Source organism: Dermacentor variabilis, chromosome 4 (genome assembly GCF_050947875.1).
Source record: "Dermacentor variabilis isolate Ectoservices chromosome 4, ASM5094787v1, whole genome shotgun sequence".
Lineage (NCBI taxonomy): Eukaryota > Metazoa > Arthropoda > Arachnida > Ixodida > Ixodidae > Dermacentor > Dermacentor variabilis.
In genome coordinates this window covers 183403079-183508693 of record NC_134571.1, presented here as the reverse complement: position 1 = coordinate 183508693, position 105615 = coordinate 183403079, and the positions used below count along the sequence as shown (strand labels likewise).

The 105615-nt window shown below is 45.3% G+C and overlaps 1 protein-coding gene across 1 annotated transcript; it reads right to left on the bottom strand.

Moving 5' to 3' along the window:
* Positions 1-13920: 13920 nt before the first annotated feature.
* Positions 13921-72347, bottom strand: LOC142578452 (acetylcholinesterase-1-like). Its single transcript, XM_075687833.1, has 8 exons — positions 72115-72347; positions 66713-67028; positions 61427-61662; positions 50394-50705; positions 39399-39606; positions 31091-31273; positions 28308-28609; positions 13921-14116 (listed from the first exon to the last, which is right to left on the bottom strand). Exons 1-8 carry the CDS (start codon positions 72345-72347, stop codon positions 13921-13923), a joined length of 1986 nt encoding a protein of 661 aa, XP_075543948.1.
* Positions 72348-105615: the final 33268 nt, after the last annotated feature.

The window sequence follows — 105615 nt, the reverse complement described above, 5'->3', positions numbered from 1 at the left end:
AAACGCGACGCGAGGTAATCTTCCCGAGATGTAGGCCAGCATGCTGCGCCAGGCTAACTCATAAATAACCGCGCGCCCAAGCTTACATCTTCATCGTGATCAAGGGACCCGTGCGGGGCCCGCAATGTCTATTCTTTCTCTTTGGTGAATTCCTGGCGAGTGCACGTTTTCTTGGCACCAGAAAGAACCATCGATAACAGAAGAGAAACACGCGGGCGCGTCCCGCTCTGAGGGATAACATTAGTTAGCCGGTGAAAAGTGGTCACCCGAAAACGATAGACAAGTACACGTGCCAATACTAGTACTTCAGCCCAGGATGATTACATGTACTTACCAGAGCCATATATATTCCGCAATCGCATCGCATTACCTACACAACCAACGACCACTTCTGCTGCTTCAATCGATCATGTATTGCAATATGCTGAGGTAGATAATATTGCTGGGGTTTACTATCACATATCAGTTCCCAATATCTTTCTCTATCCACAATGTACAAAAAAACGCGATGGGGCTACCTTAAAAGGAAAATGGATTGCTTGGTTTGAGAAATATTATTGCAATAACTGATTTACGCGTTATATACCGTGATGACATTAATACAGAATTCTTAAACTTATTTCCGTTCTTAAAATGCAACCGAAGGGAGCAGTATAGAAGTGTCGGTTTATACTCGCGACAGCCCTGAATGAATAAACAAGCCTGCATGAATAGTAGTCATAAAAAAGGAAGGATTGCTGGTGTGATGAATGGAAACGTCATAGAGACAAAAAAATTTATTTATGACCATTAAAATCAATGCGTGACAAGTCCGCTGCAATGACGACAGCGCGGAAGAAGCATTATTATGCACAACAAATACAGAACAGGCGAATGGTACTTCGCATAAACTTGGGAAACTGTGAATGACGTTGGTAGCAGTTCAAGCGCCCCAAGGGTATTTTGTACTTCCTGATGTCATTGATACCAACATGGTTGAATGATTTAACGCCTGTTTTTCTTCCATTAGCCCAAATTTAGGTGAAAGATTTGCGCAGCCTAGTAATGCACGTAGTTTTCCGACTTCTAATGCCAAGTTCTTTGTAATGTACGACATTGAACTTGGAGAAATCAGATCTATAATACTCAGAATGCCAACAAACGATAAATGAATTCTGGGGTGTTTTTTGTGCCAACACCGCCATGTTATTATGAGGCAAGCGGAAGTGGGGGACACCTGAATAATTTTTACCACGAGGGATTCTTTAACGTGCCCCAAATGCATGGGACACGGAAGTTTTCGCATTTCCTCCCTATCGAAATACAGCCGCCATGGCCGAGTATCCATCGCGCGCTTTCGTGCTTAGCAGTGAAACACCGTAGCCGCTAGGCCACCGTGGCAGATTGCCAACATACAAGTCGGCAGGCTTAGATGAGGTAAGTGTAAGGCTTGTAAAACGTATATTTACGCTCCCGGACCAGCTTTAGGCTGCTTATCGAACCATTCTTTAGAGGCAGCAACGTACCCATCTTGTTTCAACAGAGCAGGCGTTGTTTTGACACCATAAGCTGATGAAAGCTATTATTCGTCTAATTGCAGACTATTCTCCATTTTTTCGTATAATAAAGAATATTTCTGAAGAAGAATGCCAACCGTTTTCGTAAGTATATTACTAAGTATAACGTGCTCTCTCACCAGTAACATGGTTTCAGACCAAATTACTCCACCTCCACCGCCATTACGACCCTTACACATATAATAATCACAGCGATGAGTGAAAATAACTTAGTAGCAGTTATCTTCCTAGATAAAAAAGAGTTTGATACCGTTGTTTACTGCGTATGGTCAGACAAATGAACGCATTGAGGTTATCGCTGGAGTATGTTTCAGCTACTTCAATTTACCTTAAGAATCATCAACAAGTGCTGGTAATGAATGCTGTCACATCTTCGATGCGATACCCGAGCATCGGCGTTCGCGAAGGGTTGGCGCTAATGATGCAGATGGCTTTGAGGTCATAGCAACCGTGGAATTAAAAGAAAAACATCCGATGCTCATCAAACAATAAAATAAGTATTAACACAAAAAGGACTAAACATGTCGGCTCGAGGTGGAAATCTGCGAACGCTATTGAAGAGAAGGTAAGAAACACCTAGTTTTACATTGAAAAAGAATCTTGAATTTCATGCCATGAAGTTAATGTAGAGAACCACTTACAACGGTAAGTGCATATTCAAAGTCATTGCTCCAAATAAGCTTCCAAATATCACGCTCTAACCCAGGTTCGTAATTAGTATACTACCACTACGCTACAAATAATTACATTGCTCTTATTCATTATCGCCTATCATACTGCATTCAGTCGTCGAGGGGTGCTTACCCAACTTATGTGAGCCCGTTAAGCCGACACAAGAGAAATACCACAAGAAAAGCCACCAATTCTAAGCATAATGATCCAAGCAAATCTTTGTTCTACTGATCATATTCTGTCCTTCGCTCTCTTATTCAAATAAAATCAGGGACATGTGCGCATACCATTGTTAATTACAATCATGCTTTTCATGTGTCGTTATTTCGCACGCCTCCTCGGTATACCAGACAGTTGTCTTTTGGTAATTTGAATATTCTTCTCGCTAATTATTTATACTGTAAACGTCTACTGCAATTCTGTGGCATTAAAATCTTTAACGCTATTAATATTTTTTTTTTCTAAAATTGTCATCACATTTTCTAAGGCACAACAACGCTACATCGAACAATTACGAACTCTCTGACCTAACCAAATATTTATGAAATGTGCAACTCATTTGGATTTTTTCTTGTATATCTTTTCTTCCTTTTCTTCTCAAAACACTTTAACGTATTACATAATAGGCTTTATGTTATATTTCAATAAACTTATTTTGTTTATGCTTAATCTCATAGTCGATCGAAATTGTATGCTTGATCGTTTATGAACGATCGACTTGATATTTCATTATTGTATATTTACTTTGTTCAATGTTGTTTACCGTGTCAGAATAGCATTTGTATTATTTTTTGTATCCCTACTAGCCTGGGGCTATGCGTGCTGCAATGTGTGCAACTCCTATTTTCATTTGTTTCAGATTTTTTCATCTATTGATACTGTAAGTCCCAGAGGGTCTATAACAGGAGTGAGAAGGACAAATTTCAGCATAATAAAAATTGTAAAATCCAAAGATTGGAGGATATTCAGCAGAAAGTAAAGGCACATACGGCAGTTGGAAAGTACAATTTCTTGGAACAAAACAAAACTAAACATCATAAAGGAACAAAAAGATCAGTTCACTTCACATATGCAGTATAGTGCTACTGTTCGGACGCAACATTCTTATTATGAAGGTATTCGCTCATGGTGAAAAATAACAGTGCAGTCTAGGACAGTGTTCCAATCTTTGCAATTGCGAGGAAAATAGCTGAACTTAAAGCAGTCAGTTCTTAAAACCGGTAACGAAATAAATTCACTGTAGCAATTTCTGGCTGTTTCATTAGTTTAGATTTCGAAATACTCTGATTTGTTTATCCTAACCTTCCTAACGTAAGTTGTAGATAATGAGATAAAGGAATTTCAGTCTATCGTACCGGGTTGTTGCTACGAGAGCCGATAGTTGATCCTGTTCGCACAGCTGTGTAGGGGAATTGATGCGGCGGTTTCTACTAAATATAAATCTTGAGGCAACCCGCTGAATATTTTCAAGCTTGAGATACTTCGGTGCTGTGCAAGGGTCCCCATACTATTTTTGCATATTTCCAGAGATTTGTGTGTTAAACTCTTTATATTGCGAGTAGTACGGTGCATGGTGCGTTTTACCCACCACAGTGGTTTGGAAGTTTTGGAGACTGCCGCATCTATATCGTTGGCCTCATGTAAAGGTTACTCCTGCATATCTATGTTCATTCGCTCGCTTTAGTGTGTTCAGTTTTATCTGATAATTGTAATTAAAAAAATTTGCCTTTCCAGTTGAAGTATGAAGTCCGACTTTTTTCAGGTTGAATCCATCTTCCATTTTTCAAACCATTAATTTGTTTTTGAACATTACAATTTAATTAACTCTGCCCTTGGATTGAATTTATTTTACTTTAGATCATACAATTCCCAGCGAAAAGTGCTAAAGGCACAGAAATGGTTTCTTGTATATCATTAATAAAGATTAAATATAAAAGCTGACCTAGAACATTACTTAGTGGTACCCCTGAGACGACGGGCTGAGTGCTAGACTGATAACTCGCAAAGTCTAGAAATTGTTCACGAAAAGAAAAGTACGACAATAACCATTTTGTTAGATTTTGGTTTTTAAACGTAATAATTAATTTATCTAAAAGTTTCCGGTGCGACCCTTCATCAAATGCTTTTGCGAAATCCAGGTATATAACGTCTTTTTGACCGCGTGAATTTATTGTTTCAGCCAGATGTTGAACTACTTCTATAAGTTGGGTAACTTTCGAAATCCGTGATGACTGCAGTAAAGGAGATTATGCTGGTCCAGGTAGTGCAACAGATGTTTGGATATGATGTGTTCAGGTAACTTGGAAGTTGTACTAGTGAGGGAAATCTATCTGTAATTGTTGGCAGCATATTCTTCCTTCTTTTTTCAACAGGTTCGACTTTTGCTTGCTTCCAAGCACCAGGATAACATTGGCTGCTTATACGATGACTCAAATATTTTTGTCAGATATTTAAAAATCATTTTAATATTTGAATATTTAAAGCTCTTTTCGAATGCTGTCTTGGTCCAGGCTCTTTTTGATGTCAACATAGAGTGAGAAGTTCAGAACGTCTTGATTATGAATTTCCAAATTGCGGATAGGCGGTGTTAGATTTTCATAAACAAAAGGCGGTAATAGTCATGTGGGAACACAGTTGAAAAAAGGTGTAATTCTCAGCACGTTCACGGCCATTCTCTTCTCCCGCAATGTTCACACCAGATGACGGATTATAGTAACGCCAAGCTTTACCAGGGGATGCACGAAGACCCTTCGTTAATGTTTCGTTATAAAACATTTCTATTGATTACTTTAGCAGGAGCTTCCATGTTACAAAATAAAATAATATATAAAAGTCAATGAAAGTCAATAAATCAGTTATGTGCGGTGCTTTTAATTAGGATTGCTACGCGAATGTTTCACCCCACGTTACCCTCATCCTTTCCCCGACTTCACTCAATCGGAAAATTGTGTCTTCTACAGTCATATTGAAGCAATGCCTAACTCGGATAACGGAAGTATGACACTCAGGAATGCTTGAATAAGCAACTGTCTAAAATTGCTGTAATTACCCCGCACCGACCAAACATTTATCGTCCCTCAATCACCAAATATTTTCCACATCAACAAAATATCAACAACGTATCTCGCATAGTTCTCACCGATAAGACAGGCAAGAAGCCACTACATGAGTCGCAAGGCGCATAACAATTGGATGAGAGCAATCACTGCAAGATATTTTTGAAGGCACACTGTTAATTTGCATATTTCAAATATTCTGTAGAGCTCACCCATAGAGTGTCCTTCCGTTTAAAATTACACCCGTGCCATTCGTGGTCTTTTCGGAAAAGTGGAGAAACTCTTGATTTGGTTCTCATATAACACCTCTAAACCAACTGAAAAGAACAATTTAGTTCTTTTTTCATTTTACCGTTAATTGACGTACCCTATTCAAAATTTTGGCTTGCATATGTTACACAAACTTTGCCTAATTTCCTGCAAAGTGAAAGTTCAGAAGTGACCTAGCGTTACAGAGAACCGTCGTAGCCGTCACTTAAGGTCTCTGAGAGTTTCTAGTCGCATTAACAACTTTGGTGTTTTGCATGAGGAATACACTTAAATTGATAAAAGCGGAGAAGAGTTAATTGTAACGCTTCAGAAAAATTTCTGTAATGGTAAGGCAGCTTTAGGCAATTCATCTTTCTCCGTGCTGGCTCTCACCCGTAAGGTGGCACACACACGCATATATATATATATATATATATATATATATATATATATATAAAACCGGAAGTTGCCATTCATGCTAACTACCATTCGCAGCATTGACAGCATCGTAACTGTGGGCGCGGTACTGAAAGTAGATGTCTATACAACTCCGAGAAGCTCCGGGAAATGTGAAAGCAGGCATAAGCTGCATAAGAATGCAGAAAAGATGATTTTCAATGTAAGTGAGTGGTTCATGCGGTACGCAGAAATCAAATAGCAATATTTTCAAAGCGTATACTGCTGACATTGATAGTCGTGTTTGATGATGGTAGCCTAAATAATCCCCAGGTATTAGTAGACGGTATGACAGCGTAACGAATACGACGGCGCCATACTGATGATTGAATGACGACGATAGACATGATTACGGTGCGGCAGTGAGGGCCGCATGACCCAGACGGCAAGTTAACCGTGCAATGGTGAGAATGCGCCAACGACGGCATCACAACGGCTGCGCAGCTATGATTTCTTTGCATCCTAATTCCACGAAACCGGATGTTTTACAAAGAAGCAATTTAAAATGAGGAAGTTCCAACGCACTCCAAGAATTGGTCAACTTGAAGGTCAGGTGAGTCGTAATGACGTAATGGCGCACGTAGCCAAGAGACGCCAACGATAGCAGCCCGAAACCGCAGGTGACGGCGAAAGACGACTTGCAAAAAAATGTATGGGCAACTAAGCCATAACATCGTGACAGTAGGGTTGGTTGAAGTATGATATGATGAAGGTAATGTTAAATGGCGTGGCTAGAAAATGAGCACTCCTGATTCGCAGTCAGACTACGCAAACATACGTTTATCTGGGCTTCACAGGACACTAAGATAATCACAATTAAATTTGCGGAAAATGAAAAGTTTGTTCAAGCGCATATGGCAGAATTTGCCAAATTGTTGGCAGCAACGTACCACCATCCTTGAAAATAATTCCGCTAATTCATTGCAACGTACCGGTACTACCATATGCGGCTAAAACTTGCAGATTAAAAGAAGCTCGAGTATGAAAAACCAAGCGAAAACGAAAATGATCGGCGTAATGTTGAGACACGAAGGCACAGCTGTACATTAGAGAGGAAACGGGGCTGGCCAATATTCAAGTTGTTATCAATATAGTTTGGAATATATTATTCAATGTAGTTTTCATATAGCTGGAATGATAACCAATAACTCTGACTGAAATATTGTTGCAAAGTCGGGCAGTCGTAGAGAGAATGGTCAATTTATTGATGGCGAAAGATGCCCACTCATGCTTTACCTTCACTGACATAAGTATCTGTGGATTTTACTGTATATTTAGGGACCTTCTCAAGGGTTTCATCTAATAAACTTATACGTACCTAATAGGCGAAAGCTTAACGTTATTAGAAAATGTATCAAATTTAACGCTTACTGTAGCAGTAGATAAATTTGGGAAAAAGTATATCACGGATTGGCACGTCTAATTGTTCTAACAGCTCCTGCACAAAATTTAACAAGGCACGATGCCGTCGAGAAAACTCATTCGCAGAGGATGCAATCGACTCTCGAATCAACCCAAATGTTTCTGGGGAGATGCATGGATATTCAGTAATATTTTGACTGTCAGTATCCAAAATCGAGTTTGAAGAGAAGGCAGGTGAGTTTCATGATAAAGAATATTATTCGCTACAAATTTTGGAAGGCCAAGAGATAGATGTAATGATTCGCGTTCCAAAAAAAAAACGAGGGAACATAATTTATAAGCAGTACTTCGAGAATATAATACGCAACCCAAGGATAAGAAGGGGTGGATGCACGTGCACAAAATCACCAGCAGAATCTCCCTGCGCATTACAAAAGGACTGCTGCTGACTCTCTGTAATAAACAAGCAGCATGTGCTCCTTCAGGTGGGATTTATTTTATGTGTCCGCCAATTAAGCTTTTTGTACAAGTCATTCCCAGATATCTTGATGATTGCCCATGTGTTATCATCTCTTGATTGTATGCGAGTGTTATCCGGATAAAAAAACTTAAGGGGAAAACGATGATTGCACTTTTCTTGACATTTAGTGAAATTTGCATTCCTTTAAGCCACATTTCTATCTTAATAAAATACGACTGCAACGTCTTATGGAGGCTATGTTTACGATTTGACACTGAAAAAATTCGACACCAACGTATACGCATACGTGAACATCATAGGGTGTCAGAATATGGCTTAGTAAAATAAAAAAAAAAAAAAAACGAGGCAGAGTACTGCGCCTTGAGCAACACTCCTTGTCTGCTTGTAACATTGAGAAGAAACATGGTTTTGATATCAATAATATGTACGCCCGCTTAGGATATTATCAAACCATGAAATTATACGCTGTGGGAGATTCACACTTTCAAGTCCGTTGATCAATTTGGTGTACTCCACACTGTCATACGCCTTCGCAACATCCAGTGCCACTAAGGCCGCGCACTGGTGATTGCAGTGAGCGAGTTGACTTCGACCCTACAAGTCAACATAAGCACACCAAATTCAGCACCCAGGCCTGAATCCCATTTGAGAGTCACTTATTTGCTTGTCGCCTACCATTTTTCGATATGACCACAGAATACTCTCTCGACTAAATTTACATGATTTGAAGTCAGAGAAATTGCATATCTGTCGCCCTGCTTCTCAAGTAGTAGAATTACTTTGCAAACTTTCCAATCTGGACAAATCCGTGTATTCTTAATGGACAAACTTATGAGTGCAAGCGAATCATGGGGAGACAATTCGAATAATATTTTAATCATATTAATTGTTGGTAAATATTTAACTCGACACGCAATTTCAAAAATTATTGGAAAATAGTACCTGTTTGTGGCCGAGCTTATAGCAGACGGGGACAAAATGACACAACCTGAACTGGAATAGTTAGGTATAGTGCCAAACGCGTTTTTCTGGATACATTAGTTGGTGTTATCGAATTCGGACAATTAAGGTCATTTGATGAAGCTGAATCTAACAATCGTTCACCACAGAAATCGACCAATTGTCCCATAAAATATAGTGAGAATTAAAATATCCAGCAATGAATATATCTTTTCTGCATGCTGCAATCACGGCATGAAAATAACCTGTATTCTTAACTCTTGTAAGAAAATAGGCATTGAGTATCGAAAATTGGGTACATCCAGGCGGTATTGCGTTCAATTCTATAATCTTACTTTCTGCAGAGGAAGACTGGTGAAGCATCTTAAGCCCTACAACAAATTTTAGATGTGATGAAAAATGCCTAACCTCCTCTACGAGAAGGGCGATCGAGACGAAAACAACGATAATTCTTTAAATGAAAAATTTTTTCTGTAGAACAGTGTGTTTCATGCAAAATACTCAAACCAGGAGAAAGTTCTTCACAAAGTTATGACAAATAAGTGGCTGCAGCAAAAATGGAACCACACTTCCACGGCAGCGCTTTTTGGTGCCTACGTTCACGATACAACGGCAGTATTCACTGCCTTCTGCAGAATGCTTCTTTCAGGAAATCATGTCTGTCTATGCTCCTCTGGTAATTTCGTAATTTCTATTCAATGATCAGGCACAGAGGGTCCCGGTATGGTCTTGTGACCCTGGGAACCCTCTTCTGTATTTTACTTGTTGTAGTCATGCTTTGAAAGAAAAGAAAATGTTTGTTTGATTGATTGATTGATCCTTTGATAGGTTGTAATTTTAACTGTTTTCAGCCTTTAGTTATTAATGGAAGTAGTTCTAGGGGAGTACGGAGAAGCATGATGTTCACACGTTCGAGCATTCAAATCCATATGCTTATCGTTTTATAAAACTAGACTCCAACTGTTATCACCCTCACGTCCGACATGAGATGCGGAAAGTTCAGTGTCTTCATGACTGCGTGTTGAGGCCTGTGCCAAAAGGCTTTGTCTGTACTGTCACGAGAAACTGTAATCCTAGAAACAGCACTTGCTCGCGCAAGAGCCTGAAAAAGTTGTGACATCTGAGCAGTGAAAACTTTCCCGATGGTGTCCGCAAGGTTCAAAAAAAGACTGTCAAGGACTTTCGCCACAGCTTTCAGCACAGAAGCAGCTACATCATCACCAAAAAGGTGCAGTAATAGATTTTGTGTAACGTGCCGTAGCTTCAGCGTACCCACATGACTTCTCTAATACGATAGCCCGTGCCTCACGACGTGAACATGGCTTCCATTCTATAACTTGTAGAACTTGAACCGCTTGGTCTCTAGCACGAAATTTCGAATAGTCTGCAGGGTAGGAACCTTCGCACAAACAGCATCGCTTGCTTGTAGAGGGACTAGTTTTTGCCTACCCGCTTCCTCCGCAAATGCGGCGCCCAAGATACGATCTATATTCCTTAATGCTGTGGATAAACAGCCAACACTAAATGCATTGCAGATAGTGCTTCATCCTTGTATATTAAAGCCAGGCCTCGATCTATGATGGCCTAGTTGTGCCTGCAAAAATGACAATGACCGACTTTGTGGCGACTCTATTTCTCAGAAGCTTGCGAACATCGGTAGACGGATATGGCACCTGAGATAAAAAACATCTGCAGCACCTAAGTAACACACAGACTCGCGTCGACACCGCGAACTAGCCCCTTAATGCAAGCTAGATGAGGAGGATTAGAAGGACCCACCAGGTGATTCGTGGACATTCCACACTTTGGAAGGAAGTAGACAGCTCCGGTCTGGCAAGCAGCATAGAATGCACCCTCTGCCAAATTCTCGGACATCGGTTATGCTCTGGAAGACTGGGGTAGCTTTCCGTGGCTCTTGTTGAATTGGACTTAGATTCCTCCCCCGATGAATTCCCCATTGGTCGGCACTAGGTCAACTGGGACGCTGTGAGTGCCACTACGTAAGAAAGCCTCTATAGAGATATCGTTATTTGGAAGGGAAGCTGTCCAGAGGAAAGACCGCTGGTGGGGAGAAGAATGAGACATTCGGAACTCACAATGACATCAACCGTATTATAAGAGAGAAACACCAAAATTAAACTAAGAACAAGTAAGCCGCGCGATACTTGAAACATGAGGCCTGAGGAGGGCGTCTGTAGAACACCAAACCAAGTGCTAGGGTGCCTCGAGGTGATATATGAGGTGATGCGTAGCTTTTCTCGTTTCTTTTTGTCTTTTCCCTCAGTCTATCATAATCTATTGGGGACAGCTTGGTTGAAGAAGTTACGTCATATGCTCGGTCAATGCAGGGGAGGGGTATTCATGGCTATAGAATAATGTCGTGCACATTATAACATTCCCGCCTAGCTCACAGTTAGTTACACGTGACCCACCGGCGCATAAAATGTCGTGGATCCGCACGCGTTTCTAGATGCAACTGCGCTTGCGAACGCAGTTGCCGAAGCCTACAAAGGGCCGCCCGGGAGTGTTGTCAGTGCTGCATCTGAAATTTCGCTACCACTGTGATAGCTTCAGGATTTATGGTTCAGCGAGCTAAGAACAAGTTTGGCCTCAGTCGTATCGTTTCATAAATTCGAAAGAGCGAATTGCTTCTTGAAGAAGGTCCGCTATCTGCTACTTCCTATGCCTGTGACGTCTTCGTCCCGCCCCTGCATGAGATGCCGTATATGAAGTTCAAACCAGCTGTTTTACGCTCTCGCGTACCACTTTAACAGCCGCATCCAGCAGTTCTTTGGTACAGATGTCCTATTCCATTTCTCTCTCACCTTCAACTATGTTAAGCAAAATGGCCACTTGTGCCAGTACGGATGTCCTGGGAAAGTTGTACTTACACTGCCTCAGAGGCAAAGGTACGAATGAGTCACGCCGCAGCATGTCTGAGTTCGCCCTGTCAACTTGCCAAACTTTTTTACAGATGACCGTTGTCCGACCTGCTGCTAGTGATGGCGCTCTCCCCTCTCTTGTGTCCGAGGGTATGATTCTTCGAAATGTGGTAAACAACACCTCACCGATAGCGCAACTGTAGCAAGGATTCCAGATGACTGATCTCTCTAAAGCTCGTCTATCTTGTATTCAGCGGTTCGCCCGTTTCATATATCTTGCATTTCATAGCCATAAAAACAGTTCTTTTTTTTCTTTTTATCAATATTGCTTAGGCTAGGCTGCTTCTGGATGGGCTCTTGTCTGCTCGTGCCACACGAGAGAAGCCATGACCGGCCAAAACTCGTCAGTAGCAGCAGCGGACGATTAGTGCCGAGAGACTGCAGCCACAGCCACGTTTCCCGCATTTTTCATTTCTCTTGAAAATATGTAGAGCCGAAAATGCGCCGAAAGAAGCCGTGAGGTGTTATTCATTCCGCTTGCGAAATTATCTTTTTTAGCCCATGAAGTTCTCATACCTAACAATCTGCAAGTGCGTAGGAAATAAAACAGCAATGCCTTCGCATAAAAATAAAGAAAGAATACATGCGGTAATACATGCCTGGCAGACGTTCGCGTTCCGTAACAATTGCTCGTAAAGAAGCAAACGTTGTCCTTAAGCGCTAATTTAGACGAAGCTGATGTGGGGAAGGGAAGACTTTTTGTACACCCCGCAGCAAACCAATGAACTCTGGGAATGAGCCAGAAAACATCGGCTGCATTGAACACAGTTTAATATGCGGATTTTATTTTACTCGAAACTTTTATTAATGTGAACACACACATACACACACAAAAGAGAGCCTTGCCTGGCAGCGTTCGACCAGCAGCTAATTTGGCTCAATATGAGCCTCATGCCAGCTAGTCTCACCGAATATGTGACACTGGATGTGCAGTAAACAATGGAACAATTTGCAGCGTTCGCACGCATTAGCGCACCACGCCTCTCATCATGGAAACCGCACGCGCACTCCTGTGTATCGCCACTATATTACGCAACCTGTTCGAAAAGAAGCGCGAGACAGGATCCCGCTTTCCGCATCACGTGCTTGTCAGCGTTCGCTCGCACCGGCCTGACACGCATTTCGGAGGCCATGCAAAAGGTGCGTGGTGGCAGTGCTGGTTGGCGCCGAGAATTCTATTGGCAGCGCGCGAAAGTCCCGCTGCAGTACATGCCTCATACGTAACTCGTTCGGATGGTTATCAATATCGTTACATTGGTTACGTGCTAAACAATTTACCTTCGATAGTCATCGTTAGATGGGTTCTGCCTAATATTACGTCCAACGTTTGAATGAGCAGGGCAGTTGGCAGCATGGAACGATGATGTGCATGCAGCAGTACAGCTATCTCACTAAACCGCTCTTCAGCTCCGTCAACGATCCATAGTACCACCCGCAAGGACAGGCAGAAGCGCAGTTCGTCAGAGCTCAGAGCAATTAAATGTAACACCTTATTCGAACACATTAAGCAAGTTCGGCTAAGCAGACGGACCAAAGAAATTGTAAATATGAGCTTGCTATAACGTTCGTTGTACCACAAAAAGTATTTTTATCGTGAAGAACTCAATGATCGCTTTAAAGGGCTACTAAGGAAAAAAAACTTGTTTACCTTGACCAGCATATTCCCAACATAACGTGTCAAATTTTATCAATGAATGCTGCCACATGTTTGTACCATCAAAGTGTCATAAGTAGGCATTAAAACCAGAAAGAAATATCACGTTTTGCCATATTTCATGCAACATCAGATTAATTAAACAAAATATGAAGTGTTGATTCAAACACTACAAATGAAACTTCATGAGCCGACACTACAGCATGCGAGTCAGAAACAGTGCACTATAGCGTCAACATGAATGGGATCGGTAACACACCACGTTTGTAAAATACAGCGAAGTACCTTACTTCTTTTGCAGCGTTTCTTCTGCGCGGTAGAAGAAGCTAATATTCTGTCGCATATTTTAGAAAACAATGTGTACCATTGATGTTGCAAAGGCGTACATCAATGTACCATTGATGTACGCCTTTGCAACATCACCTACGAACTATTACGAGACTATTACGATAGAGCAATATCTCTTACTGGTGGAGAGTATTGGTAGGATAGATGAAATTGTACTCGTGCTTAAAGCAGTATTAGAAAACTGTCAGAGAACATAGTTGTCCAGTGGTGCATTGGGCAAGGCTGTCCTGATGTACATATAGTGCGGCTTGAGGAAGTCGCAGTAGGTCTTTCGCAGGTCCAGTCTCCCCGTAGCTTCAATCGTTGAGTTGCGGTAGGTGACGTCAGACAGCGTGAGGGCATAGTTGTCGTAGATCTCCTTGTCGATTTCTGGTAAGTGCCTGCGAAATTTCGGTCACGGAAAAAGTTGTAAACCTAAACCATGGAGCTGGTTCGGATCATCTAAAACACAAAAAGAACTGCTATCTCTACTCCCGTCTATGTAGTACTCTAAACAGAAGCTTGCCTCTGTGCTGTCGATTCTGCAATGAAAGCCGTAATGATTGTGTTTAAGATACAGTGAGCATATTATCATAAAAATACCAGCAAAATTAATTCACAAACCCTGAGCTATTTCCTGATAGACATTCTAGGCAGCATTTCTGACATTATAAGGTTTGAACATAAAAATTTTAACCAAATAGTCTTGACATAACGATGTTGACATAATGATTTTGACATTTTGACATAATAATAAGGTACCGCAAGACAAAGCCGTATCGCCAAGCGCAATCGTGCTCATTAGCACGATTTCACCCTAAGTGACCTCTGTGTTTGCAACACTTTTTCAGGCTCTCCGATGAAAGCCTGATTGCAATACAGCTTCGGCCGTTGAGTTAGGTAACTGAAACCGATGTCACGAAAATGAGATACGCGCCGGCAGTAACTAACGAGTTGTGCATCAAGCGCACCAGGAGCCACCCACAGCAGAAGAAATATGCGTTCGTGGAGGCAACGCTGCGAGCCAACTGCCAGAGCTGTAACCATGGCACTGCCAGCCTGAATCCCAAAAGCGACATTGTTATGGCACCCGTGCTGACTGCTTCAACACGAATCCTTTTGTAGGTAAAGTTGATCTCGCTACCTCCAAAAGGCAGACATGTTGTGCCGAGTAGTAATGGGTGAAAATAACTGAATTTGAAATTAAACTTTATTTGGCATTGCCGTGCGAAATAAAGCTTAAGTTCGATGCTGTGCCTGTACGCCAATTGCATGGGTGAGTGCAGCAGCATAGTAGTCGCGCAAGCGCCCCACCAAGTGGTATTCCTCGTATTTCGTGGGTTTTTATTTTTCTTGGCAGAAACTAGGAGGCTAATTCTCGCACGAAAACAAAACATTATTGTATCGGAGTTTACTTGAGACATTCTACAATTTTGACATGTTAGAGACTCAAGCAATCATTAAAAGGCTGACCACATAAACAGAACCAATTATTTAATATCTTGTGATGAAAATACTGGTCCTATGTAGGCACGAATACCGCTAATATGCCTTTGGTGCTTTTTTCTAGACTTCTAGGTTCTTCCATAAAAGTTTGCTCCAAGTTAGCTTGGACATCCTGTATTAGTAAAATTTGTGCGTTAAGACATGATTAAGAGAACGTGTAACTCCAAACATACTTGAACATGGTTTCTAACAGAAAACAGAAAAAAACCGCCAATTGAAGTGAATTGAATTGAATTCTGGGGTTTTTCGTGCAAAAACCACGATTTGTTTAGGAGACGCACCGTAGTGTGGGGCTCCGGTTTAATGTTGACCACCGGGGGATCTTTAACGTGCCTCCCATGCGCCGCGCACGAGCGTGTCGTAATTTCGCCCCAATGAGTATGCGGCCCCATCAGTAGCGGTATTTGATCCCGCGACCTCATGCTCAGCAGCGCAGCGCAATAACGGCTAAGCTACCGCGGCAGGCTAAAGAACACCGGAACACTAAAAAAAATGTTTTTCACGTAAACGTAACATTAAATGAAGTACAGGAATAAATACCTTACTGTACAATGGAGCTGAAAGCTTGCGATTATTGAGAAAAGAAAACACAAAGAATAAAAATAAGCATACGAAAATTAAAGTGCGAATAAGTTTTGACACATACAGGTAGATGACATGATAATTATGTTGATTAATTATTAAGTTAGGCAAAGATAGCAGGGCATGGAGAAACATTAGTAGCAGGGCCGGTCTTCCTTGATCATGAATAATTCGTCCTCATGTCATCAGCCTTGCTGTAACAGTGGCATCGCTTCCATCGTAAGGTGGTTGACAACACCGCTGGCGACTGTAACGACGCGGAAGGATATAAGGACTTTGGTATTCATGTGCCCCTTCCGGCGGCACCGTGGAGAAGTGTCCACGAAATCGCTCAAAAACTCCATCTTGCTTTGTGTGCAGGTTATAATTCCCCCCTTTCTCTATTACAAGTGGACAAGCAAAGTCTGCCTGGTGCTCCTACCATGCCAAATGTGCTCTCTGAATTCTTATGCGTATGCCTATTTGTTACAAAGCTCTTACTATGTTGCAAGGACATTGAACTAAACCCTGGTACTAATAACAAAGAAATATTTGATACTATAGCAAAACTTTGCGAAAAAGTTGACCACCACCACGTTGAATTCATCGAAGTTTTTGACGACCTAAAGACAAAACAGTACAATACAAACAGTTAATACAAACCGTCGCTAACTTAACAGTAACATTATCCGCCGTTGAATGTTCAGTCGAATAATTCGAAGGTTGTGCAGTTCGCATTTACGCACCATGTCTAATCACCGAAGCTGTCAGAATATAAGGCCAGGCACTCAGTTCCTAACTGGACGATCTTGAAGACAGCTCGAGACAAGATAACCTATTGTTACGAATGATGTTTATTTAATGGGTGAAACGAGGTCCGAGAGGGAAGCTACAGGCCAGGCCCAGCCGGCTCACAGTACCTCGAGATTACGCGCGCACACTCTACTTCTTCTTTCTCTGCCTCAGTCGCGCAATGCTGCAACACTTTTCCCGGGGGCAGACGAAGCTCGCTGAGCAATTTAAAGGGACCTGTGACGGCATTGCCTGAGTCTGGCAACGTGAACAGCTTGCGTCGCACGTGAACGCCGATTACTTGCCGTCACTTTGGCGACGACATAGTTCACATCACTGAAGCGGCTGAGTGTAACGAATGGTCCGGCGTAAGCGGTGAGGAACTTCCGGTACAACCCCTTTTTGCGGACAGGTGTCCACAACCAAACATAATCACCGGGAGTAAAGCTGAAGGGGGTATTCCGCGCATCATAGCGAATCTTGCTGTTGCCTCGTCAGTAAAGCGTCCTAAGATGTGCCAGTCGATGTGCTTCCTCAGCCAGAGACAGAGTTTGGGTGATGGAAGGATCTTCTTGGCACGGTAAAAGTAGAATACTGTCCAGAAAGCTCTGCGGAGCACCTGCGTGCAGCAAAAACTACGGCACATATCCAGTAACTTCGTGCTTGGCACTATTGTACGCGTACGTTACAAAAGGTAAGACGGCGTCCCAATTCTTGAGGTCAGCGCGACATACATTGATAACATTTTGGTAAGGGTTCGATTTGTCCGCTCCGTGAGGCCATTGATTTGCGGGTGGTAAGGAGTGGAATGACGATATGCAGAACAGCAAAGCCGTAAAAGTTCTTCAACGACGTCAGCGGTGAATTGCCGTCCACGGTCACTGTTGACAACCCGGGGAGCGCCGTGACGGAGTATGACGTGATGCAACACAAACGAAGAGACATCTGCTGCAGTGGCAAACGGAAGTGCCGCCGTTTCCGTGTAGCGAGTAAGGTAATCTACGCATACTATAATCCAGCGGTAGCCAGCTGACGTCCTTGGGAGCGGGCCAAGCAAGTCGATGCCGACTTTTCGAAAGGTAACGTCGGTGTCGTAACTGATGTAAAATAGCCTGCTGAAGCTTTCGTCGTTTGCTTGTAACGCTGGCAAACAGTACAGCAGGCGACATACTGTTTCATTGTTTTCCAGAGCGTGGGCCAGAAAAATCTCTGTCAAAGTCGGTGTACTGTGCGTGCAAAGTCAAGGTGCCCGGACGGGATATCGTCATGCATGGAACGCAGGAGAGCAGGGCGCAAGTGTTCGGGCGCAAGTAGAAGCAATGAAGGGCTATCAACCAAGTAATTTTTTTTGTACATCAAGCCATTATGAAAAGTAAACGGCGTTGTTCCTGCTGGCTCACGCGCACCTGCCCGCAAGGATTTCAAGGTATGGTCGCAACGTTGCTCGCTCTTGAAGGTACTCTGGTCTGGAAAGTCGGAAGGGATGAATCCGACTCCGAGATCCGAGATGAGCTGGACATAGATTGAGTCTGCTGTAGACTTTACTACGGTAAACAATTTTTAAACATATGCGTTTTCTATCGTCCCCCTAATAGTTAGCGGGAAAGTCTTGACAACCTGGACCAACTTTTACTGCAAGAGAATTTAGCTTTCTCAAATTTTGTCTTACTGGGTGATTTTAATGCTCCCGGAATCGACTGGACGTCTCTCTTATTTTTTGAGCTTGGTAATGCATTAAACAGGAAATTTGTTGAATTCTCGTTATCTCATGGCTTAAATGAGGTCGTTCAGAGTCCCACCCGCGGTGACGCAGTACTGGATTTGATTTTTCTCAGCGCTGTTTTTGCCAAGTCGGGTTACAAGTACGAAATAATTGATGGTATCTCGGATCACAACGCTGTTTTTCTATCTGTAAACCGGCCGATCTGTAAACAAAGTTTTACGCTGTCCACGTTTCGAGAAGTTTTCCAGAGCAGATGATGCCCGTACCATAGATGAACTATCCAATAATTTCGATGCCTTTTTGGCAATTGGACTATTTAGCGACGTTGATGCGCTCGTGGCGTGTTTTGAAAGCATTGTAAAATCATGTATATATCGATTCGTTCCTTTGAAAACTAAGAAAAAAGGCAATAACCTTCCCTGGATGAACCGAGAACTGCTGCACTTATCGCGACGCGCTGGTAGTCTTCACACTAAACGCTCGAACAATCCTGAGGCATGCGTTTTGTACGCTCAGGTAAAAAATGAACTCCAGAAAAAAACTCCCTCGGCCAAAAATTTCTGCTATCATGTACAGTAGCCCAAACTGCTCAAGTCTAACAGCCGTAAATTCTGGTCTCAATCTCATGGCTCTTCTTCTTCCACATCTTTTAATATCAACAGTTTTGTTAACGACCCATTCGAGATTTCAGAAGCGTTTAATACATATTTTCAGTCAGTATTCGCCTCGGATGATTCCAGTCGTTCAACATCTGCAACGAACAATTCATATGCAATTGATGATATAAACATTAGCCTAGAAGGTGTTTTGAATCTCATACTAAACTTAGATACTAAAAAACCAGCCGGCCCTGATGGAATTCCGAATTCCTTTTTAGTACGATTCTCGCTATGAACATCTAAGCATCTGTTCATTATATGTCAGAAGTTCCTTAATAGTGGCGTTGTGCCTTCTTCCTGGGAAAGAGCTAAAGTACTACCTTTATGTAAATCCGGTGACAGGCAGCTTTTATCTAACTATAGGCCTATTTCTTTGACTGCAACCTCATGTAAAATACTATAACACATAATCTAGCAGCATATAATACTGTTCCTTGAAAATAATAACCTATTGAACAGCTTTCAGCATGGCTTCAGGCACGGTTTTAGTACTGTAACAAAACTTACGGAGTTCACTCATGACCTTTCCCATTACATCGACTTACCTAATCAGATTGACACCATTTTCATTAACTTTAGCAAAGCCTTTGACACAGTATTACACTCTAAATTACTTTTTAAACTCCATAATATTCTAAATAACCCTCAGTTAGTGTCTTGGATTTCCAGTTTCCTTTCTTTGCATTCCCAATTCGTATGCTATGATTCTGCGGATTCGTCTGTAGTCGACGTCACCTCAGGAGTCCACAAGGATCCGTACTTGGCCCTCTACTATACTTATTGTTTATTAACGACCTTCCAGACCATGTTACTTCAAAAATACGCCTCTATGCAGATGATTTTGTTATGTACATCCCAGTTGACTCACTGGCTGATCATCAGCGCCTTAAAATGCCTTTGTTTCATATTGTGACTGGTGTGCTACTTGGAAAGTGAGCATAAATTTTCATAAAACTGTTATAATGTCTTTTACTAACAGACACATGCCCGTATATTATGATTATGTATGCAACGGTGTACCACTTACACGAGTTTTTCAATACAAATATTTAGGCGTCATTTTTACACCCACCTTGTCTTGGTCTAAACATATAGGTTACATTTGTAGTAAAGCGTTAAAAAACTTGGTTATATCCGCCGGACGTTGTCTCCTGCTCCGAGAGACACTAAATTAGTAGCATACAAAACACTGATTCCCCTAATTTTAGAATATGCTTCCTCCGTTTGGAACCCATATAAACAATGTGAAATTAATTGTACTGAGTCGGTCCAGAGGAAGGCTATTTGTTTTGTTTACCGTCGCTTCGAGCGAGACTTTTCACCGTCAGTTGCTCTTGAGGAATTAAACCTCCAGTTTCTTTCTAGACGGCGGCACATAGAATCTCTGAAGATTTCCTATTCTAATAAGAACTCTCTTTGTCACCTATCAGATCCCTACCTTTTAATGCCTGCTCGCCCGACTTCAACTAGAGCTTATCATGCCTCTAATATCAGACCTCTCCTCTACGCACTAACACTTTCAAATACAGTTTTTTCCCCCGCATGATTGAACAGCGGAATTTGTTACCTGCCGAAGTTCCTTTGTTACCCATTTCTCAATTTTTAAATGCTACTGCTGATGTATACTTCCTTCACATTTTTATATTTCTATGTTATTGTTTCTGCATATCATAATCAGTTTTCCTCGCATGCACACCCACTCCTGCCATAGCCTTAACGGGCTGCAGTATGTATAAATAAATAAATAAATAAATAAATAAATAAATAAATAAATAAATAAATAAATAAATAAATAAAACTAGGTAGTCATCGAAGTCATCCTCAGCTTTAGTGTGCGGCGAAGGGAGACGGGAGAAGCAATCAGCATCCGTGTGACAGCTTCCGCTCTTGTAGTTAACGGAAAGGAAAGGCTGTACTCTTGAAGGCGCAAAGCCCAGCGGGCCAATCGGCAAGACGGCTCACGCAGCCCAACGGGCCAATAGAGTGAATGATGGTCAGTCATTATCGTGAATGTGCGACCATCTAGATATGGACGGAACTTCTGAATGGCGAAGACGACAGCTAGGCACTCGAGTTCAGTAATGGTGTAGTTTGCCTCCACTTTTGTGTGTGTCCGACTAGCGTAGGCTATGACATGCTCACAGCCACCGCAGAGCTGAACAAGCACAGCGCCAACACCCACACCGCTGGCGTCAGTATGCAGCTCAGTTGAAGCCTACGGATCAAAATGGCGCAGAGCCGGTCCAGACGTCAACAAAATTTGCAGCTGCTGAAACGCCGAATCGCAGTCAGCAGTCCACAAGTATGGGATGTCTTTGTGAAGCAGAGACGTGAGAGGAGAGGCAAGCTGTGCAAAATTCTTGATGAAGCGCCGGAAATATGAGCAGAGGCCCAAGAAGCTTAACAGATTTTTCACCGTGTGTGGCGGTTGGAAATCGCGAACCGCTGCTATCTTTTCAGGGTCTGGTCGTATGCCGTCTTTGTCGACCAAAAAGCCTAGTACAAGGGCTTGACGCTCACCGAAATGACATTTCTTCGAGTTTAAAATAACGCCAGGTTGCTAGATACCGTCAAAAACGATCGACAGGCATCAAATGTGCTCGTGAAATGTCTTACCGTAGATAATGACGTCGTCTAAATAGCACATGCAAATTTACCATTTGAGTCCGCGGAGCACCATATCCATTAATCGCTCGAATGTCGCTGGAGCGTTGCATAAGCCAAAGGGCATAACGTTGAATTCAAAGAGGCTGTCAGGTGTCACGAAGGCTGTCTTCTCCTTGTCTGTGCGGTGCATGGGAATTTGCCCATATCCTTACCATAAATCAACAGAAGAGAAATACGACGCGGAGTGGAGGCACACTGATGCACACTGATGTCCCATATGAGCGTCGTCAACAACTTTAGGGCATTCAAGCTCTTCTTTAACGATTTGCCGAATCACCGAGGAGATGTCGTCGTGGGTTGCAACGGACACACTTGCAATAGTAGTAACATTGTCCAAGCGTCTGAACATTGGCCAAATCCTTCTCATTTTCAGCGCTTCAAACGCCCGGCAGTGTTTCTTCAGATCAGACAGACTACTAAGATCTTCCTTCGTTATAAGAAAATTATAATCATCTTCAGCTATTCCTTTAAGCAGATGTCCTACTTTGTCTTCGTCTGTCATGGTAACGCTGACGATTACGCACAATTTCAAAACAGCCTCTATGTACGTTGTACATGTTTCGCCAGGTAATTGAGCTCGTGAGGAAAGTGTGTGCTCACCCTTATTTTTCTTAGAGATCGGGTCCCCAAAGCACTTGGTGAATTCTTCTAAAAAATTACCCCAGCTTGTCAGGACGTTCTCCTGGTTTTCAAACCAGAGGAGCGCGGTTCCTGCGGGAAAAAAACCACGTTATCGAGTGGCTTCGTAGTGCTCCAGTGGTTGTGGCGACTCACTCTGCTGTAGTGTTTAAGCCAGTCGTCGACGTCTTCGTTCGGCTTCCCCGAAAAGGTGGGTGGCTCTCGCAGTAATGTCCAGTAGGCAGCCTGACCTGCGTGATTGCTGTATGGTTCGCCGCAGGTGGGGTCGTCATTACCTTCTCCGGAATCAGCCATATACGTTGCTTGTGGTCGTAAACCAGTCAAGCGTCTACTCAGTCGGACAGTTGATATAGCTGGGTCGTGCAGGATCATCCAAGATTTGCCCCGCACGTCCACTAAAGATGTTACGAATGATGTTTATTTGCAGGGTGAAACGAGGTCCACGAGGGAAGCTACAGGCCAGGCCCCGCCGGCACATAGTACCCTGAGATCACGCGCGCACACTCTACTTCTCTCTCTGCATCAGTCGTGCAGTGCTGCGACACTATCGTTCTTTGGAATAACGGACTGCCTGACTCAGATGTCGATTCAGTCAAAAGGCCCTGTTCAGGATGTCTCGTCACCTTAAATTACAAATCGTTGGCCCAGAAGTTCCTCGATCACACAGGTTAGGAGCTTACATCGATAGAGACTAGAGCAATTAACATCACGTTTTCCTTTCTAAAACCAGAGGTGCAATCTGGGCGCAGAAGCATGAGGTCAAGGTATCTGGTGTATCAGCCAGCGAAGATATTGCAGAGCTACGCACAGCCCGAGGAAGAAATTACCAGAATTTAAAATAAAATAGCCAGCCAGCTGTGCTCGATGTGCATTATTAAATTGATCATGAAAAAAGATACGCACGCTTACTGCACAGTAACTTACAGCGTAGGCAAAACTGTTTTACCACGATCAACAAATACATAAGATAGCACGGTCATTGCATCCGCACGTGCTGGCACTCCTAGTGCATCATAGCTATGTCTGCTTAGAATATGTGCAAGAAACGCCTCTATTTTTTTTTCAATGGACGCAGTATCCTAAATAAACAAGTTGAATCGTCTTCCGTTAATGATTCCTGCTCTGCTGATACGGTTGGTCTGACAGACTTGGCTTTCTGCAAAAGTTAAAAATGAAGAAACATTGAACAGCGAAGCTTGCTACCAATTTTAGCAATGTGATCGTGGTTACCGCTCTGGTGGTGGTGTTGTGTTCGCGGTAGCCGATACTCTTGCTCCTCATGTCATTCAAATGGTACTCGATCTTCTGCTTGTATGTTTACGTAGGCACATTGTTTCTCTCGAAATAATTTTTTGTGTCTGCTATAGGCCACCAACTGCATTACAGGCCTTCTGTAATGAACTGCACTATGTTCTCTACCCGCCGTGGTTGCTCAGTGGCTATAGTGTTAGGCTGCTGAGCACGAGGCCGCGGGATCGAATCCCGGCCACGGCGGCCGAATTTCGATGGGGGCGAAATGCGAAAACACCCGTGTACTTAGATTTAGGTGCACGTTAAAGAACCCCAGGTGGTCAAAATTTCCGGAGTCCCCCACTACGGCGTGCCTCATAATCAGAAAGTGGTTTTGGCACGTAAAACCCCATATATTATTACTATGTTCTCTGTCAGCTGTTCTTCAGATACCCAAAACTGCCCCTCTTCATACATGACGACTCCAGTTTTCAAGACATCAGGAGCAATGGAGGCTCCGTTTTTAAAACACCACTCAATGGAAAGCAAAGGATTTTTTTTTACTTTTTGGCAGTACTTGAACTTGACTCAGCTCGTTCACTTTCCGACTGGCATAACTTCCACTGCCACTTACATTCCAAGCCTAATACTTACATATGCACCAAACCAAGCCTCCTGTTTAACTAGTTCATTGCGAATTAGCGACCACTCTATAATTCACTCTACGGGAACGGGTTTCCAAGAAGAAAAACTAAAACAAATAAACACAGTCATCGAAGACTAACAGTAAAGCAGACATTGCGGCAATCAATAGTGAATTGCAGGCCTTTGTTTTTCGGTCTTTCTTTTTGTGCCGGCTTTGAGCAGCGATCGATTGACGACAACTGGTTGATTTTTTATAAAAAGCTGTTGTTTAATATATTGATAGTTTTGTACCTAAATGTTTCATCGAGTCCTCGCTCTCCGTGGATCACTAACATGTTAAAGCGCATGAACAACAAAAAGAAGCGGACATTTCGACGTTCAATATTAACAGCAAAAACAGATCACTGGTATTAGCATAAAAACATTTACCGTGAATGCTGTAGTACGCTTTCAAAAGCGAAGAAGGAATCCTTTGATAAAACCCTTCCTTTGTTACTGCGTTCTAAGCGCAGTAAATTTTGCAGCACTATTAACGGTACAAAAAGGACAGGTATTCAATAAATCTAGTCTAATGTTCATGTAGTTCAAAAGATATTGCTACAATGTTCTCGACAGTGTGCTTGTTACTCTTTTTTATAAGAGGACCCCCACAGTGTTTGCGCATATACCAGAAACCAACTTTTTACTAATGGATCCCATTGCTATTGATATATTTAGTAAAGCTGATTGTCAATTTAAAAGCGTATTCAAATGCCTGTTCAGATTGTATGTATTAAAGAATGCTGAAGTACACTCAAATTTATTCTTCTTTGATATTGTCAAAGCTTTTTGAAAAGTCATTGCAGATGTCTACACTGCCCTCTAATGGGAAGTAGCGAACGTGCTCCCTGTGCATAAAAGTGGTGATGTACATTGCATATCATTAATGTTCACCCCAGCAGAAATCTTAGAATATAGAATATAGTCACACCTCATTGAATTCCTTTAGTCCAATTCATTCAGTATTTATCAGCATGTATTCCGTAAAACAGCCTCGTGCAAAACCTAATTGCTATGTTTTACTAACGACTTATTCATTGACGCGGATCACAGCATTTATATTTAGTGCATATTGCAATGTAGTAGAGATGGGGAAGGAAGTAGCAGAACTGTTAATGATGAAAGTAGCGTTTTATTGGGTGAACCTGTGCCCTAGAAAACAGGCTACATTCAAAGAAAAACCATAGCGATGAACACAGTCGGCGATCTTCGAAAATGTGATCAGAGAGTCAAGCACGTCGGCTTTCATACATGAGTCATCGAAGTTTCCAGAGTAATCGTACTTCGAGAAAGTACTACACAATTCGTGTCGTCCAAACATGCAGTCATATTACACAAGGTTCGGTGACGACTGAGGATAGAAGCATCGATAATATTCCAGAAACTTCCACATATGCAGGTGCGTCTTTCGCTGAGCTATAACATTTTCGTGGTGGTGAAACGTGGTCACCCGATAAGGATGAACAAGTAGACGTGTTCATACCGCCCTCTTAAAAAATTTTGTCCCGATACTGCCAACACAAAAGCGAAAAAAAAAACACCACCCAAGTACTCCGTACAGTCGGTTAACCTGCGAAGCTTAACCTGCGACTCGGGTTTTTATCACTGGGTTTATCCCGGCGGTTAAATAAACGACAGCTTGGTAAGCTACCCGATACTAGATACGCAGTTTCTGCTTGCGCTCGACTGCACGAATCACTTGTGCCCGGGCTGCAGCATGGGTATGGCATAGACGAGGTCGTTCCCGGCTCTGCTCATGGCGTTGCTGATCGAAAGTTGCCTGCTTCTCAGGAGTGTGTATGACACCTCGCCTATCCATTTCGGAGCAAGAGAGAAACTGCGGCACGCGCGCTCGATTGCGACAGAGAGCGAGACTTCACTTCTGGTGCAGGCAGTGGCGCACCTCTCTTTCTCATTTTGTTCCGCATGCACATGGGGTTGCCCCGGGGGAGTTTGGGCGTGCAAATGACAGACGGACAGACGGACGAATCGGCTTGCGATATGCAGCTTAGCTGTAAAACGCCCGCAGAAGAGACAAAAAGGCAAAGTCCGTCGGCGTGCTTAAAAGGGCTTAAGACGCATCATGTGGACCTTTTCAATTCGTGCGCGGCGCCGCGGAGATTTTGAAATGCCCTCTGGCACGACGTCATAGTCCAGTGCGTGAGTACGTCGAATGAATTTGTAGGCTCCGAAATAGCATCGCAATAATTTCTCACTAAGCCCTCGTCACCCAAACGCGATCGCTGAGCTGGTATTCCACATAGCACCATAGCAGATTGTAGTGCCAGCTATTGGCCCTTTGATGGTTCTCGATTCGCAGGCGGGCGAGCTGTCTTCGGGGCGCTAGAGATAGGCTCCTACGTTGACATTTTCTTCGTCGGTGACATGCGTGTGGAGAGTAGTTGTCGGGTTCCTTCCATAAACAAGACTGAATGACATTATCTGTGTTGTTTGTTGCATTGCCGTGTTGTAATTAAAAATGGCATGCGGTGCCACGCATTCCACATGTTGTGTTCGACGTCGAAGTATATCGCTAACATGTCTGCGAGCGTTTACTTCAGCCATCATGTTAGGCCATTCCTCTGCGTGGACAGTGGTCCTCTGGTAACACGTCTAGCTATGCTGCAGGATGCCTTGAGTAAGCTCAGCTATGAAAGCAGTTTCTCTGTCAGTAATGATGACTTCTGGCGCACCATGTTGTAGGAGGATGTTATCGACGGAAACTTTGGCTACTTCCATACACTACCTTTGGTCAGGGCTTTCGTATCGACGTACCGGGTAAGGTAGTCGGTGGCCACAATGATCCACTTGTTTCCTAATGTTGACCTCGGCAAGAGGACCTACAAACTCATCCCAATCTGTTGAAATGGTCGGCGAGGAGGCCCGATCGGTTTTACTAGACCCGCTGGCCTGGTCGGTGCTGTCTTGTGTCACCTACAGCCACCGCATGTTTTGACGTAGTAGTCGACGTTAGCGGTCAGGCACGGCCAATAGTACTTTTATATTATTTATGTGAGCATACAGAGGTATCCAAGGTGCCCGGCTGTCTTATCGTCGTGCAGGGCGAGCAAAACCTCTGGCCGGAGTGCTACTGGCACAACGAGAAGGTAGTTTGTGGGGACTGGGGAAAAGTTTTTCACGAGGACGTCGTTGCGCAAGCAAAACAAGGACAATCCACGTCGAAATATCCAAGAAAAAACGTCTGTCTTGCCTTCTAAGTACTCCGCAAGGCTTCGTGACTCCGATTCTGCTCGTTGCTGTTCAGCAAAGTCGTCTGCAGTTATTGCTCGTTGGAAGGCGTCGTCGTCCGGCAGTGGCGGGTCAATAGGTGCACGCGACAGGCAGTCGGCGTCAGAATGCTTCCTGTCGGACGTATACACCACGGTGATGCCGAATTCATGGACTCGGAGACTCCATCGTTCTGGATGACCAGAAGGATCCTCTAAGCTTGCCAGCCAACACAAGGCGTAGCCGTCGCTTACAACATTGAATTGGTTACCGTGTATCTCAGGCAGAAATTTCGCCGTAGCCCGAATGATCGCAACGCAGTTTTTCTGCGTTGTAGAATAATTTTCTTCCGCATTTGACAGCAACCGGCTAGCGTAAGCCATTACCCTTTCAGTTCTGTTCTTCTCTTGAACTATAGCTCGACGCCGAGGCCTACGCTACTTGCGTCAGCGTTTATTTCCTTCTCGGCGTGGTCGTCCAAGTGGGAAAGCACCTGTGGTAACTGCAGCTGACGTGCAGCTTAACTGCAGCGGTAAATAGCTTTTACCCTTGGAACCACGGTAAAGATCGCTTTATCGCACATGCGCCATGAAGTCACATAGCAATGCTATTGGATAAAAACTTGCGGACGAGATCGTCAATTGCCGGTATTATTGAAGATGCAACCAATCAAAAGCATTAGGCTGAACATGTTTGTGTAGAGTTCCCATTTATCAAAATGGGAACTCTACAGAAACAAAATCGAAGCAATTTGAACCTAACGATATTTCAGGTTCGACACCATGCACTGACTCTGCGACGAAACAGTCGCCGCAGAGTAACGTATAACTTGTGCAGAAACATGGCGCAAGATTTATCATGTTCCAGTGTGCAGTGCTATAAAATCCGCACGGGCTGCCGTACCTGTTCTTGGCGAAGTCAGTCCACAGCTGTATCAACCGTTTGCTTAGGCGCTTTAGTGAATCGTTGGCGGGGCGCGTGAAGTGCTTCCCGAAGAGCATCTCTAAGGGCACCAGGCTGCCGACGCGAGCTACGTTGTCTGCGCCGCTAATCACGTACCGGTAGGCACGATTGCCACGCCCAGCGCCCCGTGCCGACAGGAGATAGTCGACAAAGTAACGCTGCGGGCAGACCATGAGCATGTCAACCAGGATGTCGAGGCTGTACGGCCGCCATCGTCCAATGTTTCCATACGTCCGGTATCGCTGCCAGAGAAGACATAATGGGAACGTCAGCCGGCGTAGTTGTATTCGAAGCTTTCAGGATAATACGCTAGTTCGATGTGCATAAAAAATATGCGAGAAGGGCTTTCTTAAGAAAGTAAAATTACGAAGAATTTTGGCGAACAAGAACGATTGAGAGTTTCAAACAGCAGAGTAGTGACAAGAATACGGCCAGTCAAACGCATCAAGCACTTAAGAAAGGATCTCTTGTGGAACGTAAACCGTGAAGAAGAGTGGGGATTACGATGAAACTTGTTTCGATCTTTCGTTTAGTTTGATTTCGACTCACCAAATAAGTGCTTCAAATAAGTTTTCTACAGACGCAGACCCAAAGCAAGCCATTTCGGTGTTCTCTTCGAAGAGAGCTAATTCCCCGAAGAAAATCTGGTCGTTGGAGTAGGCGCATAAGGAATGCTGGTGTGTGGAAAGTGTTACATTAAACGTTTAAACTCAAGAGCACAATAAATATTTTATTTAATAAAGAAATGTTCTAAATATAGCATGACCAGTTCCTTAACTACTGCGAGCTACACCTTACTACTAACCAAGCTACCGCATATACTAGAAAATGCTTTTTGAAAGCGTTTTTGTCTTATGACCATCTTTGTTTAGTTCGCAGGTACGGATAAGCAAAAACACTCAGGCAGAGGCGGGGGAGGTTTGGGAAACTGTGTGCCGAGTGCTAAAAAGGACTGATATAACTGTCCTTGATGAACGCAGGCACCTCCGCTTCCGTAATCAGACCACCGCCTGCTGAGTACCTATAGCAACGATTGGCTTTTCCGGAAAACCCATAATTGTGCTTAAGAGGAAGCTCTAGCTCAGGCCCAACTCCAACGGCGCATATTCAAATGCATATAAAACGCAAGAACGCTGTTCTAAAATACCACTGCCCTAATTAAGATCAAATTTGTTGCATGTACGAAAGAAAGCTGAATTTTAGCGACTAGTGGAAGCTCAATTTCTATTTAAGGTGACAACTTGTTTGAATTGCTTCTCAAAGATTGCTTAGTCTGAAGAACTGCAGCGAGAACACACATCGCAGTTTTATCAACATCATCCGTTGGAGCACTTCAAAAGCACAAGGTCTGCACCCCGAATGGTATGTTACATTCATTACATCGTTTACAAAAGTTTTTCAAAGGTCCTCCTCACATATTGGTTGTTGGTACATTTAAGAGCTAGGTATATTTACCGAATTTCTTTCATTTTCTGTGTCCTAGTAGGAAGAATTTACGGAATCGTAATATCGTTTTTCATTGCAGATTTACCGAGTCCTGAACTCGGTTGTATCGTCTTGTAAATTTTCGGTTTCCAGTCATATTTGTTAAAATAACCACGGCCTTAATCGAAAGTTAGCTACAACAGAGAGTACGTTTTAACTTTTTCATGTAAACGAAACAAGCCTCTTCAAACTCTGCGCAGTTGTTGCTGAGAAAGACGATTCCTCTTTTTCCATGTATTCAGATAGGAGCCGGCGAGCTGAAACTCACTCTTCAGGCCCGTAATACGTTTTGTGCACGAGCGTCCGCGTAGTCTCACGAGGAATAAACCTTTCCAGAGTATTTAAGGCATATTGTATATGGCATCGGCGAAGTCTCCAGATCTGTATGCGAGAAGCCACAACCACATTAATGAGTGAAGAGTGGAGCGCGTTACAGTGTGCTATATTGCTACAAATGGGATCTAAATTTACAGGAGTGTATCGGTAACTTGTAGAGGCACCAGTTCCCAACAAGGGTTCCCACACGGCTTTCAAAACACAATGCATAATGCAATTTTGCCTTTGCTCGAGTAGTCATGCAATAATGTGTAAGGCAACATCCGGAACGAACGATGAGCCATCACGCGTTGAATTCCCGTGGTTCTTCCTTTTTAGATTTTGAAAGCACTAGCAAAATGTACCGGGCCATAGCTAATGTTTACACTCCTCTACTGAAAAAAGAGGCCGTATTGGACAGCCAATTTAACTTAATCGCTAGTTTCGCACCAGTAGCAAAATCATATACAAACACCTTGCATGTCTTGGTCAATCATTCAAATGATTAAATATACCGGTAAAAACAAACAGTGAAAGTAATAGTCTGCGGCGAATGCATCATTAATCTGACCTCCAGCCAGCACTTCAACTCAAAAGACGTGCTTCGCGCCGTCCAATACCATCTAAGACGAAGCGCAGCGTGCCATCAGCATTCTTTGTCAGCCAGCCATGGTTTTTAGTAGCGTTCTTAGTTCAAAAATTTTAATGTGAATGTTACGTATTCATCTCATCTGTGACATAATACAACAAAAATATGAGAAAAGCAATCAAATAAAGCGACAAACTACATGAGCGATGCGGAAGACTGCAGTTGTTACATAGGTAAGCGATATAGTTTCCAAGGAAAGCAAGCACAATATGCAGGACACTGCGATTCATTTGTTTATCGGTGTCAAGTACGGATGCAGTTTTAGGGTGCCTACCTGGCGGTAGAAATCTAGCATGCTAGTGACACTGGTCGCGTTTATGCCGATGTTTTCCAGCACTTCTGCCAAGTACGGCGTGCCCTTCGTTTCGCTCGTCAGCAGGTACTGGCGCTGGATGATGTCGTTCAAGCGGAGACGCTCGTTGTCAACGTGTCCGATGAGCACCTTGAGTCCAATAAGCTGCATCACATAGATGTGAAACCGTCCGGGTGCAGCGTCATGTGCCAAAAAACGCCTGGCAACATCTGCCGTGTATCGCTACAGCTCACTCCGCAGTTGTGACAGCATAAAAGTGACATGGTGAATTTGGGTGCTACGTGACATCTTTCAGGAAACTTTTCATGGGTGTGGTCTCTGATTTTGCTACACATCCAATTCCTGAGTAACTTACTTTTTTCATTCCGCAGTAGGACTGACTCTTTAAAATAATGCTTCATCCTACTTAGAGTTTACCAATTGAGATGTTCACTCAACGAGACGGAGGGCAGCAGGGGGACCCGATTTTCGTAAATCACACTCACATGAAGCCAACAGACAATGACATCAAGAAAAGCACAGGATTAGCGTTCATTAATTTATTTATGCTTTATTTTTTGCCCACAGCCCCTTATTGGCATTCCAATGGCGGGAGCACAATAAGTGCGCAAAATTTCAAGAAAACATATTAAAGCGATACTCTCAGAAATTGATTTGAGTAAGGGCACGGCCGCATATGTAAAGATAATAAGCTATGAGTGCAACTAAGGTTCCTCAGAAATGAAGAAAGAGAACAAAGAATAATGAGGATATCGGACAATAGCACGGCCGCATAAAATCAGGATATCTTTTTGCGAAGGCGTGAATTACAGTTGAAAAACATAGGTAATTTTTTCTTTAAAGTACAGACATTCTTCCGACCTGAAATTATGAGTATAATTAACAATGATGAGTTGATTATGAATATAAGGCTTGCTTTATGAGACAAATCTACTGCGGGAAGCAGCTGTGCTAGTTTTCAACTTTCGATTTTTTTCGCTATGGACAGCCCACACACACACACACACACACACACACACACACAGATACATATATATATATATATATAAATATACCTATGCTTCAGTATGGATTTGCATCTTTCAATAATATATCTCGACAACTACCCTCTAAACTGCCTGTCACTGCGCGATTAGCCCAATACGTATCCATCCAGCCTAGATCGGACTTTATTACTACCCGCTTATTGATAAAGTCAGGCTGATCCCATACTGCAGATGCATATTTTAACACTAACGGAACGTTAGATTGATATAATAGTTAATAAGTGTGTTGTGGAAAAGAGTGCTTATTTCTTCGTAGAAATTCAAGGGAGGTGCATGCATTTCCAACGGTATAGTCCCTGTCTCTGTGGCAAGGTAACGAGGGAGCGAAATATACGCCCAAATTATAACAATTCGAACGATACTTGATAGTGATGACAGGTAAAATGCGTCCGACATGCCAATCCTTTTTTTTTCTTGAGAACCCGACACAGACTGTTTACGTAGGCCTAAGTGCATGTCCCATCTCTCACAATGCACATTGTTTTTATATCGCTTTAAGGCTGATAACAGTCGTCCTCTGATCCTGATTTAGCGTACAAAGTACAATGGTGCGTGGACAAAATTGCACAAAAAACAACTTTCCCCTTCGTGGACCATTTTTTAATTTCAGTTAAAACAAATGGTTCACCCTATGCTTTCCTTAGTGTCCATGTATGATGACTTCATTTGATATTTATTTACAAAAATTGAGGTCCCTCGGTTCCCCCCTTTTCTCGTTCATTACATAGTGCGCATGTCAACTGTACCAGCTTCGACATCGTTAGGTAGCACACGACGTTTCATTGGTCAGTCGAATTCTCCAAAGTTCGCGTATGCCGTGATGCCTTGGCCAAGAAAGGATATTATAGATCTGCCAGCGAGGCCTTTAGTTCTGGCTCTGGCTAGCACTGCCAGACTTAGATCTAGTTAATATATAAGAATCAAGAAAGTTTCTGGGGAAACGACAACGCGGAAGGTCATCTGCTAATGGGATCGCGCGACCAATACAAAGACCTAAGTTTGTAACCTGCCTGCGCATCAATTTTTTGTACGCTTTCGCTTTCCTTTACTTTTAATTTCCACGCTTCAAATAAAAAAAAAACTAATTGACCGTATACTTTTCTTGGTGTCGCTGACTGATGTCTTCACCTAATTAGGGCATGTTTACTGTTAGAGGAAACCATGGCATTAACAAGAACGAGGGTGGTGTTCCTATCTTCGATGCAAAAAGCATTCTTTGCCTACTTCAGCCGTTTTGAACTTCTCCATCCATCCATCCATCCATCCATCCATCCATCCGTCCGTCCATCCATTCATACAGTGGTCGTGATGTTCTTGTGGTCATTGCATCGTCATCAATCAAATTGTTTAAACCGATCGCATTGCCACCGTCACCACTCCATCGTCGTCACACAGTCATCGTCATGTCATGGCTGTCACGCCCGTCGCTTTATAATTGTCATCACTTCTGTAAGGTCATTCCATCATAGTCATGTCAACGCCTTGCTCGTTTCACCGACGACAATTCTTCTTTATTATCATGGCGTCATCGACAGTCGCTATCATGCCTTCAGACTGTTGTCGTGATGCCGCTGTGGTCCTATCATCGTCATTCCTCCAGCTACGTCATCCGACTCTTCCCATGCCGTCGCGTCATGCAGATTTTGTCGCGATAGAGTCACCGTCACGTCAATGTCAACACGCACTCATCGTCATGAATTCCTCGTCATGCGATCGTTAACCGGCTGTCGTTTCACTAGGGCCATTACATCCGTATCGTCATCCCATTGTCATCATGCCGTCGTCGTCAAACCACCCTCGCGATTAGGGCGCCCTTGTCATGCCGTCATCATCAGTCAATATCCCGCCTCCATTGTCAGACCGTCGTCATGCCATTGTGGTCATGCTGTCATCCTCCCTCCAGCTGCATCTTCTGACTCCTGTCATGTAATCGTAGTCTAGCCATCGTCATACACGTTTCGTGATAGTCACCGTGAAGCCGTTGCAACGATACACTCGTCGTCAGCCCATTGTCATCATGCCATTGTTTTGCCATCGAGTCTACTTTCTCGTCGTCACACTGACATCATAATGAATTTGGCGTCATACCATCGTCTTCATGCCATCTTAGACCCGCTGTCGTTTCACCATCGTCGTCACGTTAGTGCCGTATTCCTATTGTAGCATAATCGTCGTCGCCATACCACCATCGTCAATACTTTGACGTCATTCCTAGTTCTTCGTACTATTGTAGTGATGCTATCGACATTGATTAATGGGTATGCCGTCGTTCTCATGCCATCGTTGTCATTGCGTCTTCGTCACGACACACTGTCATGCATCTGTTGTCATACCGTCGACGCCATGCCGTTTTGGTCGTGCGATCATCGCAAGATTCGCGTTTTCATCCGGCTGGCATCGGAGAATCGTCGTCACGCCATCGTCGTCCATCTCATTGTCCCCAAGTCTTCGTCGTGATACCATCGTCATAACTTAAGAATGCACACGTTATTTTATAATGCCGTCGTCGTTATGTGCCGTAGTCGTTTGCTCGATACTATTGCTTGTTCCTCATTCCATCGTCACTCATACTCATACACTCATACAGTCGTCGTCTTGCCTCCATGCTCATGGACATCTTCGCAGGGTAGTGCCATATCGGAGTGCGGCGGTATCGGAGTATTTAGCACGTCTGAGAGTTTCCTAGATTCGTCAATGTACATAGGCGAGTATACGAAACTCTCAGATTTACCACTAGGCGTGTTAAAGAAACGGGACTTCAAAAAAATGGTCTGTCGTACATTGCTCGATAGCTATTCGTGTTGGGTTGCTGAGCACAAGGACGCGAGATTGCATCCCGGTCACGGCGGCCGCATTTCGATGGGGACGAAATGCGAAAACACCCTTGTACTTCGATGTAGGTGCACGTTAACGAACCACAAGTGGTCGAAATTTCGGGAGTCCTCCACTACAGGGTGCCTCATGATCAGAAAGTGGTTTTTGCACGTAAAACGCTATTATTTCATTTATATTCGCATTACCGTCGACAGTTATGGTGGGATGAGTTCTGTCGCAATCTTTATTTCTTGCCTGTGCTTCATGGGCCTCGCGGCAACCATGTCCTGCTTGTTGAGGAGGTATGCTTATGTGTCTGTTGCAATAAATTTCCGAATACACTTATTTGTCTGTTTCTTATTTGTCTTCTGCTCATGTTACCAATACAAATTAGTGAGATAGTATTGCTGCGAAAATATTGTTACGTGTAGCTGAAGCCCAACGGTCTTTTACAATTTATATACAGGCAAGCTAACAGAAGGACAAAATGGCGACGCTATATCAAGCCGGCTCCCGCCGCCTTCTTCTTCCTCCTCAGTGCAGCTACACTGCGGCGGCTGTTCTGTAGCATCACCCCCGGCAGCAGAAGCACCGTCCCGGTGCTGAATCTACACATCCGCGGTGAAAGGTGTGTGGTATGGCTTCAGTCTTGCCACGTGAACGATGTCACTTGCAGCAGACGATGACGCTGAGAGGTAGGCGGGGATGACTTCACACGTGACATCGGTCACTTGTCGTACCGCATGGTATGGGCCAGTGTAGCTCGACAGCAGCTTTACGGAAAGGCCCACACGTCAAATGCGTGACCATAGAAGCACCGGAGAACCCGGAGTAAAGTGCACGTCGCGATGGTGGCAATCATAGAGGCGTCCCTGATGCTCCTGTGAGGCCTCGAGACGGGTTCGGGCGAGCTGGCGCGCGTGGTCGGCGTGTGCGATCGCGTCGCGGGCGTATTCAGTGGCTCAACGTGTGGCCGAGGGCAACAAAGTGTCTAAGGGCAACGCGGGTTTTCGGCCAAATAGAAGGTAGAATGGTGAATAGCCAGCAGTGGGGTGACGCGATGAATTATACGCGAACGTCACATATGGTAAGTGAAGGTCCCAGTTGGGGTGGTCGGTCGCAACGTACTTCGAAAGCAAGTCGGTGATGGTCCGGTTGAGGCGCTCCGTTAGGCCGTTGGTCTGTGGGTGGTAGGACGTGCTGAACTTGCGCTTTGTCGAGCAGGAGCGGAGGATGTCCTCGACGACTACCGACAGAAAGCTGCGGCCATGGTCAGTGAGTAATTGGCGCGGAGCACTGTGCACTAAAATGATATCAGAGAGCAGAAAGTCACCAGCGTCAGCAGCACAACTTGTCGGGAGGGCTCTGGTGATTGCGTACCGCGTAGCCTAATCAGTAGCGACGGCGACCAATTTATTTCTTGAGCCCGAGAGAGGAAACGGTCGAAGCAGGTCTAGACCAACACGGAAAAATGGTTCTGGTGGGATGTCGATCGGCTGGAGACATCCAGCTGGAGGTGTGGAGGACTTGTTCCGGCGCTGACAGGGCTCACAAGCGGCAACGTAGCGCCGCACGAAGCGGGCGAGACCCGGCCAAAAAAATCGACGTCATAAACGGTCGTATGTGCGCGAGACGCCCAATTGCCCAGCCAAGGAAGCGTCGTGAAGTTGTTGGAGGACAGTGGGACGCAGGTGCGATGGAATTACGAGCAGATGGTCAAGGCCGTGTGGATCGAGTTTGCGGCGGTATAATGCCCCCTCCTTAAGGAGAAACATACAGCGAGAGGCGTCGCCTGGCGTTGATTCCAGATGGTCAATGAGGGCTCGTAATGAAGGATCACGGCATTGCTCGTTGCCGATTTCAAGCAACTGGGACACAGAGAAAACGCAAGCGATGGCCTCCGCATCAGCAGCTTCGTCGACGGGGTAGCGGGACAAACAATCGACATCCTGATGGAAGCGTCCCGTCTTATATACCACGGAGAAGGTATATTCTTGCAGGCGTAACGACCAGCGTGCGATTAGTCCCGTGGGGTCCTTAAGCGAGGACAGCCAGCAGAGCGCGTATTGATCAGTGATGACACAGAAAGGGCGTCCGTACAAGTATGGACGAAACTTCGCAACAGCCCACACAAGAGGGAGGTACTCGCACTCTCTGATTGAGTAATTGTGCTCGGCGGGTGATAGAAGTCGGCTGGCATAGGCTATAACGCGGTCATGTCCGCGCTGGCGTTGTGCTAACACTGCTCCTATGCCGTGACCACTGGCATCAGTTGGAACTTCCGTTGAGGCAGACGAGTCAAAGTGGGCCAGAATTGGAGGCGTGGCAAGGAGAGTAGTGAGCTGCGAAAAAGATGCGGCATGGTCAGGTCCCCAAGAAAATGGGGCGTCATTCTTCAAGAGGTCGGTAAGTGGACGTGCGATGGTCGCAAAATCCTTCACAAAGCGTCGGAAATAAGAGCACAGCCCTACTAAACTACGAACGTCCTTGGTAGACTTCGGAACAAGAAAGTTCGTAACGGCGCGAATTTCGTCCGGATCAGGTCTCACGCCTCTGGCGTCCACGAGGTGTCCCAGGACGGTGATTTGGCGGCGAGCGAAGTGACATTTTGACGAGTTCAGCTGGAGACCGGCGTGGCGGAACACGTCAAGAATCGATGAAAGACGGTCTAGATGCGTGTCAAATGTGGACGAATAAACGATGACGTTGTCCAGATAGCAATATATCGTTTCGGCCTCAGGATCAAATGAATTTCAGGAAATAAAATTATTAGTTATTGAGCAGAGAGTTTTAACAATGCAGGTATTTGTTAACGCTGTGCTTAGCATGTGCGAAACACTGCTGTTATTCTTCACATTTCTCAAGTCCCCCAACACAAATAACGCAACTTGCTAAAACATCTTTAGAGCTTAATGGGAAGTTCTCCTGCTGTTTCAACACCTCTAGGGCTGTCAGAAAAAAAATCTGGAATGCAGCGGCTCGTGTTACCATCTTTCAGAACTGACCGGGGTGACAGCATTGAAAGAGGCAAACGCTTGTAAAACGCTCATGCTCTTAAATGCCTCACCCAAGCCCCAAATTCTTCCATTGAACGCTTATTTGAAGGAGCATGTATTTGTTTAGAGTATTTCTTGCAATGTGCCATGACAAACTTTTCAAAGATAGCACCTCTACATCCTACAGAAGGTGGAACAATGTATGCGAGCTTATGGGCCGTCCAACAATTACATTTGCCCTGTAGATCGAACGTCGGTCTGGCCTTTCTTAAGCGGTAGCTTTATCCCGGGGCCAGCTCCGATCGCTGTGCTCAAATACATGTCGAACCTAGAATTTTGAACCTAACGATGGATCCATCGAGTTGACTAAAATTTTTTTCGTTGAAGAGTTATGGTTAGGTTTTATCTAATGTAGGAAAGATAATGTTCATTTCGGGCCTAAAATGGATCACGATTCAGTGTTCAAATTCTTGTTTAAAAAATTCCTGCTTACGGTTTACAAATACGCAACCTTGCACAAAACAACAAATGTCCCATTTCTTAAAAGGTAACAGCTCGAGCGTCTAAATAAGCAAGCTTTCTATATGATTTCCCAGCTTACTCAAATGCATCACATTGTTCACAAGCGTTTTTCAAATGTCCCGCATGCAAATATCCTGGATACGAACTTTTTAACTCAGCAATAAAAAATGATATCAAAATAATGTAAGCTGCACCTAATCACACATCTAAAGCACACTCATTGGAAGTATTACACAGCCATCAGAAATTTGATTAGGCGCACTTTACAGAATTTTGATGTTTTTCATTGCTGAGTTCAAAAGTTGCAGTAGTTGACAAGGCACATTTGATTGCTTATTTTGTTACTGAATTATTCGCAATGAGAGAAAACTTTCTTAAGGCCATTGACTGCCTACTTCAAAAATCTACTTCTGAAAGTCATTGAATTCAAGCTTTGTTTGAATGCAGGAAAGCATCTTGTTCGTTGCAACGATTGCTGACAAAATGGTTACTTCTTTACCATGTATTTAGATGAGAGGCCCTGACTTAAAGCTTCCTCAAAACATCTTGGGCCAATTAAAATACTGCGATGGAATTGAGTCCCACGGCAACTTTCGACGTCGATGGAAGCGTCGAGTATCAGTCCTCATACTTCGTCCTTTACCAGCACACATATCATTGCTCGCCCGCATTGCCTCATGATAAGCGAATAACGGGAATGACCAAAATTTTCCAGAACAACAAAGAAAATAAGCATACGACGTTTTCGAGCGCTTGTAGTGCCACGAGAAGCTGCGGTGTAAAACGGTAACCAACTGCGTTTCCTTCGCGCAGACACGACATGATTGGGCTATTTTTTTTTTCCTTTTCAGCATACTGCCTTTGATCTTATGCGTCACTTATATAGCGCACCTTCACTGTACTAGCCATCTTGATCGGCAAGTCAGGCAGCAGCTGGCCGAAAGTCGGGAAGAACTGGGGGCGGACGGGCCGGCCAAAGTCCAACGCATTGGCTACGTTCTGAAGACACGTCAGCGGGGAGCTCACGTTACCGCACGTGACATGTCGCGACGCCTCTTCTAGCAGCAGTTGCCGGCAATAAGTGGTGCTGTCGGGGTACCTGTGCAGGGAACCACGCGTAACTTGGGTAAATATAAGGCCCACACACAAGACCAAAATGTATTGGCGAATTCACCGTAATCTTCTTGCCGAAATTTTGCACTTTCAGTGCGGCAAGCAGACCTGCATGAAGGAGCACGTTTGCCCCTGGGTGGGTGCTGCATGTAAAAATGGCCGCGGAAAACACCTCGTTCATGTGCAATGATGAATAATTTCTTCCCTGAGCGAATAAAGCGTGTTTACCATGTTTAACCAAACATAGTGGGGCACCCGAAGCGTAGCACAGGGTTTATGTACGTACACGAGGAACTACATCGAGGCGAAAGCTTTTGGTGCCGCATGGGTCGAAAATTACGATGTCCGGAGTTATCGAGCCAAAATTTATGTCACCAGAATTCATAGGCAGTCCAATCCTCGATCTTTGGTAGGAGTCGAACCCTTGATCTTTGGTGTTAATGAAAGTGAGGTTAATCGAGCCACACTTAATCAAGGTAAAGTTGAGTAAGGCACCCCAACCTATGACCTTTGGTGGCAGTCACCCATAACCTTTTGTGTTACTTAGGGTGAAATTAATCAAGGCAGAATTAATCAAGACACTCGTACCCACGACTTTTGGTGAGAGCCGAACCAGTGACCACTCTTGGTATTTACGGCGAAATTACCTAAAGGAGCGTTAATTAAAGTGTAGTTATCTAGGGACTCAGTACTCACGCACGGCCTATGGTGGGAGAAAAGAAGTAATAGGAAGTGACACGTATACAACTGAGAATCTCCACTAATTTAATGAATGTGTCGTGAGTGCGAAGGCTTTCACGTTCATCCTATTTAACGCATGCTAACGTGACTGTCAACTTTTTTTGTAGTCGTCATGAGTTAGACTTTCTTTAGCATGAAATTATTTGAGCTGCCATTGTCCGTGACCTTCGAGCCACCTTGAGCCAAAAGCGAGAGCCGCTATCCGGGCACTCATACGAGAACATCCGGGCAAGTTGACAAGGAAATTTGTTCACCCGTAGGCACGCATACAGCTGTGCTACGAACGTAATGTACAATATAAGGTATAGCACATGTAACACATCGTACTTGATCTAAACAAAACAGATTAGGAAATGAAATAATAAATGGCGTCTGCTTAGTGGTGAAAACAAAACGAGACAATCCGGGCAACCAATCAAAACTTTGAAGATGCGATCTCTGGCATTCAACCTTTATAGAGGACCGCATTACAAAAGCTAGTTACTGCCCAAACTAGTTGCAAAAAATATTGCTTGCGAGTTCTTCCTAGTGTTTTTTTCGCAATATCGCTCAAGCAATGGCTTCTAGTACGCTGAAGTTCTCTTTGTAATTTCCAACAGCGACGTTGAAAACGCAGATAAAGGGCACTCTGCACTTCCTTGCCATCTTTTTCCGTCGAGCGCCGAATTCCAGCGGCCCACGAGCTCCGCGGCGCGGGCTTTGGGCCATCTCGAGAAATGGCGCCACGCTGCGTGGCACCTCCTGCATGCGCTTCCACACGCCGCGTTGGCTTAGCGGTTGTGGTATTGCGCTGATAAGCACGAGGTTGCGAGATCAAATGCCGGCAGCGGTGACCGCATTTAGATGGAGGCGAAATGCAAGAAGGCCGGTGGTCCTGTGCATTGCGGGCAGGCTAAAGGTTTCCTGGTGGTCAAAATTAATCCCAATTCTCCCACCACGGCGTGCCTCATAATGAAATCGTGGTTTCGGCACGTAACACCTCAAAATTGAAATCATTCTTCCTCTATCGCGGCCGCGGCGGCCGCATGTCAGTGGGACTGAAATGTGAAAACACCCATGTACTTATATTTAGCTGCGCGTTAAAGAACCACAGGTAACCCCTCTACGGCGTGCCTTATAATCAGAAAACGGTTTTACCACGTCAAATCACATAATTTAATTTTTTTACATTCTTTTTATAGTGGTACAGCGCGCTCTGGGGGGGGGGGGGGTCTCCCTGTCGGCTTTCGCTGCCCGTTGTGCGGCCTTCAGCAGGTATTTTTTATTCTTCTCGCTGGGCAGAGTTCATGTGAACCAGGGCATAGTAGGGCATGTCGCGATGTGGTGTGTTGGGTGTGCCGTTGCGTCCATTTTCAGATTGTGGCTAGTATAATTTCCAACCAATCTGCTTTGATGGTTGCGATATCGTGCTTACGTCTACTCTGAATTGCTGTACAGCCAACATTTTTTTTACTTTGAGAGCTGAGCGCATAGGGGCCCATTTCTGCGGCAAGCTTCGGCGTCGTATCTCGTAACCTAGCGAACGAGCGCAGCGAAGGAGGAGGCGAGGGACGGCGATAGCAAAAAGAACGGGAGCAGAAAAGCGGCGGAGGAGGGTGCAGCAGAAGCATGAGTCGGAAAGCGGAAGGAGGAGGTTATGACGAAAGCATCACAAGCGAAGTGCCGCCAAGACGGACTCTGCAGCGACGACGGCTACGAGATGGCGCCACAGTAGCGCGCATCGCCTGTGCACCAAAGCATTGTATGAGCCGAGCTCTGTTTACGGCGGCTGATGTGAACCGCACCTACGCTTCACCCACGTCCTGCCTCTAGCAATATCTTGATTGGCGAGGCAATCGCGCCACACTTCGTTCCGTTTGCAATGAGCCGCACGAGACAGATAGTCCGCGCCAGCCATGATATCGCGAAATGAAAGCACATATATAGCTGCGCTTAAATTTCGCATTACATAATATGGTAATCGTAGGTGATTTTATTAACATGAAACATCTTTGAAACCTTCCTAGCCACTTTCTAAAGTCGTATTTGACGAAATGATTTAATTTTATCATTTATATATTTTTACCGTACTATCCACGCCCTTTATTTTGATATCCTTGTGAAGAGGAACGATGCTCGAGCTCGAGGAAAGATACTCGAGCATGCATATGACGCGTCCACAAATGGCGCCATTTTGAGCCTTGCTAGACGCAATCAGAGCTAAATTTAGAAATGCGGGCGCCGTTCAGAGAGGCGTAAGGTTGTCCATCCGACCAGGATTGGTTATGCGTGACAGAGCAGACTATGGCACAGTAGGCATAATTTATGAGCCCCAAACTGGCCGTTCAACAGAGGATATAAGACCTGCAAGTATGCATGCAGAAAATGCACGCTTGGTCACCTATAACCCCTGCATTTGACAAGTAGGACCCAGAAATGACGTGAAGAGACCGGGTCAACTGGGCAGTGGGTTTTCGAACCCATTTGAGCAGGCGAGATGCATCCGTCTCCACAGGGAGCACAAGGGTACAAGGTTAGAGAGAAGCGCAGGAGCCACAACGATCTGCTAGTGCGGCGGGTTCGAGCATCGAAAGGCAGCCTTAAGTCTTGTGGACGAACTCACTACGAGAAACAAACGGGCCCACTACGAATATGGAGCGAGCCCGATTGAACAATTTGACTGCAAGGCCCCCACTATCTGTAACATAAGTAAGACTTGTAAGCATTCTAATATTTAAATGCATTTACCTTGTGTATTTGGTTACGTCATTTCTGTACCTTAGCCCCGTACACCATTTGCAGCACACACAAGAAGTCTCATGTGTTCAACCCCGGGTCTGTTGTTGGTACAGCCTAGCCAATCATTCACAGATGTGATTAGTTTAGTAATATGAGTTACACATTTCTCTTTCAATTTTTGAGGGGCTAAACGAGGCGCTCCGCAACCGGAGGGCAGTGCGGACAGCCGACCTTACAGGTTCTAAAGAAGTGGGGGCATGCCCTCAAGCTAAAAGCTGTTACGACCCCCCCCCCCCCCCTCCTTTTCGTCCCTACCACCAACCGCGATGCTTTTGATTTGTTAAAGGCTGCTCTCTTTCTTCAACAAACGAAGCAATATTTTTTAGAAGCTTGTGACTTTTGAGACTGCCGTTGTCGGCGATTTCCTGTGTCAAGACGCTGCCTGTTTTTGTCTGGTACAACATATCTTTCATCCCAAAGTGGTTCTCTAGAAAAGGAAGGCTGGCGTCCTGCACTGCGCTTCATCAGAGGTCGTTGATGAAGCTTAGCAGGGTTGTGAGCGACATGTTTGATTTCCTTAAAATACGCTTTCCTAAAGGAGCAGGCGCGCATTTGGAGAACTCAACAGAGTTTGCGAACATCGCAACTGCATGCTGAGTTCTTGCCTCCTGAAAATCGGAATGAGGTGACAGTTTGTTATCATTTGAAAAATGTAGGAAATCCCTTTTATATATCGTACTTAAATTAACCCGCGACCCGCAAACTGCGCCCGGACACCTGAATTAAGCACACATTAAGTCAATCAAGCATTTTCTTTGTCTTTACTACTAAATTCTTCTTTTATGAAAATATGTAACATATAGCAATCAATATATATATATATATATATATATATATATATATATATATATATATATATATATATATATATATATATATATATATATATATATGCAGAGAGAGTGAGATGAACTACACGATGCGACATGAGCCCGCAGACGTCCACCCCACACGCCAGATATACTTCCGGAATCACTGGAATACAATATATTTAGGCTGTACAGCATGCTCACAAATACCAGATGAAGTTTCTACCATTTAGGCAATAAAACTGAAAAAAAAACTTCATGCAGGAAGATATCAAGGATGATTATTTATACAAGGGAATAGCCGGGCCTGCCGTCAACGAGCGTTCACCCAATATTTGCCATAGAAAATGTTCCCTTCAGTATTCCATGCAACTTAGTCTCAACGTTCTGTCTCAACGCGAGAATGATGGTGTTCTGTCACTTGTTCTTGTGCTTCTTCTGGTCATTGACGCCAAAATATGCCAAATGGCTACTTTCGTCCGCTTGCCTGGTGAACCCGCCATGCACGGGGTCCACTAACCTCATTTGCTGCAGAAGATGGTGCATTTCTTCAGCATTCTGGGCAGCATCTGTCGTGAGTAGTTATACATTCGCCCCACTCACACAGTGCTGAACCGCGTGACCTCGCGTGTTCGGTGTGGAGCATTGACAGTGTTCACTTCGGGACAAGAATGACAATTGCGGTGGTGCCTACTGTAGTAATTGAAATGTTCTTGAAGATGCCACCAAAGCATTTCCTAACACAATAACAACTGCATAACTGCCGCGTGCCGAGAAAGCGCGTCATCGACATGGTGCACACGTGACGTCGTTGCCTATTACAGAGCGCGAAATCACGCGACTTCGCGCTACAGCAATTGGAGACAGTGCGCGCCGCAGTGGAAGGGCCAACGTAATGCTTGCGCGCCACACCACGTCGATCGCGCGTGTGTGAAAAGGGAATCACGATTTATCCTCAAGCGGCTATGTCATTCGGTAAGATTCGGAAAATTTTAATGTTGGAGGCTGAACAAGTCCTTGCCTTTAAGCTGCCTTCGCGGCGTTCTGGCGTCTCGATTACCAAATTAATATCTGAGATTTTAAGGGCACTAGCCACTGTATGATCATGAGGCACGCTCTTATGAGGAACCTCGAATAATTTTGGACACCTGGGGGTCACACTGGGGTTTTAAATCATAGGTGACGAAAATTTCCAGTGAAGAAGCCCTCAAATCAACTATAAGTTTGAGACCGCTTTTCTTCGCCGGGAAGGAAAATGCCTCGCTTTCCGTAGGCCAATCGGACCACGGGGTTACGATAGTCAGGGAAGTAAAACGGGCGAAAGCAGTTGTTGTTCGTGAACACAAATTTGCCGATCTCGCAACATGGCACAGGCATAACAACCCTTATGGAAATGAACAATGAGTTTCTGTAGAGAACGCCATGTGTTTCTAATGTAACATCAGACATTCGTAAGAAATCCATCGTGTAATGTTTTTTCGCATCACAAGTACATCAGAGACTCTAATGACAATGCATCTGATGATTTCTGATGAGAACAGTATACAGCTTTTTTGTGTTATTGATAATGTCAAAGTACATCATATATGAATGTGCACGTTGCTAAGTCGTGAAAAATTATTTCTAATGCGAGAGCATTAAATGGCTCATGAGGCGGAAAATCGGGCATTGTCGGCATGAGCACACGATGTACAAACAGGTTACAAACTCGCAAACTTGCATGGGATTCGAACCCACTATCTATGGTGGTAATTAAGGCTACGAACACACGACCTTTGGTATTGATTGAGACAGTTAATTAAGATAGAGCTAATAAAGGCACTGGAACACGCGACCTTTGGTGGGAGTAGAGCCCACGACCCTTGCTGTTAATAAATGCAATGTTACTTAGGACACAGCTGATTATTATATAGTTAATTAAGGCATTCGTACCCACGACCTTTCGTGGTAATGAAGGCGACTTTAAGGCACAGTTCCGATACAGTTATTTAAGGCCCTCCAACCCATGACCTTTGTTAATGAAGGCAATGCTAATTAAGGCACTCGAACCCATGACCTTGGGTAGGAATCGAACTCACGACCTTTCTTGTTAATAAAAGTGAAGTTAATTTAGGTACTGTTAATTAAGATATAGTCAATTTAGCCACTCGAAGCCATGATCTTGTGTGGAGTCGTGCCCACGAACATTGGTGTTAATGAAGGCGATGTTTATGTCAGTTAATTAGGATATAATTAATTAAAGCACTCGGGCCCACGACTATTGGTGGGGGTCGAACCCATGACCATGATTGTTAATGAATACGATGTTAATTAAGCTACCGTTAATTAGGAGATAATTAATTCAGGCACTCGGACCCATGACCTGGGGTGGGAATCGAAGCCTGGGCCTTTGGTGTGAGTGGTTTAGATTCATCCTTGGGGGCAGTCTAAGAAACAAAAATAAAGAAAACGATATAAGACAGCGTGAGCGCCGAGTACTCTGGAAATAATTCCGATTTATCAGGGCTAGGCACAAAGCAGCGACGTCATTTTCTTTTCTTTTGAAAGAGCACTCTGAGTTCGTGTTTCCCCGTTATCACTTTTGGTAAACAGTGCAAACCTATAGTGTATGCCTTGTTCTGCGTAGTTTGGTTTCTCGGCTGTGTTACTTGTCTTTAAGTGGCAACCGACAATTGTGCAGATTGACATGAGCATGATAAAGAAAACTGCGCGTAAGCGGCAGCGTCTATTTGCTGGAACACACTGTAGTACTTCGTTGAGAGCGCATCGTACGCCAGCGCACATCTCTGGCACATACCACATAGGCCAAATGGATGCTGCCGAGACATGTGGGTATTGTGAGGAATCTTCGTGGGTCGCACGATCAACACAGAAGGCGCGGACGACAGGAGTGCTTCCCGCGCACATTAAACACACTAACACGAAAGCATTATACGGACGACAGGGGTGTAAGCTGCGCCACACGAGCAAATTTGATGCTTTCCGTCTGGCACTGTTGCAACGGGCACTGAAACATCACATACTGCCCATATGGCCCTCGGAGATCGCGTCAATGATGTCTGAGGCTATACAGTTGATGTGAACGGCAGCATGAACTTAGTTAAAATGAAGTGATGGCGCAGGTAGCACGGGGAGCAGCGAAATGCGTAATTCACAGGCTTTCAGAGAGGTGGCCTAAGTGCAAATTGTTCGAATGACGCCACAGCGGCGGCTTTCTATAGGTTGTATTCGCTGACGACACGCCCACGCTGCCGCACGGGCTGATGGGAAGGGCGTGAGCTGGTTCCGCTTCCAGTGCGCTATGATTTCGGCCCTTTTGGGAAGCTGGTCGGTTCGCGGAGAATGCAGTAGCAGTGAGTCGCAGCAATCATGGTAAATTGCGCGGTTTATGGACGCAGCAATAAGTCATGGCGAAAAAACAGCGAGAAAACAAACGAGGTTACGTTCTATGGAGTGCCTTCAGTCATCTACAACCAATGCAGCAGGACGCAAGAATTGTCGGAAAGGCGTCGTGACGAGTGGTTTCGCCGCATTCGTCGCGCTGACATCGGCAAAAATTCTCTCAACTACAAAGTGTGCGGTGTTCATTTCATTTCTGGTAAGTGCCAGTTTACATTCTAAACGTTGCACTTAAGTGTGTTTTATGCTTGAGCACGAGTGTGTTTGTTGCCGCGTCACCAAGCAGCTTGAAAAAGGGCAGTTAATGTTGTGGTGCTCCGACGTTTACGCTTGCATAACCGCTTTTTTTATGGAGGTAGGCGACCTTATAGTGTGTGTACTGCCATCGCGCGCGGTCACAGCTGAATTGTTTCAGCTCCACGTAGTAATTCTTGAGCACGCCTGTGCTGCCGCGTCACCAAGCAGCTTTGAAAAGGGCAGTTAAAACTTGCGGTATTCCGATGTTTACACTTGCATAACCGCTTTTTTTTTATTCTCGTAGGCGGCGTTAATGTACACTGCCTACGTGCGCGCCTGTATTGTTTAACCCCCACGCATTTTAGCCTTGAGCAAGTGTGCGTTGTCGCGTCACCATGCAGCTTAGAAAAGGGCACTTAAACGTGTGGCACTCCGGATATTCACGCTTTCTTAACCGCCATTTTATTGACGTAGGCGACGTTAATTTGTGCTGTCAGCGTGTACGGGCACAGCTGAATTGTTTAGGGTCGCTTGCGACGTCTTTTGTAAAAAGCTGTTGTTTGGACATTTCTGTGTGACCTTGACATCTTCCTGCAAGACACGGTGCTGACATGCACGCCTGTATTTTTGTAACTTGCAGGAAAGCCATCTTTTTTGATGGACGAGACAGACCTAGACTGGGCACGAAGTTAGGGCATGCAATAAGTGCTACAGATCTTGCGGAGGGCAGGTATGGCATGCCCTTTACTCGCTTTTGCTTTCTCCTACAACTTGAGCAACAATAAAGTATTGCTCTCGCGATAATATTGGCGCATTATGCATCGCTGCAAGTTTTTAGCAAGTCCAGCAATGCACTATAAAGGTTGCGCAATAGTTATCATAAATGAAAGTATTTTTTTCTTGTGATTCGTTAGCTGCTGTGATGAAAGTACATTGTAATTGTAATAGTACTTTACTGTATACAGTACAGTACAATACAGTACTGTAGTACTGTATTGTACTGTGATGAAAGTACATTGTATATTGTAATACAATGTAATTTCACACACTTTAAACTCATCAACGCGGGTGCTTTAGTAGAAGGAATGCACGAGGTAGCCACAGTGGTGGCTTACCCTCATTGCCGTCGAACGAGAATCCGATACAGCCGGATGATTTGACGACAGACGAGATTGTTACCGCCGATGTTACTGTATCAATTCACGGCCACGACATGATGCCGCTAAGCCGCATCATTTGTCTCCATGCATATTTCTGTGTTTCTTTAATTCATATTGTGCTTTGTCTGTTGATAAATCTGCACAGCAGGTGGACTTCGTGTACAATAAGCTAGCTTCTGGATTGACTACGTATGCGTGTTTGCTGTGTTGATACGAGTGCCATAGAGCTTTGACAACAACTACATAGCACATTCTATTGCTTCGCACTGTTACGTTCGCTTGAAATTTGATTTCATTTCGTTGCACGACTCTTTTACCTAATAATAACGAAGTGTATCTTGCGCTATGTATATCTAGGTGTTGTGTAATTGTTGTGAGCTCGTTCAGCGCCGTGAAGTCGATGCCGATAATGGGGCGGCGTAAGTACTGTAAGTGTGTGCGCCAACATGATGAGATTAGCAATTAATAACTAAAGATTCAATAACGAAATCCAGCAGAACCCATTTCGTGATGAATGTTGACTTTAAAGCGATTAGCATTGTTTAGTTTAGATTAGCATAATATTAGATAAGATTAGAATAGCCTACGACATACCTTGCTGCCACCGCCGAGATGCGTCGTGTATGAGGCTGTTTGAGGTGTATTCAACTGGGCACCTCTATGGCGCTTCTCTCGGCAAGTTGCGCTATCTGGCGGTGCCGCCGCGAAGTCAGTGCGTGGTGCGCGTTTGAGTATATGTTCAGACATGTATGACGATGTAAGCTGGTGTGAAAGAGATTTATTGCAGTGTGGCACATACCCTGCGGTCTAAGTTGCCGTCACATTTGGTAATGAGATCAACCATACCCAGTAGAACGCACCTAGGTACCCGAAATGGCGTCAAGAAGCTGAATAAAGAGGGACACATCACAAGTGGTAGATACCCAGCGATCCAAGTTCGCGTCAAAGAGGTACATTGAAGGGTAGAACATACCCATTGGCACATACCCAGTGACCTAAGTTGGCGTCAAGAAAGTTCATTGAAGAGCGGCATAAATCTAGTGCTGTACCCAGTGACCAAATTTAGTCCAGCGGTCACTTTCCTACCATGCTGCGTTATCACAACAGACCAATTCTCTACACATAAGGTACCTACCGACCAAAAAAGTTATAGGCTTTTACGTGCCGCAACCATGATCTGGTGATGAGGCACGCCGTAATGGGGGACTCCGAAAATTTGGACCCCCTGGCGTTCTTTAACGTGCGCCTAAATATAAGTACACGGGTGTTCTCGCACTTCGTCCCCGGCACCATGGGACCAAAGTTGGGTGGAACCGATTTCAGGGAGACGTGGCAAAATACCGCAGTCGTAATCTAAGAGATGCTCATGCGGAGCGATTTCCGTGCTTGAAATATAGGCTAAGCCCACCTGTTGCTACAACCCCCCCACTACCGCCACAAACAAAAGTAATAATGTCGACGCCGACCTGACATGGTGTCACCACGAACTTAGTAGGGACAAAGTAAGTCGCATCGTCTAGGCAGCGGTGAACCACCTCCTACCCCATGTAGACATTGAACATGGCTACATGGGGTAGTGATGGTAGCACCGGGCAATGTTGACCTATATTCCACGTGACGCCTGGTGACCTTAGCTAGGTCCCACCTACCGGCCAAATGGACCGTTGCTCATGAGTATGACCCGGTCGAAGATGGGCGCCCCAGGTGGCTTGGCCGATGTGTTGCGGCTGAACAAGAGCAGGCCGATGGACGCAGCGCCGGCACCATGGCCTACGGCCACCACGTCTGAGCCGTTGCCGCCGAAGTAGCCAATGTACTCGCGGACCCACTGCAGTGCGGTGAGCTGGTCGTAGAGGCCCGCGTTTCCCGGAGCGTCCTCTGTGCCATCCGTTAGGAAACCGAGGACACCTAGTCGGTAGTTTGGCGCCACCACAACAACGTCTCCCATAACAGCCAGGTATCTGCGTGGCATTCCGCCGTTCGCATTCACGACAACCATTTGTCTTGTAGGATGGCCAAGCCAAAAACAGGTCGCAACAAGAAGAACGACTTCGTGGTAGTAGCAGGAATTATGAATTATCTATGAACACAATTTCGCATTGACATCATGTTCGCCCAGTCAATTGAGGCAATGTGAGCATCCCTTCGTTTGAGTGAGCAAACGGCTCTGCATTTGCTTATGGCACGTTACAGTGGGAAATAGCTACAATTTTCTTACTTTTTCTTTCTGAAATCAATGTATAGCCGCATAAATGGTATTCTTAAATTGCTGTTTCTAAGGTCAGAGGTTGGCCCCTATATAGGTCAGTTTTAAAACACTAATGAACTTTATATTTTTGCTTGTTTACTAGATAACCACTGTTTCTAGATAGCCATAGATCTCAAGCACTACATTGTGATGCGGTCGCAAAGACCGCATCACAATGCGTTATCATAGATAACGCATCACAATGCGAATGCGTTATCTAAGAGTCTTCAAAATCAAGGCCTGCTCTTACGGTTAATTGCAAAACAGCAAAGCGTGACTAGTTTAACCCGATGTTTAAATACATTTCGCTCACAGCTCCACTGATTTTGCGAAACAGAAAACACACCTCTCATACGATTACTGTCATTATCATTGCAAACAAACGTATTGAAATTTGCGTACTTAATTGGCTCGCGACAAGAAGCCAATTGCACCGGCGGATTTGTGCGCATCTCAGAGAGTTATTGCAGGAGACTTTGTCATGTTTTGCAACCATCACGTATATCTGCAACGTCCTGATGCAAAACGTTACCGCTTTTATATATAGAAATTGTCATTAAATATTATTAAGTGTAGTAATCATTAAAACCATTTGCCAAACACTGCGGTTACATTGGAAGAATACCAACATTTATTTCGGCAAGGTTACGCACTGCAGTAGACACGGAAATAGATCGCCAATTTGTCCTAAGTTGTACACAGCCCTTTGTGGGAAGTTAGTTGTTTAGGTGTTCTTTGTTGAAATATACCAGCAGTATCCACAATGTTTGCGAGTTCTAAAACAACAGTGCCAGGCACCAACATGAAATTAAAGGAAAATAAGGAAACGGTGGGATTTATTGTGTGGCAAAGTTTCCCGTTACTGGCTTAGTTAGTTGTAAATACTTAAAATATTTAAATATAGTTAAATATAAAGCCATGATTTTCTTCCCTATTTTCACGTGCCATATAAGAGGTTCATAGTAGGTTTATCCAGTGTCCGCGACGAACTACTTTATATATGGCAACAATAATGGGTGTAATATTGGTAGTGTATAGGCAAATTTCGAATTGCGTACGGTCGTTGCAGCCTTTCGAATAAATGTACTTATTAGAATGATACGGAGGCTTATCAGAGTATTACGAGCGAAATTACGGGCTAATTACGGCGCAAAATGTACCGCGCTCTCCTTGCCCAAATACGAGTGACACCAAGAACAGACTTAGCGAACAGGGAGAGAACACAATAGAAAATTTCTGTTAGAAGTGAAACACACGTGGTTTGAGTACAGCCTGTGGAAAAGAGTCCTTAACACTTGCTTGAAAGCGTTGTGCCATCGTTTAACGCTATGTGTCTAAGTGTCCGGAACGCATTGTACGCAAACTTCAAATTTGACGCCCCCCCCCCCCCCCGGAATGACATAGGAGGGGTCGCTCATTGTGCGTTGTGCGCAGGCGGAGTTCACATTTTGGGGATTATTATTGTTCATGCAATAAGCATTATGGGCGAGCTAAGCATATATAATTGAGTTTTACTGGTTGGGCGAAATGCCGCACACAGCCCGTGAATCTTTAGAAAAGGCCTTCTTCCTCAAAGGTTAGGGATTGTCGATTAATTTTTTATTATATTAATGATTATTCATTCATCATTTTAGCCCTTAATGGGTTAATCGCTTTCGATGCAGTGCTTTTCATTGGATAATTCATAATGCAAATTTTTGTGGGGCACATTAAGATGGATGAAACACAGGTATCTACTTTTGTAGTACCATAATTTAACGCTTCAGGGGTGAAACCAAGATAGAAGTACAAGTGCTTAAAGTTTGATAAACATTACTATTTAGTTCCTTAAAAACAAAATAGCGTTTGCATTTGTGGCCTCTGCAAAGCTGAACAATACGTGTTCACTTGCACTCCGAGCCGAATTAAACAAGATACACGGGCCTAGTGAATCTCTCTGCAGTACAGTTCAACAAGATATAAGAAACATGGTAGATGAGAAAGGTGAGGTCAAACTAAAATATGAAATAAATTGCAATATGCACAGGGGAAAAGACCGTTACTGGTTTACGATTTTAAGCTACGCGCTCTTATCTACAGAGCGGAGGAATATCAATTCGCCGGGATGTTCGGGTGAAACCGACAACTTCGTTGAATGGCTGCGCAACCAGCATGCGAGAACAGACACGTTGAAGCTGTAGATTTGCTGGAACCGACAAGAACTCCTTCGCTGTGAGAAAAACATGCTCCAAGCCGTCGTGAAGGCCACGTCTTTAGCGGACTAGACTTGATGCGACGATGAATGACTCGGTTGCTATAGAATGCCTTGAAGTGCGAAGACACTTCAAGCGTCCTACTTCGGGCGGCGTGGGTGCGTGCGCAGTGCGGGGCAGAGAAAAGTGCAGCGCTCGCGTCGGCACCGCTCAGGACTCGCACACACGGTCGGCGATCGCTGTACCACAGCCGCACAGTCACTGCTTATCCTCCGCCATTGTTGCACGATTGCAAAATTTTCGCGCCGCTCCTGTCAAACTCTCGAAAATGTATAATCGAACGTGTCTAATCGACTAAGTTCTTAAATGAAAGGCGGACATCGATGAAGGATAATTGTTTTGAGGGACACTTTTAATCGATGAATGGATTATTCGCGGTGTTACCGCCAGTACCATCGCGTTTTCTTACTTTACCACACTGTGTTTTTACCGCTGTGTAAGAGTGCACTATTATTTTTTCAGTTGTTGTTTTTTATTTATAAATACTGAAGTCTCATGTTCGAAACATTGCCGGAGCGGCTACATAAAAGAAGGAAAAGGAAATATCAAAACACGGAACTAAACAATTGCTTAACAAACAGTGCATGCTGAAGTTGTCGCAAAGAACTATCAAGTTTATTCGAAGTGTCAACTGTTCACGAAAAAAATATATTTTTGAAGGTCAAGACAAAAACTCAAATGTCAGATCGTACTGGCAGGTCACAGGTATACAATGACCACTGACATAAATTGGGGGAACTATACAAACGATTTATGCACATTATTATAAAACATAAGCCGGTCGCACGTTCGCCGATGTTCTAGTCAATTCAGTGATAAGAGAAGGTGATGCTCTCAAGGAGAAAGGCAGTGGTCGTAAGGGTTGAAGAACATGGATATTGAAGAACATGCCTGACCAGCGATTTATAGGCGGTTAGCTTACGTTATTTAGTCGTGCTTTGCAAAGTTCTTAAGTACCCTATTTTTTGGAACAAAGTTGGGCAGGTAGGGTCCCTATGTTGTGCCAGTTTAAGCTAGAAGAGAATACAGCACCAAGGTGCTAAAATTCCTAGACTCCTTCCAGTGTGTGTTCCCTATCGCCATACTTAAATTGAAAGGGTTATTTGTGATCAGTGAATGTAATTGTCACCGTTGTGTTAATGTCCATTTACGAAGTTATGCTCCAGTCGTAAAAAGAAGAAAACCAATCATTTTGTCAAACCGGATCAGTGACACTGCAGACATTATAATACAAAACGCAGTCATCAGCGCAGACACGACGCTTAACGGGGGGTTGGTAACAACACGGACGACATCATATACATAATTTATAAATAAGATGAGTCCCAAAACAGAACCGCGTGGGACACCCGAGGAAATATGAACCCGTGAACTACTGGCGATTGTAGCTAACAAAATGAGTCCTAAGGTGAAAATTACATGTCATCCGCTAAAGTAAATTATCAGCATAGTAGCCTGTAAGAAACGTGCAAATTTAAGAAGTTTCCTGTGGCATACTCTATTGAAAGTTTTGAAGTAATCAATAAACTTAACATCGACATAGTGGTCGTTAAGCGATCAGGCAATATCGCTCATACATTGAATTAACTGTGGAAAAACCAAAACGGAAACCATCCTGATGCTGAGAAAGGATATGGTTATTAGTGAAGTATTGAATTATGTGGTTGTGAAGGATATTGTCACTTGGTAGTGCCGTCCAAAACACAGTAGCGATACTGTGAAAGGCAAAACTAGCTTTTATTGGGCGAACCTATGCCCACAAAACAGGCTACACTTAAAGCACAACGAGAGCGGCGAACACAGTCGGCTATCATAGAAAATCTGATCAGCGGGTCCAGCGCGTCGGCTTTTATACAGCAGTCATCGAATGTTCCAGACTAATCGTTGGGACCCGCGTGCCTTCCACGAAGTTCTACACCATTCGCGTCACGCGATGAAATCAGATAACACAAGGTTCGGCGACCACAGACAGCGGACAGAAGCATCGATAACTTTCCAGAAACTTCGGATACAAGCAGGCGCGTCCCGCGCTGTGCGATAACATTTGTTAGGCGGCAAAACGTGGTCGCCTGATAAATATAAGTACACGTGTCAATACCCCCCTCTTAAAAAGCATCGACCCGATGCTGCAATGAAACGAAAGAAATAAAGAAGCACTCGTAGCAAAGAAAACAACAAAATAAGGAAACTTCGTCAGCGTCCGTAAAAGGCTTTAAGACGCACCACGTGGACCACTTCAGATTGTGCGCGGTGCCGCTGTGAATGCGAAATGCCGTCTGGCACGACCTCATAGTCCAGTGCGCCAATACGTCGGATGACTTTGTAGGGTCCGACATAGCGTCGCAATAGGTTTTCACTCATTCCTCGTCGGCGTATCGTGGTCCACACCCAAATACGGTCGCCGGGCTGGAACTCGACGAGGCGTAGTCGGAGGTGTTAGTGTCGGCTGTCGGTACGCTGCTGGTTCTTGATCCATAGGCGGGCGAGCTGTCGCGCTTCTTCGGCGCGCTGGAGATAGGTAGCGACGTCAAGATTCTCCTCGTCAGTGACGTGCGGCAGCATGGCGTCGAGCGTGGTCGTCGGGTTACTGCCGTAAACCAACTTGAACGACGTGATCTGTGTTGTTTCTTGCTCCGTCGTGTTGTAGGCGAATGTTACATACGGCAGAACCGCGTCGCACGTCTTGTGCTCAACGTCGACGTACATCGCTAGCATGTCGGCGAGGGTCTTGCTCAGGCGCTCTGTGAGACCATTCGTTTACGGATGGTAGGCAGTTGTCCTCCTGTGGCTTGCCTGGCTATATTGCAAAATGGCTTGGGTGAGGTCTGCTGTAAAAGCCGTTCCTCTGTCGGTGATGAGGACTTCAGGGGCACTAGTTCGCAGCAGGATGTTCTCGACGAAAAATTTCACCACTTCGGCTACGCTGCCTTTTGGTAGAGCTTTAGTTTCAGCGAAGCGGGTGAGATAGTCCGTCGCCACGACGATGCACTTATTCCCGGATGTTGACATCGGAAACGGCCCCAACAAATCCATCCCAATCTGTTGGAATGGTCGACGAGGAGGTTCGATCGGCTGTAGTAACCCTGCTGGCCTTGTCCATGGTGTCTTTAGTCGTTGACAGTCTCGGCATGTCTTGACGTAACGGGCGACGTCGGCGGTCAGACGCGGCCAGTAATACCTTTCGTATATCCTCGACAGCGTCCGGGGGAGAATCCGAGGTGCCCAGCGGTGGGATCGTCGTGTAAGGCGTGCAGTACTTCTACAACAACAACAGTACTACAACAAGAAGGTAGCTAGCGCGAACTGGAGAGAAGAAGTTCTTCAAAAGCAGGTTATTTTGTAGCGTGAACGAAGACAACCCGCGCTTAAATTCCCTAGGGACTGCGTCGGTGTTCCCTTCCAAATACTGGACGAGTCCTTTTAGCTCAGGGTCTGCTCGCTGCTGTTTTGTGAAGTCTTCCGTGCTTAATATTTCAAGGAAGGCGTCGTCGTCCTCGTCGTCTTGCGGTGGGGGATCGATGGGGGCGCGTGATAAGAAGTCGGCGTCAGTGTTTTCTTCCGGACTTGTATATTACCGTCATATTCTTGCAGTCTGAGGCTCCACCGCGCCAGCCGTCCTGAAGGGTCCTTTAAGTTAGCTAGCCAACACAACGCGTGATGGTCGCTGACTACTTTGTATGGCCTGCCATAGAGGTAAGGGCGGAATTTTGCGGTAGCCCAAATAGTGGCGAGGCACTCCTTTTCAGTCGTAGAGTAATTGCCTTCCGCTTTTGAGAGCGACCGGCTAGCATAAGATATAACCCGTTCAAGTCCGTCTTTCCTCTGAACTAGGACGGCACCGAGGCCTAGGCTACTGGCGTTAGTGTGGATTTCAGTATCGCCGTCCTCGTCGAAGTGTGCAAGTACCGGCGGCGACTGCATGCGTCGTTTGAGTTCTTGAAATGCGTCGGCCTGCGGCGTTTCCCACTTGAACTCGTTAGATGTGTTAGCGGCTCCGCGATGCGTGAAAAGTCCTTGACACAGCGCCTATAGTAGGTACGCATGCCAAGGAACCTGCGCACTGCCTTTTTGTCGATTGCCTGCGGGAACTTTGCGTTGGCAGCTGTCTTCTGCGGGTCGGGGCATAGCCCAGATTTGCCGATGACGTGGCCTAGGAATAGAAGCTCATCGTAAGCGAAGCGACAGTTTTCCGGCTTCAGAGTGAGCCCTGATGACTTGATGGCCTCTAATACTGTCGCAAGCCGCTTAAGGTGACCGTCGAAATTTCCGGCGAAGAAGACGACGTCATCCAGGTAAACAAGACAGGTCTGCCACTTCAATCCTGCTAAAACCGTGCCCATCAAGTGCTGGAACGTTGCAGGCGCCGAGCACAGTCCAAATGGCATAACCTTGAACTCATAGAGGCCGTCTGGCGTGATGAAGGCGGTCTTTTCGCGATCCCTTTCGTCGACTTCTGTTTGCCAGTACCCACACTTGAGGTCCATCGATGAGAAGTATTTAGAATTGCAGAGCCGACCCAATGCGTCGTCTATCCGTGGGGGGGGGGGGGGGCATACGTCTTTCTTCGTGATTTTGTTCAGTCGACGATAGTCGACGCAGAAAAGTAGGGCTCCTCCTTTTTCTTCACTAAAACAACTGGAGACGCCCATGGGCTTTTCGACGGCTCGATGATGTCGTCGCGCAGCATTTCGTCGACTTGTTGTCTTATAGCTTCGCGTTCTCGCGTCGAAATTCGGTAGGGGCTCTGGCGGAGTGGTCGAGCGCATTCTTCGATTATTATGCAACGCTTTGCGACTGGTGTTTGTCGAATCCTCGATGACGTCGAAAAGCAGTCTTTGTATCGTGGAAGCAGACTTCTGAGCTGTTGCCGCTTAATCACGGGGAGACTTAGATTTATGTCGAAGTCTGGCTCGGGAACTATGGTCGTCGGCGTAGATGATACAGAATCCGAGAGGACAAACGCATTGCTGCTTTCCAGAATTTCCTCGATGTACGCAATCGTCATGCCCTTGTTGATGTGCTTGAACTCCTGGCTGAAGTTTGTCAGTAAGACTTTCTTGTTGCCTCCGTGCAGTCGAGCGATCCCTCTTGCGACGCAAATTTCACGGTCGAGCAGTAGATGTTGGTCGCCTTCGATGACGCCTTCTACGTCAGCGGGCGTTTCGGTGCCGATCCAGATAACAATGCTGGAGCAAGGCGGGATGCTCACTTGATCTTCGAGCACACTCAAGGCGTGGTGACTACGAGGGCTCTCCGGCGGTATCGCTTGATCTTCCGACAGCGTTATTGACTTCGACTTCAGGTTGGTGATTGCGCCGTGTTGGTTCAGGAAGTCCATGCCGAGAATGACGTCTCGTGAACACTGTTGCAGGATAACGACGTTGGCAGGGTAAGTCCGGTCATGAATGGTAATTCTTGCCGTGCAGATTCCAGTTGGCATGATGAAATGTCCTCCAGCGGTCCGAATTAACGGGCCTTCCCATGCAGTCTTAACTTTGTTCAACTGGGCTACGATGGGTCCACTCATGAGGGAGTAATCGGCTCCTGTGTCTACTAAGGCGGCGACTGCGTGGTCGTCGAGAAGCACGTCGAGGTCGGTGGTTCTTTGTCTTGCGTTACAGTTAGGCCTTCGCGTCGTATCACGGCTGCGTCGCGTTGACCTGTGGCTGATACATGGCGTTGTCAGGTGGTCATTCGTCGGCGTATTCTTTGCTTCCGGTCTACCTCGGTACGGCGGCGTGTCGTTGTTATGTCGTCGAGGCAGTCTTTTCGTAGTCTTCGTAGGCGGCGGAGGATCTTCGTCAGTTCGACGAACAGCAAGCGCACCTCCATCGGTTGCTGCTTTTAGTTTTCTGGATATAAACTCACGGATCGGCCCCGGGCTGGGGCAGTGTATGCTCGGCGCTGCAGCGACAGGTAGCGGCCTGGTGATGGCGAACGCGACGGTCGTCGAGAGCTCCACTGAGTAGCCGCGAGGTAGTCGGCGATATCGCGAGGGCGTTCGCCTTTCTGCGGGCGTGGAGCGTTGACGGCGCAACCTCGCAGTCCCATCTCCAGGTATGGGCCTCGTCGGTAGACGTGGCCGGCTTCGCCGCAGTGGTAGCAGATCGGGCGGTGGTCGGGGGCGCGGCAAATGTCCGTCTTCGTTGCGTAGGTGCGCTGGGCGACGGGTGGTCGTGCTGGCGGTGGCGGCGGTGGCGGACGACGGAACTGCGGCGTGACAGGGCCCCGGCGCGCTCGCGGAGGGGGGCCTTGACGGCGTGCGACGGCGGCGTAGGTCATCGCTTCTGCCTGGGGCTGCGGTAATTGAGCTTGCACCTCAGGAGCTCCCAGCGATCTGAACATCATCTTTCACGATGTCAGCGATCGAGGCTACTTGAGGCTGCGACGAAGGCAAGACCTTGCGGAGTTCTTGGCGTACCATGGCCCTTATGGTCTCTGGAGATCAACGGAGCCCAGCGCTTGGATGGCGCACTGAGGCGTGAGCACTTGTCGGTTGTATTGCCTAGTGCGCATTTCTAACGTTTTCTCAATCGTCGTAGCCTCTGTCAGGAACTCAGCTACGGTCTTCGGTGGGTTTCGCATTAGTCCGGCGAAAAGTTCTTGCTTTACGCCTCGCATCAAGAATCGCACTTTTTTCTCTTCGGACATTTCCGGGTCGGCGTGCCGGAAAAGACGCGTCATCTCTTCTGTGAAGATCGCGATGGTCTCATTGGGTAGTTGGCCTCGGTTTTCCAGCAGAACTTCAGCACTTTCTTTTCGGACAAAGCTCGTGAACGTCCTCAGGAAGTTACTGCGGAACAGGTCCCATGTTGCTAGCGTGGACTTCCCGTTTCTCGAACCAAGTCCTCGCGGCATCTATCAAGAAGAAGTACACGTGCCGTAGCTTATCCTCAGAGGTCCAATTATTGAAGGTCGAGATCCTTTCGAAGGTTTCGAGCCAGGTTTCAGGATCCTCCGACGTAGCTCCACGGAAGGTAGGGGGCTCTCTGGGTTGTTGAAGTACGGTGGGGGAGACTGGGGCAGCCATTGTGGTTGTCTTGGCCACAATCTTCTTGGTCTTTTCAGGTAGAAGTCCGTGCTCCGTAGGCAGGTGTTGTAGACGACGGCTTGCTCGATGATCCGTGATTACGTTGGTGCTCACTTTACGGTCCGGGCTTGGATCGTGGCTTGTCAGGGGCGTCCCGGTACATGGACGAAAAACACCTCCACCAGATGTCACGTGGTCGTGACGTCAAAAACACTGTAGCAATACTGTGAAAGGCAAAACTAGCTTTTATTGGGCGAACCTGTGCCCAGAAAACAGGCTACACTTAAAGCACAACGAGAGTGGCGAACACAGTCGGCGATCGTCGAAAATCTGATCAGCGGGTCCAGCGCGTCGTCTTTTATACAGCAGTCATCGAATGTTCCAGACTAATCGTTGGGACCTGCGTGCCTTCCACAAAGTTCTACACCATTCGCTTCACGCGATCAAATCAGATAACACAAGGTTCGGCGACAACAGACAGCAGACAGAAGCATCGATAGCTTTCCAGAAACTTCGGATACATGCAGGCGCGTCCCGCGCTGTGCGATAACATTCGTTAGGTGGCAAAACGTCGTCGCCTGATAAATATAAGTGCACGTGTCAATATGCTCAAGAAGTTTGCATCTCGTAGATAATAATGAAATTGGTCTATAATTAAAAATAATTTTCTTCTTGCACGATTTGCAGACCGGAACGACATTATCGACCTTTCAAAATTCGCAGGCCTCGTCTGGAGTCAAGTGGTTTCTGAAATTTGATTATTACATAACTTGCACACGATTCAGAGTACCTTCTAAAATATACATTTGGAATACTATTCGGACCGGCACTTCTGGTAATGTCTTCTTTGTTTGGTAAGAAATCATGAAGTTCAGAACAAGTCATCGATATCTGAGCAAGCTGCGGGTAGAAAAGGTGTGGCGAAGGAAGAAACAGTTCAGCTATCAACGGCAAAACGCAATTTGAAACAATTTCTGAAGGCTTCGGAGATCGTCTCATGTTGAGAGCAGCCTTCGTTTTCAATAGTGTTTGGGATTTTCTCGCAAACGCGTCTACATCGTTACAGGAAAACCACGGTTCGTTCCCAAAGCGAGTCAAACGTTTTAATGAGTCACCCAGTGAAAAGCATAGGCCGTACACGCGCGCACTCACCGACCGTCCAGAAGGCGGTCATTGTTTCCGCCTTCTTGAAAGTTGTCGCCATGCACGAAAAAAAGCACGGTGCGGTGGGCACACACGGGCAGGTTACGCTCAGTGCAGTTAGGGTACGGCGTCCAGATGTTTAGGTGAAGGCAGTCCTCGGAAACGGCACGCTCGACATCGAGTGGCATTGACTGGATGCAGGCAGGCCGTGGATAGGACGCATTGAACACGTGCCTGCCGAATATCTGGCAATGACAAATGCCCGTCGAGTAATTAGGATTAACATGCCGCCTAGCAATGAAAACTACAAGAAATACTACAGGAGGGAAAAGCAACCTTGTGGGTGGGCACCAGCGCGTCAAATCAAATTATAAATATGTAAATAAAATCACACTTACATATCTTGTAAGCGTTTATGCGGGCTTCATCTGTACAAAGTCATCGTTAATCATCGGCTCGGGTTCTTTTTTGCGTCGATGCCATTTTTCCTTCTTGAAATAAAGCATCGTGTCGACCGTGGTATGTGGTACATTAAAGTATTTCAGCTTTGCGAGGCGACGACAAATATATTAGGTGGTACTACAAGGATTGATATCCTGACACATTTTATCTGTCTCGTGTGTGGATGGCATTGTGTTTGCTATGGCGAGGCTGTGTAAGCACAACAGTCGCCCTGAAAAGATGGGCCCCTATTCAACGAAACATTCTTACGCTGCTAAAGTTCGTACTAACAAAAGCCGTACAATAGTAACAGCGAAAATATTATTAGCGAAACCCGCTGACTAATCAGAAAACCTACTTGTGAACAAAAGTTCTGTAAATGCGACCGCAGTTCTTGCTAATTCTATTACCTACCCCGTATATTGAGCAGGATTTTGAACTGGGAGAGCGTCTTTTCATTTTTGCGGTAGCGGTAAACAAAGTTTTTGAGCACGCTGCCACAAACATACAAATAACCATGCCCATAGTGGTTCTTGCGTACTTGTTTCCTTCTCTGTGCTCCTCTGGTCGCGCAAACACATTGTATAACGATAGTAAATGTCGGTCTCATTGGCCACGTCTTCGTTCTTTGTAACTTTAGCATGCGTTTTTATGTAAGCGAAGCTTTCTTTGCCTCTTTCTTAGACTTTGCCACTGCTCCTGTTGTCTGGCACACTGTGCCGGGGGCTGAGTCAGAGCGTGTGTTTGCATGACAGGCTCAAAAAATAACAGCGCTAAGAAGACAAGAACGAAAACAAGAACACGATCCACAGCGCCTGTCCGACGAACATGTTCCTTCTTTTCGTCCTCGTCTTTTTAGTGCACTTTTACTTCAAATATGTCACGCCAACTCCGCCACATCAAGCTACTGCTGTTCACATGATAGGAGCATGGCAGAGAGGAAAGGGGACGCGAGAAACTCGTTTGGACATTCGCACAGCTTCGAATGTGCACAATGCTCTCTGTAGCTCCCTCGGTGTCACCACTAGCCTCTATACAGCTGTAATTATCCGTGACCCACCGCAAGAGCATTGCAGATATTGCAGCGCTTACCTTTATACTAGCGTGCGAGTCCAGAAGCAAGCTTGATAGTATGGTGGAAAGAAGGGGGGAGAATAGTAACAGAATGGGTATAACCGATGGGCAGTCGCAAAGCGAGTTAATAGCAGTATTGCAGCTCCCGTACACGTGGGGGGATAAGGAAAAAGTGTAGTCCGAAGGAACGGAAACGCTACTACAATAGACACGACAGCGGTTGAGGGCAAACGGGCTAAATTTAGGTTCAAGGTGCGGTGTGGTACGTTTCTGCTATTTCTGAAAAATAAATACTATGCAAATTTCTCAAGCAGGAAACTTATACAGGGCTTACAGAAGCTTACCCACTTTAAAGCGCACCGTAGGGTCTAGGCGACACTACGAGTAGGGAAGCTGTCACACGCCGAATCAGAACATCTGCGCCCGCAGCGGTATCTTTGCGCCTATGGCATTGCTAGAGGTCGCGGGTTATTTATTCACTGTTTTTTATTTTTATTTGCACTCGTTTGATAGATGATTTCATTCTTCTTGTGATCACGTGCGCTTGTCTCAGTATAGTTATATCTTATTATTGGCCAATTACAGCAAATGCCTGCAAAATGAATTAGCTGGAAGATTGCATTCATTCATGTCCGAATTTATTTATAGACAAGTCAATGTTTGTTTTCCTAAATGTTACCCAAATGTGCTATTGACCTACATTCATGAGGAACGCTAGGAAAAGTGCGGAGATAACGGATTTCCTCCGTCGCGCCTGCCGTACAGCCAGTCTGCAGATTGTTCAGGCTGGTTTTGAAGGGCCCCTCACCAGGTCTGGCTATTTTGAGCTGCAAACCACGGAGCATATATATTGCGTGATTAAGATTGTGTCTTCAAAGTATCACATCGCAACGCGACGCGGAAAGATCTGAAATTTCAGACCGAACGCCGCTTTTCCTTCTCCTCGCGGCCGTCGCGCTCCAAGCCGGGGGATGACTTGCTCGTGTACCGGCGCCTACGTACTGCCGTCCGCTGCGCGACGTCACTCGTGATGACATGTCACTTCGAGAATAATTGAAGACAACACCTGTTATCTGTGTGATCTGTTCCTTGAATTGACGAATCGAAGTTTAGAGAAATAATAAAGCACACAAACGGAATGTCCACTTTTTTGTGACATTTACTTTCTTACTGTTACTTTGTTACTTAGAGGGGTACTTCTCCCTTCATCTGCTTGCTCCCACGGTCGTGCGGTCACGTGCGCAGGTATCAAAACTACGTCATTTTCTACCGTGTTCAGCGCGTGATCATGCTCTGCGATTCGCTTGTTCTGCCTCAGTATTCGTGTAGCACTGAATTATAGCGCTATAGTCATGTGTCCTTGTGCACAGCGGGAAAAATCATGCGCTGCGTGAACGAGACAACAACTCGAGCGCGACGCCGTCAGCGGAAGTGCGTAGCGCCGAAAAGAAACCGAGGAGAAAAAAAATGAAGGCGGGGCCTTTGACGTATGCGTCGCGCGATCTTCGACGTCCGGTTTGGGAGAACGCAGGGAAGGAATTCCGCTTCCAGAGCCTAGACCGAGCGAGTGGAGAGAGCGTGTTGCTTGGCAGTGGAGCCCGCCTGCTGAAATCATGGGTTCGCGGCACTGCACTGAAATACTTATATTTCGGCTATTAATGAGCCGATTTCAAAACATTTTCGGCAGAACACTCCCTAGTGGACATGTAACAACTTCAAGCATATAACCAAAGTTTGCTACGGGGCCTGGTGAGGTGCCCCTTTAAGAAATGTTGCGTAGCCAAATCACTGTATGGCAGCTGTTTGAAGTGCCGAGGACGCCTGCGCAGCTTTCGACAAGGAAGACTCCTCTTCCACATGCATGCTGCTTGTGCCATCAGCAACCGGATTTGGTAGTCGAGCCTACGTTAAATAATGGTGTGTCTTGCTCAAAGTTATTGTTTTCGTATAAACGTATGGGTCGACCTGTATTCTTGATCGACTATAGTGTAAATAATTTGGGGAAGTACTTTATACACGGCAGTATCCCCACTTGTCGCACGAAGGCTAAAACTCCGCAGCAAGTATGAATTATATTTTGTTTAATGCGTGCCGTTATTGTAACTGCTATTTATGAAACGTATAGGGAGTTTTAGTCGAAATGCTGTTAAGCTGTAATTCAATTTTGGAAATTCCACCTCCATGTATTCTAAACAAAGCCCAATAGTGTACTATAAAGCGTATCGAAGCGATCACCGCCCGCACTAGAGAAAGAAAACGTCGGCAGATGACATCTGTGCAGGTAACACTACATGGATTGTATTACATTCATCCTCAAGAAGCCTTCAGTATCATTTGTGTTCCCAAGATGCGTTTCTGATCCATAATTAAATTTCTTTTAATTATGGATCTTTTTAATTTAATTTCATTTAACTTTTAATTTTCTTTTAATTAATTAACCGGCCATGACAACAAAGGGTGTTGGAACACGTCCGAAAACATCAATTTCAGTTGGTGTGCGCGTTGGATGTTTTGTGTGCCTCCTTTTGCGTGTTCATAAAAATCCGTAAAACATTTAAAAAAACCAAGTCCAACTGCCCGCTTGAGCTCCACAGCAGTTGTGGATGAACAAAACCTGGATGAACAAACAGGCTCTCCACATTTTCTTCTGTACGTCAGCGAATTTTCTCCTAGCGCTACAGTTCCACATATTGCTCGAAGATTTCTGACAGAGATGAGTAAACTTCCTAAGCCAAGTCATCAAAAATTGTAGCGAGCGCAATGTACTTGCCGCATAAGGCGAATTAAAACATAAGGACCAGTATAACAGCAGCCCGACAAGAAAGATACACGTCACATTTGCGTTTGAAATGGCACGTTTTATGAACAGAAATTGTTCGGTACGTGCTTGAAAGCCTCAGCTATGCAGTATGCTGGTTCGGCTTTTTTCATAATGTGATCAACATTCTCGGCACAGTCGGATTAGTTTCCTTTTAGGGCAATTTCACCAGACCAATACTTTGTGCTGATACCGAAGATGGCACAATCTTGAAACATGGGCCGATCGCGAACTCAATGCGGGCAATAAATGTTGCCCGCTTCAAAAGACATCCTTGGCGAATTTAGATATGCGCCACGAGGTGCACGTGGACTTCGTGGCGCCGCCACTAGATGGCGCATCATGTCCAGCGGAAAGCGCGTAATGGGAGTCCGGGTGCAGTGCGCACCTCTCACAGGACGCGTTTCGACTGCTCGCATAATTAGAATTCATCGTTCATAAACTGAGCCCAATTGTTTTTCATTCGAATAATATAGACACGATAGCCATGGTCGCGCCGATGCCACCGTCGTCATGATGTTCCCCATCGACGCTGTTTGCGCTATTTAAGGACAGGCATTCATGACCACTCTAATTTTTTTCATGAGATAGGCACCAAGAACTGTCTCACATTCAAAAGTAGGGAAACACTTGTGTCAATCCTTTGTCTGTTTGGCTGACTGAAAAAAAATACACGTTTCTTTGTAGCACGTGCCGCGGAATGGTCTGATAAGAAAACAAAACTGTTGAGCGAGAGGCTTTTCGTTAATTTGTTGTATTATTTTGTCGCTACCAAAAGAGAAGTTGATGATTACCCTGGCTTTCAATAAGAATGGCAAATTGAAAGTTCGCACTGATATTATCCGTGGCTTCCATTGTTGGCCATTGGTTTATCGCGCAAAACAGTGTGGACGTACGTACTACACGCTGGCCTTGTAAATGCGCAATCGTCTTAGGCCTTCAGTTGAGAAAAGGGAGCTCACCGGCGTGTTTGTATCTGAGGTGCTGCTCGGCAGGACCTTCCGGACGACCTGTAGTTGGGATGGCCTAAAACGCTTGGTTTCACTGAGCGGCTGGGCGAAAGGGATGCCGAAGAAAGAGTACGAGAAATTTTGGCCGGTCACTGGCTGCACGATCCCGCGCAGGACGCCAAACGGGCCGCGAATGACGACTCCTATTTTTTGCTTGCGCGGATCATGACTGCCTCTGTCTGTGAGAACCACCAGCGCGACGATGAGCACTCCTACCACCAGGATAGTGGCCAAGGCACAAACCACGTCCGCGGCACTCACGAAACACCTGCAACGACAAAATCACACTCATTGAAAGAGAAGTATGTTTCCGCCATTCAACAGACATAACCGAAATTACACTGCAAACTCATGCAGGCTTCTCAGATGGTGCAGTTGAAGACAAACTGACCGTATTCCAAGGGCTGGTTCACAGGAGCAACGCCTTTCGTTGTGGCCGGTCTACCAAGAGAGTTAACCATAAAAATAGCAGATTGCCTAAAGAGGGCGCGTTGACCAACAACTGGAAGCACAAGGATGTTGAAGTTGGAAAATGATTTGTGCTGAAGCCCTCAAATTGGACAAATACATATGAAAGGAAATTTTACAACGATCTAGTATTCCGGCGGATGATAAACTTCTCCATTTAATGCTTCTTTGTACAACTTGCGGACTACAGCCGAAGCGGTTTTTAAATCACACTCTATTGCTTTTAACTTTGTGCGCGGTCAGAGAGTGCTGTTAAATGCTCTCATTGTCATAAACAGTGATGCCGCTAGCATAAACGTGACATTGGCCAAGTGAAGGGCTAAAGTTAAACCTCATCTTGCACGTTTATAGCAAGAACCAAACAACTTCAGCCGCAATGTTTTACTGATTCCTCAACTCAGGCCTTCTGACGAGGCCAATGTCATTTGCTTTCATCGTGAGAAGTATGTTAACCCCTGCCCCCCCCCTCCCTTCGTAACGTTCTCTCGAAATAGAATTATAGTTCACTTGGTTCAATGGAACACTATTGGTAGCCCAAATCAATGGCAAGACAAGTTTGTATTCTAAGACCAGGGTACACGTATACTATACCCAATTGCCACGTCGTGAAACAGTGAAGAATCAGACAATGTAAAATCTTACATGTCTTATTGGGCAGACTCGCATAAAGAAAGACGCCTAACGCTGGCATCGCAACAACACTGGCGAGGACAGTCATCGGTCGTCGAATGTAAACTCACGAGACAAGTATACCCACTTCGGCCTTTCTGCACTATGGTTTTCTTATCATCACGACTTAATCTGGTTAATACGTGTACCACAACACATGCCTGGATAATTTTTGCTGCTCGCATACATTTCAGAATATATGTAACACAATTAGCATCGTGGGCATTTTTCGATAAGAAAACTTCCGTTTGCACAGAGGCGGCTACTATATTCGAGAAACTTTGAATAAAACAGCTGCGTCCTGCGCCAAGTAATATTCACGCTTGACAATAAGAAAGATTAGACAAAGCGTTACGCAAAAGATAGCGAAATGCAGAAGGCTATCGTTACGTAGGGACAATAATAAGTGAAAGTACACGATGCGTTATGTGCAGAAAATAAAATAGAAAGGGCCACTACCAGTTTGCTTTTACACATCTACTCAGTCGAACGTCATTAAAACAACTTTCGCGTCCATGGAAGAAACAAAACACACGAGGCATTGGCCTCCAACAATGAATGGGAGGCCGTCAAGTGAAGTCTTATACTTTGCCGTTTGATGTCGATTAGCTTGTCTTATTAACGATGTGTGGCAAATCTATGCCACACATCTAGCCTATGCCTTCTGGAGTACTACAACACCTCATGGATAACGGGGGAGGTTCCTACGGAATGGAAGCTTGCGAAAGTTATTCCTATATTGAAGCCACAAAAGCAGCCAACAAATTACGCCTCCTTCAAACCCATATCTCTGTTTAGCTGCGTAGGGAAGCTATTCGAAAAAATGATCTACAAACGACTAAATTGGTTCCTGGAAACTACAAAAGTTTACCCGGAGGAAATGAATGGCGTACGGCAAAATAGGTCAGCAATTGACAACGTCATTGCCTTGGTCTCATCAATTGAAGAGGAATAGGTCTCTGGAAACATACCTATTGCATTATTTTTAGATATTAAGGCAGCATATGATTCGGTCTTTCATAAAGCAATACTTGACGCTTTGGAAACCCTTGGTCTTGAAGGACGACTTTACGCATGGATTCAAGGACGCCAACTTTTCATGTGTACCCTGGATGGCCCCACGGCGCTTTATGCCGTCGAGTAGAGAGTGCCACAAGGAGCTGTGTTAAGCCCGGTATTATTTAATTTAGTCCTCATCCATCGGAGAAGAAACCTGCCCCGCGGCGTCAAAATCACACTGTATGCGGACGACGTCTGCATTTGGAGTGCAGCGCATTCCCGCAGTACCCCCCAACAACGTCTCCAGAGAGCACTAGCAAATATATCGGCCTACCTAAATCCCAAGGGTCTGAAAGTGTCCCCGACAAAAGCGTTGCCATGGCTTTCACGCAGAGATGTATGGAAAAATACCCATTAGTGTTGGGTGGTCGTGCCCTTCCATACGTCAAGACGCAAAGGTTTCTTGGAGTGACGATCGATAGGAACATCACATGGTCGCCCCAAGTAAAAAAAATTGAGTGAGAAGATTTCTTCGGCGTCGCACGTATTCCGATTTTTAGCCAAATCACAGTGGGGCAGCAACTGTCGATCAATGGTGCTCCTTCATAAGGCCTACGTCGATGGAACACTACGTTATTATCTCTCGATCCTGCAGAACATATCTCCCACAAGCAAGAGTGAACTTGAGGCAGCATGCAACAACTGCGTTCGCGTATGTCTTGGCCTTCCGAAGGGGTCGTCCCGCTCAGGAACTGTAGCAGAAGCTGGATGCCTGCCTCTCGAAGTGCTATCATCGCAGGAGACACTTCGTATTCACCTCCGCCACGTCATTCATACGAAGACTCACTTTTTAAAGGGTATTTCTAGAACCCGTGCTACATACGGCTTTGGGCAGGCCGTCGGAAGCATACCTGTTTCGATTCCTGCTCAGGCGTCACAAATTATGCCACGAAACATATCACCATGGGCACACTCCCCACTGGAAATCGTGCCTTATATACATGGAATCAGTGCGAAAAAGAAAATGCCTCAAGCAGCGATTATCAGATAGCTTTGGAATCTATGCACAAAGAATATGCAGCCGCAACGCACATTTTCAAAGATGGCTCTACAACTCCACATCGTTCATCATGCGGACTTTTTGTTTCCTCTACAGGGCAACGATTCTCGTTTCGTCTTGAGCGAGCGACATCACCTACTTCAACGGAGCTATATGGCATTAAGGAGGTCCTTGTGTATGTCCTCCGACAGCAGCCGCCAAAGACATGGGTGATTTTCACAGATTCAAAAGCAGCGCTACAAAGTATGTGGAACTGGAACAAGCGTTGCAATAATCAACCTGCAGCATTTGACATTGCTTATCTTCACCACAGGGCTGAGATTGCTGGGCATTGCATAAAGTTCCAGTGGATACCTGGTCATGCCGGCATTTCGGGAAATGAAAGAGCGGATGAAGCTGCCAGAAATGGACTCCAATACCGCAACTTCAAAAGAACATTTTTTACAAAAGTCGATGCTTCAAACATGGCAAAAAAATATGCCTATCAAGAAAAAGACCGCATCTGGAATCTGCCGCTTCACCAAGAGACCTTCCTGCGTTACAATGACCCAGAAATGAGACCGAAAATTCCACGACCACTTCCTCGACACTTAGAGACGTTGTACCATCGTCTTCGACTGAACTTGGCATACACGAACAATTATCTGTACGGCATAGGGCTTACAACTAACCCATACTGTGATTACTGTCGCAACCTAGAGACAATTGAGCACATATTACTAGAATGTCCCGCGTACCGCGACGAGAGAATTGTTTTAGCAACAAATGGACATGATTTGCCACGAACCGTTAACGTTACCAAGCATCTTAGGTCCAATGCCCGGCCTTTCAAAACAGCGATGGGTTTTGGATTTATTGTTCAAATACCTATAAGAAATTGGTCTAATCGGAAAGCTTTGAAAATTGCACCCTTCATAACAAAAGCCTAAATTTACCCGCCATGTCACCTGTAAATATTAGTATCAGGTCCACTCGGACATTTCATATTTATTTTCTCCTCTTTTTCTCCCACTCTCTTCTGAAATCTTTTAATCTCTTTCCCCATTCCTATACAGAGTAGCATGCCAGCGGTTATATACGCGCTGGTAAAATTATCTGTTCTTCTAATAAAGAGCTCTCTCTCTCTCTGTTTCCATATTAAGCGGTGAGATCGCTAGTAGCGTCATTTTATACGGAGAATAAGTAACCAATAAGAGTAACGAACTATCTGTGTTGTTACACACAATAGCCATACTTAACGTCCAAGAAGCTACATGCTACGTAAAAGTTACGTTGTATTTTATACACGGCCGTGACAATACACTGAATAAATTTCACTTCATTTAAACTAGAATATTCTACGAAATAAACAACTTTATGTTACCTTTAGGCCTCGTGTGACACAACTACACAGTTTAGAGGGGCAACTTTTAAATTGTGAAGAAATTTTCATTGGGAAATAGGTTTTGCAACATCCGTAATCATCAACTCTGAGCGTACCTGGGGGTAATTCTGTAAGAGTCCACCTAGTGTACTGTCCATTTCGGCCGCTGCTTATTGGCTGGAGTCGCTCATCTCCTCCTCTCTCGTACAGCTGCATCCAATCAGCGGCGGCCGAAATGGACAGTCCACTAGGTGGACTCTTACAGAATACCTCCCCTGACCACTGGCCGAAAGAGTCAAATTATTATGCGGTATGACCAACACGTTCCTGGCTGCGATCTTAACAGCAAATTTTCCCAACCGGTCTGGCAACATGAGAACTGGCATCCACATGAATATGGCGGCCTATCTTGCATGTGGCATGATTCCGAGCTCGGGACTTTTCTTGCATGTAAAACACAAAAAAATAGTTTCCAAACAAACCTGCGCGGTACGCGACATATTTCTTACTATGGGGTTTTACGTGCCAAAACCACTTTCTGATTATGAGGCACGCCGTAATGGAGGACTCCGGTAATTTTGTCCACGTAGCGTTGTTTAACGTGCACCTAAATTTAGGTACACGGGTGTTTTCGCATTTCGCCCCCATCGATATTTGGCCGCCGTGGCCGGGATTCGATCCCGCGACCTCGTGCTCAGCAGCCCAACACCATAGCACTGAGCAACCACGGCGGGTGGTACGTGACATTAACAATACCACTACACGTTCCTTAAGTTAAGGGAGTGCAAGGCTCACGTGGAGTTCAGGTGAAGGACGATGGAGGAGTAGGCACTCCAGAAGCTGTGCTCTTGCGGAGACCCGCCGCCAGTTCGCATGGAAGAGCCACAAGTGGCACCCGAGAAGAGGCCGCTCTTGGACCCTTCAGTGGGGGACGCTGTGATCGCGGATCGTGGATCGACAACGTTGGTCGTGTGTGGTTGACGGCTCGTCTGGTGTCCGTAGCTGGAGGCGGTCTTCGAGGCAGCCATGGCCACTTGGCAACTTCTTCTCTTCTGACGCTTGCGCGCGTTGCGTGGCTGATGAGCACTATGACGCTAAATTAAGGAACGAGCCCACTTTCGGGTGCATACCAAGAATCGGGAGGTCGGAAGCGAACGGAAATAAAAAATAACCAGCAAACAAAATAGAGAGATAAAAATTGATAAAGCATGAATTTTGCTATAGTAAGGAAATATAGGAAGTCACTATGGCAGATAAAACCAGAATAAATACGAGCAAATAGCAACGTATAAAGAATAACAGATTATGTATAGCACTTTTTAGGGTATCGAGAAAGCGAAATCAAAACGCCATGCATGTACAGGACGCTGCTCGGCGCCGTCAGCAACTACGGCTTCTGCATTTGCGCCACAAGACAGCACACAGACGCTGCTCAATTCGGCAGCAGCAGCTAGCGAATTGAATTTCGTGCTGCGCCTCGCTTCAACGCGAACTAAGCGTCGAAAGCACAGCGCATATGAAGCTATCAGATGTTGGCGCACTTTCTCCACATCGCAGATCTCTTTCAAGATGCGAACGCCTACGCAGAGTACGCCGCAGCCGCCGGTAGTGCCATGCAATCTCCCAATTTGACCTTGATGATCTTGAAGGTCAGACTTACGGAACCAGATGTTTTAGTGTTTGTACCTGTAGTAGTATAGAGCTGTTGGTCGAAAAAAAAATCACGAGCTTGAAATTGTTTTACTTGACGCAAAAAATCAAATACAACAACACAAACGCTCCTCTGCCTAATCATTATGATGAGATCTCGAGAGTGACAATGACAAGATAGGCGATGCTGGGGTAACGGACATTCGATACGTTATTTTGCCTGTTAGGAATAACCGTGTACAGACAAAAATAAGAGGTCTATGGATTACAGTTCAGTAAATGCGTGGCACTGACGGGACATACCAGTGTTTAACACAAACACCTATGTCGCTGAATGTCTGCAGGTAATCAGAGAAATATTTTCAAAGAATGTTCACGTAACCATCATTTTGTGCACTTAGCTGCAGAGACACGATCAGTAAGGCAGCGCCTCCCGGCTCCATTCTCAAAGCAGTGATAGCTCATCATTTATATAAATATTCCTTTCTATTTTAGCCACGGTTAACAAATATTTTGTTAAAGTAGAGGTTCCTTGTCAGGTTTCCTATCATGCATCTACGAATCACATCAAACTCAAGCACCGGTAGGCCCAGGAGCGTCCTTTTTGGCGGTGTTTCAAATGGGTGAGACAGGGATGCAACGCCTAAACCCACTTCGTCAGCAAGAACCACCAAGGGAAAAGGAATGATCAAGCACAAGCGCAAATCTTCTACAGAACTTTTATTCCTGAGAACGTGTTATTTGCATACATGGAATCCGTATATGCAACCGAAATCACGAACGCACACAAGGCAAAATAAACAGAAGATGACTGCCGCTCAACCTAAGAAACCCCGCACTAGCCAAATCTCTCACATTGAAAGAAAGGATCGAATGCGAAGATATTGAATTTTTTTCGCTTATGGTGCAGCACTTGATTGAATATATTTGTCTTAGTGTCCAGCGCGGAATATCAACGCCCTTGCTGAACAATTCAGGTCATTGGGAAGCCACTGTGACTTTAACGTATTGATCTCCGACAGGCATTCCTTTTCATCGCGATTACGCTGTGAACATAAAATATTGCAGCTGTCGGAACCAAATAAAAAAAATCGTGTGTAAACACATCCACAGAAGTCAATACACTGATCCACGGAACGCAATACAAGGCCTGCAACAGAACGGTGTGTTAGACACATCATGAATTAAGAGCCCGAGATCCGCCTTATTGGGAACTAAGAGTAAAAAAAGAATAATGCATAATTTACGAACTTTTATGTGGCCTTTTACATAAACACATTAGGTTCCCTTTAAGGTACCCCGGATGAGCTTACTGGCACATATAGGGCCCGTTTCAGCATATACAGGGTGTTCAACTATCATGCACCAATACTTAAAAATATGTAGTGCTACGTAGACGGACGGAAACAAGGTAATGTTGTTTGCTGTCGCTTGGAGAGACCCATTTATTTTTGCATTCAGCCTAATAACATAATTAATCTTAATTATTCAACTTCTCAAATATAATTAGAGGAAAAGTGTCAATGAGAAAATTCTAGAACTAGATGAAAAACTTCCGATATAGGTATCTGTTGCTTAGTACGTCCTACAAACAAAAGTACATTGCCGAGCGTAAAACAAGCCCGCGAATACACGCAACGATCCTCCAGCGGCCAGTAGCGCGCCAATTTTGCGCGCATTCACGGGCTCATTTCACGCTCGGAAAAGCGCTTTTATGTAGCACGTATTGAGCAACAGAAAGCTATTTCGGGAGTTTTTCATGTTGCTCTACAATTTTCTCATTGACTCTTTTAATCTAAATATAACATATATGCAGTTATATATTTATTTAAGACTATTCATGTAATTACGCGTAATGCAAGAAAAAAACAATATGAGTATCTCCGAGCCACGACAAACAATGCTTTGGTTCTGTCCAGCTACGTGGCATTTGCATATCTTAACATCTTGGCGCGTGATTGTTGGGACAGCCTGTATATTGAAATAGCGCATGAAATTTTCTTTTTCAGATTGCAAACCTAACACAGCACGAAATGAAAACTGCAATTTCTTATTAAAAATATATTGAACTCTCTCTCATGTTCTTTTACTGGTAACGTCAGTTGTTTTCATGGTCATCATTTTCGCAAGGTCGCGAAGCTCGATTGGTGGCCTAATGCCTACGGTGGGAGTCACGTAGTGGGCAATGTCCATCGCTGCGGAACAAGAACACGGGCCGCCGGGCGAAGCCTGATGGAACATCGTTGCTGGTCCATCCTTACTTCACCGGTAAGCGAGATCTACTCCGGAAGCGGAGGATTTCCTTGGCCAGCAACGCTTTCTTATAGCACTATTGCAGATTCGCCAACCCATGCGTCTATGTAGCCAGGTTTCCGACCTAGGCTGTTCAGATCCAAACTCTGGTAGTTGTCCGAGGTCGTGTTGTTGACGACGGCCCGACGAGCGCTACTACGAGGGAGTTTTGATATTTTATCGCGTGATGCCCCGAGTTTGCAACTGTATACACGAAGTTCCCCGCGCGATATGTAGGGAACAGTGGAAGAGTAAGCTATATGTCTTAACAAGGATGCCGCGCCAATGATTTGTTTTTGTCCTGGTTTACGTCTTTCTCGGCAGACGGCGCGGATCATTGGGGGGTAAACCACAGCAGCTGGCGCGGCGGGCGGGTCTCCTCAAACATGCGCGAGCATAAAGGATTCGCTAGTGCCTGTGTACCTGTCTAAGCTTCTGGCGAGACTTTGGGAAGAAAGCTAAGGCATATCCTCTTAAAGCTTAGTAGCGTTACCCAGGCTTAAATCTGCGGCTCAACTCGTGAAAGTTCACTGTAGGGGCAGCGCGCTTACTAGTGCCCAACTTTCGTAAACATCCAAAACCATCCACCTATTGCAGTTTACAAAGTTTTTCAAGTTGTGCGCATAAGTCCAGAAACCGTGGCTTGCCGGGGTCAGCGATGCCCCTGGTTAGCATTAAGCTTAGTAGCGTTACCCAGGCTTAAATCTGCAGCTCAACTCGTGAAAGTTCACAGTAGGGGAAGCGCGCTTACTAGTGCCCAACTTTCGTAAACATCCAAAACCATCCACCTATTGCAGTTTACAAAGTTTTTCAAGTTGTGCACATAAGTCCAGAAACCGTGGCTTGCCGGGTGCAGCGATGCCCCTGGTTAGCATGCATGCCAAGCACATCTGCTACTAACCACGCATGTTTCTTTTTAATATTTGTTGTTTAAATCTTGGGTGTCTTGCATGTTACGGCGTGCAGCGTATGATCTGAAGGTCATAAATTGGAATCCTCCTCCAGTTCACTACATTCCCAGGCGTGGAATAGCGCCTTACATCGACAAACAAAAGTTGCGCACTCCTACTGGCGCTACACTAGTCTAGGTGACACACACTTTGCAAGCCCCACTAAGCTTCTACAAAGGCAGTTCCTCACCAGAACAGGAATTGGCCTCCTTGGTGCACTATTCGGCTGCTACTTTCCTCATGACTCCTGCAATTAACCCATAGCCGCCAGTCCCCAGCGCCTGCGGACCAGCTGACCAACGCGGCGGTCAAAGCAGCGACGCGGAAGACAGTGCTAAGAATCTCTGGATCCGGATAGGCCGCCACTGAAAACTGAACCTTCCAACGTTCAATTCGCGCATCATACAGAGTGAGCCTAACTAGCTTAGCAGCGCTGCTTGATGAATTATCAGGCATTCCCTGGGATATTACTGGCCTCAGAGAGGTTAGGACGTGGGAGTCTTAAACAGTGCTAACGGCCACGTCCTCTGCTACAGTGGTCATCCAGATAATAGAGAATACGAAGCAGGACATCTAATAAATAAGGACACAGCGGGCAACACTGATGAGTTTACCGCGAAAATCGGAGAATATCAGTCACCGTAATGAAGCCAAATAGGAAGTATACGGTGAAAGTAATACGCTCCAACCATCAGTCACGATGATGAAGAAATAGAACAGTTTTATTTTAATGATGAATTAGCGATAAGAAAGGTGAAAAATCAGTATACTCTAGTGATGGGCGATTTCGATGCAAAAGTGGGGAACAAGCAGGCTGGTGAACTAGCAAATGGGAACTACGGCATCGACTCTATTAACACTAGAGCAGAGGTGTTGACAGAATTTGTGGAAAAGAATTGGCTTCGAATAATGAATACCTTCTTGAGGAAACGCAGAAACAGAAGACGGACCCGGAAAGGCCGTTATGGAGAAACATGGAATGAAATAGATTTCACACTCTCTGCCAATCCTAGCAAAGCGCAGGATGTAGAAGTCTTAGGCAGGGTAAAGCAAAGTGACCATAGGCTATTGAGGTCTAGGATTTCTCTCAATCTCAAGAGAGAAAGAGTAAAGTTAGTCAAGCAGAAACAGGCCTATCTATATGCATTAAGACTAAAAGCAGAACAATTGAAGCAGGTACTCGCAAACAAACGTCCATCTTTAGAACAGGAACATGAGGGTACTATAGACGTGATGAATGAAAGCCTAACTAGGCTCATTTTAGAGCCAACAATTGAAGTAGGAATAAGAAAAGTAGGCAACCAGTAGGTAAGCTCTGCCAAGTAAGAGAGGAAGTACTAAAGAAACGACAATGCATGAAAATCTCCAAGTCAAGAGATCAGATAGAATTCGCTGAAGTGTCAAAGTAGGTCAACAAGAAGAAAGTACGGGATATTCGAAATTATAACATGGGAATGTTTTAGCGAAAGTCATGTGAAAATTAAAGAGAAACAGACACACGACTAACATGATCTTGGATTGTAGCGCGAATGGACGCGGACACAGAAAGGAGCAGACAGGACCAGCGCTCGTCCTGTCTGCTCCTTTCAGTGTGCGTGTCACTTCGTGCTACACTCCAAGACCATGTTACCGTACCAACTCGCCCAACTTTCTATCCTTTTGCAGATACTCGACTGTAAAGACATTTCCCAAAGGGATACATAAAGAAGTCTCAATGATGCATGCGATACCTAGTATAATGCTGTAAAGATTGTTCCTGAAGAAAGCAATGGGCAGAAACGAACTGTACTTAAAAAAATTACAAACTTCTAGCCGCATTGATCACCCGTTTAGCTCAGTACTTCTCTGTCACAGCTTCCATGCTTAGGCACAATCGAGGATACGGTGCAGCGATTTTCATCTCAGAGGCAACACAAGCACACATAGATAAGCACAATCGGAACACTTGCTGAAACGATCAACTAAGACGTTGTACGACGATGGATGACAGCACTTGCTGGTCAAATTCCAAGAGGGAGGTCGGTAGGTGCTCGCTAGTTGCATATTCAAAACTTCTTCACTAATAGCGCCGGAAGCAGTAATACAGAATCGAAAAGAGCTAGTAGTGCCACAGAAAAAGTAACGTCGTGCGTTCTAAGTCCGGGTTGCAGCGAAATAAATGAGCGCAGGGCCTCACGCCCCTACCAGACGACAGAAAATGTGACCGCCCAACACTGTAGCGCTCCTGCTGGCAAAGAGAGCAAGTCTGAAAAAAAGTTGCAGTCGGCTCGATTTGCAGAAAGACGTCACTTTCTGGGCGCCTCTCTATTCTTCCACCGTATAGTGGAGCCTGTTGCTGAGACTTTGAAACGGCTACTAGAGCTGAGAATGATAAAACATAAAATAGCGAACAATGAGGAAAGAGGGTTAGAAGGAAGCTAGGAATAATGGTATATTAAGCTTGTCCAAGGATTTGTCTTATGTGCAACTATACTATATAATTTGGCACAGTCAGCAATACAAAGTGAAATGTGGCTGGTATTGCTTTATGAAAAAACTTTGTGAATGTTTCTGCGGTGTTGAAAGCAGATATAGGACGACGCTGAAGGTAGACACGCACCTTCACGGCATGGACACTCCCATGACGTAATGCGCTCGAAGGAGAGAGCCTGAAATACTGAATTATTTCTACACAAGCGCTACACTACAGCAACGCGCATGTAGACGTCTCTAGAAGTGACGAAGCGCACGCGACTGAAACGCAAACGACTGACTCATCTGTCGAAATATAACATCACGATAGGCAGCTACATAGACTGTTACTATCGAGCTTATAGCTATTCAATGGGCAGAAAAAGGAGTCACTCGAGTTTTATTAAGGAGACAAAGTCAATAGACAGTGAAACCGAGGACAACGTAGGGGATAGGAAGTTGTTTTATTGAATTACAGACAAAATTATGAATGAGATGTTACGACTAAAACGTTATTCTAGCGTCGCCAAAACCACTGCGAAAGTCCGAATGTTTCAGATATACCGAGCCACCAGCACCCGTTGGAAAGCGTCTAGGAGGCTGCAACGGCCAAAAGACGTTGGTCCTTGCCGAAGGCACGCGCGACACCCAGACGTCGGCAAGGAATACGGAACTTAACCTTCCCGCTCACTGAAGGGAGACACCACCGGTGAGAGAGAAAGAGTGATTCTGAAAAGGAAAATAGCACCCCTTCCGCTTCACAGTCAGTCTCTCTCTTTCTCTATCTCACTAGTGGTGTCACGCTTCAGCAAGTGGGACTGTTAATCTTAGTGTGTGTATTCGCTCTTTCTCCGCCTCCTTCGCAAGGGAGTTGCCGGCAGTCGCTGTATGTTGGTACGTGTGCGTCAGTACCTTTCCCTCTGCTGGGTCAGTGGCAGTTAAAAAATCCGCTGTACTGGCTTCCGTCTAGAGAGCGTCGGCCGCAAGCGTGGTGAGCATTCGCTCTGTGCTTCTGAGCGAGGGCGTTCCAAACTCTATAAAGGACGCCGCAGACAACGCAGTTCAGCCTTCAGCACAAGCTAGAATGTGGGTCGCTCTTGGTCAAGAAGCTTGTAGAGCTGACAAGCTTCGTCGATCGTCTGGCGTCTCGGCCTGTAATCTTCCCTGCTAGCCAAGCTCAAGACCGCTGGGCACGCTACCTCGACAGTCATGGGCACCCGTCTGTAATAAGTGGTGCCTCAGGTGCTATCCGAGATCCACTGCTTGATTGCGTGCGATGTAACATTGCGTGGGAATGGTCGGATTCTTGGCTGCAAGGTTTGGGGAGTGCGAGGCTTTTCTCTACTAAGTTTTACCAGGCGTTTGTAAGTGTAGGTAACAAAGCGGGTAAAAGCTGCCGTTGTCGCCTAGTTCGTGTTAGCTTCAAGAAAGTAGAGCGAACAGTAGAGAAAGCAGTACTGACGTTAGCCATCAATTTGAACAATTTCCCAAAACCGCGGCTCTTGGAGCTTGCGAAGAAGTTGCGTCTATATGTCTGCGGCTCACAAAAGACCGCAGTTGATCAGTGCTATTTATGCGTCAGATGCCGACGATGTTGAGCTTTCGGAATGCAAAGATAACATTCGGGAGAGGGCGAAAAGGCAGGCGGAATAGCGTGCACGTGAAAGGCAAGAGTATGAGTGTGAACTTGAACCTGGAAGGAAAATGCAAGAGCGAGATCTTCAACTCCAACTTGAGATGAAGCAGCTTTACATCGAGTTGGAACGCGCTCGGGCACCAAGTCGGGCCTGTGAGGCGCCCAGTGGAGGGGAACGAGTTTTGTTATAAACTTACAAGTCTAACGCGGCCACACAAGCTCGGAGACGACAGTGGTCAGTTTTCGGTGAACTCTGAGTGAACCTGCGAAAATCAATACTTTTCTCGTGAGTTGTGGCCACAGCGCCTACTCACACTGTTACCTTGCCGAGCAGCTGACGTAACACCCCACATAAGAAAACAAGAGGCAGTGCACTACGACTAAGTCCAGTTCAGTCTGCTAAAGAAGTAAAGGTCCTCGGCAGAAGCGTTCCGTTGCATATTTCGCGAACCTGAAAAGCTTAGGAACGAGTCTTATACAGAATTTGCGTACGATCTAATGTCTAGCATGTAATAGTGGCTTCTGGAAGAAAAAGCGTTTCGGGATCACGACAGGCTTCTCCACTCTTTCACGCCGGAGCTGTTTCAGGAACGGTTACCAGAGCAAGTACGCTATTGGGTGCAAGATGGGCCAGGCGTCAGCACAGTGACCACCGCCGCCGAGCTAGCAGAAGGGTGACGCGTCAGGCTTGCGGAACAAAAGACGAGAAGAAGGCAGTCCCTCACTACAATTTCGAGGGGCAGAAGTTCGTGCCTGCTAAAGGGAAGGAGCAGACGCAGGAGAATTGTCCCAAAAGTAATACTTGCTGCACAGAGGAACCAGAGGTTAACGTGGAGCGAGAAAAGAAATTTGAGACGAGGAAAAGGATCTCGTGTCATAAGTGTAAAAGAAAATGGTACAGAAAACGCCCGAATCCAAAAAATTTGAACAATCGACGGAATTTTGTGTCGCGCCCATGAAATAAAACCCCAAAATAGCCGCGAGAAATGAGGACCCTAGCCTGAAAAGCATCATATGCACTGTGAGAGAAGGTATTACAAGGAAAAAAAAGTATTGACGTATATGGTACTCCCAAATGCGATTTTTCAACACAGATCTGTACGTATTATTTCATTTCGCGACATACTGGCTGGTGCGGACAATCTGTCTCGAGTTGCACATTGCAAAGTGGGGCAAAGCGTGGCGCGAGTGAATCGCTAATGGAAAGGTCGCGAGTGGCAGCGCGTTGGTGACGCGTGGGTGCAATTCACCGTAGCCGCCGCAGACACACCTGCAATCCGGCAACGCTTTGTTTCCGTATATGGTATCGACAGAGGCACTCGGCACATGCTATCGCTGAACGGACGACAGTGCGCTACTCTGGTGCCATCTTGTAGCGGCCGTCGCCGCACAAGCCGTCTTGCGCGGAACTACGCATTTCTTCTCACGCTTTCGTTATACTGTTCTCCTCCGCTTTCCGCATGATTGCGCTGCACCTTCTCCCTCCGCTTTGCGTCTCATATTCTTTTCGGTGTCGCCCTCTTTCGTCCCCGGCTGCGCGCTGCGTTTGCTCTTTCATCCTTCGCCGTCCTAGTTCGCTAGGTAATGTCGAAGACGGACGCTAAACACAGGAACAGGTGCCTAAAGCGGCGCTCTAAAATGCAAAGCTTCTAGAGGGAGATGGTGTTACGTACCGAAAGTACCTTGACTGTAGGTGAATTAAGTTTGATCAGGTAATCGTGCCTCAGGCATACGGTCAGGATCTCTTTTGTTTGGCACATGAAAACTCGGGGTCAGTACACTTAGCTGTTGAGAAAACTAAAGACCATCTATGGCATGAGTGCTATTTCCGAGACGTAGCACAATTGCGCGGAAATGCGACACATGCAAGCGTGTAGGCACACCAGTGGTCAAATCGAGATCGCCAATGAAGCTCGTCCCAATAATCAGGGTGCCCTTTTGTCGGCAATAATCAGGGTGCCCACTATCAGCAACGACATCAGGATCCCGTCATATATTAATCGTAATTCCTGCCTTGACCAAGTTCCCATAAGCCGCTCCATGTACTTAAAGAGCTCGGCTCTGTATAAATAGTGAAGGCGCTATTTCCGATCATCGCGGGAGTCACATTTCCCACTTAAATCCGGGTAAGAGCACTGTTTTCAGTAGATCTCTAGCTACGACGTTTAGTAGAGCTGTCGAATAAATCTGATCAGCAGTTTCGTGTGGCACACTCAAGCAAGTTCTGTCGAGAAGCTTCAATCAGCAATTGCTTTCGGGGCACTGTGCTTCGAACGGAATACTGACTGGGAGCTTTGGCTACCGGCAGCAATGTTTGGGCTAAGAACCATGCATCATTTGGCAATCTGGTTTTCGCCAGCGGATCTAGCGTACAGACGCTCACTACGCGTCTGCTCCGCATGATTCGAGAACGGTGGGAAGATCGGAGCGACGATCCTGTCCTGGTGCAATACGTCCTTAAACCGTTAAGGACGATAAACTTAAAAACCCAGAAAAATGTTTATTTCCTAGCTAAGTATGAAAACCCATCAACAATAGGCATAACGAACATAAAAACACATTTTGAGGAAATTTTTTAGTTACAGCTGTAAAACCCTAGGCAGGAAGCTGGAGGTAGGCTTCGCCCCAAATTACTTTCGGCGTCGTTTTGAATTCATATAGACAGCTCTGATCATATGTGAACCACAGGTGCACATTTCATCTGCATTACGTCCCATGTGTGGCACCACCGAAGCTGGATATCTTCCATCGGATTGTCTCCTCTGGCCTTGCTTTAATAAGAGAGTGAATCGCGTGCCAAGCTACTTCCTCGTCATCGAGTGTTCCAGCTCTAAACCAACAATTGATGCTTGCTTCTTGTCAGGTAATGATGGCCGAATACATTGAGTCGGAAACATCGTACGCAATACTGAAACACAGCAAGAATTTTTTTCGGCTATGTTACCTGTAGGCAACACTCGGCAATAGAGCGTTAAGCTACTTGAAGGTATGAAAAGAGCTCAGAAATTACCACGGTGCATAACCGCATCAGTTCCGGGATATTCTTGTGTACATTCGAGGCGGGACGTCTGCGGTTACGCACGACATCAAACTAACCTCCTCAGAGGCAGTACGGTTCATGGCGCAACGCGTATCACCGCGTCAGCGTGGCGTTATTGAAGCCGGAGTGAACGAAATGTTGCACTGGGAGTGATTGAGGCTTGCGAGAGTGACTACACCTCAACTTTGATCTTGGTCGAAGTAGCAGGAAGGGATCCGCCATTGCGTCGTTTGCCGCAGCCCTAATTCAATCGGAAATAGTCAAATCTAACCGTTTCCCTACAATGAAAAACGCGTCGAGAGAGCAGGGCGCAATTCATTTCCACCCTAGATCTAGTCGGAGGTTACTAGTAGGTCCCCCCCACTGAGCAGGCTAGCAGATGCACTCTATTTATTTCGCCATCGGGTACTTTTTTAACCTAACGTATAGAGCTTTGGCTTACTTAAGGCGACATGCTGTTTCTGTAGCCTTATGAATAGAGTGTTGCGGGGACAGAAAGAGTTCGCCACCGCCCTCCCTCACGACACAGCAATATCTTCCGCGTCCTGGCGCGTGCGCATGCATCAACTGCGGGCCGCACTGACGCGCCTACGTGGCGTAGGCCTAACGGTGAACGCACCGAAATGTCAGCCGGCGCAAGCAGAGGTAACCTGCTTTGGACATGTCATCGGACGGAGCCATCGGCGTCTTGACGGAGACGGCGGCATACCGCGGCCACCATCTCCGACTTGAGGGTGGCCCCGATACACGATTTTCAGCAGACGCGCACAAATACCCACATTGGGCAGTTCTTAGGAGTCGCAGGCTATCATAGGTACATTGCAAGGTACACGGAATAGGGAACAGCTCAATTGGACGAGAAAAAGAAAAGGGCTTTCAGGGCCCTAAAGAGCGCATTAACGGGTACTCAGATCGCCGGACTACACTTAGGAGCTTGTAATTCAGTGTGATGCTAGCGAGCGACGTATGGGCGTTGTATTATGTTAGAAGAACGATGGAGAGGAGGAGCACCCTGTTCTCAAATGAAATTAAATTCAGTTTATTTTTATTCGGTCAAGATACAGAAAGAGTGACTGTGATCATTAGCTGTTTTGAAGACAGCTTCACCAGTTCACAGCCGCATAGATAAATTAAGGAGTGATACCAGCACTGCGGTGCAAAAAGAAGGAAATATCTACTCTAAACAGGCAGCCTACTACCATTGGCCGGCCATACATGCTAAATATAAAAAAATTAAGGCTAATACTTAATTGTTGTTGGGTTGTTGGAGAAATATGGGAGAGGCCCTTGCCCTGCAGTGGGCGTAACCAGGCTGATGATGATGATGACTTAATTACAACATACTTTATTCAAATAATATATTCTGTGTAGTAGAAAGAACGAAATATAAGGCAGTTTTTAGACACGTGAAAATCTTAATGCTATGCAGGTAAATATTGTGAAGAAGTATTCACAAAGTACCGAGCTCAAGAGCGGACGACATTGCGGCCGGCATTAACCAGAGGAAAAGAAAGACGAGGGAGGCTCTTGGAGAGCATGAGAAGGGGGCTCGTGCAACGGAGATCGTTGGAACGCCGGCACGACTAGGGCCGCCGGGCCTACGGAACCCACATCTACCAGTGAGGTTCACTTGACCGGTCGTCCGTCTTCGGGACAAGGAACGCCTCGGGTCGTTGTACGGCACGAGACCCCGGAGACATCTTGGAACCCGCTTCTACGCGCGAGGTTCGGGTGACCGGGCGCCCGTCATCGAAACGAGCGCCTCGGGCCGTCTTTTTGCTCGAGACTTCGGAGTGGCCTGTTCCCGACTACGGTGCTGTGGACCGTCCGCCTTTTCCTGCCCCGTGCTGCTGCGTTTGCTCTTCCACGCGGGTCATCACTCTACCAGCGAGTGTCCCACTTCAAGAACTCTACGCCTCACCACATTCCGGACTTCAACCGCAACCTCGTGAGACTATTTTTTCCTGTTTACGAACAACCTTGTATGTGTGGGGCTAGTTTAAGATATTATTCGTGCTTACGTGCCGTCTAATATAATTGTCGTGGTTTGCTCATCATGCACCCTCTCCTCCATCTTCCTCGCGTCCCACGCTTTGCAACGTGACGATCCTAACCGCATCACAAATACGTAAGAGTATGCAGAAAACAAAGAAAGGACTATAGAAATAAGACAGGCCGAAGAGTATCGATTTCACACTGTGCCAAAGTGTGTAATAAAAACTGTTAAGTAGGGAAAATCTCAGAGTTGTTCATCCCTGTGTATAATTGGCGGATATCCTGGTATGAACAATTAAGGACGTCAAAATTATTGACGCAATAGGGCTTTGGAAGGAAGGGAAGAGTGCAACACAAGAGCTCTCTTCCGGAGTTTCATCGTACTTTGTCCACCTTCCAATTTTATCCATGTCGAGTGGGATACTTTAAATGAACTCGTAAATTCCTAACAACTTGGAAATTTGTTATGTTCTTACGAGTTTCTAATTTAAATTTCAGGCTTGCCTTATAATTGTATATCTAGTGTACCTTAACGATGGCTGGAATGCAGGATAAAACTTCAGTAGATGCCACAATATCTGGACTGAAGATATGCGTAATACATTTTTTTCTTAACCCAGTACATTTGATTAAGATTAGTGACCGTCGTTGAACTCCGCATTAGTTGGCAATAACTTAAACGGAAGCTAAAGAGCGAGTGATAGCGAAGAAGCTTGATTCCTATTTGAAGCAAGTATCGAAGCCAAGCAATTACACCTGTCACTAGTGCTAATTTTGGCAGGACATGTCTTCCATGGCAATCCCAGCTCATATTCATGCAGAAAATTGGGCCCCGACATCTGAAATGATCAACAATTTCAGTAGTCTCGGTGCTAATCATTATATCTTGATGAGATGCAATTCTTGTAATCTTTAGTCGGCATATAACAGCTTTTATTTTATTTTTGTTAAACTCACAGCATTTGCTGTTGACCGTCTCCCTAATGTTCTTATCGTGAGATTGCATTAGACTGGTATCATCAGCATAATAATGTATTCGACTTTGCAATTAACGTTTCAATTGTGATATAGATCGATGCTGAATAAATATCGGCCTGAGAGTACTGTCCTGAGGCACTCCACGTAGCACCGGTTTCACCAAGGAATAAGAGTTACTCACTGAATGACCTGGTGTCTGTTTGATAAGTAATAGTCAATACATGATCAAGCCTGTCCACAAATACCATAGTAGAGCAATTCGCCTAAGAATATTTTATGGTTAACTAAATCGAAGACCTCGGAAAAATCGATAAATATAGCAAGAACTAAGGCCTTATTTTCAATCTGTGTACGCTTATACGCTTTATACTCCAGCAGCGCCAGTTCAGCCGATTTATTTTCCCGAAAAACCAATCTGACTAGGTGTAAGCGAATTATATTTGTCGATGAAAATTGAAAATAGAATATGGAGAATTTTCTTGAAAGCCTTTGAGAAAAGGGAAGATAAGCAGTGGTCTATAAGTGGCCCAATCACTTGTCCCCTTTATGATAAAGCGTGGTCAGTCTCGCTATTTGCATATTTACAGGAAAGACGGACTTCGCTAAACAATCGTTAAAGGTATCTCCTAAAGTCAGCGCGATAACATGAGAAATGCCCTTGATAGAGCGTATATTAATTGCGACAATATCGCACCTGGCGCTATCTTTTTTAATTTTTGTTGTTGATAAGATTCCTGGGCGCTGACCGGACGCAAGCACATTAATAGAGTGTTCCGAACATTTACGTATTCGCTAGCATAAGCCGGAGTCTCGCCTGTTACCATATCAGCGGGAAAAAAAGTCGCAGCTTCACCCGAAAGGCGAAGCATCGTTTGCGATAGCGAATTAGTAGACGGTTATAACTAAGGTCAGCAGTTTTAACAGCCGTAAAATCTTCGAAACATTCGCTTACTTAACAAGCATGTTCTCAGCGCGCACGGGCAAAGATGAACACATCCTACTCTATGAGCGTGGTCACTCGCTGTCGAAACGCTGGCGTGGGCAAGCGCGGCAGCAGCAGCGAGCGAAGAGGCCTTTGTGCTGTCTACCGCTTCGACGCAAGCAGCGGCGAGAAAACAGAACCTGAGCCATCTGCAGATCGCTTTCAAGATACGGCGCGCATGACCGCGCGCCGCCGCGGAAAGTACCCAGTGGCTGCCGGAAAAAAAGGCGCCCCCTCCCCTTTTACCCTGTCTCACCACTTTAGCGTTTCGCGCGGCAGATTGAGCTGCGGTCGGCGGTTCCTCTTGCGGCCGATTGCGAAATAGACAGTTGCTGCCGGAGCCCAACGCGCCCCGCCCCTTGCTCCCTCCCGTTCCCCCAAGGCCATTCACGCGACGGAAGACGGCGCGTTTGCTTTCCGTCTTGCTCCCTCGCGCGCGCCGATTGAGCCGCGATCGTCGACTCCCCTCACGTGCTTTCACCCGTACTTGCAGCACACGGGGCGCGCGACCGTGTTGTCGCCCTTAAACATTATGCGAGACAAGACGGCAACGGCGGCGGCGAAAATGCGTTTGTAGCGTCCATATAATTGCTACCGCAATAAAATGATTGTAGGTGTCAGCCAATACTGATCCATCCATATCTTTGTCGTTTACTTCCAGTTTTGAAAGAAGGGCGGCAAAGTGACTGCAATGAAGGAGTGCGTTTAATCTAAACCACCGTACGCTGATGAACGATTGCCAGGAACATCAAGGTATGTAGAGGATAAGGAGTTCTTACAGACCGCAACCGTTTTCTAAGTTTGTGGCGATAACACTTGAAGGCCACCCACTCATTCCGTAAATGAGTATGCAAGAACGTTTGGTAAAATTGATCTCTTATTTCCATTTGATGACGCATCTCAGGCGCGATCCACGGTTTTCGTGTTTTACTGTTGAGTCTGCGCTGTTTAAGCGGAAAATTCAAATATGATCGCTGGACGATTGCATGAAATTTATAAGAAGCATTGTTTTCCTCTACAGATTTTCTTATATTGCTTCAGTCCACCCGTAAGAGGCTGTTACGAAAAACACTGAGCGCTTTATCTGTACTTAACGGAAACTTAATTACTCAGGGTTCTGCTGTACCTTGTGTAGTTAGTTTGGCACATAAAGATATGGGAGTATGGTAACTAATTCAACAACACGTGACATACTATTAGTCTCAGTCATATTTGAAATAGAAGCTCAAGGACTTATTCGCATTCAAGTGATATTATTATCGGCGCGTTGTGTTTATGAAACCATTAGACGGCATGAAAACATTACAGTCCCGGCTAATATAGCTTCTACAACTAACGTCAAACTTAAGTCTCCATGAAGAAATATAGTAGATTTATTTTCTACCATAAATGCCTGGTATTGATCAGTAAGACCAAGAAACATAGCAGTGTCACCATTTGGTGGTCGATAGCAAAGTGAAAACATGTTGCCTGCACGCAAACAAAGCATTGAACAATTAAGGGTAGTCTGGGTAAAGCAATACAACAGCTGACACTTTGCTGACACTAGGCCTTGCAGTCGACATTTATGTATACTCGCGGACAACTTTCTGTGGCAATGAAGAGAAAGCGGCGGAGGCAAAGCGCGCACAAGTGAGAGCGATTTTGAAAAGAGTTCCGTGGTTTCGTCGACGTTAGTTTAAGCTTGGGAAGAGAACACAAACGAGCGTAACACATGTGCAGCAGCCACGAACCCATAGCTTTCCGCTTATTGCCACAAAAAGCTGCCCGCGTTTCTTTTTTTTTTGGGGGGGTGGGGATTGGTTTTTGTGCCCTTTCCGTTTGTGCTTCAACTCTGCGGTGCTCACTGCACATGCTCGTGGCGTCTCTGCTTCTCTCACACTTCGCTTTCCCTGCAGTGCGTCGCCTGTGTGCAGTGCAATGGTGTGACGCCTGTTACGCATGTGGCACAACAGGCGTCCCACCGTCGAGATCATTGTAGCTTCCGCGACCACGTTCGCGCCATTTCAGTTTATGCTTCGACACCGTGGTGCTCGTTTTGCATGTTCGCGGCGTCCACACGCTTGCTCGTAATCCGCGCTCACGAAGTAAAATGTCACTGCAATTTTTACGCGCGAGCGTAACTGGCGAGCTCGTGAAATCGGCGATGTTTGTCTAATCCGCGAAGCAAGCGAACGAGGGAGGAGCCTCGGCCTCCGGTTTGTCTGCGAATTGAGTCTGCACATTATTTTAACACTTTGGACAAAGACAACGCAAACATTCGAGGATAAAAATCGTTAAGCGTCCTTCATACTCATTAAATCTACCCAATCAACCCAAAGTCTGACATGCATATGCCTGAAATGGCACTGCTTCAGTGTTTGCGATTAATGAATAAAGAAAATAGGAACATACAGCACCGCTTACTATTGAAAGATACACCGAGCATGCATAGGCAGGTGGGGATTTTCGGCACTCTATTGCACTCTGTTATGGTAAGGCACTACACCGTACCTTACCCGCACACACAAAGCCGTCCAGTACTTCGCCTGCCGTGGTTGCTCAGTGGCTATGGTGTTGGGCTCCTGCGCACGAAGCCGCGGGATCGAATCCTGGCCACGGCGGCCGCATTTCGACTGGGGCGAAATGCAAAAACACCCGTGTACTTTGATTTAGGTTCACGTTAAAGAGCCTCAGGTGGTCGAAATTTCCGGAGTCCTCCACTACGGCGTGCCACATTATCAGAAAATGGCTTTGGCACGTAAAACCACATAATTTGATTTTTAATTAATCCAGTATTTCGAGAGCCACTTCTTCAAGCAACTCGCTAGGAACCCCTTGCCGCGCCTAGCCCCACTTCTGGTCGCAGGCACAGCGGATCCACGACAGTGTCTCAAAGCGCTAGTTCTCACGCTTTACCACCGTACCACCATGCGGTACTAAACGGCACTAACCTGCAAGCTGAACCGCCATATTGTCCCACTGCGCGGTTGCACGCGGTGGCGCGGGCTTTATCTTAGAATCGATCTGCTTTTGGGCAACAGTCTAATTGGGCCGACGGCTCGTAGCTATGCGTGCTCTGTGTTCTCACCGCTCACTTTGTGTTGAAACGATACAGAGAACGAAGGTGACTCCGCTCGCTGCTGCTGCCATGATTCCTCACGCCAGCGTTCTGACAGCGAGTGTCCGCAGTCATTGGGTGTGAAGTGCTCACGGTTGCGTGTGTGCGTTGACACCATGCTATCTAATTCATATAGTAAGCGATTGTTTACACCGTCGCCTTCTATCCCGGCTGATGCTGTGTATGGCGCGGCCGCGCATGCCCTGTCTTGGATACTATCTGCGATGCAGTCAATATAGGTGTCTAGGCGCACCGAGGGCCGATGGCATCGTGTGCACTATAGCACCGATACTCTTGCGGATCACCGGCTTTCACGAAGTGAAACGTCAGTGTAACGTTTTGTTTATTAACCACGCATCCTTTGTTGAACAACGCGACCCTGTGCAACTCGGAAGTTCAGCAGTCGCAGACAGGCGTACAAGGTCACGGAGAAAGAGTTAGTGTGTATATTATTGGCGGTTGAGAACTGCATTGGTACCTTTCGGGCTCTAATTTCACTATTGAGACGAGTCAGTGCCCTGTCAAAGGGCTACAAACAACGTCCTTCAAAAAATGGCAGTCTGCTGCGCTGGAGCCATGTCTATCAGAAATATTCTTTCGAGGTATGTTAAAATATTCACTGCCATTCCACTCTGTGAAAGTGAACGACCAGCGAAGTTGAGTATGCGGGCTCCATAATGGCGAACTGTCCATTGATGTGCATGAAGTGCAGTATGCACATAAATGGGAGGCCAGGCATGACTAGACGCTCCTACAGCGCGTTGAGCCTCGGAAGATAATGAGGCACCGTGGTGTATACATAGCCATGTATTGTTGCAAAACGCGGCAGGACGCCTTTTACTAAAAATCCCGGCACGTAGAAGAGACATGTACCTCACTGCGTTCCGATGGCAAATACTGCTTCACCGTAGCCAAGGCAATCGCGTGTTGGTTGACGTCCCGCCCCGCAGTAAAGGTTGCGAGGTCACTCGAAAATCACGAGCGGTCGCACACAACACAGGCCACACAAAATTCCTTAACCACAAACTCCCTCTGAAACTTAACCGTTACTCCGGTGAAACGTTCTCAGTTTACATGACAGGGGCTACATGGACGGTTCGCATTTAGGGTATTTGGGTTGACGATAACGCAATGGCCCAAGGATGCCTTGCGTTCTGCGCATGCTCAGTTGTGGTCCGCTATCTATTGGTGCCCCAAGGCTCTTGGGGCACCATATCTAAAGCTTTGTGTTGTTTGACGGGTGCGCAGTGGTGGCGTTGAGGTAGAGCATCCGCCTCGCGTTCAAGAGGGCCGTGGTTCGTGTCCCAGTGCCGCGCAATTTTCCAATTTCCCACCGGATCTAAAAAAGCAATCCGCTAATTGATAAAATTGCGTAAACAGGCCTAGAGTGCGGCCTGATCCCAGTGACCAGAACCGGCAACGCACTCCCTCACCAGAGCACGATCGGCCACCCCAACGCAGTAATTGGCCACAACCTCCTATATGAATGCAACAATCAAACCCCGGCCCTCAGTTCCCAGCAGCTGCGAAGCAACTGACCACGGCGGCGGTCAGACCTGCGACGCAGCAGAGGGTGCTAAGAATCCCTGGTTCCGAACAGGCCACCATCGGAATCTGAATATGCCAACGTTTAACGCTAGAATGTTATCTAGTGAGGCGAGTCTAGCAGTGCTATTGGAGGAATTAGAGGGCAGTAAATGGGATATAATAGGGCTCAGTGAAGTTAGGAGGACGGAAGCAGCATATACAGTATATACATCCAGCATATACATATACAGCATAAACATCCAGTCATGATGACCAGGAAGTCGAAAGCTTCTATGAAGACGTGGAATCGGCAATAGATCAAGTCAAAACAAAATACACTACACTGATGGGCGACTTGAATGCCAGGGTAAGCAAGAAGCAGGCATGGAGACAAGTCAGTGGGGGAATATGGCATAGGCTCTAGGAATAGCAGGGGATAATTATTAGTAGAGTTTGCAGAACAGAATAATATGCGGATAATGAATACCTTCTTCCGCAAGCGGGATGGCCGAAAGTTGACGTGGAGGAGCCCGAATGCCGAGATTAGAAATGAAATAGACTTCATATTCTGAGCTAACACTGACATCATACAAGATGTGGACGTGCTCAGCAAGGTGCGCTGCAGTGACCATAGTATGTTAAGAACTCGAATTAGCCTAGACCTGAGGTGGGAACGGAAGAAACTGGTACGTAAGAAGCCGACCAATGAGTTAGCGGTAAGAGGGAAAACAGTGGACTTCCGGATCAAGAACAGGTATTCGGCTTTAACCCAGGAGGAGGACCTTAGTGTTGAAACAATGAATGACAATCTTATGGCCATCATTAAGGAGTGTGCAATAAAAGTTAGAGGTAACTCCGTTAGACAGGACACCAGTAAGCTATCGCAGGAGACGAAAGATCTGACCAAGAAACGCCGATGTATTAAAGCCTCTAACCCTACAGCTAGAATATAACTGGCAGAACCTTCGAAGTTTATCAACAAGCGTAAGACAGCTAACATAAGGAACTATAATATGGATAGAATTGAACATGCTCTCAGGAACTGAGGAAGCCTAAAAGCAGTGAAGAAGAAACTAGGAATTGACAAGAATCAGATGTATACGTTAAGAGACAAAGCCGGCAATATCATTACTAATATGGATGAGATAATTGAAGTGGCTGAGGAGTTCTGTACAGACTTATACAGTACCAGTGGCACCAACGACGACAATGGAGGAGAGAATATTCTAGAGGAATTTGAAGTCGCACAAGTAATTCCGGAAGAAGTAAAGAAAGCTTTGGGAGCTATGCAAAGGGGTAAGGCAGCTGGGGAAGATTAAGTAACAGCAGATTTGTTGAAGGATGGGGGGAACATTGTCCTAGAAAGAATGGCCACCATATATACACAATGCCTCATGACCTCGATTGTACCGGAATCTTGGAAGAACGCTAACATTATGCTAATCCATAAGAAAGGGGACGCCAAAGCCTAGAAAAATTATGGACCGATCAGCTTGCTGCCCGTTGCCTACAAAGTATTTACTAAGGTAACCGCAAATGGAATCAGGAACACCTTAAACTTCTGTCAAACAAAGGACCAAGCAGGATTCCGTAAAGGCTACTCAACAATAGACCATATTCACACTATCTATCAGGTGATAGCGAAATGTGCGGAATATAAGCAACCCTCATATATAGCTTTCATTGATTGCGAGAAAGCATTTGATTCAGTCGAAACCTCAGCAGTCATGGAGGCATTACGGAATCAGGTTGTAGACGAGCCGTATGTAAGTATACTGAAATATATCTATAGCGGCTCCCCAGCCACCGTAGTCGTCCATAAAAAAAGCAACAAAATCCCAAAAAAGTAACGCGTCAGGCAGGGAAATACGATCTCTCCAATGCTATTCAGAGCATGTTTACAGGAGATATTCAGAGACCAGGATTGGGGAGAATTGGAGATAATAGTTAACGGTGAATACCTTATTAACTTGCGATTCGCTGATGATATTACCTTGCATAGTAACTTGGGGGACCAATTGCAATTCATCCTGACTGACCTGCAGATACAAAGCAGAAGGGTGGGTCTAAAATTAATCTGCAGAAAACTAAAGTAACGTTTAACAGTCTCGAACGAGAACAGCAGTTTACGATAGGTAGCGACGCACTCGAAGTGGTAAAGGAATATATCTAATTAGGACAGGTTGCGACCGCTGATCCGAATCATGAGACTGAAATAATCAGACGGATAAGAATCGTCTGGGGTGCGTTTGACAGGTATTTTCAGATCATGAACAACAGGTTGCCATTATCCCCCAAAGAAAAGTGCATAACAGCTGCGTCTTACCAGTACTCACATACGGGGCAGAAACCTGGAGGTTTACTAAAAGGGTTTTACTCAAATTGAGGACGACGCAACGAGCTATGGAAAGAAGAATGATAGGTGTAACGTTAAGGGATAAGAAAAGAGCAGATTGGGTGAGGGAACAAACGCGAGTTAATGACATCTTAGTTGAATTCAAGAAAATGAACTGGGCATGGGCAGGACATGTAATGAGGAGGAAAGGCAACCGATGGCCATTAAGGGTTACGAACTGGATTCCAAGGGAAGGGGGAAGGGAAGCGTAGCAAAGGACGGCAGAAAGTTAGGTGGGCGGATGAGATTCAGAAGTTTGCAGGGACAACACGGCTACAATTAGCACATGACCGCGGCTGTTGGAGAAGAATGGGAGAGGCCTTTGCTCTGCAGTGACCGTAACCAGGCTGATGATGATGATGATCGTTTGACGCTATAAGTAACAGGCACAGCAGATGCTCGCCTTTCTTGTGGTTTCGGAGAGAGAGAAACAGCACGCATGCTGCCGTTAAACGAAAGAGAACCAACCACCTATAGAGCAGTGCTTCGTGAGACCGCAGAAGCCACTTTCTGACTAAAAGGGGGCGCCTTTAGAAAAAGCCTTAACAAGGCCTCGTAGACGTAGTCTACTCTGTATGACGTTGCGCCCACGTAAGCTTTCTCAAAGCACGAGCTCTGACACGGTAAAATTTCCGACATTGAATTTTTTTGTGGAGGATTCCTGCCTGCGACTTCAAGCTAAAGGTCAAGTATCCTTCTGTGGCGCTAGAAGAATGTAATGAATGCCATGCACAATCACATTTTCCATTCAGTGATAAAACTTGAAATAAGGCACAGCACCAACCTACTAATAAATACTGCAGAATGTCCGGTAAGGGGCAAAGAACACCTCGCATTCGCAAATTTTAGGCGAGTCCTGCTGAAGAATTGACACGAAGTAATCTAGGCATGGAAACTCCTTCAATAAAATCATGAGCATAATTGTCCAGAAAAATCAAATTATCAGGTTTAATGTCCCAGGATGACGCATGGGATACAAGACAGGCCGCACTTGTGGGTGTTTTCTGAATTAAAGCTGACTATAATTACACTAGCATTTTTAAAATTCTGTGCTCAACGGAACACGGTCACCGCCGCTAGGGACCAGCCACACCTTCCTTCGTACCTCAACAGCAAAATGCCGCGGCAACTGAGCCACCCAAGTGGTTTTAACTTCTTGAATGGCAAGGTTACGCTTTCTCTTACCCACAAAGTGGTCCTTGCCTCAACGGCCCCTTATTGATCCTGCAACATCACGTATATATCACTTACACTGCGATACCGATTAAGCGTTTTTGCGAAACTGTGCATGGAAAGTATTCCTACAATGCCCAGTGATTCTAAGTGTATCGTCGACAATGGGTACCGGTGCTGTTCATTTCCAGACCTGCATGTGGTAGCAGTTCTCGGTACGGAGTTGCACATCTGATATGTGCGCGGGTGCCTGTGGCTCAGAAAATGGAGATGCATTGCACATCTTCACCATAAAAAAATGGCGTTTCCCAAGATAACAAAAAGAAAACAGTGACAGAAGGCAAGTACAAGCAAGGAACCGCTTTGTCTTCCTCCTCGCAGTGAGCGTTGTTTTGTGATGTATGTATGACGCTTCCCTTACCTGCTTATTCACTGCAAGAAACATTGCAACTCTCCACAAAGTACCTCGAACAGGTTGAACGCGCTATCGTTGGCTAAACGAGGGCTATTTCATGCTTTCCGCAAAGGCTCAGAATGGCATAGTTTAAACCGACTCGTACCCATTAATCTCATCGCGAGGACAAGCGACATCGTGCTTAGCTGAACAGTGTTTCACTCTCAATTGAAACTGTTCACACAGTCTTTTTCATCTGGACAGAGACTATACCTTGCCATCTAATTGAGAGTGTTCTACTGCCGCATTGCATGCCCACTCTTATCTGTTGCGAAGTGTTTGTGGTGAATAATGAGTGGCAAATTGTATGGTTCTGGGTGTAATGCCTGTCATTAAACTGTTGTTTTGTGCGCATTTATTCGCTGGCAGTTTGCTCGCGTTGCCGAGAATATGGTGCCACACAATATCTACGTGGAGCTACAAGTTTTCGCTCTGCGAAAGTCTAAATGTTACCGTGTTAGCCTTTCCACGGCTAAGTTCCTAGTCAGATCCATGCGGATTCACCAACCCACATCAGGCGCGTTGGTTGTTTCACCTTTAAAGCATGTTAAGAAACTACGCTAATATAATCACCATCAGGAAATCTTGGGCAGTACTCATAACTGTCGTCTCGCCCAACTTAAGAGGTTTTCGCATTGTATATCTATCGATAAGGTTTTTCAAGTGTGGGCGATCTTAATTAGTACCACAGATGCGGGCAAAAGAGAAAAGTTTTCATGTATGTTAAAGCTTATGGTGGCAGTTGAAATTGTGCGAAAACTGCAGAATTAAGGCCAGTTGGGTTGGCACTGATGTTCTCAGAGCACTGTATGGAAGTTCAAGCCAGAGAAGCCCCATGGAGTAGTCGACAAGACAGGCGTGAGTGTATTAAAAGAGGCTGTGGTGTCACCACTTCAGGACAAAACATATAATAAAGGAATATGGAAAGCTAAGAAATGCTTGACTCACACAGTTCAATTTTCAAATCTATCAGGTGTATTGTTGAGTCTAGATGGACTACAGTGAGCAAAGAAAACAGCTGTGCTTATGTAAAATGCATTAAGCAATCGATCACATGCATGTAATGAGCCCGGCAATTACGAAACTCTGTATGTTGTTTCCTATAATATTGTTTATATATTGTTTATATATATGAAAATATATTTTCATATATTCTTTCACAATCAAGACTGCGGCGTTCATAGATTACGAAAACGTGTTTCATGGAGTATATATAAAGTAGTCATTGAGGCATACGTACTCAAGGAGCGCTAAAGTTTTCCAGACTATCTTATAATGTATCTGACAAAGATTCGATCCCAGTCAATTCCCTTGTGTTAAATGGGGGAAATACAAAACCTGGGCGTTGAAGTAGCTATTCAATCTCTTCGGATATGCGGTTAAAGTGATAAAATCCTCATTATTTACATCTGACAACAACGATATAATTCTCATGCAAGCCGTAGTAGTTCTACCGTATTAATTTTGACCTCCTGGGGTTTTTTATCATGCTCGATAAGGAACTCCAGGAGGTCAAAATTAATGCGGCACAACAACTACGGCGTGCCTCAGAATTATGTCGTGGTTGTCCTATGTTAAAACTGAGATTTTAACCTATATAAAACTATATAAAACTGAGTTTAACCGTATATCCGTAAAGATAGCATAGCTACTTCAATATTTCTCAAGAAAAGCCGAAAAATACCCATCAAGAAATTGGTTAAGGAATCAGGCACAATGTTTCCAATGTTATTCACGGCTTGCTTAGAAATTAAAGTTAGTAGACTCTGTAGGAAGGAACTAACCAACCTGCTGTTTTCAGATGACACTGTCCTGTTGAGCAGTGATGGAGTTGTCTTGCAAAAAATTAATGAACAACATAGAGGACAAAATGAAACGGTAGGCCTGAAGATTGTTGTGCAGAAGTCTAAGGTATAGTTAGAGCCCCTGGGAAGATAATGACGATTTGTTATTGGGAGACAGACTCAAGATATAATTATCTATTCCATTTCTATACGCGGGATCATTATCATGTGAAGAAAACCCATATAGAAAAATAAGAAATGGTTGAAGAGCACACTTTAGCAATTACCAAGTCATGGCCACTGAATTCTTACCGTTATCATTAAAACAAGCGTGCAGTCCTTGCATTCAATCGCTAATACCTTTTTATCACCCTATTTCTCTCGACATCAGGACGAAGGCCTCTGCAAGCGATATCCCATTATCCTTGTCTCGTGCCAGATGACATTTCCGATACTAACTTATAAGGCAGAAACATTAAGGTTAATTAATGACTTGGCAAAGAACTGTCGCACGGTGTCAACAGCGGTGTTACGAAAAAGAAATTGTAAAGAAAATGTTGGTAACGGGCAGGAAGACAGCAGTTTGTATTAGAGAGCAAACCGGAGTAGCCGAAGTTCGTTGATTTCAATAGTCGACGATGGAGCTGCGTAGGAGACATAAAGCCCAGGGCGGATAATCGGCGTTCTATAAGAGTTATATACGTACTGATTGCCAAGATATAAAGTGCAGTCGGGATTTACATTGGAACGAGAGAAAAGGCATGGCAGATTTCAAAGTATGGCGGTTGGCACAAACAGGAGCGATTGCATTTCCGTGAACCCCAATAAGCTGCCGGTGATGATGATGATGATGATCAACGTGGAATATAGTGATGTGCGCGCTGCTTGAAAAAGAACAGCACACAATACAAGCTCGACCAGAATTTAAAAATGTCGCGCCATATATCCACAATAAACGGAGGACTTGAGGCCGGCTCGCAAATTAAGGTGCCCTATTGGAAGCTGCATTGTTTAGTTTTTTGAGGCGAACTGTAAGTTCTACAGAAAGCTGGCGCATCGAGGCCTACGTGAGGTGGCTAACGGCGTCTAAAAGACGGTGAGTGGCCGGACCTGTTGCACTGTCCGGATAAAGTTATTAAGCCATTACAATAGCCCTGTGCCCTATAGCTCCTATATCCACGATTGACATACTATCTTGAATGTTGTAATGTGTATATTGCAGACGGGAGTTATCGTGCACATGGGGTTGTTGGACGGAAGGATGTTGAGGCGCGCTTTTGGGACACAACCATAAATATGTGCCGGCGGGATAATTTCCCAAACCAGAACCACCCGGGACAACAGATCGTTCCTACTTAAGCAACAATAAATAATCTTGTAGATCAGTCAGGAAGGAGGGTCAAAATATTTAACTCCGACAAACAGAGATAGATCAAATTTCTACTGTATTTGCTAAAGCACAATAAATAAATATGTGCCGGCGGGATAATTTCCCAAACCAGAACCAGCCGGGACAACAGATCGTGCCTACTTAAGCACCAATAAATAATCTTGTAGATCAGTCAGGAAGGAGCGTCAAAATATTTAACTCCGACAAACAGAGATAGATAAAATTTCTACTGCATTTGCTAAAGCGTTCTAAGTGCTCTCAAAGTCTGCTTTGTGTGCAATACTGGAAACACACGGTGATTATAATTTTCCTGCGAAAATGGATTTCGCTATAGTTATACGCGGTTTGTGAACTCTTGGCGTTTATTGTGACATTCTTTTCCTGCCATGCGCAATGCATATATTCAACGCAGTTTTGAACACACACATGAGACATAGCCAGCGCATTACAAAAAAACCGTCATGGCGCTACAACAGACGATGTCTGTTTGCTTTCATTCAAAGGTCTTGGCGGTGCGGCGGCCATTATTCTGCAGTTCATTTTTTTCTAATCAATATTGTCGCCAAGCAGACCAGACGCTGTGTGCATAATGAGCACGAACACGCTCAAAGTAACCCTGCAGTGATAAAATACTTTAATTGCCCTGAATGGTCATGAAACATGTTGCGAGAAGCTTGGGGTTTCGAGGACACTCAGGCTTTGTCACGAAACACGGGACACGAAGCGAGCAGCACGGATAAAGGCCGCGTTCGCTGTGTTTGCTTTTGGCACTTGCTTACACATTTGGATTGAAAGTGATGCAGGTCATATAACTAAATACATATGGTCGTGTAATGGTATGTTATATTTCTTTGATGTATTTCTCGCCGATTTGGAAAGCCTGCTTTCCCATGCCAGTGGAGTTCCTGGCCACCGAAATGTTTTGTGGTGCATTCAGATGTTTAGTCAAAATTGACCCACTCTAGGTCCTGCAAATAAGCTGGCTGCTCAGACGTTTACCGTAATGCGACTGGTAAAAGCTCAGCGCGATGTGTCATGTAAGAAAAGAGTAGCAATAGGCACCGTTTCGCACCTACTAGCAATCACAGAAATAAGTTCTCTTTTGAACTCGCAGGTTATTGCCGCGGGCTTCGACACTGCCTGTAAACAGCCTGATTTTGTGGCGTTTCCTCGATGTGTTGTTGTTGTGGAGCTCCGTGCATCCGTCACGTGAACACATTCCACAGGCTTTACATAAAAGAAAAAAAGAAAAGACGCATGCATCTTAATCTAGATTTTCAGGCTCCTGTGCCCCCACGTAAGTACATTATGCTATTTGACACCTAGTGTTTTTCTTTAGAAAGTAACGTTATTTCCGCAGCGTAGCTTAGCCTACTTTAGACAAATAAAAACGCAATGAAAGAACAAGGATCTTATGCCGACAAAATATCTGCAGGAGACATCGTAATAGAAAACACTTTTGGTTGACTTTTATTAAAAGTTAAGCTGAGACACTTGTGAAAATGCGGACGGTTTAGTTCACACTGACGTAGCATAACTTGGCCGTCTGCCCGGTGACCGTCTTGCCTCCCGACGATGACGCACTATCGGGCGCTGAGGTCAGCGCACCTTGGTAATTTTGCACACTATTCCAGAAGTAATCTGCTTCTAAAAAAAGATAAAGGGCTTTGGCGTAAAGTCTGAATATACGTGAACTTAAAACACCAGAGTTGATATAAGACCGGCGTATGCGTAAAGACGAGTGCCAAATGATCAGTCGCTTTGCACTGCCGTCGGCGGTGTTTAGCGTGCTAGCGGTGCTTGTTCTTCTGTCGGTAGTGTTTGATTGGTCCGCAGTAACTAAATTTCAAACTGTGCATGCAAATACATAAATTTTCCCGAGACATCCCGATTTATTTGCCAATATTAAGCATTCGCTTCTGTAATGTGTTCCTAGAACTAAATTAAGAGAACACTCCCATGTACGAATAACATAATAGAGCACAGCCAGCCCCTTCACTTGTAATGAAGGTGTTTATTTCTGTCATCTCAATTTTGTCAGGGTGATAAGTATGTACTTCTACGCGACAGACGGGAATTGTCGATTTGAAAGCAGCGACTGAGTCACCGACGCTCAAGTGAATGTGCGTCGCTTGTTTAATGTTATGGCCCGTTTGCGACCATTCGTGTCTGCTTATGTTATTTCTTCTACTGTACGTAGTAATGGTTGAGTCAATGAAAGATTTGATCTTCATAGCTGCGTGGCTATGAGGAATAACACGAAGAACGAGCTAAAGGAACGATCCCACTGAAAATAAAAGATTTTCCATAGGGCGGACAGCTCCATTTCTCGTAATAGGTCAAGTAGTCATTCTATAAAAAATTAAGCATACACGCAGCCAAGCGCTTGACAGTGGACATTCGCAGAGCACTTGCAAGGACACACTTGTTCTCAAACGAGAGAAACTTTTACATATGATGGACTTGCTCATTTGCCTCGGTGTCTTTCTCGCGGTCTTAATGTCAGCAATACCGGTATGTCGCGTAGAAATTAATTATTGTCGCTAAGATAAAATTCAGGTCATCAGTAAAATATTCCATAAGCTCCGAGTGCCCATCGAAGCCGTTCAAGCATTGTCATTTCCATCCCCCCTTGCAAGAGCAAAAGAGTACACAAGAATGTTAGTTTTTATTTAAAGCAGCTGAAATAGTAATCTTAAACGGTGAAGAAAGATTCACATCTTTTTGCTACGATGGTTTAGGCGCCATTTTTTGAAACTCTTATACCGAATGCATCGCTGTCTACAAGATGCACCAAAGAAATGATGCCCTCTGTGATGAAGAACGGGCTGTTTTTTTGCATATGGCACTACAGAGACAGGCAAGTAGTGCAATGTGTTCTTATATACATACGCCTAGAAATACGCGTAGAATGTAGTACTATTAAGAACTAAGAATGATAAATTTTCTAGTCCATCACAAAGCCACGTTGTATGTCTATAACTATGAAGCAAAGCTGGCAAAATATTGTTTTTCTTGTCACGGAATGACACGGAAGCAGAAAATTAACGTCGGAAATGACAGTCAGTGCATCAACCACGTGCACACCCACGCGACGTCACTGTAAGGCACGCAGACTAACATGCAAAGACCATTGCACCGCAGGAACCAGGAAGGTGACAGACTGCGTGTCAAACCTTTGAACAGGCAGCCCACCTAGGATCGTTGATCGCAATATAATCGATCTCACATGAAGCGTCGAGGGCGCTGGGGATAGAGGCGTATGCACCAGCTACGCCTCCACGCCACGTCCAGCAGTGAGTATTGCAACTACAAACTGGCTCACAAAGTAGCAGCAGAAGATAACCGGGCATCATGAGAGCCGTGGCACAGGTAATGTATCGACATTTTTCACCTCATGACGGTCAGACTGGCTGTGGAACAACCGTTTTGTGCTTTTGTTTTTGTAGTTGTTTGTGTATTCGCTGAACATAGCAGCATGCCATATCGTTATTGATAGCAGGACTTGCTTGACGGAATGTGTACGTTTTAAAATACGTTGTCTTTATTAACAAGGAAGTAAGTGCATGCATTTTCAGGCAGAGTTTTTCGCGTAGGGCACGTGTTCTACATAGTACACGATGTAGCCGCAATGAAATCCAGTACGATATCACGAACTGGTTGTTGAATTTGTGCCACGCCCTGAACTCGTCGATGAGACGAGGCGGACGGCGTGGCATCCTGCGTCAAGGCTGACACAGTCGCATCTGGACGATGTCTAGATGCGCTGTGTCCGGAACGCAAGTACCATATGATGCTGCATTCTTTGTGGCGTTCCTCGCAACTCAATTTCTTATCGTCAATGATTGTGGTTTTCAAAACGCTTGTCTTCAGCAATGGTCCGTAGCGTTTTCATTTTGCTGCATTGTTGCGAAATGTTTTTGACTAATTTGTTTAATCTTTTGATGTGGCCATACAATTATAGCGCAGAGGAGTACACGCTGTAAGTATTTATCTGCCGTTTGGCGCCAAATTATCATCCTTGTCTCTAAAAATGAAAAGGTTTAATATGTAATACCAAATATTTATACCATCAACTACGCCTTTTGGAGAAATTTCCAAAGAAGGGAAGTGGAAGAGGGAGCTTGAAAGAAACTGATTATTCTGTTGAAATTTTTTTTCTTTTTGATATCAAATGGCTGACCGTGTCATTCAAAGCCCACAGAACTAGCTATCCACAATATTCAATTTCACCCTTCCCACTACTCGTACCTCAGTTGGCAACACGAAAAGACATTTGCAAAAATATGTTTGTTTTGTTATTTTATTAAATGCTCTGGAGACATCTAAATCAAAGTCATGCGAGCGCGGACTTCATTTGCACGACAACGCTCTACGACAGCTACAACTCCTGGATGGTAGATGTTAGGCGCAAATCGGGAACAGGTTCACGTAGGTGAGTGTGGTCAGTTTTAGGCAGCTGCCTTCCCAACGAACGCAGAATAAGTTCGCAGCAAGCAAGCATACTTGTAACAACCACGCAGGCCTGAACATGAGATGATAGAAAACATGGACGTGGTTTCCTCCTTCCTGGTTATAACACGCTATTCGTTTGTAGAACCCTGCCATCAGCGCCGTACTCAGCGCATTTGCTGGCAGTCTAATACCGTGCGAACATCGACAAATTTTTAGAAAAAACCGTTTTTGGTTCGGAAGAGCTTCTTGTCCCTGCGTCTCTTTTTGCGATTCTTCCTTCGCGCTAGAATATGTGGTTAGGTAAGCACCAGCTAGCCCAACAGCATGTCTTCCTCTGGCAATAAAGCGGAAGCAACGGAGTCAAAGCCTGCTCCTGAATGATGTTCCACATTGTCTTTCATGTAAGCTTAGGCACGAACAAAACAAGCATATGCCTCTTGTTGTACGACAGCTAAATCAGCAAGCATACATTACGGAGTGTTACATTTCACTAGTTTCTCAGGGCTCTTATCTCCAACGTTTGGACAAGTGCGAAACTAGAGCACGTGCGAGTCATGGCGAGGACAGCTTCCTGTTGCAGTAATCCAAAAGAGCTTTCAAACGCTGCTACACTCTTTGGGGCCGTAAACAAGCTGCGTCCTGGTAGTTTTCTCTTCACTGCTGGAAACGTTGTGCGTGAGTATAGCAGAGTGTAACGCGTTGTGAGCATGCAGCTAATATCGACGGTCCGGATAATTATCTCCACCGTAAGACGCCGGAGCACAGAAAAGTCGGTGCTCGTGCAGGTTCAATTAGAACAGGCGTACACTTACATCCACTGTTAAATAGAATATATGAATGATGAGCAGAGTGCGTGCGAGTCTCGTGTTAGTGCACAGACTTCAGCTATTGAAACGGGAGACTTGGACAACGCGGCAGGCGGCGCTTCTTGCAGCATCGGTGAGCGGTGGGCGATTGCTAAGGAGCGGAAAGCAGTCGTAATGCATCGCAAAGGACCTCGGTTTCAGTCGGCATCCACAGCGTTCGCGGGTGAGGCAAAAAGTGTCCGCGCGCTCCGAGTATCGCGTTGCAATCGCGGCGCGCTACAGAATCGCCCGGCTTTGCTGCCGATGATTGTGGGTAATCTCATTGGCACCTTCCTGCACGTCTGTGCCGCGCATTGAGAAAAATTCAGCCAGAATTGGTAAATAGAGAGCAAACAGAGTTGCAATGTGGACTTGTCTGCCTCGTTCTTCTGTCCATGTGCTTTTTGGCGCGGCAACTCGTTCTCTGTGAAGCAGAGTGAGAGTCGTGCTCTAGTGTGTTGCCTTTAACACTGGACAGCAGTGTGCATATATATGCGGACGGGCTTCCTGTTCTTGTGTTGATCCATTTTTTTATTTATCGGAACACATCACAATCTACGAAGCCTCAAAAAGATAGAAAAATAAGCATTACAATGACAGCCAGAAGATTGACATCCTTTATTTCCGCTGACCTATGTATACAGGTCATATTAGTAAAAGGCACATCTTATTAGTGCAGAACGATTGAGGCTAAACACTAACCTTTGATCGATCTCGCGCCTGTCACCGCTACTACGCCCCCTGATATGCCCAAATATTTCGAGCCTCAGTCTATAGAGTATGTAGTGGAAATAGAATAGGTCGTACAAATGACAACGCTCGTTCCAGAGACGGCGGACGATGCCAGCAGATGTCTCGAATGCATCACCGTCAACCGACCTGACCACCTCTGCTCTTTCTGTCATTTGTGAATAGCCTCAGAAAATGCATAGTTTGCTTCTAAAGCGCCCCCTTATAGTGTGGCATCACACTAACAGGAAAGATTCCTTCATAAAGTTCTTGGACAACAAGTATTTGTAATATTGATCACCAGCGTATACCTCCTATTCATTACGCCATGCTGCATTCACCAACATTCATTCGTTAAGAGTATGTTAGAAGGCAGCAACCTCATTTAGCGTCATTGTTGTTAAGGTGACTGTATGAAAGCTCCAAGTGACACGGCGTTTTTGGATATATACAGCTCATAATTTTTTGGG

Excerpts from the sequence above, each read along its gene's own strand:
- LOC142578452 (XM_075687833.1), bottom strand. The coding sequence starts at position 72,347 with ATGGCTGCCTCGAAGACCGCCTCCAGCTACGGACACCAGACGAGCCGT. Across the intron at positions 39,607-50,393 it reads AGCAACGGTCCATTTGGCCG|GTACCCCGACAGCACCACTT; the intron begins GTAGGTGGGACC and ends TTCCCTGCACAG. Across the intron at positions 14,117-28,307 it reads ACTGACTTCGCCAAGAACAG|GCACTTACCAGAAATCGACA; the intron begins GTACGGCAGCCC and ends GAAATTTCGCAG.